This window comes from Mytilus galloprovincialis, chromosome 6 (assembly GCF_965363235.1).
Source record: "Mytilus galloprovincialis chromosome 6, xbMytGall1.hap1.1, whole genome shotgun sequence".
NCBI classification, from domain to species: domain Eukaryota; kingdom Metazoa; phylum Mollusca; class Bivalvia; order Mytilida; family Mytilidae; genus Mytilus; species Mytilus galloprovincialis.
Window position 1 is genome coordinate 70,346,381 of NC_134843.1, and position 123,661 is coordinate 70,470,041.

Genomic DNA, 123,661 nt, shown 5'->3' on the forward strand with positions numbered 1-123,661 from the left:
AGATCGACTAATACTCCGATAGATCTTCCCACGTCTAAGCCATTCTATCTTGTGAAAAAATCAAGCGCTTGTCAGCAGGTTAAAGGAATGAATGTCAGCGAAGAATATATCAAGACTGATGACGAAGATAAAAATAACAAAAACAGCTGGTCTGGAAACTACCCATCTATTGCAACTGGCAGGAATATAGGGGTGTATTACTGCTATTATTCATAAACTCATGCAGCATATATTTATTTCTGACAGAATTTATTTCTCCTAACTTCTGCGTTCTTTATTTTTCATTTGTTTTAAAAAAAAAATAAAAATGCGAGTTCCATAGTTAAACTAACCTACACTGATTTGCTTATTTGAAAAGATGATGTGTATTAAAGTCATGCAGCGAATGTTATGTCTTAACTTCTTCTCTAGTCAATTTTGTTTTGTTGTCACGTAATTCAAATCAAGTTTACAGCCGTACAACTACACTTTATGCTGTGTGTATTATCCCATTTATTGTTTTCCCATATTCATTTTTATTTTATACCTCAACTTTTATATCTTTTATATTTATCGGAACTATCTGAGGTTTTGTTTTTTCCCTGCTTTTTGGTAAAAACAGATAAAATAAACGTTAAAAAGGACAACACAGCATAATATTACTAAATATGTACAGACAGAAAAAAAAATAACAGTTATGTTAAGTAATTTTGATCAAGCAATTGATTTGTGTACTTAGATATAGGAAGATGTGGTGTGAGTGCCAATGAGACAACTCTCCATCCACATAACAATTTAAAAAGTAAACCATTATAGGTTAAAGTACGGCCTTCAACACGGAGCCTTGGCTCACACCGAACAACAAGCTATAACGGGTCCCAAAATTACTAGCGTAAAACCATTCAAACGGGAAAACCAAGTTATTCATTTTAATTTATTTGAACGGTAATTTTGTGAATACTAGTACAGTGCACGTATTCTGCTTTTAGTCTTTGATATCAACAAATGATGATTATTAAAAACATAAAACTTTGTCGTAACCATTTGGTACTTAAATAGCAAGCATATTGAATAACTAAAGCCGGAGAGAACACATCAACTATAAGAGGAAAACAACAAAACAACAGAAACCTTGAGGTGCAACAAAACTACACGACAATGCAAACCTCACAGGAACGAACTATAAGATAACAACTGCCATTTTTCTTTCTTGATATAGAACATTTAAAACAAATATGGGTTAAACCTAGTTTGGTCGCTAGCCAAATCAACCTATTCCGATATAGAACCTATCTATGTATGCAGGACTACACTACTCCGAAAAAAATGTAGTAAATCTAACCTAATAATGATTGTACGATTAAGAAAGCAATCAAGCTAGACAAAGATCTTACCTTTATATACACGCTCAAGTCATTTTGCTATGATGGTGTATTTTAAATTGGAAAGATTCCTTGTGTACATTCAAATGTCATATTAGAAAAATCGGTTAAAAATTGAATAAAAAAAAAATTACTGCCAAAGATATTGGATCTGAAAATTTTCGTTAGCAAATTATCTGTACCAGCGATATTCGAACCCATGCTTATAGACATCTTACAGCACCGCCAGCTTTGTGACCAGCTCCATATACAACTCAATCCAGTAGGATAAATAAAAATATAGTTTCAGTTGGTTTAGTTATGTCTTTTCTTGTCAGCTTCATCTGGGCTTTTAACATAGTAAATAATGTATAGTAGAAAGTAGATTGTTCATCTTTCTTAAAATGAACTATTATATATATGTTTTTAATATTAATAGTTTATAAGATCAGAGTCTACGCTGGAAAAAGTTATCTAAATGGACTATTTACCGGATTTGTAATTACATAATCAACACGACGGGTGTCGCTTGTTGAGCAGGATCGTTTATCGGGAGCACCTCCTGTTTTGGTGGGACTCGTGTTGCTTAGTCCTTACTTTTCTACTTTTTGTCTTGTGTACTATTGTTTGTCTTTTTCTTTTTTAGCCATGGCGTTGTCGGTTTATTTTCGATCTATGAGTTTGACTGTCCTTTTGGTGTCTTTGTCCCCTCCTTTGATCTAGTAAACACCTTAAGTATTGTCTTTCTTAAAATGATTTTTCCTAACAATGATCTTCTATTGTTTGCCTTCAAATTATTGTTTGAAATAACACTTTTCAAACTATTAGATTATATCATTTTTTTTCTTTACCCTTAAAAAAAAGAACAGAGTTTTATACATCATATCTTGACTTACATCTAAAAGTTGACAATGACGGTTGGTTGAAAACAAAACTTTACGATACAAGAGATAATATCCACATTCCATTTTACAGAAATGTAAGACATGCAATATTCTGTATAATGAATATTTCCAACTCGACACTATTGTTTAAACTTGTCCGAGACATTGCTGATAAAAATAAACTGATCGTCGATACCTAAATTGAAATTGTGTATATGCGCCAGACTTCGTTTACAAAGACTCATTAGGGAAGCTCGAATAAAGAAAATTTAAAAAGTCCAAATTAAATACAAAGTTGAAGTGCATTGCTCAAATTCCTTAAAATGCTACCAAATACAGCAAATATAAAAAAGAAGATGTGATATGATTGCCAATGAGACAACTATCCACAAAAAACCAAAATGACACAAACATCATTAACAACTATAGGTCACCGTACGGCCTTCAACAATTAGCAAAGCCCATACCGCATAGTCAGCTATAAAAGGCCCCGATAAGACAATGTAAAACAATTCAAACGAGAAAACTAATGGCCTTATTTATGTAAAAAAAATGAACGAAAAACAAATATACTTACTTTACTTATCCTCTTCATCCCCAGTGGGACATAAGGCCACAACAAACTGCCTCCACTTATCTCTGTCCTTATCAATGTACTGGGCTTTGCCCCAGGTGTAACCCATAGCTTCTAATTCTGCAGTAACAGTTCTTCGTCAGGTGATTCTATGTCTCCCTGGTTTCCTTTATCCTGGTGGTGTCCAATACAGAGCTGTTTTTGGTGTGCGGTGTTGTGGCATTCTCAGTACATGGCCTAACCATCTAAACCTTCGTTGTTTAATTTCTGCTGTTATGCTCTTAGCATTACATTTCTCCAAAATGCTCTTGTTGCTGATCTTATTTGGCCAGAATATTCTGTTGATCTTTCTTAGGCAGCTGGTATGGTATGCATCTAATTTTTGAAGGTCACTAACTAACAAATAACGCCAAGTTTCTGAACCATACAGCAAGACAGATTTTACATTGCTGTTGTAAATTCGCAGTTTGGTCCTTAAACTGTACTGGTTGGACTTCCAGATAGTATGAAGTCTTGCAAATGTTGCACGTGCCTTAGATAGTCTTGCCTTTATATCCTTTCCTGTTCCATTATCTTTACTTATGATGCTTCCAAGGTAAGTGAAATATTCAACACTGTCCACTGGCAGATCATTGATTGTTATTGGTGTTGTATTTCTGGTGTTAATTGACATTACCTTGGTCTTCTTGGCATTGACATTCAGACCAGTTTGCTTTGCATAGTTGTTAAGTATGTTGGTCTTCTCTTGTAGGTGTTCACTTGTTATTGATAATATGGCTAAGTCATCAGCAAAATCAAAGGTCTTCTAGCTGGTTAAACATGGTCCACTGGATACCCCTTTTTTTGTCTGATTTTGTATGTCTTTGTATCCAGCCAATGGCCAGTAAAAATAGGATTGGTGACATAATACATCCCTGTCTTACACCAGATTTAACTTCAAATGAGTCTGAGATAGAGCTATCAAGGATGACACTGCATTCAAAGCTGTTGTAGAAGGCTTTTATTATCAGCAAATTTTTGGTGGAATGCCATACGATTTCACAATTTTCCAAAGAGTTTCTCTATGTACACTGTCAAAGGCCTTTTTGAAGTCAATGAAATTGATGAAAAGTGGTGTGTTCCATTCAATGCATTGCTCGATGATGTTCCTCAGAGTAAATATTTGGTCAATGCACCCTCTTCCTCTTCTAAAGCCTGCTTCTTCTTCTCTAAGCTTTTCATCCACAATTTTATCAATTCTTTTTAGCAGAATTTTGCAAAATACCTTACTAGGGGCAGAAATTAATGTAATCCCTCTCCAGTTGTCACAGTTGCGTAGATTGCCTTTCTTTGGTAATTTTACAATCAGACCTTTGCTCCAGTCTGATGGAATGTCCCCTTCTTTCCAGATGACAAGGAAAATATTGTGGAGTACCTTAGATGATGTATCTATGTCTGCCATTAACATCTCTGCATGGATGGAATCGATGCCTGGTGCCTTCCCTGTCTTCAATGATTTAATGGCATTTCTTACTTCTTCTATAGTTGGTGGTTCTGTGTTGATGTTTAAGTCATCATCTGATGGTTCAGGGTTAGCTAAGATATCAGGCTCAGGGCAGTTCAATACCTCTTTGAAATGCTGGACCCACCTTTCTGTTTGTTCCCTTTCAGTTTTCAATGCTTTGCCATTTTTGTCGTTTACATGTGCTGTCTGTGCATTTGATGTTCCACAGAGTTGTTTGGTGATTTTGTAAACTGTACTCAACTCTCCCAGAATGGCTGCCTTTTCTGCTTCTTTTGCTAGGTCCTCCAGATATTGTCTTTTGCCTTTTCTAGCACTTCTTTTAACCTCTTTGTCTTTTTCTCTGTATGTTACTTGTAGTTGATCTTGTAACCTTTTTGACTTTGCATTTACTGATTTCTGTTTTATGGTTTTTCTTTCTTCAATTTTTTTTTAGCCAGGTGTCAGATGTTAACCAGTCTTTGTTCTGTTTTGTTTTGTGACCAACTGTTTTTTCTGCCGTCTTTAAATAAATATCTTTGATGTTATCCCACTTCTCTTGTACACTATCTTCTTCATCATCAGAGTTATCTAGCACACTAAACGGGTTTTTCAATTCTAAGCAAAAAGCTTTCTTGACATGTGGTGACTTCAACCTTGCTGTGTCTAGTCTCTTTCTATTCTGGTTTTCAGTAGGTGCCTTTCTTAGTTTTAGTTTGATGGAAGCTTTCAATAGATAGTGATCACTATTTACATCTGCACCCCTAAGTACTCGTACATCTCTTAATGATCTACGCCACTTGTTGTTCACCAGTATGTGGTCAATCTGGTTTACTGTTCTTCCATCAGGTGATTTCCATGTTAGTTTATGGATGTTTTTATGTGGAAGGATGGTCCCTCCTATCACCAGTTTATTACAAAGACAGAGATCGATAGCACGTTCACCATTCTCATTTTTCATTCCCGCAACCGTGTCTGCCCATTACATGTTCAGCATCAGTGTTGTCCGATCCTACTTTTGCATTAAGATCTCCCATTATTACCAGCATGTCATGTTGAGGTACTTTAGAAATGGCAGTCTGCAGCTGTTCATAAAAATCATTCTTGGTCTCATCTTCAGCATCATTTGTTGGTGCATATCACTGTATGATAGAAAGCTTACAGTAGTCAGAGTTAAATCTTGCTGTTACTAATCTTTCACTGATTGGTTCCCATTCTAGTAGTGTTTTTGCCTTTTCTTTGCATATAATTATTGCTACACCATTAATATGTCTGTCAGTGTTTCCAGAGTGTAAGATGATGTTTCCACTATTTGTTCTTGTCTTTCCTGAGCCAGTCCAACGACATTCGCTCAAACATGTTCAAAAAAAGGGGGACGAAAGATACCAAAGGGACAGTCAAACTCATAAATCTAAAACAAACTGACAACGCCATGGCTAAAAATGAAAAAAGACAAACAGAAAAACAATAGTACACATGACACAACATAGAAAACTAAAGAATAAACAACACGAACCCCACCAAAAACTAGGGGTGATCTCAGGTGCTCCGGAAGGGTAAGCAGATCCTGCTCCACATGCGGCACCCGTCGTGTTGCTTATGTGATTACAAATCCGGTAAATACCTGTATTGCTGCATTTCCTTGATGACCTGTGCAGTCTTTGATGTTTCGTACATGGTTCGAACATTCCATGGTTCCTATATGTATTTGTGCTTTAGGCCCTAGAAGACTCATATTCATTTTCCTAGTTTCCACAATAGGGCTTTCACTAGGAGAAGTCATTCCGCTGTGGTTTGAGTCCCCCGTTGGATCTATAACAGAGGGTAATCTAGTTTCATTTGTTGTGGTTTCTGTAACTGTGATAGTTTTACCAGGATGGGGGAGTTAACCCCATGCCGAACACTCCAACCTGGAGGGCCAGGGAATTTGTAGTCAAGGTTTCCATCCTCTAGAAGGGCTGCTGTCCTGAGCTAATGCGTCCATTCTATCCAGGTTTGTTTTCTAAGTTTACCATCTTCTAGATGAGTTGCCTTACTGGACTACGACTCTCATATAACCGCCTATTTACCCATAGCTGGGACAATGTTGATGAGTGCTAGGGCATGTCCACACACCGGTGGGCCTACACACTGCATCTCTAGGGCCCTTGTTGCTCCGAGATCTCTTGCAGTTTAGCCTGAGGTGCTAGACCCCAGTTTACGTGTACTGTCGCGGGGAGGCACTGCAGGAGTCTTGGTAGTGTAGATGCTATGTACTGGCAGGAAAGACTTACGCACTCGGCTTTCTTTTCACACAACAAGTATGCTAGCCGGCGGTAGTTAACAAATCATTGAATATTGCAACAACACTTGACGCAAAACACTACCCTGTGGCATAAACCACTAGCACACGAAAAAAAAACAAATATGTAACACATAAACAAACGACAACCACTGAATTACAGGCTCCTGACTTGGAACAGGCACATACATCAATAATGTGGCGGGGTTAAAGGTTATATATTCCTGAGGTAGAAAAGCTCAGTATTTCGAATATTGAAGACTTTTCTGTAATAAACCTTGTACATACATTTCACATGAATTATGACTGGACTGTACGCTTAATATATATATAGATAGATGTGGTGTTAGTACTAATAAGACAATTATTCTTCTAAATAGCAACTACTTGTGCTTACAATGCAATTCATCGCTAGGTATTCGTTGTCTTCAGCACTATATCGTGCGGGGGGAGAGGGTTAGCTAGCTTTAAAACCAGGTTTTAGTCACTATTTTCTATATAAAAAAATGCATGTACCAAGTCAAGAATATGACATTTGCTTGATGTGATTGACCCAGTGGATTAAATAAGCTCATCATCGATACCATTGCATTTGCGCTTGTCGTGCTTTTCGTCTACATAAAGACTCATCAGTGAAGCTCGACCTAAATAAAAGTTATAAATGTTTGATATTAAGTTCATAAAAAATATTTGCAAAATTATTACCCTTGGGAGAACTTTTTATAAAGTATTCTTTTCTAAAACCGATGATCGGCTCTCAAACCTGTCCAAGTCATAACTTCAATGAAAATTCATGATAATAGGAAAAGAATTTGACACGCCAAGAGCTAAAGCATACTGCTTTCTAAATCTTTCAAATCAGCTTTGGATTTCGGACATGTCCGAGACATTGCTTAGATAAATCTTTGAAATAAATTTCACAAATATCGTATTGTTCATGTGAGAGGACTTATGATGTACCTTTCTAAACATTATCAATCGGCGCTTATTTTTTAACATGTCATAGACTTTGCTGTCATTATAAACCTTGTATATACATTTCACATGAATTATGACAGTATTGTACACTTAAGCAGGCTTACAATGCAATTAATCGCCAGGTATGCATTGTCTTCCGCACTATATTGTGCGGGGGAGGAAGATTAGCTAGCTTTAAAACCAGATTTTATTCACTATTTTCTATATAAGAAAATGCATGTACCAAGTCCAGAATATGACATTTTAACTATTCGTTTGATGTGATTGAGTTTTTGATTTTGGTATTTGATTACGTACTTTCCGTATTTTTCTCGGCGTTCAGTGCTTTTGTTATATTATTACAAAATTATTGACAAAATACAAATACTTACATAATGTTGATAAAGCTTTTACTACCTCTATGCATGCTACTTCCTACTTCAACAAGACGATTAAAATGTGAGAAATTGGAAACTGATAAGGTTCTATTGATGAAATAGCAAAATTACGACCATAAGTATATGCTGTACTGATGTGTGGACACACAATTTCTCAAACATATATCACGAGGTTTGCCTTTCGGTAATGTATTTACATAAACTTATTCAAATTGAAATTGAACAATAAATGCTACTAGTTAATATGCAGTATATAGGTAAGGTTGTCATAGGATTTGAAAGGTTGGCCGTAGAACAATTAAATGTAAAAATCGAATCAAAATTGTTCTCTCTTTTCTCTTTTATAGTATAAGCTAACATAATCTCCTATTTCCGTGTTTGGTTTTAAACGACACTATCAGTTGTATTTTCAATTGCATCAATATTGCACAAATACTGCACTGTAAAAACAGCGTTTAGATCCTAAACACTTATCTAAACACTTTTTCTGTGTACGTTTTGAAACGCGTTTAGCATCTAAACATGTTTAGATTTTAAGAAGTGTTTAGATTTCAACAAGTGTTTAGATGTTATATGTTTAGAAATATATGGTGTTTAGATCTTACAACGGTGAGCCTACTAGTACTATGATTTCACAGGAACTAGTTGTGTGGTACAGCACTACAGGTTGAATAGTCCACACTGTATTGTAGAATATACAATACACTTGTACATTTCTGCTTTCATGTTCTTGCAATGATTTTTACCAAAAAATTATTTGACTTGTCTATATAGTGTATTAAAGCTGGAAAACTTCAGTAATGATAATAATAATAATATCAACAATAATAGGTTTACACATTTTGTTCTTCCTCAAGACCAAAGAAAAGTCTGTAAACAATAAGACCAAGTTAAGAAAAGTCTGTAAACAATAAGACCAAGTTTTGAAAAGTCTGTAAACAATAAGACCAAGTTTTGAAAAGTCTGTAAACAATAAGACCAAGTTTTGAAAAGTCTGTAAACAATAAGACCAAGTTTTGAAAAGTCTGTAAACAATTAGACAAAGTTTAACCCTCCATTATTTTAAAGGAAAAGCCTATACCAAGTCAGGAATATAACTGTTTTTTCGTTCCTTTTGATTGTTAATGTAGTCAAGCTTTTAAAATTTTTACGTTTTATGGACCTTTCACCTTTTTATACAACTTAGTGTCTGTTTTTTTTTTTGTTTTTTTTTCTGATCTAGTCTTAAACATAACATACAATCTATTCAAATGAGTTCAATTATTTATTTTTAAGTCTCACTAAATGCAAACAGAAAATACAATTATAAAATTTGATGATTTTTATCCTCAACAAATCAGAAATTGACAGTCCATCTCCTATCGTAAATGAATATTTCATTGCGGAACAATCTTCTTTTGAATGATAAAGGCTCTTGGTGTGCAGTTCCTTTTGGTTGTCAGGTGAACCTTTGTATCCTGAAATGAAAAAATGAAACCTTCATGTACATTTGTATGCAACAGTCACTTATTCTGAGTCTCAATTCTGAATCTGAGATCATGTTTATTAAAATACATTAAACAAGCTTCTTGAAAAGATTCTTATAAAAGAAAAATACAAATTGTAGTTAAAAAGACAATACTTTCATTTACTTTACACTTTGTACAAATGTATACATCAAAAGACAAATAAATCAATGGGAACAATATATAGAGCAAACAAGCATGCGAGTTTTTTTTATATTATAAAAAAAAATCCTTGATTTCTGAGAACTACAGCCTGTTTTTCCTATTTTATCTTAATATTATGAATATTTTTTTTTTAAATTGCCAATTTTTTACCTATTCAACAGGATAAATATTAACCTCCATTTTTCAATCATATTATAGTTCTATTGGCAACTTAATAATATACTTCCATCTGATGAGTTAAGCCTTTTTCAACTGATTTTTATAGTTCGTTCTTTAGTATGTTGTACTGTTATACCACTGTCCCAGGTTAGGAGAGGGTTGGGATCCCGCTAACATGTTAAACCCTGCCACATTATTTATGTATGTTCCTGTCCCAAGTCAGGAGCCTGTAAATTCAGTGGTTGTCGTTTGTTTATGTGTTACATATTTGTTTTGGTTCATTTTTTTACATAGATAAGGCCGTTGGTTTTCTTGATTGAATTGTTTTACATTGTCTTATCTGGGCCTTTTATAGCTGACTATGTGGTATGGGCTTTTCTCATTGTTGAAGGTGGTATGGGCTTTTCTCATTGTTGAAGGTCACATGGTGACCTATAGTTGTTTATGTCTGTGTCATTTTGGTCTTTAATGGTTAGTTGTCTCATTGGCAATCATACCACATCTTCTTTTTTATATAATATATTTTTACTTACATCTGCTCTTGAAATTAAGTCATCCTTTTCTTTCTTCCTGATCTATTCTTCAATTTGATCGCGGATATGGATTTATTCTATCTCTTTTCATTCCTACTACAGTGTCACAGTCCTATAAATGCATACATACAAATAATTATAATAGGTTTAAATATTAAAGAACAACTTGACAGTTTATTTTTGACATTGGAGTTTGAATGTCAGATTATTTTCAACTTTTTAGGCTTTAAGCTATGGCGTGGTCTGTTTATTTTCAACTTTTTAGCCATGACGTGGTCAGTTTATTTTCAAGTAATGAGTTTGAATGTCCTGTTGGTATTCTTTGTTTTTTTTTGACAACTGAAGTGAAACTACAGTTTCCGTGCTTGTGTAAAGGATATTGCACTATGGGCCATTGGGATCTTATTCCTTGCAATAATAAAATACTTGAAACTATACTTTTTATGACATTATGTACAGCAAGGAACAGTATATCTAACATATATGCTCCTGTGTACAGTTACAGTTAAGACTATTCAATCTCTTCTTTTTTAAATTTCCTAACTACAAGTGACATTGTAGCTCATTCTTATTTTGTGCTTGGTTCCTGCGACTGATTACATGTGTATATAATATGATTCATACCACAATTGTGAACTTGAAATAGCATAGGTTGACAGTTTAACGCACATATTCCTTTTAATTCAATTCAATTTTTTCAATTCAATTCAATTCAATTCAAAGTTTTATTGCCATATAAACTTTACAGTTTGTGACATATATATAACAACAACAAAAACAAATAAAGACAATAACTAAGTAACTCAATATATATACACAAATTCAGGTAAATATTAAAGGGTCCCCTGTCCTCAGTTCCATTGACTTTTTTATAAAGGATCCTAGTTTATTCACTTGTGTTGGTGTTGATGGGTTAAGTATATATATAACTTTGTCATTGTCAGTGAGATTAGCAAATAAATTACTTTCTCTATTAATGCAATCAAAATATGTTAATCTAATATTTGAATTATGAGAACAATTTATTAGGAAATGTTTCTCATCATCTAGTACTTTACATTTTTTGCAAAGTCTCTCTTCACGAGGAATTTTAAAATGCCTCCCTTTTTCAATTAATAATGAATGGTCACTGATTCTAAGTTTTGTAATTAATTTTCTAAATTCAAAGTTTGGGTTAAAGAGGTAAGGTTTGATCAATAGATTTGGTTCAAGTGCTTTATAAAAATTTAATTTACTTTTATCATCAATAGATGTTAACTTATTTATCAACAGGTTGTTGTAGTATGAGTTTATTTGGGGTTTAATATAGCTTTTAATATTTTTTAATTGTTTTAAATTATCACAGGTTTTTAGTCTATCTATATCAATGTTAGATTCAGAAAGAATATCTTTTGCAAAAGTGAACCATGAATAGGTGCCACTAGAATCCAAAGTTTTAGTGGACTGTTAAATTATGGTTTATGCCCCTCCCCCTTTTAACGAAATCTGGATCTGCTTACCTTCCGCGGCGCTGCTGTAATAACTGTTAAGATGGCTTTTGATTCCGTCAATATTCTAATAAGAAGTTCTGTATCTGTTGCATCGTCAATAGAAATATATTCTTGATAGATGAGATCCATTGTTTTGAATGTTGTTTGTTTTTGGCGGTATTGCGTTGTGTCCACTTGTGTCCGCCTGTGTCCCCTCATTTCTAGAAGTTTTATATTGAAAAAGTACTGTGTCCAGCTGTGTCCACCTGTAGCCAGCAAATTTTATAAGTTTTATATTGACATTGCGTTGTGTCCACTTGTGTCTGCCTGTATCCCCTCATTTCTAGAAGTTTTATATTAAAATAGCACTGTGTCCAGCTGTGTCCACCTGTAGCCAGCAGATTTTATAAGTTTTATATAGAAATTTAACAATTAATTGCTTAACTTATAATAAAAAAACGAAAGTAATTTTATAATCTTACAACAAAAAAAAGGGAAACTTAGTTGGGGAAGATGCCGTATGTTTTGTTCTCATTAATAAAGAAGCTCGGCATACTTGGGACTGCCGAAGTTTGAAAATAATTTTAATTTCAAGACAGCCAAGATATGATAGTTTCACAGAATATGTTTGGATATGTAGGAACATCGGGTAAAAAGGTGAAACCAGTACCGAAATATCATAAAGTGTTTAGGTGTTTAGGAAAGTGTTTCAGAAGTGTTTAGATGCCATTTAATGTTTAGCTTAATGATAACATTCACTGATAATAATCCTGCAACACGTTTAAATTCTAAACACGTTTAGGTTTTTATGTGTTTAGATAAATATCCGTTTAGATCCTAAACGCTTTCCTAAACACGTTTAGACCTAAACATGTTTTAGATCCGTTTCAAATCTAAACGCTGTTTTTACAGTGTTATTTGCCATGTCTGCATAATCATTCTCTGCTTTTTGGGAAAAGGTTAGTCTCCAATTTCAACTGAAATATCAATTAAAGACTTGTCAAACTTTTGCGTTCTGCTCTAAGGTACAGAAAAAAGATAAATCACAAAAATAAATTTATAAAATAAAAAATAAAATAATTAAAGAGATAGATGAGTTCAATAGTCATCAAATTGTGTATTGTTTAGTGAAGGTACATCATTTATATAGAAAAATGTAAAATTAAACGATACTACTAGCTTCTTTACTTTCCTCCTAAATAAAGGTAACAGTAGTATACCGCTGTTCGAAAGTCATAAATCGGTTGAGAGGAAACGAACCCGGTTTACATACTAAAATAAATGCAAAAACATTCAGGACAGAGAAATAAACACTACAATAATACTTTTCAACATGCTAATAGTTATCAAAGGTACCAGACTTGTAATTGTATACGCTAGACGCGCGTTTCATCTACATAACACTCATAAGTGACGCTCAGATCAAAATAGTCAGAAACCAAAACAATGTGCCAAATACGGCTAAGGTTATTATATATCCCTTGGATAAGACAATCCTTAGTATATAGAATAGTTCATACTTTTGCAAATAGTAAATTTGCAAAAACAAATGATCATATAATTGATCTTTATGTCTACTACGAAGTGCTGACTATCCACCGAATAAAAAACAAACACGTTAAACAACCTAGGACATAGTTCAAAATAAAGTATGAAATTATGGTATTTGATGTGTTTTATAACAATTACAAGACTATTTATATAGAATTTTGTGAGTAATAAGATAATTAATTGTATAATCTAGCTATGTCAAAATTTCTTCTGGATCTAACTATTAAACAAATAAAGTGTACGTTTAGTTGCTTAAACTAAAATCTAACAAATGAAACGGGATGCGCCTTCATGAAGTCACCCTTAATTGCTTACAACAAGGTTACATTATCATCAAAATGAGAGGGTTCGCGCTTTATAATCATGATAATCCACCATTTTTTACATTTGAAAATGCCTGTACCAAGTCAGGAATATGACAGTTCTTGTCCATTCGTTTTTATGTGTTTTGTTATTTGATTTTGCAATGTGGTTATGGACTTTTCGATTAGATTTTCCTCTAAGTTCAGTATTTTTGTGATTTTATTTTTTTGTGATTTTTTTTTTTTTAAGTCTTCTATCGAAGCTCATTGTTTTTTAAATCTGTTAGAATTAAAGCAAATCAAACGAAACATACAAAAGGCACATTCAAATTCATGAGTCAAACGCAAGCTAACAATGCTATGGCAAAAATGAAAAATGAAGAAAAGATCCACAATCATACACACAACACAACATCGACAACTATATACTTGACCACGAACCCCTGCAAATATTGGGATGGTCTCAGGTTACAAGTATCCGGAATTGTAAGCAGATCTTCATCGATGCAGCATTTATACTTACCAGTAACGTTTTAAGAAATATTATTTTCTAAAGGAAAGTCGCTTGAATGCAATATCAATAGCTCATACACATCAAACGAATGGAACACAACTGTCACATTCCTGACTTGGTATAGGAATGTCCTTACATAGAAAATATATTTTAAATTTATAATTTTAATCGCCGAAAGCTTAAAGTATATAGTATGGTAGCCCTATTGAATATATGTCAACAGTTTTAATAATACATTTTTCAAGTGTTATGTGGCTTTTATCACACAAACAGGAAAATTAACGCTATCTTTAATCCGTTGTCATATATATTAGACACAAGCTTTGTTTCCTTGCAAAGTCTTCCTAGGGGAAATATGTTAACGGAAGATTAGCTGATGATTACTGTTTCAACATTTGTCATCATCCGCTAAAATAAAAAAAATGGAAAAACTTTAAGTTAGGGCTACATGATTTCTTATTAGTTGTTATGGGCTTGAAAAAGCTTTTACTTACTGCGAGTGCTCTCATATTTGTATTTGTGTCTTTCTTGTTTAAGTTAATTTTGAGTTCTTTATATCGAACTTTATATCATGAACTATCCCCTTTACAGTATATCATTCTTCGCTTGTATTGTGTACCGTAAAGAATTCTAGTTTTACTAAATTGTTCATAAACTGTAGAACCTGAAGAATGATTTTGTAAAATTACTTACTCAGTGTATATAAAGTGCGAATCCAGCTAGTTCATTTAAAGGATCATGGGAAAACTGTATTTGTTTACGTTTTGAAAATATCAAGTTAAAAGGATTTTAAAGTTAAGTTTTAACATATTTTCATTGTGATATGTCTTTATATTATACAAATATAGCATTAAAGTTCAAATAAGTGTTATAAAAGCATCATAATATAGCATATCGATTATTGAAAGCGATCCATTTTAACTATAGATGCGATGAATTATCACTGTTAGTGCAGTCAATATTAATGTAAAAATTTTCAAAGATGCGAGGAATTGTTATTGTAGAGTTATGTGATAAATGCACTTGCAACAAATGAAAAAAACTTAGTTGATGACTTTAGATTTATGATACATGTATTTTCAAATTGAAATACAAACTCCTCATTCATTCTTTATCAAATATATAGCTTTTCAAACTTGTAACAAAAGCGATTCTCAAAATGTCATATTGTATTCTTCAGATTACGTTTCTCCTTGATTTTAACTTATATATGGAATCACTGGAGAGTTACAGCAGCGGGCCCTCTTAGGCATCAGTGGGCCCCTACTTATGAAAAATTCTAGATCCGCGAATGGATACTACCGCAGAGGTAAAACCATGCACATTTGGGTTATTGTACACGAAATGCATGCTACAAATCATTTTTGTTGATTTTAGACCCTTTGGAACTCTATGTTGTCTATGTGGGCTATTTCAGCAACTAGGCAAAAAATCCCCAAACTAGATACACGGTTAGATTCAGCATGTCAACGAATTTCAAATATCTATATTAAAGGACTTTTGTCTATAAATTTGGACCCCACAAAATTGAAAAAGGGACCAAAAATATAAAAAAAAAATGCATGCATCGGATACATTTGTTATTGAAGGCATGACTGTAACAATAGGATGAATATACAAAAATATCTTATTCTGGGGTCTCATTGGGGGGTTCTGATCCCGGATCCCGCTTACTGTTTTGGCAGATTCCCGTATTCAGCTTATTGTTTTGTCAGATTCCCGTATCCCGCTGATACTATGCAGTTCTAATTTTGTGTAATTATCCGTGTCCCGCTAGACTTCATTTCCCGTTTTTCACTACACAATCATTTGACTTTCACCTGTCACGCTTGCAAAAAATCGGCAATCCGGCGTAACGCTTATACCCAAATGCGACCCACTATTTTACTCTATTCTGACTCATATTAAGCCCATTATAAATATATTAAAAAAGTAGCGTGGATTTTTTATCCCTTTTTATCCCGTCTCGTTTCGTTTTTGAGCCATATATATGTGTCGTATGTGACAATGAGACAACTCTCCATCCGAGTCACAATTTATAAAAGTAGACCATTATACGTCAAAATACGGTCTTCAATATGGAGTCTTGGCTCACACCGAACAACAAGCTATAAAGGGCCCCAAAATTACCAGTGTAAAACCATTCAAACGGGAAAACCAACGGTCTTATATGCACAGTTTAACCTGTATTTTAAATATTTGAATTAGATTGGGTGTTATCATAATGATTATCCAATAAAAAAAAGCAAACGAGTCAACTAAAGTCTTCATCTACATGCTTAAAGAAATGAGCTGTAATAGATAAAAAAAACAATTATACAGTGAAAATGCACCGCATATACAATACTAATGATTCGCTTCACAGTGAAAATGAAAGAATAGTATCATTATTCGACAATAAACATGACTAGCATTACGAAATTATCATAGTGGAATTTAGTTAAATATGAAGAAACTGAATGACAAAACATATTCTACGTTATACAACTTTAATAATTGTATTAAAATGAATATGTTTTACTGCAACAACATCTTACTTGCTAGTTATAAAGCACCTGCACGATCTGTTCGTGAAATGTCCTAAATATTCACCTATTTTGGTATACATTTCACAGCTGGATGGCTTTAGGCGCGATACAACCCCGCTCGCATCTCTTACTTTGTTTTATTAGTATTATGTTTTTCTGAACATATATATTTTAACTCATTTCCTTCATTTTCTTCAAAAATTAAAAAAAAGTTCGTCTGTTTATTTATCATTCTACATTAGACATTTATGGCATATACAGTAAAAATGATATTTTAGGATCCGCACTTTACATACAGTGTTACTATTGTGCATATACAGATTTTATCATACTGATTATATTTATACATTATTCAAGCTGTTGTTATATTTCAATTAAGTATTGCTATTAACGCAAGAATTCACAGATGGTTTGAAAAATATTGTATTTTGTTTTTCTTTCATAAATCTGTTTTTAAGTATTATAATAAGAAAGATGTCGTATGATTGTCAACTTTCCATAAGAGACCAAATGACACAGAAATTAACAATTATAGGTCACCGTACGGCCTTTTATCACACAAACAGGAAAATTAACGCTATCTTTAATCCGTTGTCATATATATTAGACACAGGACGGACGTGTTCTCAAGCTTTGTTTCCTTGCAAAGTCTTCCTAGGGGAAATATGTTAACAGAAGATTAGCTGATGATTACTGTTTCAACATTTGTCATCATCCGCTAAAATAAAAAAAATGGAAAAACTTTCCATAAGAGACCAAATGACACAGAAATTAACAATTATAGGTCACCGTACGGCCTTCGAGAATTAGGAAAGCCATTACGACATAGTCAGCTATATTACTTAATTTATAATGTTCTGTTATGGTTTCGGTTGAATACTGTTGTGTGATGTCTGTTTAAATAGTTATAAAATAGCCTTGTCATGCCGTCATTGTCATAATAATTGTTCGGACTGGTATTGTGAAATAATTGTATAAATTTCAATGTTCGTTACTTAGTGTGTCACTGTTGGTGGTGTCCCGTGTTGTATGTCATTGGAGGAAGATGTTCTTTGTTGGTGCTGTATGTCATTGGAGGAAGATGTTCTTTGTTGTTTCACGGTTTGCATGTTGTGTCCACTTTTATATTATTTGTTGGTGTGTTTCTCATAAGTTTTATTGCGTGTGTTTGTGTTGTATTTCTGTAAAGCTTTACTAAAACTATCACATAAACTTCACATGATCAAAGCAAATGAGGTCAAGGTTTTTTAAACCAAATAAAAAATACATGTACGTACACCTTAAAATCAATCAATTCACTAAATATAGTTGACCAATTGCTAACAGTTTTTATGAAACAGACTTAACCAAGAAAACTAAACATTTACCAATGAACCAATAAGTTAGGTCAATGTCACATTAAAACAGAACAGAAACTGAATGTGCTTGCCTTGTTAGAACTGAAAATGGATGAGCTTGCCTTGCAACAACTGAGAATGAATGTTCTTGCCATGAAAGAACTAAAGATGTGATGTAAAGATTATTCTGACCAACAAAATATCATTTGTTTAACATTGGAGTGTCCTTATTTACAACACTGTAAGAAAGAAGTGATTGATATTAACTAGGTATTTATTGCAATGCGGGCATCATTATATCAATCGCAAAAGACCACAAAGGAGAATGATTGTTTATTCAAATCAAATGTATTTTCTAGTATACTTGTCAAAATTAAAAGTGTTTCCGAGAGAATAAAATGTGGTTGTCATATTGACGGACTTTGCCTATATATAGTGTGTACTACTCATAAAAAGGTTTGATATTTAGTGTAAAGGGTTTGTTTTTATGCCCCGTTTATGGGCATTATGATGTTTGGTCTGTACGTATGAGGTTAAAACATTTATGTCAAGGACGAAGATGGAGTTCAATAAACTTGAAACTTAGTATACATTTTCCTTTTGATATACATTTCTAACTTTCATGCCGATTGAGCTTTGACCCCCAATTTCACGGTCCACTGAACATAGAATATGATAGTTAAGTACGTCCGTATACTATAGACACATTCTTGTTTGCATATTGGCATTGCAACAAACGCAATAATTCTTATTTTTTTTTATTGCCAAAGTACAGAAAAGATTACATCTGTTTACTATAAAAGACTTTTATCAACATGATAAAATTATAAACATTTCCAGAAAATAAATATAAATACAATGACTTTAAAATATTCGTATATAAGGGTTTGTAAATTGTAAAACAATCCTTGATTAACTTTATAGTCCATGAAGGCTTAATAAATTCCTGATAGCATTTCCTGTCTGTGTTTTGAAACGTTTCATCTCTTGGTGTAGACGGTTTACATATCTCTTCAATGTCCAAATTTCTCTTTCTGATTTTATATTTTTCTGTAAGAGGTCGTTGAATTCTGGAAACATTTCCAGCACCGTAGTGGATACACCGTGCGACACATTGAACATGTTGGCGACCAAAAGAACAATACACACAACATACAGTTTCTGCATTTCTACAAAAAAAAATAAGATTACAAAAAAATGAAACATTAAAGAATAATATCATTCAGAAAAAAAAATCATCATATAAAAGTTTTTTTCGGTCATACATCAGAATTACTATATTAAAATATAACTATTGTTTTGTAGTTGTGTGTATTCTTTCTACGTGTGTTTTCGGTCTTGCATTACGTTGACAGAATATTATATCACTTGTTTTTGGTTTGTTTTTTGTGTTCTTTTTTTTGTGTCGGGGGGGGGGGGGGGGTGGGGGGGGGGGGGGTGACACAACTAAGTTTTCTGTGTATTTATTGTGTGGGTAGAGCGAGCAGGGTGATGAGCTATTTGGTGAGCTTACTTTCGGGTGCTGCGTGCTTCTTACAGAAAGCTGACACAATTGTCTTTGGCAGGCCTGAAAATAGTCAAAACCAAGGATTCAATAAAAAAGAGTCTTTATTTCTTGATAGCGTATGGCAGAGTCTATAATATATATTACATCACAACATAATAATAGACAGTAAACTAACAATACCAAAACTTCATAAACTAAGCCTTTACATAGCTTAGTATAATTAAACCAAATAAAATATGAAATTTAAAGATAAAACATCCTATCTGATTTATATTACTGAATAGGGAACATGATTTTATAACGCCTTAACCAAACAGATATAAATTTCAAATTGTCTTTTTATTACTAAAAAAATCTTTAACATTAAATTTTATCATCTTTATAAAATATTAAAACTAAATATAAACAATCTGCATTGTTTAAAATGACTCTCCATAGACATGCCAAACTGAAACATGTAATTAATCTCAAACAAGTTTATATACAAAATATTCTAATTAAAACAAACACTTGCAAACTAATTTGCATATCAAGGGGGGATAACTACTTAAGTTATCTCTGGGGACCTAGCTCACATACTAAAATTAAACATTCTGGGACTACTGAGTTAATTTACTCTAGGATAGTAAATAAACAAAGTCTCAAAATATAGAAATCACAAGGCTGGAATGGGAAATTCAGGAGAACTAATGTTTCTTTGCTTATACAAGCTTTGTTACTTGGCGACGATGGAAAACTAACATGAATGTATTTAATAATAAATGTATTACACTAACCATGACTTATGTTGGCTCTAAACTGGTGAAAATACACAATATTATTTGTCCCGCAATTTTGTCGCAAGTAAACAATGAGTTATCTCCCATATAAATAAATCTATGGCAGCCCGCAATACCAAAACTTAACTGTTACATTCAAGATATGTACACAGTGACATAATTAAACAAAAGTAATTAACTAAAACTATTACAAACTAAGCTGAAACTTATAAACAAATATATCTACACAAGTTATGTTTCAGTTTACCAAAATTAAGGACTTTTTGTCAAAAGTACTTTAGTTAACTTTTCAAACCATTTACATTTTTGACGGTTTCTTAAATAATTTGAATTAACACCCAATATTGAATTCAATTAATTAACCTTTCAAAATTGAATAAATTACCTTCTTTTAAGTTAGTTTTTAAAACATAATAGAAAAATATATATAAAATATGTACTCACCTGAAAATAGTCAAAACCAAGGATTCAATAAAAAAGAGTCTTTATTTCTTGATAGCGTATGGCAGAGTGACGCTAATCAAGAAAAAAAGTGAATCCATGGAATTAAACTAATTTTCAGGTTTTGAGCCAATCAAAATTTATTTTACAAAATTTTCAGTGTAAAAGTGGCAGATTATCGTATCACGTGCAAAACCACTCATTGTCAATGTGGCGCTATTTCTATTTCCTTCTTTATCAACTTAACTTGTCAGAAGATGTCTAATTACATAAAGTATTTATTTGTTAACCCTTTCAAAAGAACTAATGGACATTACATAATTTAATCTGTCGCCTTGCTTGTTCATAGACGAGATAAATACATACAAGATAGCTTGAAAATAATCTTTTCTTTGTTTAGCAGATTTACACCTACTATTTCTGTATTAAGATTGATAATAAAGTGAAAGAAAACTTGTGAACCAAACTTCAAAATGTTTTAAGCCAAATATAAAATTAAATTTCCAAAACGTCTAAAATATTGAATATAAAAATAAGAATATTCCCTATAAAAATCTAAAGGAAATTTAATGCAATTTCTAACTATGACAGGGGGGTCAAAATATATAAAATGTGTGATGCATTAGGGACCTGTTCATACTTATTGGGGGGTGGGACCGGTGCAATTCATATTTCTCCCTTTAGAAAAATCTATGTCCTACCCTCTGAATGTACCCAAAAAAGTTTCTGTCCTTTATGAAATATCTACTAAATAAGTATATGTCCTATCTAAACTAGTATGAATAGATTAAGCAGACTTGTACTTCATTTTTTATCAGACTTACATAGATCAAATAAAGTAGTCTAAATTTTTCTAGAATTTTAAATGATCTCCTTGAAAAGGCAAACAAGATCCCTTTTCAATTTCACGAAGAGTAATACAATAAAATATTTTATGAGCAATTTGTATTATCTTTTTTTTTAATATATTTTTTTTCTGTCTTTTGACTGTCCTCTAAAAAAATTGTTTAGAATGTTTTATTGTAAAATAGTATTTCTTATTTTTAAAGATATGTATTTCATTTATTTCTTCCTTTATTCAATGATTTGTATTTGGTTAATTTGTACCACACTAAAGGCAGTATATCATGTCACTTTAAATCACATAGAATGATTAATTGTATAATTTTGGTTTGTTATTTTTATTTTTTTATGCATCTAAAAAAATGTGGTATGATTGCCAATGAGACAACTATCCACAAAAGACCAAAATAACACAGACATTAACAACTATAGGTCACCGTACGGCCTTCAACAATAAGCAAAGCCCATACCGCGTAGTCAGCTATAAAAGGCCCCGATAAGACAATGTAAAACAATTCAAACGAGAAAACTAACGGCCTCATTTAAGTAAAAAATTAACGAAAAACAAATATGTAACACATTATAAACAATTAAACGACAACCGTTGAAATTACAGGCTCCCGACTTGGAACAGGCACATACATAAATAATGTGGCGAGTGTTTATTTTTTTCAACCTTTTCAAAATCATTTCATGATATAAACATGATATTAATATCTAGCTTTGTAATTGTATTTCCTTTTTTGTTACTTGTTTTCCATCAATTAATCTTGTTTATTTTGTTGTATTTTTGTATAATTTGTATAGCCCATTTTTCTACATTCATATAAGTAAGTAAGTAATTTGTTTATTATAGTGACTTGTGAACATAAATATAATACAATTACAAAGTTTATAGTCAAAGTTACACCCGGCCCATTGGACCTATAAGTCACCTTTTTAAAATATCAGTAAGGTTAAACATAATCACGTTATACATGTATATATACACAATTTCTCAAATCATTTGAAATTAAAGTTCAAAAAGTTAGAATAAATATACACAAAAATTAAATGTTCATAGATTATATAGCACCTGACGTCGGATATGAAATGCACGAACGATATATTTTGCTAATTTTCTTGTGTGAAGAGACATTAAAATGTTCAGTTTTTGTTCATGATTCAGATCTAAGAAGAATTCTGTAGTTAAAAGTTCACCAAAAATGTTATTTCGACAATTCCAATAAAGCGGACAATTAAAGATAAAGTGTAGTTCAGTTTCGGCTTCTTGAAGATTACAAAAAATACAAAGTCTTTCTTCAGGTTTTTCACTTGAATATCTGCCTGTTTCAACTCTTAATGGTAAAATTCCACATCTCAACTGTGCCAAGTACGACCGTTCAATTTTACTTAAATTTAATTCAATATAGTGTTCAGTTTCGAAAATAGTTTTGAATGTCTTATAGGTACGTAATTTTGAGACGCTTTCGATAGAATTACTCCAAATGTCTGAATAAAAACGAGAAATGTTAAGTTCCACCAATGACACATCAACCTGTAATTTCAGTTCGTAATAATGTCCTAATTCAAGCTTGTAGAAAATATCCTTTAAATCGCTACACCAATTATTTTCACATCGTTCATAATCAAAGTTGAATGCTATTCTTGTAATGCGGTTTCTGTCAAATCGAATTAGTCTATTCCAATATCTAACCATATTTTTCCAGTGTCTATATTGACTCGGGATCCAACCAATATCTCCGTGTATAGCAAGATTTGGTGCGTACCTATGAACTCCCAAATAGTACCGAATAGCTCGATTCTGAATGTTGTCTATTGATTGATATTTCCGATACCCACATACACCAGACGAGTAATCAAGTATAGGAACAATGCAAGAATTAAACAATTTCTCATACGATTTATATCCAAAGTCTTTGAATCCGTGTATTTTACCAATTATGTGTCCAAGTCCTCGGCCAGCACTTTTAGCAAGTATTTCCGCATTTAATAAAAAACTGCCATTATAGCTAAATGTTACACCTAAGTACTTATACTGATTCACTATTTCTAAAGAATTTCTACCAACACTAAAATTATATTCTGTTTGTTTGGATTTCCCATTTCGAAAGTGGATACATTTCGATTTGTCAGTATTAATCAAGACTCGCCATTGTTTACACCACCGATGAAGTTTATCCAACATACACTGCAGGTCCAATTCTGATTTAGCTATCAGTGCAATATCATCAGCGTACAATAAAACTGACAAGTTCTTATCAGCTAAATCGATTCCTACACCTAGATCGTTCAGTTCATTAACCAAATCATTAATAAATATAGAGAAAAGTGTTGGTGATAAATTGTCCCCTTGTTTTACACCGGATTTACAGTCAAATCAACTTGTAAGCTTGCCATTTAATCGGACGCAGGATTCGGAATTCTGATAAATGCTTTTGATAGAGTTATACAGTTTGCCATCAATGTTGTTTTTAAGTAGCTTATATAGCATCATATCCCTGTCTATGAAGTCAAAACATTTTCTGAGGTCAATAAACGCCACAAAGAGTGATTTATTGTTGCGGACGATAGAATTGAGTGTGTAAATGTGATCCTCACAAGATCGATCTTTACTAAAGCCGTTCTGTTCGTCTGCCAGTATGTCCTCGTTTTCTAAGTAGAATGTTATCCTTTTATTCATAAAAGCACTATATAATTTGCTTATGCAAGACAACAGGCTTACACCTCTGTAGTTCATAGGCATTCGTGCATCCGATGAAGGATCTTTAAGTATCGGACATATCACAGATTTTATCCAAATTGACGGTATAAGGCTAGTGTCCAAAATGAGTTGAAATAGTTTTAATATAGTCTCTATCACAATCGGAAACTTCAGTACAATGTACGGGATTTCGTCGAAACCACTGGCCGACTTTGATTTTGAGTGCATATATATAACGATATCGTGGATTTCATCTAATGTAATGTTTCGGTTCAAGTATTCATTCTGTATAAATAAAGGATCCTCCATGTTAGTCTCTAGTAGATATTTGTGTGACATGACAGTTCTATAGTGTTCATAATCAAATTCGTCACTATTGCTTCCGGTGTACAAATTTTCAAAGTCAATCCGCCATTTATCCAACACTAATTGCTCATCTGTTTCTATATTCCCACTTTCGTCGACAATTTCTATTGGTATAGACTTGTGATTTCTCGTTCCGAGGTTGCGAATTTTTTCCCAAAAGTCGTTCGGTTTTTTCGTAGTCATAGCTTCAATATCTACCGCTTTCATTTTTCTATATGTTCTTTCGGTTCGTCGCAGTGTTTTATCGAAAATATCTCTGGCTTGTATATAACTGTTCCGCAATGACGCTCTTGTTTTACGATTTTCTTTACAGTGGGTGAATTCCTTTTCCTTAATCGACATCTTGTTCCAAAGACTCATCAAATTGTCATTCCAATACGGTTTTCTGTGTTTGTAACGTTTCTTAGAGCTATTATCCTCGAATTTTGGAATTTTATCGTTCATCTCTGAAAAAATTATTTCGCACAATTCATTGTAGATTTTATCAATATTATCCTGAGTTTCTCTACAACGCTCGATGTTTTCTATTAAAGTAAGTAAGGCAGACCGTTGAATATCACTAGTCATAAAATCTAACGGTATCTGATTAAGTTTATAACGAAGATTTGAGTTGCGTTTTTCTTTTGTTTGCGTTGCGATGCAGTGACGCATGATATTGAATTCCGCCACAATAGCTGAGTGATCAGGCAATTTAGACTTGGCACCTATAAGATCGTGTAATTGAAAGTCATCAACAATCGATTGAACCGTTAACACCTTGAAGTAACTTATATCTTGAAAAATATCCTGCGGGACACATATGAAATCAACTACCGCTTTTCCTTTCTTCGAAATTGAAGTAAAATTATCCCCGTCGGCAAATCTACCGTTCAGTACACAAAATTTTGATTCGTTTAGAAATTCCATAAATTCATGCCCGTGCTGGTTAATACACTTGTCTATTTGGATTCTTTTTGCAATTTCATCGGTCTCGAATAACAGTTCGGACAGGGATCCAATTCGTGAATTAAAGTCACCAAGAAGAAAAAAGTCATCGCTATCATTTTTCATGTAAATTTGAGCAAGCAAATGTGCGAAAAATCCTTGGGCATCACGTCCTCTGTTTGAATTTTCAGGAGGCAAATAACATGCGAAAACTATAAAACTGAAATCTGTATTGCGGCTTTCGAATTTTAGTCCAAGTATTCCATCGACCGACTTGTCAATTACCGAAACATTGAAAATTTTAAATATCAGATCTTTCACAAAGATTCCAACTCCTCCCGAGGCTTTTGGTGCATTGATATGTATTTCTGTTCTATTAAATCCGAACCATCTATAACCCGCCATAAAAATATTGTCTTGCGCTTTTAAGTGAGTCTCGCACACCGAAATTATATCACATTCAATTGCATTGATGATGCCTCTTCTTAAATCACAATTTTCTCTAGTCCATCCCCCAACATTAATGTGTCCGAGTTTAATAGATGAAATGGGCCGGTTCTGGTCCTATGGATGTGGGTTCTCGTTTTCATTTTGCTGATTTTCAGTTGACGGTAATTGGTTGTTCTTTGGTGTAATACGACCATTTGCGTCAACACGGAACGATTTACCCTGTGGCAGATTTCTAAGAACAGCACGAGCGTTCATCTCTATTATACGTTCCACACGCGACTTGCTGCTTTTAATGTATACATTTTTGTAAATTTCATTGTCTTTAAGTTTCATTTTATTTCTCAAAACTTTGACCTTTTCATCCTTATTTCTTAGACTGAATTTTACAATCCCTGGGCGATCATCAAATCTATTCGGCAGACGAGTTGCAGCGGTAACATGAACATATGAAAACACATCTTCGCCAAGTGCGCGGATAAGATTTTCAGTTTTATATAGCAAATCTTCACTTTCCGTAACGGGTATGCCGCTGGCTGTTATAGTTATTTCTGGATTGTCAAGCGGATTGGCCGGGTTTAAGACACCGATACCGTTAAATGCAGATTGAGTGTTATTGTGTTCTTCAATGCCCTCTAGACGTGTTTGTAATGATTGAACAGTAATTAGGAGTTGATCTGTACGTCTTGTTTCACTACCAATGTCAACTGATAACTCATCACGTAGTGCTCTAATTTTGTTGTCTACATTTGCCATTAAATCAGTTCTAAGTTTATCAAGTTTTGACTCGAACATTCGTTTCATCCCTTCTTGGTTTGTTTTGAGATCTTGTATAGCATTTACGATAGTATCAAGTTTTTCAGAGACTGTAGGGTCTTTGTTTTTATTCACATTTTTCGCATCTGAGGCCATTTTTGTTTCTGAGTGTTTTTTCGTAGGGTTATGATCTGGTTTGGATGTTTCACTAAAGATACTGCTTTCTAGATCGTCATCAGAATTATATAAAATTGAGTTCGTGTGATTTAATATTTCACTCACCGATATATCTGAGTCGTGTATGTACTCTGTTAACTCTCTTCGCCGTGACTGTTTACTTTGTTTGTTGTGTTTAGAATCAGTTCCACTTCCACTACTATTTCTATCCTTTCTTTTCTTACTATTGTTTTTTGACATTATATACTAACATTGTAAGTCATCAAAAGTCTTTGCATAGTCTATATATCCAACATAAATATCAAATTTCGAACACTGATTTGAGAGAGAAAAAATATACGTCCATTTTTCAGTAATCACGTGATATTATATATATATATATGCCATATTAAGGTACAATGTAGCACAATACAAATATTTTTCACACCCAATCAGACGACTTTAAACTAATGTAATTCATTTCATCCTTCTTTATATTTTATAAATGAGGTACTCAAAGAAAGAAGAAAGATTAATCTTTCAAATTGTGATAATTTTACTATGACATGATTATACATAATTAATTGTTATGTAATTAGTTGTTATATTGTGATGTTCACTCTTGAATGAATTTAGCGACTTTGTTATTCATAGCATCCCAAAATATTTTATAGATTCTTGTACAAAACAGCTTGACCTCCAAAACCATGTCTCAGATTTCCAAAAACATCAGTAGAACAAATTGTATACTGTTATGATATTGTAATTATTATGTTTATTTATGTTGGCCTAATTTGTGTTGTATGGCCTGATAGTTGTTTACCAAATAATCTTATAACTGTGCAGTTTAGGAATCACTGGAACAATCACAGAATGATTGGAACTTTCAAGAATGATCCTTATAAAAGATGCGTAATTTAAACTTCTACGTTATTCCAGAAACTTCCGTTGTAACTTTCCAGGATTTTCCACAATGTTCCATTATAGAGTGTTCTAGAATTTTCCATGACAACACTATATATACAGACACTAAAGTTAAACTCTCATAATTAAACTTGGACATAGACATTGATAGACATTAGTATTCACAGCATTTGGATTGACACTTTTATTCTACAAACAACATCATACTGGATTGTGACATTAGTAGTGAACGTAATATTCAAATTGGATTCCGAAAGATTTCCGGATACAGATAAAGATAACAGATTGGACTCATATTTTGACAGTTAAGTTAACAGTAATATTTGTGTAATACCTTTTGTAAACTTTTGTATATTAAAAATGTTGTTAAATTTTACTATTGATTTGTGTCTTTTGTTGGCTACAATTTAAAGGCGATTTCTGGCCGTAACAGAAATTGGGGGCTCGTCCGGGAGACTGAATTATATTATTCAAAATTTGTTTAGTAATTTTTATTATAACTAGCCAACAAAATTCTACAAAATGGCATTTGATGCCGGTAAATTTTTGAAAACGCCTGACCTGGAGGGGTTTGATGATTTAAAGAAAGAGGAATTAGTGTTGCTTGCTAAACATCTGAAATTAGATTTTAAAGTATCTATGAGAAAACAAATTATAAAAAATTTGGTTATAGACAAATTAGTTGACGCAGAAATTTTAGGTGAAGAGGCTCTTGAACTTAAGGTTGAAAATATTGACGCCTTTAAATTTAAACAGCTTGAATTAGAACATGAACTCAAATTAAAAGAACTTGAGATAAGAAAAGAAGATGAACTTAAATTAAAAGAAGATGAACTTAAATTAAAACAAGATGAATTAAAGTTAAAACAGGCAGAACTTGAAATGAGGGAAAGACTAGAGATGGAGAAACTAAAACTTGAAATGGTCAAAGAAGAAAGCAACACTAAAGTCCAGTCAAAATCAGAATATTTTGATGCAGCAAAAAATATACGTTTGGTTCCCAGATTTTGTGAAAAAACAGTCGATAAATATTTTCCACAGTTTGAGAAAATTGCTCATAATTTGAATTGGCCAAAGCCATATTGGACTACAATGCTACAAAGTGTTTTGGAGGGCAAGGCCGCTGAAATATACTCCGCACTTCCATCAGAAAAAAGTTCTGATTATGACACGGTGAAACAGGAAGTTTTGAAAGCTTATGAGCTAGTACCAGAAGCATATAGACAGAAATTTAGATCTTATAAAAAGTTTGATTCGCAAACCTATGTGGAATTTGCTCGGGAAAAAGAAGATCTATTTGATAAATGGCTTACTTCAAAGAAAACAGATAACAATTTTGATAACCTAAGACAATTGATGTTATTAGAAGAGTTCAAACAATGTGTTCATTTAGACTTAAAAACACATTTAGACGACAAAACTGTTGGGACAATACATGATGCAGCTGTAATTTCAGATAATTATACCCTTTCACATAAAAGAAGTTTCAAGGGTCAAAATGTTAATACTCCAAGTGGAAATTACAAAAACCAAAGCACTGAGCGTACTGATAGTAAGCCTGTTCCACAGAATAAGAGTCAGTCCAGTTATAATATGTCTAGTCCAAAATTTGATACTTTTGAGAAGAAGTCACTGACTTGTGCTTATTGTAAGCAGATTGGTCACCTGATGGCTGATTGTTTTAGACTCCAGAAGAAGAATGAACGAGATAATAAGCCGAAGACCAGTGCTTGTACGACACCTTATATTACCAGTACATTGGAATGCCCTGCGCGTCAGGCTTTTAAGTCCAGTTTTTGTGATTACATGGAGGAATACAAACCCTTTATGTCTGATGGGTTTGTTTCTATTGTTGATGATACCACTCTTCAGCCTATTAAGATTTTACGGGACACTGGAGCTTCTCAGACTTTATTGTTAGAAGGTGTGTTGCCTTTGTCCGAGAATACTTCTGTTGGTGCCTCCGTTTTGTTACAAGGTGTAGAGTTAGGTTGTATAGATGTTCCTCTCCATCGTATTTATCTGAAGTCAGATTTGATAACTGGACCAGTTGTTGTAGGTGTTCGTCCTAATCTCCCTGTTGAGGGTGTTACCTTATTGCTAGGAAATGATCTAGCTAGGAACAAAGTGGTTGCTGAACCAATTGTTACCAGTGAACCGGTGGTGGATGTTAAATCACCTGAAGATGATGCTGAATTGTATCCAGCTTGTGTTGTTACTAGGGCGATGGCTAGAAAACAACAAAATGAGAATTTGCAAGAAGACAAGTTTGATTACATGGACCTTTCTGACACTTTTATAGCTGATATTGAAGATCCTGGTAACTCAGAAAAGGCTATTATAAAACCACCTAGTGTTAACAAAAATGTTATTATGCCATGGCCAGATGTAAACAGCCATTCATTAGACCGAAATAATTTACTCGAAGAACAACATAAAGATCCTGAGGTTCTTCAGCTCAGCCAGAGGGCTCAACCACAGGAGGAAGCAGACAAAGTGGCCGAATGCTATTACCATCAGGACAGTATTTTAATGAGGAAGTGGAGGCCTCCTGATGCTACCCCAGAGGAGGAATGGAGAGTGCTATACCAAGTGGTGGTGCCTAAACTTTATAGACAAGAAATTATTGGTCTTGCCCATGACACCCCCTTGGCTGGACACTTAGGTATAAGGAAGACTTGCCTTAAGATCTTGCAGCATTTTTACTGGCCTAAACTTAGAAATGATGTTGCAGAATACTGCAAATCATGTCATATATGCCAGGTTGTTGGTAAACCTAACCAGAAAATACCACCAGCACCACTTCTGCCTATTCCAGCCTTTGACGAACCCTTCAGCAGAGTTCTAATTGACTGCGTTGGACCTTTACCAAAGACCAAAACTGGAAATGCGTATTTATTGACAATCATGTGTACATCCACACGCTTTCCTGAGGCTATTCCGCTAAGAAATATCAAGACACCTACTACTGTGGATTCATTTATTTTCGTGGGTATCAATTTTCGTGGATAGAGAAAAAAAGGCATTTCGTGGTATACGTAAATTCGTGGATCGCTGATTACAACAACAAAAAATTAGATACGTAATTCGTGGATTTCTTTTTGATTTATGAGATCATATAACCTCCTTGGTTTGATCAATAATAAAACAAAACAAAAGAGAAGGAATTCATTGAAAAAGTTTTGAATTGTCAAAATCCTCGCTTGGTCATTCTAGTTTAAAGTGTTCATTGATAACTTCGATTACAATAATGGACAGAGACAACTAATTATTTGTTTGTTTTACAATTAATAAATTCTTGTCTGAATTCTATAAGGCATTCAAAACTTTATGATTGAAAGCTCATTTCCCTAATCACGATATAATAAACAGTGATATAAGTATAAGGTGTGAAAATAAATGTTCCTGTCATAAACAATATTACCTACGGGCAATATCCCCGTACTTAATCCTTTTGATTTTTAATCACTGGTAAACCAAACTATGACACGGTAATTAACAACTTGCAGTTATTTTCCATGAACAGTTTTAATCAATTTCATAAAGTAAATTATCACTGATATTCGATATATTTATTATAGATTTAATCAAAATACTTGTATAGATCTTCTTTCAATAAAAAACATGTGTTATGTTACAATGTTTATCGCTAATCAACACTATACTAGAACTGCATAACATAACCGGAAATAAACATCCGACTCCATACACATTTCTCGGGATTATTCTTCGTTGAATTCTTAAATTCGTGGTTCGCTGTGACCCACGAAACCCACGAAAATTGGTATACCACGAATAAAAATGAATCCACAGCTCAAAGCTCTTATCAAATTTTTCACGTTAGTAGGACTTCCTAAGTCTATACAGTCCGACCAGGGATCAAATTTCATGTCAGGTCTATTTCAGCAAGTCGTGTACCAGTTAGGGATTGCTCAGTATAGATCAAGTGCGTACCATCCAGAATCTCAAGGTGCCTTAGAACGTTTTCATCAAACATTGAAGAACATGATTAGAACTTTTTGTCTTCAATTTGACAGAGACTGGGATGATGGAGTTCACTTTCTACTTTTTGCGGTTCGAGAGGCTGTTCAAGAATCCCTTGGATTTAGTCCCTTTGAGTTGGTATTTGGTCATACTGTAAGGGGACCGTTAAAATTGATTAAGGAAAAGTGGCTTACTGAACATACTGACTTGAATATTTTAGACTATGTATCTAGATTTAAAGAAAAATTGTATACTGCTTGTCAAATTGCTCAGAAAAACTTAAAAAATGTACAGAACAAGATGAAAATATGGTATGATAAAGATGCCAGGGACAGAGTTTTTGAGCCTGGTGATAGGGTACTTGTATTTTTGCCAGTCCCTGGACATCCTTTACAGGCTAAATATTGTGGTCCTTATACAATAGAGAGTAAAATTAATGATTTGAATTATATTGTAAAAACTCCAGGTCGGCGCAAACAAAATAGAGTGTGTCATATTAATATGTTAAAACAATATTTTGAGCGTACTAATGTTCTATGTGATAGTAAACCAGTTGCCACTTTAGGCATGGTTAAATTTGAGAACAATCATGATAAACCAGATGTAATTGAACCAATTTTTAGTTGTAAAACTATGGAAGAGACAGTTAGATTGAAAAATTCAGAAATTTTGTCAAATTTAGATTCAAAACTTGCACATCTGTCTTTTGATCGTAGAGAAGAAATAAAAACTTTGGTATTTTCTTTTAAAAATCTTTTTCCAGATGTGCCAAACAAAACCACTGCTGTTTGTCATGATGTTGATGTCCGAGATGCTTGTCCAATTAAGCAACATCCTTACAGGCTCAATCCACTCAAACTTGAAGTTATGAGAAAAGAAATTAAATATATGCTTGACAATGATATTATTGAGCCGAGTAACAGTGAATGGAGCTCTCCTTGTCTCCTTGTGCCAAAACCAGATAAAACTTTTCGTTTCGTGACTGATTTCAGAAAAGTAAATTCAGTCTCAAAATCTGATTCCTATCCGATTCCAAGGATAGACGATTGTATTGACAATATTGGTCAAGCAAAATTTGTGAGCAAATTTGATTTATTGAAAGGTTATTGGCAAGTTCCATTGACACAGAGAGCTCGTGAAATATCAGCTTTTGTTACACCAGATGGCTTATTTCAATATACTGTAATGCCATTTGGCATGAAAAGTGCTCCAGCTACATTTCAAAGAATGATCCATAATGTTATAAAAGATTTAGACTGTTGTTATGCTTATATTGATGATCTTATTGTATGTAGTGATAGCTGGGAACAGCATTTAACACATTTGTATGATACTTTTGATAGATTGTCACATTCACATTTGACTGTTAATCTTGGTAAAAGTGAATTTTGTCAGGCCACTGTTGATTATTTAGGGCATACAGTTGGCCAAGGTCAAGTAAAACCTATTATGGCTAAAGTGGAAGCTATTTCCAAATTTCCACCTCCTACAAATAGAAAACAACTTATGAGATATTTAGGCATGATAGGATTTTACAGGAAATTCTGTTCAAATTTTGCAACTGTTGTTCAACCATTGACTCATCTTTTACGAAAAGATTCTAAATTTATCTGGAGTGAAAATTGTCAAAAAGCTTTTGAAAATAGCAAATCACTTTTAATTAATAGTCCAGTTCTGATTGCTCCAGACTTTGAAAAACAATTTAAACTTGCCGTTGATGCAAGCGATGTAGGAATAGGAGCTGTTTTATATCAAGAGACAGATGATAATGTTGAAAAACCTATATCATATTTTTCTAAGAAATTAGATAAACATCAGAAAAATTATTCAACTATTGAAAAAGAGTGTTTTGCAATGTTTTCAGCACTTCAACATTTTGATGTATATTTGAATCCCACTGTATATCCTTTTCTTGTTTATACTGATCATAATCCTCTCACCTTCATGCATAAAATGAGAAACAAGAATCAGAGGTTGACTAGGTGGAGTTTATTGTTACAGGAATATGATGCAATTGTAAAACATATTAAGGGTAAAGATAATGTAATAGCTGATGCTTTATCTAGAGCTTATTAAATCACTTTGTATATATTATGTATTTTTGTTCATATTATTCATGATAAGTTTTTGTTACACTAAAACTTCTTTTAAGGGGGGAGGTGTTATGATATTGTAATTATTATGTTTATTTATGTTGGCCTAATTTGTGTTGTATGGCCTGATAGTTGTTTACCAAATAATCTTATAACTGTGCAGTTTAGGAATCACTGGAACAATCACAGAATGATTGGAACTTTCTAGAATGATCCTTATAAAAGATGCGTAATTTAAACCTCTACGTTATTCCAGAAACTTCCGTTGTAACTTTCCAGGATTTTCCACAATGTTCCATTATAGAGTGTTCTAGAATTTTCCATGACAACACTATATATACAGACACTAAAGTTAAACTCTCATAATTAAACTTGGACATAGACATTGATAGACATTAGTATTCACAGCATTTGGATTGACACTTTTATTCTACAAACAACATCATACTGGATTGTGACATTAGTAGTGAACGTAATATTCAAATTGGATTCCGAAAGATTTCCGGATACAGATAAAGATAACAGATTGGACTCATATTTTGACAGTTAAGTTAACAGTAATATTTGTGTAATACCTTTTGTAAACTTTTGTATATTAAAAATGTTGTTAAATTTTACTATTGATTTGTGTCTTTTGTTGGCTACAATTTAAAGGCGATTTCTGGCCGTAACAATACCCAATTGAATTAAGTGATCACTTATGAATTGATGTTGCAAGTTTCATTGAAGATTTATGAGAGAATGAAAACAATAGCAAAAATTTGAGGCACGGTTTTGGAGGTCAAACTGTGTTGTGTGCAAGAATCTATAAAATATTTTTGGATGCTATGAATAACAAAGAAGTTAAATTCATTCAAGTATGGACATCACAATATAGCAACTAAAAGATAAAAAAAAATTCAATGCAGGTTTTATACGACCCTACGCGACACCAGCTTGAGCAGATATATTTGCAAAAATAGTTTGAATGCACCCTCTTAATTGTAACACCATCTAATTCAATGAAAATACCTTAGATTCTCACGGATCACAAATGTATACTATAATCTTTCAATACAACAGTACCAGTACAGTATTTAGATATCTGTTTGTGTCGTGTGTCCTTATACGTATACGTTCACATATATTTATAAACAAATTGGTCGCTCTGCGGAAACACTCTTAGTCACTTGTTAAAAATCAATCCATGGCTATACTTTCAAATATCGATTGTTATGCCTCATCTACGATAGTAGCGGGGAATTGTTTGCCGGTCTATGCGTCCGTTCGTTTGTCCGTCCGTCCGTCTGTTTGTACCGCTTCAGGTCAAAGTTTTTGGTCAAGGTAGTTTTTGATTAAGTTGAAGTACAATTCAACTTGAAACTTAGTACACATGTTCCGTATGAAATGATTTTTTTCTAATTTTAATGTCGAATTAGAGTTTATACCCAAATTCCACGGTCCACTGAACACTGAACATAGAAAATTATAGTGCGAGTGGCGCGTCTGTGTACTTTTGACACATTTTTGTTTTTAAATCATGTTCGTTGTTTTATGGTATGCGTATATTTATGAAATTTGCAAACTAAATTAATCAAATGGCTTCAAAACAATACTGAAAGAAACATGTACATGTGTTAATGCCATCTAAAATCATATCTATTGTAATATTTATTTCTTTTAAGGTTACAGTTGATTAGAATCTTAGTGTAGAAAGTATGGTTTACGTTTGAGAAAGAGGTACACAGATTGAGACGTTAGGCGGGAAAATTTGTGGATGGTTCTAAAGTTATAGGGGTGATCGTAAGGGACTCTCTATGCTCCGTAAGGGTAACATATAGAGAACACCCCTATAAAGGAAATAATGGTATCGACCACTGGTATATATAAGAGAATGAGAAAACGGTATTCGATTATGTCGGTTGGCTGTCGATAAGCCGGCATATAAAGCGTACGTCGGAAATATTTTAAAAAAGTGCTGAAAGAGCTTTAATATCCAGAGGACACTTTTATTTGTATTTGTACTGGGTACATAGGTAACGTTCTAGTTGATCGGATTGACAAGGCAGACTGTCTCACCTGCAACATGAAGCATCAATATACAAAGTATGGAGCTTCTATGTTTTCCACCTTCTAAAATATCAAGCTTTTAAGAAGTTAGTTAACGCCGCCTCTGTCGGATCACTATACCTATGTCGAGCTTTCTGCGACAAAAGTCTCAGGCTCGACAAAAATGGCATACGTACTAGTACACAATCATTGATGAAATTTAATTTCCTTTATAAAAAACAATTTCTAACAATAAATTGACAGCTAATCACCTCAAGACAATACAACATTTCTTTATACATAATTTAAAAGCAGTGTAAGGGAGGTAATTAAAAAAAACACAACATTGTACTTTAAACAAGTTTGGATTACCTCCCTTACTCATCCCTTTGTGGTGTGGAAAGTTGTAGTATAATTTCATAGAGATACATACTTAAATATAAAATTCCAATACTGGTATCTATGATGAGTTTATTTACAACCACTGGGTCTATGCCACTGCCCGAGGGTATCAGAAACCCAGTAGTCAGCTCTTCTGTGCTGATTTGAGTTATCATGGATATATTCATAATTATAAATTAACTGTTAATAAAACTTTGAATTTTTGAATTACTAAGGCTTTTCTATCTCAGCAATAGATTACCTTAGCTGTATTTGGCAAAACATTTAGGAATTTAAGGTCCTCACTGCTCTTCAGCTTCGTAATTTATTTGACCTTTTTTTAATCGAGCGTCACAGTTGAGTTTTTTGTAGACGAAACGCAAGTCTGACATAAATATAAAATTTCAATCCTGGTATCTATGATGCGTTTATTTACACTGTTCCACAAGTTATTGTCTGGAACCTAGAAAAATGCTTATTTCGGCCCTTTTTTATCCCCAATTCCTAAACTGTTAGGACCATAAGACCATTATGGCAAGCCAAAGTGGACAAAAAGAGCTATTTTCTAATATTAAAAAATCATTTTCTAATATTAAAAAATGATTTTCTAATATTAAAAAATCATTTTCTAATATTAGAAAATCATTTTCTAATATTAGAAAATCATTTTCTAATTTCTAATATTAGAAAATCATTTTTTAATATTAGAAAATCATTTTCTAATATTAAAAAATAAGGTACTTTTAATATTAGAAAATCCTTTTTTAATATTAGAAAATCTTTTTTTAATATTAGAAAATAATTTTTTAATATTAGAAAACCATTTTTAATATTAGAAAATCATTTTCTAATATTAAAAAGTACCTTATTTTTTAATATTAGAAAATCATTTTCTAATATTAAAAATAATGATTTTCTAATATTAGAAAATGATATTTTAATATTAGAAATTGATTTATTAATATTAGAAAATGAATTTCTAATATAAGAAATTACTTTTGATTTTCTAATATTAGCTAATATAAAAAAATGATTTTCTAATATTAAAAAATGATTTTCTAATATTAAAAAATGAATTTCTAATATTAAAAAATGAATTTCTAATATTAAAAAATCATTTATTAATATTAGAAAATGAATTTCTAATATAAGAAATTACTTTTGATTTTCTTATATTAGAAAATGAATTTCTAATATTAAAAAATGATTTTCTAATATAAGAAAATGATTTTCTAATATTAAAAAAGCATTTTCTAATATTAAGAAATCATTTTCTAATATTAGAAAATCATTTTCTAATATTAGAAAATCATTTTCTAATATTAATAAATAGACTTTTTCTTTTTTAATATTAGAAAATGATGATTTTTTAATATTAGAAAATGATTTTTTAATATAAGAAAATGTTTTTCTAATATTAGAAAATGATTTTCTAATATTAGAAAATGATTTTCTAATATTAGAAAATAGCTCTTTTTGTCCACTTTGGCTTGCCATAGACCATAACCTCAAAAATCAATTATAACCTTACTTTTGTGGTTATAAACCATGTGTTTAATTCGGTGCATTACGTTTGCGCGCATTACCATTACATTTGCGCGTAGTAAGGTGTCTCTTCGACACATTCTCCATTTCCATTCTTAATGTTATCATAAGGCACATATTTTGAAAGTATTTAATCAGTTATTTTTTAGGGAAAATACAGGTAATAATGCTTATTTATCTATTAATTTTTCAATTATTTACAAGTATCAGTACCCCTTCATTTAGTATAAGTCTCATAAGGCAGGGAAAAAAAAGATAAAACCGCAGATTTTTTTCGATTTTCAGACACAATTCAATAAGTCAAAGGTGTATGCAAAATTTTAAGAAAATCCGTGACATAGCCCATAGCCCCTTCATATATTGTAACTTGATCTTAAGCTATAGCGGAGTTTTTACTTGCTTTTAGAATTCAATATGAACAGTATATAATTTGACCGATAAACAAACCATTTTTTTAAATTAATAATTGATTAATATGAAAATACAAAAAAAAATTATAGTTATTTATAACTTAATATAATTTTTATTTATATTTTTACCTGAGATTACCTGTAAAATAAATGCGCGCAAATGTAATCAAAAGCTGCGCGCAAACGTAAAATATTTTAATCCCCAAATGCGCGCAAACGTAGTGCGCCCGTTTAATTTCATGGATTTTTGTTTACTTAAGTTATTGTCTGGACACCAAATGTTCTAGGGTGATGGGGTGATGACAACGACGATGTGATACCAATATATATAACCGCAAAATTTTTTGCTGTTGTATAAAATCTACTTATTTGACTTAATGTGCAACCATTGAATTAAACTGACTAATGAACAAACAAATAAAAATACTAATAAACTTTTCAACTTTTCCAAATACTTCAATAGTATTGACTAAAGTGGTATATAATACATTTATTTCCCGTGCCTGGGTCAATGTTCACAATTGTTTTGCCATAGGCAGTAATGGTAACGTATTTTTCTGTTGTTCAGTCCATATTGTTAACTTGGATATTAGTGCGGTGACTGAAGGCAGATTTTTTTAAATTTAATCTCCCCACCGAACACACACCTATATAATATATCATTGGAAAGAGGAAATCGTGTACTATAATAATATGCCTGTCGTCATGACTTGATATGGTCACATTTTTTTCAAATTGAGGTCAAAGGTCATATGTAAAAATTTGTGAAAATTTGGGAGGGTTTCAATTTTGACAATTTTTTCTATTTCTAAACTATACCTAAATACAAATGATACTGTTTTGGCTTTAGTAATGTTTGTTATTATACATACACCTTAATCATGGAGATTTTTTATCAAATAAATTCCTGAAACGACGTTTTATAAACAAAAGTTCAAAAATCAAGTTTTCTACCTATAAAATGATTTGAGCACCTCAACCTTATGAAAAATTTCAATTTCGGTTAAAAAATCAAGTGGCATGCAGGGCAATACTTTAAAATTATTTTTTAAACTATCATATTGGTTGAGGTATCAATCCGAAGCAATATAACTCTTCAGTCAAATATGACCTCAAATTGAATTTGCGGATACTTTAGTTTTTTTATAGACTACTCATTGCTTTTGGTTGTTGTTCACGATTATTACTGCTTCCATAGTATTATCTGTTGTTGTGTATTTAACTCTGGTAGATATCTGTTATATAATAGGTTTTATACCTATATCCCCCCTTTTTTTCCTTGAAACGTACCACAAACTTCAAAAGTATTCCATATAAGAAAAAGAAGATGTGATATAATTGCAAATGAGACAATTACATGTAACTCTCCAAATGAGACCAAATGAGACATAAATTAACAATTATAGGTCCCGTACGGGCTTCAACAATGAGTAAAAGTTATACTGCATAGTCTTCAATTCCCGAAATGAATAATTTAAAACAAACGAAAAATCTAACGGCCTGATTAATGTACAAAACAAATGAGAAAGAAACAAATATGGTATATAGAAACAAACGACAAACACTGCATTACCGTCTCGTGACTTGAAACAGACACATACAGAATGTGGCGGGGTTTAACTTTTTTAAGGGCGCACCAACACTCCCCTTACCTGGGGGATTGGACCGTGTGCACCAATGCAAAAAGCTTTCTACCAAAATCAATTGTCATCTCCATCATCTTCTATTTCATCAACCGTCACAAGACATGTTTTAATATTTCTACACATTTCACTCATGGCCACAGGTCTGAACGTTTAAAGGTTCTGCTCAAAGCAAACACTTTATTTTGAGTTTTTTGTCTTTACAAGTACATACAAGGTATTGTAGGAAATCCGAAGGCATTTGTTCCTAAAAATGCTTCAAACCATCCCTATCAATTCATCCAAGATTTAACAGAGATCTAAAGGGATTTTTGGAAAGTGCGATGACATCCATATGCCTGTCTGCAAAGATGCTGGAGAAACATTATACGAGACGTACACACTTTCTTGAATTCGCTCAATTTCATGGTTGGCAACACATTAGATAGCGTACTAGCGTCGCACTTCACTTTAAGAAGCATACAATCCATTGGCATTCAAAGTTTCAACAAGGGGTTTTGAACCAAACTCATAGTACATTTGTAATGCCAATCCTAAATGAAAAGGAGGGGAAAAAAGGCCACACAAACAATTGACTCAACAGTTAATTAGCATTTACGCAATTTCTCTGGTGCCATTTTCCAAAATAGTCCTGTCTGTATACAGTTTCATCGAGTAACCATAAAATGAATTGCAATAAATACGAAAGCATTGACTGAATTGAAGAAGGAAGTGACAATTCATCCGAAGTTGGGTATTCTTCTGTAGAGCTTCGATGTCTTTTCTAAGTATACTTGCAGCGGAATGAAATATCTGTCCGTGATTTATATCTATTACAGTTGACATTGAGATTTCGAGGTCAGTTTTCAATTGACTAGCAGCTGATATATAGGCATCTCAAATAGTTTTTTTGCTACTAAATATTATGTTATTTTTGCCTTGACCTTGTTGAAGTTGTTTGACAACTGAATTTCTATAAAAATCAAATGATAAAATTGAGAAAGGAAATGGAGAATGAGTCAAAGCGACAACAACCCGACCATAGAGCAGACAACAGCCAAAATGAGTTTAGACTGCATTCTACAAGTAGAATATTTTAAATTAGAATCAGCCGGAAGGAAAGATCTATATTTATCAAGTAACTGTGTCATGGGAATTACCATTAAATTGTTTTCAATAGCCAAAATAAAATAAGTAAAAGCAGTATCCTGATCTGAGATATCTGCTTCCACGGGTTTGGATTTTTTTTTTCGTTTTTAGCAATTAATTCGTAATGCAATCAAAATGACACAGTGCTTGGAGTTTAAAAGATGGACGGGAAACTGTTTCATCTTTAACCTTATCTGACACGGATAAAACATTCCTAATACGCTCATCTGATTCAAACGTTTGCATCTTTATCAAATGTTTTGTTGCAACAAAATACAAGCGCTACAGTTGAACGATTGCATTCAAGAACGCGTATGCACATACCCGAAACTGAGGGACAACAGTCCGACAATTGTATGTCGTCATTAAATATCAGAGATGAGGAGCTCTCAAATTAACAGCTATTGCATGAAATATCTTGATGTTCACCTCATCCAATCTTTTATTCAACATTGTTCAATGCAGATACAAAAATTGACTTCCCTTTACTGGTAAATTGACTCAAAATTTTAGTCGATTTTTTAAGCACTGCATAAAATTTAACGACTTTTGTCTTTTCTTTGGAACGGACTTAATATATCACGGAATATTTACTGAAACTATCCGTCAATTATTTTGATTTACAATAAGACTTTTCTTACAAAGTATATTTGATGTTTTATAACAGAAAAACATAGAATATAAACATATTCAAACAACGTATGTGATATATATCAGTGCACTTTATAGAAAATATGTGTATATAATAGCGAAAAAGGTAGTAAATCCATATATATCAGCAATCGTAACTACTCGGTCATTCTCGCTACGCAGTAGTTATTTCTTCGTGCAACCAGAAAGGCCGAGTTGTTCCGATTGTATATATCAGTTGAGGGCAAATTATTGACTAATACACAAAATGTGACGGAAGGCAAGTGATTCAGTTCCGTGTTAAAATTGAAGTTTATTTCTCATTCTTATTCCATTGATTTCTTAAGGTTTTTTTCATATTTTGGTTCCGAAATTTTTATATTTTATTAGTTTTATGAATTACTATATGCTTAAAATATAATGGGATAATCTTTATTACTGCTATAAAGAAGAAACTAAAGTTTGTGTCTAAATTTGCAATTAAAATTACCTCATTTTTAAACAGTCCAAACTTAGTAAATTTTATAGATTAGAAGAAAATAAAATACTGAATAGAATATTTTGACATATGAAAATAGCTTCAGGAAAAACTATTTCAATTAAATGTAGGCAAACATTCACAATTTTTCATTTTCAAAAAGGGGGGTTGAAATTCTCCAATATACTACTAGTCATTAAAACGACTTTTTAGAAAAATGTGACCGTACGAAATTTTGACGACAGGGCAAAAACGAAAGAAGACATACTTGTCTTTAAGTTAAGACCATTTTTAGCCGCGTGTTATTTGGGGAGATTAAACTCGCGATCTAGACGACTTTTTACACTTCTGTCACCGCACTATATGTATGATGGCTGGTTTGAAAGCTGAGACATTTTAACTAATGTGGCTAAATTTCCAGGGTACAAAGTGAGATTACTTTTTCTGTAAATTAGCAAACGCCGATTGTGATGCGCCTCCTCAGGGCAAAAAAAATCCTGTTTTTAACACAATAAGTTCTTTGAAAATATAATACTTTGAACACATTTAATAGCTCCATAGTTTTCACACATTCATTCTATGTTCCCCTACTTTCTAAATCAACACAAATAATTAAGCTCAGTCACTTGTTTATCATAGAAAAGTGTCAAATATCACTACACAGAGATTTTTTGTACACATACCTTTTGAGTTCCTCATTTTGAGGCGCATTGGGGATATTGTCCCACCTGAGGGAGATATGAAGATTTGTTAACCAAAGAAAAAAATCTCTCTACGATTGTTTTTTTTTTTATATAACTAAACACTATGCACAATCATTCAGCCTACACCAAAAACTTTTTCAACTACTAGTCCTAAGACCAATATTCTGACATTTTTCTTATTGGTAAAAAAAAAGTTTTGCAAAAACTTACTAATCAGATTGAAATTTTACTAGTCTTGGACATCGGACTAGTGGCTAAACGTGCAGACTGTGATAATCATGACAATCAGAACCAATTAAAAGTTTTAAATATTGATTCATTCTTGTTTGCTTTCAGATTTGAAAATATTTTTAAAAACAAAATCACTGTACTCTCGAGCTCTTTAAACCAGGTGCTCCTCAGGGCACAGCTATAATATACGACCCCAGTGGTCGAATCATGAACAGCTGGGGCAAATTGGGTCACAATATTCAAGCTTGATACTATCTGAATTTGGATTGTGGTCAAAAAAATTTCAAATGAGTTTTTGTCACAAAATAATGGTCAAAAATCTTACAAATCTATTACACAATAATGTGCAATTGAATATTTCTTCTTGAAACTTTTCAAAATTTGAAATTTTAAAAATTTTGAAAAAAAAGAAATCCCTTAAAAAAATGGTAAACAAAAAAATCCCCCCTACACTTTTTGAAACCCCCATTGGAGCAATAACCCTTAAACTCAATCCCATGCTTTCTTTTGTAGTATTGAACTTTGGACCTTTTTAGGCCCCTAAATCCTACATATTGCAGGCAATTAACCCAAAACTTAATCCCAGCCTCCACTTTGTTATATGGTACATTGTGGTACAATTTCAGAGAGATCCATACAATTACACACCTGAAACTAGAAAAATGCTTGCTTTGGGATACTTAATTCCTAAACGGTTGGGACCATCATCCCCAAAATTAATCCCAACCTTCATTTTGTGGTATTGAACCTTCTGAAAAAATTTCATAAAGAACTATTCACTTAAACTTAAGGTATTATCCGGAAACCAATGTATTTTTGAAAGACGACGACGCAGACAATGCTGACAGCGCAGACAGCGACAACATACCATTATACAATCCCCAAAATTTTTTGGGGTCATTTGAAAACTTTATCAAAACGTTTTCAAACATGAACCTTGGATAACTTTACGCAAGGCAATTGGTACGTTCAGAGGGGAATATCATAATCACAAGGGGATATGAAGTTTTGTTCAACATCACATGGGATAGTTTTAACCAATCCAATGTTGATTTTACTATAAAAATCAACATGCAGTTTGAATTGTTTTACATTGTCTTATTGGGGCCTTTTATAGCTGAATATGCAGTATGGGCTTATAGTTGTTTATGTCTGTGTCATTATGGTCTTTTGTGGATAGCTGTCTCATTGGCAATCATACCACATCTTCTTTTTTATATGCAGTGGAATAGTATTAATTACAATGTCATTACTGTAAATAGTAACATTCCATGAAATCATGAAGAGAGACAAAGCAAACCAGGTGAAATTGTAAAACTTTATTTGATAACAAAGCATTCATTACACATCACATAACATGCATACACCATTCTAACAAACATATGATTAGAGTACAATAAACATACTATCAGGAACAAAAAATAAATCAACAGTATTTTTTTACATGATTTAACATCTTATTATTATTTGGAAAGCAAAATGAATAGTTAGAAGCAAAGTCATATAAATGTGCTTTTAGTAAACTTGTGTCCATTAAATGCTTGTTTTTTATTCATTTTTATTTTCATTATTTTCAGACAATATTTTTTCCTGATAAATAGATCTATGTACAATACGATTATTTTCACTGCAATATTATCTGGTTTTAAACTAAATTTTACTTCAACCATTTGAACACACTAGGGACATATATGTTCCTTTTTAGATTATGGCAAAAATAATAACATTATAACATTATTACAATTTTAAATACGAATTTAACATGACTTTTCTCAATATCGCAACAATTAAATTAGCATTTAAGTCCAAATTGACAAAATCGCAATTATAAATGCACGCAATGAATTTATAGTAGATTGCTAGAAATAACAAAACTTCCTGTTTGCTACAAACACCTTGTAATCCCATTTATCTAAAAGTACTTTAAAATGTTAATTTAAAAAAGCATTTAAAATTTCAATTGCTGCCTAAAAAAATAAAATACTTATATACTAATTTCATTCTATTATCTATTTTTGCAGTTCATAATCTTTACTGATTCAGGGTTATAAGAATATCCAAAAAATTTGTTGATGAAATAAAATCAACTGAAACTCAAGCAATATTACATTTCTTTAAGAAATATGTGATAATTCAGAAGAAATAATCTAAAACATATCAGAAACAATGGTTTATATTGTGATTTCTCTTGCTGATAAATAGGTTTATCTTATATACATAATGTAAATGGTTGCCCTTTCCTCTAACTGTCAAAGACAAACTCAAATCAGTGCAGATACAGAACTTTTCACAAAGGGGGCCCTGCTGACTGACCTAAAAGGGGAGGGGGGCTTGCTTCAGCGATTCCTTATATAATCAACCAAATTTGTTCCCATAAAAGGAGGCATGGGCACCGCAGGTCCCCTGGATTCGCCTATGTACAACATTAACAGATTAGACATGAGAAAGTAGAGCAGTCACAAAGAAAACATTATTTAATATTTCTCAACTTTTGAGAAGAAAAAAATCAGGATAATTGGGTGAATTTGATTGTTTCATTTTAGATGGTTTCTTGTGACATGGACACCTTCTGAACTCAAAAAGAAAACTTTTGTTTAGCACCAAAATATGTATGACCAAATGAATAAGAAATCTAAGAATCTATCCAACTTAAAACAGAAAAATAGAACAAAACAGTAAAACTTATTGTAAAAGTTAAATTGACAACAAGTTTTGTTTATTTGGTTACTATTATTTACAACCTTTTTCAAAACACGAAAGGATACTTTCTAGTTATTCGACTGAAATGTTAAAATAGACATTAACAAATAAAATAACACAAAACATAAATAGACAAAACAATTGGTAAAACTCACTTGACAAATAATAATTAAAGACAATCAAATATTTCTATAAAGCAGTAACACTTATTTTTTATTATTCAAGTTATTCACTCCAGAGATATATATATTTATTTTTCTAACAGATCCAGTATGGCTAAAGGCAACCTCACACTATCCACAAACACAAGTTCATAATGGGACTGTCTTTAGTCTGACAGTCTACCGATCCTGAATAGCTCTTCACAACAATATCTCACACAAAATAAAATCATTCAGACAATCATGAAAAAGTAACTGCAGTAAATCATGTAAATAAAACCCTGTAACACTCTGTAACCTATTTAAGGCAAACTCTTTTGTGACTGCAAATTTTGTTTTTGTTTAAGATGGGTTAAATGACTTTTACAATAATATTCACAATATGTCCTATCACAATCTTTACACAGGTTCCATGTTTTAGGTTTCAGTTTACACAGATTTTCATTTTTTGGAAGATCTAATTATTCAGGTTTTCAGTTTTTTTTTTTGGGGGGTCTAGTTTAGACAAGTTTCACAAGTAAAAATAAAAGCAACAGGGATGCATTCAGTATTGCTGATTGTACAAGTAAGATATGGTAACCTTTTAAATGCATTTATATAAAATTAACATATGATTGCCAATGAGACAAATCTCCACCAGAGACGAAATGACATATATGCATTTGCACATTCATTTGTTATGAAATAAAAAAAAAAAATGTAGTAGGCATGGTCAAGACAATGGTTAACAAGAACAGAAAAAAATCATGCCATTTATACTCATATTGCAATATATACATGTATTTTCATGAAGAGTTGAATATGCTGGGTATCCCCAAATATATGATCCTATTTTTTTTATCAACAGCCAAACATACTATAACTGTCAAGATTTCTGAATTTCAAACCTTCACAACATACCAATAGATTTATCATGTCTATGTTTTGGCAATAGACAAACTGAATGCTGATCATTAACATTAATATCAGAATTAACAAAATCTAAAAATATATCCAATTCTTTATTGATACAGGGTTTTATTTACATTTATTGACTAAAAAAATAAGTCATCTTTACAATTGGATAAATTCACCTTTCAATTATTGACCACTGACAAAACTGATCTTTGGTTTACTTTTTATAATTTCATATAATTTCCTTTCAATATTATGTATCATTTGTTTGGCAAATTTTTATTCATTTACTGATTATACACTTCAATGGCTTATCAATGGCTTTAACCCTATGCATGAATTAATAAATAAAGCTACAAAGCCATATGAATGTGTTTTTACATGATTTAACCTAACAACTGCTGCATATCTACACTTTCATTTCAAAATTATAGAAAAAAAAATGTTCACTAAAAGTTCTAACTACACTGGTTTTTATATACTACATTTAACAAATGAAATAAAGTAATATTTTCAAACTTTGTTCTTAGGCAGTTATTGAAAGACAATTCATTAATTCATATCAAATTTGATTTTTCTCAAGAATAACATCTCAAACCAAAATCATTGCATCAAATCCATATACATTCCAACTCACTAACATAATTTTTATTGAAAAGCTAAGTACATATTGTTTTCATCAAGTTTAACAAAAGTATTCCATAACAAATTCAAACATTCAACAATAATTTACATTAACACTTTAGTCCAAGTCGTCAGCTGGTACATGCTGTTGAGTAAATGTCTTTTGCATTTGAGGAATATCCCCCACATCCCCCAATGAGTTAGATATCACATCCTCGTCATCCTTCGTTAGACTGGCCAGGTCAAACAAATCTGGTAACACCTCTGGCTTGTATTGAACCAGTTCACTTCCTGTTTAAATATAGTAAGAAAAAATTAATTCTAAAATTATTATTGATTCCACACTGTTGTCAGCACCTAGGGGTAACATTTACTACTGTCAATTCAGAAAATATTGTGGAGGTTTTTATTATTTCAAATTGCGACAGAGTTGTAAATGCAATAATTTAAACTGTCATTTTGAAATATTTTATTTGAATTAATTATTCTCAAAATCATAAAAATTTAAATCTCATTTAAGTCTTAAATTATAAAATTGCAATAATAACACAATACTTCCTGAATTTACAGTAATTTTGGCAAATTTTCGTTTGTACCGATGTTCGTGGATTGTAGATCCTGGACAAACACGAAATCTTGATAATTGGTATAAACAAGGAATAATAATGAATTCACAGTACATACTTTTCATCATGAATATAGTAAGAGCAGATAAATTCATTTTGAAACTTGTGTTATTCTAATAAAAAGAAGAATAATACACATAAGTGGTATGTCTCGTCTGTGTAACATGTTCACAATACACAGATTTGGTACAGTGCTTTTTAATATGTTGTATCCCCCTCAATGTGAGTGAGCAGTGTATTAATATTTTTCGCATTGCAATACACATCAGTATATGTGTCTTTCACATTTTGTTGCCTTAAGATTGTGTAAACTTTTTTGTGTGTATTTCTCCTTTTCTTAATTTGTTTCGACACATTATTTGTATTTTTAAAGTTTAATACATCTTATCCCTATTTGGAAATATGTGCAGGTGAACAATTGATGTCACACAACAATCATTTTTCCATTGTGGCGTCAGATATTTTGTATTATGAGGTCAAAATTTCACAGGAACCTTTGTGATGTCCAATAAATGCGGGAAAATAGCGATAAAGTGTATTCTTTTCACCTGAAGTATTTAGTCCACTCTCATCATGTTCCTGATCATCGGTTTTTATATTGTCTGGGTCCATTATGTTGATCACCTATAAACAAACAAAAAATATAGATGTTACTTTAAGTTATAATATAAACTGTGGATTCATTTATTTTTGTGGGTACCAATTTTCGTGGAATGAGGAAAACTTGCATTTTTCGTTGATATTAAATTTCGTGGTTTTGGCAAAGTCTGGATATATTCTTTTATATTAGTAAATTTGTAATTCGTTAAACATTTAAATTCGTGATTCCCTAGTTACCATGAAATCCACAAAAATTGGTATCCAAGGAATATTAGTTATAATGAATCCTCAGTAAGTTGTTTAAAAGAATCATTTACAGATTTATAAGATAGCTCATCTCTTTCAGAGTGCATTTCTTTGTAACCAAAATTGTGAAAACGTTGTGTGGCGTTTTTTTGTTTTGTTTTTTTGTTTTCTAAACACTACAAAAGTAGAAAGAAATATATCGTGTAATCAATGTTTATTGACCCTGTTTTAACTTTCAATAATGCATGCACATGTTGTTGGTAAACAAACTTATTACAAACGTAGAAGCAAATACATCGTTTAATAAGGTTGAAGTAAGAAACAGAGGTAGCGTTTGTACTAACAAACAACGAGCGACAAACTGTAGACGCATTTTTAGCGAGTGCATAGTTTGTCAAAGTTTATGTAAACTTTGCAAACGTATGTTAGAAACAAATGATCAAAACATGTGGGCAGTTAGCCGTTTGTATCGTTTGTGTTAGAAAGAAATGCACTCTCAGATTGATCTTATGTTTAACAATGTTTTGTTTAATTACAGTATGTTGATAGCATTTTCTATTTTTTTGTTTAAAAGATATATTGAATGTATATAAGTACTTATTTAAGTTTAGTTAATCATCAACTCAAATCTTCCCATATTAAAATTAAATTTTTCTTAAAAATGTTAATGAAAATATTTCATTTCAACTTACATCTATCAAAGCAAGTACACCAAATAATTGAAATTTATAAAAGTTTAAAAGGATAAATATAACATATGTGTATAGCTATAGGAATAAAGCTAAATATTTTATTGAAAAAAATCAAAAGATAAACATACATTATTTACATCTTGTTCATTTAACGTTGAATCTGTTTTAAAAAGCTGAAAAAATAAACAAAATTTAAGTCCTAAAAACAAAGAAAGATAACTCTGTTCTTATCACTAATATTTTGTTCAAATTCAGAGTGCTGGTACAGTTAACATTCAATCATAAACATTTCATATTTTCTTGTCTGAACAAAATTTAAATAGATTAAATTTAAACATAACAAACAAATCTGTCTAGATCAGATCCCATTTGACTTGTACATAAGCTTCTCCAAAGCTATAGCTATTAGATCTAGGACATACAAGGCATTTTGCAAATTACATTTTGAAAGTTTAATGCAATAAACATAATATAGATTTTTTTCTAACCATTAATAGTCCATCATCAGAATCATTTCCTGTGCTATAATCAATTGAATTGTCATATTATTATAAACATTTTTGGCAAAATACATGCACTTGCATAAATATTGTGTTTACAGCTCCCATAAATAATAAATTTTACTGTAACAAATACACTTATTCCACTTAAGGAAATTCATATTAGTTCTTTTTATAAAATATTGAAATTCTGACAAAATATTACATGGGGTATGGATGTATGGACACAAAGTTTCTAAACTACCATTCTTAAGTAAAACCCTTCTATCTATGATATCCTATTGTTTGTTTTTAGATGTTTAACATAAGATCATCGACACTGATTTAGAATAATAAATGCAACCAAGTAGAATACAGTATATGTGTACATGTGTAATAGCATTGGAAAGGTTGACTGTAGTATGATTAAATGTACCTTCTTTTTTAGTAACAGCAAACTTTATCTGCTATTTTCCTGTTTGCTTTTTAACCAACACAATCATTGGAGTTTAAAGTGACAATACTGTTTTCTGCCATGTCAGCCTTACAGTTAATCTTTCCTTTTTTAAATTTATTGATAAAGCTTCTAATGAGACAATTTTGAGCCATATTTTCTGTAAAGTCACAAGGTCATTTGTCATATCTGCTTTGTGTTTTTGTTTTTAAACATAAATCAGGCAGTTGTTTTCTAGTGTGAATTGTTTCAAGTTTTGTAAAGAAAGGCCTGTACCATAAGATATGGGTTTAGCCCATTGTTGATTGCTGTAAAGTGACCCATACATGAGTAATAAATCAACATCCCCAACTGCAATCATACAACATCTTCTATAAATAGATTAACATTTTCTTATAAAATCTACGAACATTTTGTCGTTGTCAATATACACATGACATGAAAAAAGTTCAACACACAAAATCTCCATGAAAGCAGCTATATAAGGCAGAAAACTCTGAACATGGTTTTATAAGTATTCACATCTAACAATTAAAATTCTGAGAAAATACAGATTCAAACACAATCAAAATTTATACCTACTTCCATTAGTGAAAAAAAACAAAAAGTAACATAATTTTGCACTTACCCCTAATAGAAATGATGGATCTATACTGTACTGATTGCTAGATAAGACATCACGTAGCCCGTCCAAGTCATACTGTAGTGTGTCAACATGATCATTCAGGTCATGTCTGAAATATCACAGATACTGTATAGCAATATATTCACCAATCTGTTCAATCATAAATACTTTAATTCAAACTATTCAAATAAAAGAAATAGTTGCTTCAAATTGAATACCCATCTCTAATCTTTTTTAGTGAACATTGTTTTCATGTAAGTATCATAATACACAATTCTTGTGAATATTGAAATTGGTTCAAGAATAAAATGAAGTATTAAAAAGGCACCTTATCCGAAGTAAGTAAATTGGGTTAATTGGCCCAGTTGAAAAACTTGCATAAGGATATGTTATTTTGATATTGCCTTAAAAGTTTCATAACTCTGGAAAGGCGAACTAGAAAATTTTCAAAATCAAAAGCAAGCAAGCATTTAACAATCCCAACAAAAGTAAATTTTGTACTAATCAATTTCAAGCATAGTAGTGCTAGTGTGTGACATGTAAACATATAGCCTTTCAGTTGATGATAAATGAGCCATAACTCAAGAAGAAACCAGGTGCTCCGCAGGGTGCAGCTTTATACGACCCTAGTGGTTGAACCCTGAACAGTTGGGGCAAATTTGGTCACAATATTCAAGCTTGATACTGTCTGAATTTTGATTGTGATCAAATTTTTGACATAATATAGGTTTTTGCCACAAAATTAATGTGGTTCAAGATCTAACACATCTATTGCACAATACTGTGCAATTGAATATTTCTTATTGAAACTTTTCAAAATTTGAAATTTGAAAAATGTTGAAAAAAAAAAAAAAATCCCTTAAAAAAATGGTTAACTGAGATCCCCCCCCCCCCCTTTGGAACAATAACCCTTAAACTCAATCCCATGCTTTCCTTTGTAATATTGAACCTTGTAGTATGATTTCAGAGAGATCCATACACTTAAACACAAGTTATTGTCATGATTGTTTGGAAACTAGAAACATGCTTCTTTTTGGCCCTTTTTTGGCCCTTAATTCCTACATATTTTGGGCAATTAACCCAAAACTTAATTCCAGCCTCCCCTTTGTTATATGGTACATTGTGGTACAATTTCAGAGAGATACATGCAATTACACACAAGGTATTGTCTGGAAACTAGAAAAATGTTTGTTTTGGCCCCTTTTTGGCCCTTAATACCTAAACTTTGGCCCCATAACCCCTTAAATGAATCAAAACCTTCTACTTGTGATTTTAAACATTGCAGTATACTTTCAGAGCAATTTAAATACTGGTAAACAAGTTATTATCCTGAAACTAGAAAAATGCTTGTTTTGGCCCCTTTTGGGCCCCTAATTCCTAAACGGTTCGGACCATCATCCCCAAAATAAATCCCAACCTTCCTTTTGTGGTATTGAACCTTCTGAAAAAATTTCATTAAGATCTATTCACTTAAACTAAAGTTATTATCCGGAAACCAAAGTGTCTTCGGACGACGACGACATCATACCATTATACGAACCCAAAATGTTTTTGGGGTCGTATAAAAAGTAAAACCTGTGACAAAAAGTTGTTTTTATCAAACTCAATGACAATGTAAAGTTAGATAAAATAAATAAAATGTTTCAATGTGGTTATGTGAAAAATAACATTTTAATATTTAATGAAAAAGTACCATAACTCTGGAATGACAAAAGTGAAAATCATGACAATTTAAAAGAAGTTTACAATGTTCTAGACCAGTGATAGATTTCATATTAAAGTTTCAGAGCAAAAGTTGAGTTATTTGAGAAAATATCCAATTTTCCATGAATTGAGTCCCATCTCTGTATCGAATAAATGGAGACACAGATGATGCCCCCACTTGCATATCATATCCAAGTTATAAAGGAACATAACTGAACCAGGTGCTCCGCAGGGCGCAGCTTTATACGACCGCAGAGGTCGAACCCTGAACAGTTGGGGCAAGTATGGACAAAACATTCAAGCGTGATACAGCTCTGAATTTGGATTGTGATAAAATTTTTGACATTACATGGTTTTTTTTTACACAAAACAAATGTCAAGATTTTACAAATCAATTAAAGATTTCTTCAAACTTTTTAAATCTAAAATTAAATAGTTGACACAGCATAGGTTTCTGACACAGAATGAATGTGGTCTAATGAACTTAAAAAGTTTTTTTTTGCCTTTGAGCAATTCACTATGCTGTTGAATATTAATCCTCTCAAAAAAATGTTTGAAGAAATTTTCTTTTTATTTATGAAATCTGAAATGAGAAAAATTTAAACCCCCCCCCCCTTTTTTTCACATCCCCGTTTCCCTTTTTTCCAAAACTGATATCAATTCAAATTTCTAATGGAGTTTGCAACAATAACTACTCTTTTAAATACATCATAAAATATTAAAATGTAAAATAAAGTGCTTGTTATCACTGAATGGTAAAGATTGGTTGGTAGTAAAAGTGAATATACATTGTTTATTGTATAAAACAATAAAAAAAACTTCATCAGCAACATTTTATATTGGCAAATTTCCAATGAAGTTATTTACATAAAGTTATTGGCAAATAAAAATAGAAAATGACATCATAGTCATGTCTGGCAAATGTCCAACATACATTATCTAAAAACATTTTAGATAAGATAAGGAAAAAAAGCTTCATCAGCAACATTTTATATTGGCAAATTTCCAATGAAGTTATTTACATAAAGTTATTGGCAAATAAAAATAGAAAATGACATCATAGTCATGTCTGGCAAATTTCCCATATATATTAGCAACTACTATTCTATACAAAGAAAGATAACTCCAATTGAAAATTAATTGCTATTGCACAATATTGTGCAATTAGATATTTCTTGCTATTGTGCAATACTGTGCAATTGAAAATTTCTTGCTATTGCACAATACTTGATATGGAATCCTGATTTGGACCAACTTGAAAACTGGGCCCATAATAAAAAATCAAACTACATATTTAGATAAAGCATATCAAATAAGCCCAAGAATTTAATTTTTGTTAAAATCAAACTTAGTTTAATTTTGGACCCTTTGGACCTTAATGTAGACCAATTTGAAAACTGGACCAAAAATTAAGAATCTACATACACAGTTAGATTTGGCATATCAAAGAACCCATTTATTCAATTTTTGATGAAATCAAACAAAGTTTAATTTTGGACCCCCATTTGGACCAACTTGAAAACTAGGCCAATAATTAAAAATCTAAGTACATTTTTAAATTCAGCATATCAAAGAACCCCAAGGATTCAATTTTTGTTAAAATCAAACTAAGTTTAATTTTGGACCCTATGGACCTTAATGTAGACCAATTTGAAAACGGGACCAAAAATTAAGAATCTACATGCATAGTTAGATTCGGCATATCAAAGAACCCCAATTATTCAATTTTTGATGAAATCACTCAAAGTCCAATTTTGGACCCTTTGGGCCCCTTATTCCTAAACTGTTAGGACCAAAACTCCCAAAATCAAACCCAACCTTCCTTTTATGGTCATAAACCTTGTGTTTAAATTTCATAGATTTCTATTTACTTATACTAAAGTTATGGTGCAAAAACCAAAAATAATGCTTATTTGGGCCCTTTTTGGCCCCTAATTCATAAACTGTTGTGACCTCAACTCCAAAAATCAATCCCAACCTTCCTTTTGTGGTCATAAACCTTGTGTTAAAATTTCATCAATTTCTATTTACTTATACTAAAGTTATTGTGCGAAAACCAAGAATAATGCTTATTTGGGCCCCTTTTTGGCCCCTAATTCATAAACTGTTGTGACCTCAACTCCAAAAATCAATCCCAACCTTCCTTTTGTGGTCATAAACCTTGTGTTAAAATTTCATCAATTTCTATTTACTTATACTAAAGTTATTGTGCGAAAACCAAGAATAATGCTTATTTTGGCCCTTTTTTTGGCCCTTAATTCCTAAACTGTTGGAACCAAAACTCCCAAAATCAATCCAAACCTTCCTTTTGTGGTCATATACCTTGTGTCAAAATTTCATAGATTTCTATTCACTTAAACTAAAGTTATAGTGTGAAAACCAAGAAAATGCTTATTTGGGCCCTTTTTGGCCCCTAATTCCTAAAATGTTGGGACCAAAACTCCCAAAATCAATCCCAACCTTCCTTTTGTGGTCATAAACCTTGTGTTAAAATTTCATTGATTTCTATTCACTTTTACTAAAGTTAGAGTGCGAAAACTAAAAGTATTCGGACGACGACGACGACGACGACGACGATGACGCAGACGACGCCAACGTGATAGCAACAAGAGTGCACACGCTGAAATGTCTCGCCTTCTTTACTTATCATTGATATTATGTTGATAGTCCTAAGTATAAAGCTTTATTAAAGACTGTCACATAAACTTAACATTAACCAAGATAACAAAACAAAGACCAATGAACCATGAAAATGAGTTCAAGGTCAGATGAACCATGCCAGGCAGACATGTACAGCTAACAATGCTTCCATACAACAAATATAGTTGACCTATTACTTATAGTTTAAAAAAAATAGACCAAAACACAAAAACTTAACACTGAGCAATGAACCATGAAAATGAGGTCAAGGTCAAATAAAACCTGCGCGACTGACATATAGATCATAAAATATTTCCATACACCAAATATAGTTGACCTATGGCATATAGTATTAGATAAAAAGACCAAAACTCAAAAACTTAACTTTGACCACTGAACCATGAAAATGAGGTCAAGGTCAGATGACATCTGCCCGCTAGACGTGTACACCTTACAATCATTCCATACAACAAATATAGAAGATCTATTGCATAAAGTATGAGAAAAACAGACCAAAACACAAAAATCTAACTATAACCACTGAACCATGAAAATGAGGTCAAGGTCAGATGACATCTGCCAGTTGGACATGTACACCTTACAGTCCTTCCATACACCGAATATACTAGCCCTATTGCTTATAGTATCTGAGATATGGACTTGACCACCAAAACTTAACCTTGTTCACTGATCCATGAAATGAGGTCGAGGTCAAGTGAAAACTGTCTGACGGGCATGAGGACCTTGCAAGGTACGCACATACCAAATATAGTTATCCAATTAGTTATAATAAGAGAGAATTTAACATTACAAAAAATATTAACTTTTTTTTCAAGTGGTCACTGAACCATGAAAATGAGGTCAAGGACATTGGACATGTGACTGACGGAAAGTTCGTAACATGAGGCATCTATATACAAAGTATGAAGCATCCAGGTCTTCTACCTTCTAAAATATAAAGCTTTTAAGAAGTTAGCTAACGCCGCCGCCGTAGCCGCCGCCGCCGCCGCCGGATCACTATCCCTATGTCGAGCTTTCTGCAACAAAAGTTGCAGGCTCGACAATATACGACGAAAAATTTTTCAAATTTTGCGGTCGTATAAAAATGGTAAAAGTGTCACTACCCAAATTTGTACTTGACCTGAGTTTTGTGGTAACAAGTACTATGTATAAGTTTAATAAGGTTTGGATGAGGCAAACTTTGGTTACAGAACAGAACCAAAAATTTCGGCAATTTATTCTTTTTGTATTAAAGGGGGCATAACTCTTGAACAGTTAAAATGATGCCACCAACATTCAAACTTGATCTGTATTTTCTGGTAATAAGCATTCTTTTTAAGTTTTCTAACATTTGATTGAGATAAACTAAAGTTAGAGAACAGTAACCATGTTAACCATCTTGGAGACATACAGACTGACATAGAGACTGAAAAGAGTAAAAACCTAATTCCCCTCTGCTACAGGACAAGCATACAAATTGGCAATTGGCACAATCAAAAGAGATCCTTCATTCTTATGTGGTGTTAAAGTTTCGATAGAAAAGTTATTAGAGAAAATTTGAGATATATTACAAAATGTTGACAAAAAGATGTATTGACAGACTGCATTATAACAACTGTCCTTTCTTAGACTGACGTATTAAAACGATTGACATACTTATTACTATATATTCTATTTCATCTGGTTCATAATATGCGATAAAAAGAATTTTTTGGGTTTTATTGCCTAAATGTTTTGATTTTTTTTAATTTTCTTATTTGTGCAGCATTGTCAATCTTCAACAATCTGTTACTTAAATTATTAAACTTGCTGATTGGTTCTTTTTTATGAGGGAGTGAACAGTAATTTAGACACACCCACATTGCTATCAGAGATCTCATAATAAAGACTTACATTGACTGTTGTCTACCAAATGCTGGTTTCACTTTTTGCTGTAAACTCCTGTAAATATATAATGGAAATATAATGGTTGTTGCTTTCTGTAAATCAGGGAAAAAATCTTCACAGAGAAAAGCAGATGATAAACAGACTACTTATCTATCAGGATTAGATTGTCATTTTTAGGTCAGATAAAAGGTCTGATAAATAGTTAGTATTTGTATTGGAGTCATGTGTGAAAAAAAGATAAACCAACTGACTATTTTCTGATTAATTGAATTTTCTGGTGATATATGTAGTAGGTAAAAGTCCTGAGAGGTTGTATCACCATTGAAAGGAAGATACACCAACTGACAACTTACTGATCAATTGAATTTTAGGGTGATGTGGGTCCAGGGAAAGGGTTATATATACCAACAGATTACTTACTGATTAATTGAATTTTCTGGTGATGTGGTTTGTAAAGGTCCTGACAGGTAGTTTGTATCTGTAGCAGTGTCACCAGAGAAACGGAGATGTACAAACTGACTACTTACTGATTAATTGAATTTTCTGGTGATGTGGTTGGTAAAAGTCCTGACAGGTAGTTAGTATCTGTAGTAGGGTCACCAGAGGATGGAGGATGTACAAACTGACTACTTACTGATTAATTGAATTTTCTGGTGATGTGGTTGGTAAAAGTCCTGACAGGTAGTTTGTATCTGTAGCAGGGTCCCCAGAGGAAGAGAGATGTACAAACTGACTACTTACTGATTAATTGAATTTTCTGGTGATGTGGTTGGTAAAAGTCCTGACAGGTAGTTAGTGTCTGTAGTAGGGTCCCCAGAGGAAGAGAGATGTACAAACTGACTACTTACTGATTAATTGAATTTTCTGGTGATGTGGTTGGTAAAAGTCCTGACAGGTAGTTTGTATCTGTAGTAGGGTCACCAGAGGATGGGAAATGTACAAACTGACTACTTACTGATTAATTGAATTTTCTGGTGATGTGGTTGGTAAAAGTCCTGACAGGTAGTTTGTATCTGTAGCAGGGTCCCCAGAGGAAGAGAGATGTACAAACTGACTACTTACTGATTAATTGAATTTTCTGGTGATGTGGTAGGTAAAAGTCCTGATAGGTAGTTAGTATCTGTAGTAGGGTCCCCAGAGGATGGGAGATGTACAAACTGACTACTTACTGATTAATTGAATTTTCTGGTGATGTGGTTGGTAAAAGTCCTGACAGGTAGTTTGTATCTGTAGTAGGGTCACCAGAGGATGGGAGATGTACAAACTGACTACTTACTGATTAATTGAATTTTCTGGTGATGTGGTTGGTAAAAGTCCTGACAGGTAGTTTGTATCTGTAGCAGGGTCCCCAGAGGAAGAGAGATGTACAAACTGACTACTTACTGATTAATTGAATTTTCTGGTGATGTGGTTGGTAAAAGTCCTGACAGGTAGTTAGTATCTGTAGTAGGGTCCCCAGAGGATGGGAGATGTACAAACTGACTACTTACTGATTAATTGAATTTTCTGGTGATGTGGTTGGTAAAAGTCCTGACAGGTAGTTAGTATCTGTAGTAGGGTCACCAGAGGATGGGAGATGTACAAACTGACTACTTACTGATTAATTGAATTTTCTGGTGATGTGGTTGGTAAAAGTCCTGACAGGTAGTTAGTATCTGTAGTAGGGTCACCAGAGGATGGGAGATGTACAAACTGACTACTTACTGATTAATTGAATTTTCTGGTGATGTGGTTGGTAAAAGTCCTGACAGGTAGTTAGTATCTGTAGCAGGGTCCCCAGAGAATGGAGGATTAATTGATGGTGATGGTGTGTTCAGATCTGTTGGTAAATCTTTTAAATCCTGCAAGTCTAGTATATCACCAGCTACATGTAGCAGGTCAGATGGAAGCTTCCAATCATTGGTTGATAAATCCTACAATTATTAACATACAAATCAATTGGGGACTTAATATATTTGTATATATTTTTTTTATTAAAAAAAAAGTTCCAGGGTTTCATCATATTTCTGTTTAAAGTCTCCAAAATAAATATACTGATAGATAACATGCATTAGGAGAGGATATACTAAAGATTACAAGTTCGAGGATTGAAGTCTTCCATGATCTATTCTAAAAAGAATCTAATATATAATATTCAAATATCTTCCTGCACAAGAGTCTTTATATTTTTTAAGTTGTATATAAAGCATTGTTCTTTTGCTGCTTTTTTTTAATGTTGTGATAAGAAAGAATAGAAGATACTCTCTTTCTTTCAGTTCTTAAATATTTTTTTTTTATTTTCAATGTTAATTTTCTTTAAATGTAATATCAAATGAACATCTTACATCGTATTTACCAAATTAATTGACACATCTTTTAACTTGAACATGTTGAAAGATTTTTCCCCCTAATTACTTATGTTCCTTTGTGTTTATGTGAACAATTCCTTTTACAATTCCACTTGTGTAAACATATAAGTATTAATTGTATAAAATCAAGAAGAAGTGATTTAAAAGTACTCCAAAATTCAGGTTTTTGGAAAGCTAATACTCTCAACAACCAGATGCTCCACAGGGCACAGCTTTATACGACCGCAGAGGTTGAACCCTGAACGGTTGGGGCAAGTATGGACACAACATTAAAGCTGGATTCAGCTCTAAATTTGGAATGTGATTAAATAGTTGACACTGCATAGGTTTCTGACACAGAATGAATGTGGTCTAATGAACTTAAAGTATTTTTTTTGCCTTTGAGCAATTCACTATGCTGTTGAATATTAATCCTCTCAAAAAAAATGTTTGAAGAAATTTTCTTTTTATTTATGAAATCTGAAATGAGAAAAATTTAACACCCCCCTAACCCCCCCATTTTTATTTCACTTTCCCCTTTCCCTTTTCCCAAAACTGATCTCAATTCAAATTTCTAATGGAGTTTGCAGCAATAACTACTCATTTAAATACATCATAAAATATTAAAATGTAAAATAAAGTGCTTGTTATCACTGAATGGTAAAGATTGTTTTAATTTATCAGTTGGTAGTAAAAGTGAATATACATTGTATATTGTATAAAACAATGATTTAAGTTGCTTCAACTACTATTCTGGACAAAGAAAGATAACTCCAATTGAAAATTTCTTGCTATTGCACAATATTGTGCAATTAGATATTTCTTGCTATTGTGCAATACTGTGCAATTGAAAATATTTGCTATTGCACAATACTGTGCAATTGAAGATTTCTTGCTATTGCACAATACTGTGCAATTGAAAATTTCTTGCTATTGCACAATACTGTGCAATTGAAGATTTCTTGCTATTGCTGAATACTGTGCAATTGAAAATTTCTTGCTATTGCACAATACTTAATATAATAATTTTGAATCCTGATTTGAACCAACTTGAAAACTGGGCCCATAATAAAAAATCTAAGTATATGTTTAGATTCAGCATATCAAAGAAGCCCAAGAATTCAATTTTTGTTACAATCAAACTTAGTTTAATTTTGGACCCTTTGGACTTTAATGTAGACCTATTTGAAAACGGGACTAAAAATTAAGAATCTACATACACATTTAGATTTGGCATATCAAAGAACCCCAATTATTCAATTTTTGATGAAATCAAACAAAGTTTAATTTTGGACCCCGATTTGGACCAACTTGAAAACTGGGCCAATAATCAAAAATCTAAGTACATTTTTAGATTCAGCATATCAAAGAACTCCAAGGATTCAATTTTTGTTAAAATCAAACTAAGTTTAATTTTGGACCCTTTGGACCTTAATGTAGACCAATTTGAAAATGGGACCAAAAATTAAGAATCAACATACACAGTTAGATTCGGCATATCAAAGAACCTCAATTATTCAATTTTTGATGAAATATCAAACAAAGTTCAATTTTGGACCCTTTGGGCTCCTTATTCCTAAACTGTTGGGACCAAAACTCCCAAAATCAAACCCAACCTTCCTTTTATGGTCATAAACCTTGTGTTTAAATTTCATAGATTTCTATTTACTTATACTAAAGTTATGGTGCGAAAACCAAGAATAATGCTTATTTGGGCCCCTTTTTGGCCCTTAATTCCTAAATTGTTGGGACCTCAACTCCCCAAATCAATCCCAAGCTTCCTTTTGTGGTCATAAACCTTGTGTTAAAATTTCATTGATTTCTATTTACTTATACTAAAGTTATTGTGCGAAAACCAAGAATAATGCTTATTTGGGCCCTTTTTTGGCCCCTAATTCCTAAACTATGGGAACCAAATCTCCCAAAATCAATCCCAAACCTTCCTTTTGTGGTCATAAACCTTGTGTCAAAATTTCATAGATTTCTATTTACTTAAACTAAAGTTAGAGTGTGAAAACCAAGAACATGCTTATTTGGGCCCTTTTTGGCCCCTAATTCCTAAAATGTTGGGACCAAAACTCCCAAAATCAATCCCAACCTTCCTTTTGTGGTCATAAATCTCGTGTTAAAATTTCATAGATTTCTATTCACTTTACTAAAGTTAGAGTGCGAAAACTAAAAGTATTCGGACGACGACGACGACGACGCAGCCAAAGTGATACCAATATACGACCAAAAAATTTTCAATTTTTACGGTCGTATAAAAATACATCCAATTACCTCCCCTCACCCTCTACTTTTTTTCAAAATTTGTTTTGAAATGTCATATTTCCTCGGTAATACTATTTATCATACCTGTCTGTTAGGCAATTGCTCTGCTGTGTATGTAGGTTCAGCTGTAAATATTGGTTTGTTCTGAAATATGTGTAAGTAAATACATACAAGTCAAATCAACATTTAAAATTGGCAAACAAACTATTAAAGAATGGTGACTTTTTATGGTAAAATGTAAAATCACAAAAATACTGAACTCCTACAAAAATTCAAAATTGAAAGTCTTTTATGTGTGGTAATTTTCTTAACTGTATCAACAATCTACTGAAAATAAATGGGGAAGGTGTCCACAGATGATGCCCCCGCTAGGATATAATGTTATAAAGAGACATAACTCAAGAACTGTAAAAGTGATGCTACCAAAATTTGAACTTAAACTGAGTTTTGTGCTCAGAAGTATAATTCTAATATTTTCATAACATTTAGTTGAGACAAACTTCATAGCATTTAGTTGAGAGGAGCTTAAGTTAGAGAACTGAAACAAAAAATTCAGCATTTTTTGCATTTGTAACTTGATCTGTGTTTTGTGGTAATAAGCATTGTGTATAAGTTTCATAACATTTGGTTGAAGCGAACTGGAGTTAGAGAAGGAAAACGAAAAAAATTCAGCAGTTTTTCCTTTTATAAAGGGGCATAACTTTTGAACTGTAAAAGTGATGCCACCAAAATAGACAACTTTTGAGTTGGATGCATTTCCGTCAAAAACTAGAAAGTCATTTGTGCGTTTAGGGGCGTCGTCACTTCCATTCCAATGTTGAGCGAGTGGTTGGAAAACTATAATTCTATATTGTACGAATTATTCGGCAAATTGAATTCTCAAAATTGACAATCAGCATTGCTGTCATTAGGGAATTGTCATTAAGTACCTACAGAACAACCATTATTTCTAGTTTATCCTGCACAATGACGATCACTAAGATGTTTAATGAACGTAAATAGTACAGGGATACAGGCGACCCCCTCTATCTAGTAAATGACGTCATAAAGGCGCGTATAATTGACAAGTTTTTTCTGGTGACGGTCGAACTCGAAAGTAGTCTATTTGAACTCTATCTGTGTTTTGTGGTAATAAACATTGTGTATAAGTTTCATAACATTTAGTTGAAGAAAGGCACAGAGAACAGATACAAAAAATTCAGCAATTTTTCCATTTGTAAAGGAGCATAACGCTTGAACGGTTAAAGTGAAGCCCCCAAATTTCAAACATGATTAGTATTTTGTTGTAATGAGAATTGTGTATAAGTTTCATATCATTTGGTTGAGACAAACTAAAGTCAGAGAAGGGGAACGAAAAATTCAGCAATTTTTCCATTTGTAAAGGGGCATAACTCTAGAATAATAAAAGTGGCACCACCAAAATTTAGACTATGAGAACTTTGATAAAGGACCTAATCAAATATCAACAAAATCACTTTTTTTCCTTTATATACAAGAATAAATAAATCCACAGAAATTGCAAATAAATCCTTACATCTGACAAATTGGAAGTTGCTGTTTGGTTAACAGGATTCCTATTCAAGAAGACATCCTGATCTGGTAGTTCTGATATAACAGGTCCCCCATCAGCATTCTGGGCACTTTCAGGCTGAAACCAAAACAGAACTACATTTACACACTGCTTTATGAAATAACACAATACTATTTATTCATACAAGATGACCAGAAGATAATTCATATAACAATTTTTATTAGTGGACACTTTATAGATGATACTTATCAGGTAACTCTACTTGTCTACAACACTTATTTGTCCTGTATCCTATATATTCTTTTTTGTACTTGACTAATAAAACTTGTTTTGCTTTTGTTTTTAATATAATGCTTTACATATCATGCATATGCACTATTTTTTTAATAAACTGTTATTCTTTAAAAGTCTCAATAAATGCATGCAATTGACATTATACGGTATACCTACATGTCATTATAGAGAATGGTAATAATTTGTTTTAACTCTTGTTTACTTACACTCTGAACAGAATACACAGGTAGATCATTCTTTGCGTATTTCTTCATCTTAGAAGGTGGAGAGGATTGATTCGAGTCTGACAACATAAGAGGTCTTTTCCTATTCAAATTGAGGCCTATTCCAGATCGACCTCCAACTAAATGGATCAGGAACTGGATTAGTTTGTTGACAATTTGTTGCTGTTTGACATGTTTCTGTCTAAGGGAGGCTACTTCTCTCCATAATAATTCATTCTCTCTGGAAAACGAAATATATGGTAACATGTTAAGTTTAGATCATATTTAATTAAGAATCATAGAATCTATAAAACATTTGAAAATTTGACTAATGAAAAGATCTAGACACAAGTACAATATTAACAAACATTGAAAGACTTTAAAACCACTTTGTGACACAATATGTTATTTGAATATCTTTGAGGAATGGTTCTACACAAGACCCTCTAGATATTCTCACCCCTAAGGGTGATTGGAGAATATAAATATGGTCACTTAGGTCTTCTTCTGACATGCACTAAAACCCTGGTCACATTAGGGCTTTTTTTTGCACTAGTAACCAGTCCAAAGCCTCCTGTTGAAACAGTGTCATGCACTAGTACTCTGCACATTAAAAACCCTTGCAACAACTCTTTGAGGAGTTAGTTGATACCCTCATTTTCCAGTTCAGTGACAGGCCAAATTGCCCAGACCTTCATCCAAGGCGGTCTCTATAACAAGACAAACCAATTGTAGTCATTGTTTATTTGTTCTAGCATAAAATACATGCAGCATAATGCACGGACTTTAAGCCGCCAATCAATCAACCTCTAGTTACTGTTTAAAATGTATTAACATGAATTCAAAATGGTTTGGATACCTCGCTGTCATTTTTTAAATTGCTTTTATACAATTATCAAATTTTATCATATCTAAATTAGGCACTCAACAAATAGCAAGCACAATTCAGGACTATTCGATCTTAAAATCCAGACAAAGCTCTAATGGAGAGCCGTGGTATAGTGGTTAGTGCATCGGACTAACACAAAGGTTCCTGGTTCGATCAGTCAGGGACTGAAATTTCAGCTCTCCCTTGACACCATTTGCGAGTGTGGTCTTGAGATACCATGATGGTCCGTCGGAAGGGGAGGGTAAATGGCTGACCAGTGTTAAGAGAGAGCCATATCTCTTGCATGTAAAAGGCACACTTGTAGATTTAAAAAAAAAAGAGCAGGCTTATGCCGCTACAAGGTAGCACTCGCAATTGCAAAGCGGAAAGGAATTAATATAAGTTGCAACATTGCAATAACTTGTTTCCCAATCCACAATAAATAAATATGTTTAAAACTAATCTGATTAAGTATCAAAACACCTTTTTGTAATCTCATAGTAACATGATTATAATAAGAGCGCATTTTCTTTAGGTTACGTATTCGGCAGTGTATAGTATGCATTTATCCCCTGTATATCGAGAAAAAAAGTTTTGTAAATTTATTTATTTTTTTTGAAAGTCTAGTTCACTGTAAAAATCAATTGAAAGGGACCTATTCTCCATGTATTTAATAAAAAAAAAATTGTTTTATTTATTTCATGAAAAATAATGAACTGGTAAAGCTTTTCATCAGGGAATTAATATTTAATAATTTTATAAAAGTACAGTTATTAATTAAAAGATCCATTTTAAAATCAACATTTGTCCAAGTATGTCCAAGCTGATATATAATACAACAGAAATAATTTGAATATTAAGGAACAAAAGAAAAAAGAGATCAAACATTTATCTAAATTAATTAGCAGTAATCAAAATTTTAAAACTATTTAATCTTATATAATCTCTTCATTGATCGTGTTGTTTTTTTGCCTGGGATTATAACATTTAACACCTGTCAAAACTTGACATCATTATTTAATTGCTACACACCCATACTTAATACTTAATTACCCCTCTTTATTATCTATGCAGGATGTCACACCTTTACTTTAAATAAACAATTTTGAAGAGAAAAGTTAAAAAAGAATAAAAGAATAAAAGAATAAGAATCAAATGAAATAAATATGACCAACGTTTCCAATATACATTATTAATGAAGACAAGAGTGCACACGCTGAAATGTCTCGCTTTCTTTACTAATCATTGATATTATGTTGATAGACCTAAATATAAAGCTTTATTACAACTGTCACATAAACTCAACATTAACAAAGAAAACGAAACATTGATCAATAAACCATGAAAATGAGGTCAAGGTCAGATGAACCATGCCAGGCAGACATGTACAGCTAACAGATCTTCAATACAACAAATATAGTTGACTTATTGCTTATAAATTAAGGAAAAAAGACCAAAACACAAACACTAAACACTTAGAAATGGCAGTGATAATGAGGTCAAGGTCAAATAAAACCTACGTAACAGACATATAGATCATAAAATATTTCCATACACCAAATATAGTTGACCTAATTCATTAAGTATTAGAACAATAGACCAAAACTCAAAAACTTAACTTTGACCACAGAACCATGAAAATGAGGTCAAGGTCAGATAACACCTGTCAGCTAGACATGTACACCTTACAATCATTCCATACACCAAATATAGTGGACCTATTGCATACAATATAAGAAAAACAGACCAAAACACAACCAGGTGCTCCGCAGTGCGCAGCTTTATACGACCGCATAGGTCGAACCCTGAACAGTTGGGGCAAGTATGGACAAAACATTCAAGCGTGATACAGCTCTGAATTTGGATTGTGATCAAATTTTTGACATTACATGGTTTTTTTTTACACAAAACAAATGTCAAGATTTTACAAATCAATTAAAGATTTCTTCTTCAAACTTTTTAAATCTAAAATTAAATAGTTGACACAGCATAGGTTTCTGACACAGAATGAATGTGGTCTAATGAACTTAAAAGTTTTTTTTTGCCTTTGAGCAATTCACTATGCTGTTGAATATTAATCCTCTCAAAAAAATGTTTGAAGAAATTTTCTTTTTATTTATGAAATCTGAAATGAGAAAAATTTAAACCCTCCCCTTTTTTTTCACATCCCCGTTTCCCTTTTTACAAAACTGATATCAATTCAAATTTCTAATGGAGTTTGCAACAATAACTACTCTTTTAAATACATCATAAAATATTAAAATGTAAAATAAAGTGCTTGTTATCACTGAATGGTAAAGATTGGTTGGTAGTAAAAGTGAATATACATAGTTTATTGTATAAAACAATAAAAAAAACTTCATCAGCAACATTTTATATTGGCAAATTTCCAATGAAGTTATTTACATAAAGTTATTGGCAAATAAAAATAGAAAATGACATCATAGTCATGTCTGGCAAATGTCCAACATACATTATCTAAAAACATTTTAGATAAGATAAGGAAAAAAAGCTTCATCAGCAACATTTTATATTGGCAAATTTCCAATGAAGTTATTTACATAAAGTTATTGGCAAATAAAAATAGAAAATGACATCATAGTCATGTCTGGCAAATTTCCAACATATATTATCAACTACTATTCTATACAAAGAAAGATAACTCCAATTGAAAATTAATTGCTATTGCACAATATTGTGCAATTAGATATTTCTTGCTATTGTGCAATACTGTGCAATTGAAAATTTCTTGCTATTGCACAATACTTGATATGGAATCCTGATTTGGACCAACTTGAAAACTGGGCCCATAATCAAAAATCAAAGTACATATTTAGATAAAGCATATCAAATAAGCCCAAGAATTTAATTTTTGTTAAAATCAAACTTAGTTTAATTTTGGACCCTTTGGACCTTAATGTAGACCAATTTGAAAACTGGACCAAAAATTAAGAATCTACATACACAGTTAGATTTGGCGTATCAAAGAACCCATTTATTCAATTTTTGATGAAATCAAACAAAGTTTAATTTTGGACCCCCATTTGGACCAACTTGAAAACTGGGCCAATAATTAAAAATCTAAGTACATTTTTAAATTCAGCATATCAAAGAACCCCAAGGATTCAATTTTTGTTAAAATCAAACTAAGTTTGATTTTGGACCCTTTGGACCTTAATGTAGACCAATTTGAAAACAGGACCAAAAATTAAGAATCTACATACACAGTTAGATTCGGCATATCAAAGAACCCCAATTATTCAATTTTTGATGAAATCAAACAAAGTTCAATTTTGGACCTTTTGGGCCCCTTATTCCTAAACTGTTGGGACCAAACCTCCCAAAATCAAACCCAACCTTCCTTTTATGGTCATAAACCTTGTGTTTAAATTTCATAGATTTCTATTCACTTATACTAAAGTTATGGTGCGAAAACCAAGAATAATGCTTATTTGGGCCCCTTTTTGGACCCTAATTCTTAACTGTTGGGACCAAAACTCCCAAAATCAATCACAACCTTCCTTTTGTGGTCATAAACCTTGTGTTTAAATTTCATTGATTTCTATTTACTTATACTAAAGTTATTGTACGAAAACTAAGAATAATGCTTATTTGGGCCCTTTTTTGGCCCCTAATTCCTAAACTGTTGGAACCAAAACTCTCAAAATCAATCCCAACCTTCCTTTTGTGGTCATAAACCTTGTGTCAAAATTTCATAGATTTCAATTCACTTAAACTAAAGTTATAGTGCGAAAACCAAGAAAATGCTTATTTGGGCCCTTTTTGGCCCCTAATTCCTAAAATGTTGGGACCAAAACTCCTAAAATCAATCCCAACCTTCCTTTTGTGGTCATAAACCTTGTGTTAAAATTTCATAGATTTCTATTCACTTTTACTAAAGTTAGAGTGCAAAAACTAAAAGTATTCGGACGACGACAACGCAAGACGACGCAAGACGAAGCAGGACGACGACGACGACGCCAATGTGATTGCAATATACGACGAAAATTAAAATTTTTGCGGTCGTATAAAAATGGATGTTTCTCATTGCTTTTAACCATATAAGAATGATTTTATGGGCATCGAATTAGTAATCAAATGATTTACTGTAGTTTCACTTTCATTGTTGACATTCTTTTTCTTTAAATAACCAGTACACGTACAATGCATGCGTTGTCAATCTCTAGCTAGGGGTTAAATTGAAGTTCACAAAGAATACGGATTTAAAGAGGTCGACTCATTCAGTTGCAAGTGAATAACTAATTATCAATGTTTCTTAGCGTAATTTGACAAAATTGAACCTTTTTAGCTGCAAAAAGCGAATTGTTATTTCACTATTTCACTTTTATTTTTGATTGAACAAAAAAAATCAAACTTTAGATTTTTTATATATCTCATAGCTTGTGCCCCTTTAACCTTGTTCACTGATCCATGAAATGAGGTCGAGGTCAAGTGAAAACTGTCTGACGGGCATGAGGACCTTGCAAGGTACACACATACCAAATATAGTTATCCAATTACTTATAATAAGAGAGAATTTAACATTACAAAAAATCTTAACTTTTTTTCAAGTAGTCACTGAACCATGAAAATGAGGTCAAGGACATTGGAAATGTGACTGACGGCAAGTTCGTAACATGAGGCATCTGTATACAAAGTATGAAGCATCCAGGTCTTCTACCTTCTAAAATATAACGCTTTTAAGTAGTTAGCTAACACGCCGCCGCTGGATCACTTTTTTTTTATAAATTTTGAAAACCGTCTATAGTTATGTATAGTCAGCACCCATGTACAAACTACATGTACATATTTAAGGAAAAAAGTGTGGACTATACATGCCCAAATACAGTATTTTTGCAGAATATTGAATATTTAAATATATTCTTATTACCTCTTCATCGAGGAAAGTTTTGTATTAACAGTTTCTTGTTTTTCTCTCATCACTTGGACTTCTGTAATTACATTGGTCAGATCTTGTTGTGGAACTTCCTGCATTGGCTCAGTTTTCACTTGTGCAGTTGTCTGAAAAGTAAAAAAATCACGGAGGACCTTTAAAGTCATATGAAACCAGTGACTGGTGAAAAATAATGTTTATGCAATTCTTGATGCAATGCATGTATATATCATAAACTTAGTCTTTAGTGCACAATTTTATCATTTTTTACACAAAAATATCGTAAAATCATCATTTTTTCCACTCTGTTATGAAGTGAAAATCAAGCTGTGTTTTGAAGCTGTAGTTTACCGATTGTCACCTATTGAGAACGTGTTGTATAACATGTAGATTCAGATAATAGTTTATTTCATTGACAGATCTATGTGTATTGCGATCACAGGATTTTTATGCTAGGGTCATGCTAGGGTCACTTTAAATACGGAAAATATGTTGATGCATTGCTTCCTGGAAGCAAGCAATTTTAAAAAAAAGGAAAATTCTAAATGTGGATAAATTAATGAATTTTCTTCAGAAAAAAAGTATATGTACATTAGTTTAATAATGAAAATTATCCATTTTGTTATAAAAAAGACATATGCATCATTTTTTTTAATTTGAGGTTTCTTATGACTTTAATATAAGCATCTTCCTTTTGATATTTTTTTATTCCTACATGTATATGACCCTGTTTTTATGCATCAACCAATGGTTGAATGGCCAATAGTTTTAAGTATTTTTAATCAAAAGTAAATATACCAAATTTTAAATAACCTTTTCATGTAAGTACAGATATTTACATATATATTATGTATTTGAATATTACCCCTGCTATTTTTCTTTTGATCTTATCTAACAAATGTTGTTGGCCTCTAATAAAGTACATGTGTTGGAACTCAAGGTCATCTGCTTCATCTTTGATTCCATGTTCTATGTGAGAAACTTTTCTAAAACCATCTGAAATTAAATATAATTGTTTAATTCTTAATCCTATGAGATATAACCAAGTACTGTTTTTAAATTGATTGTTGAGGGAGCAATAGGAGGCAAACAAATGAATCAAGGGTTTGCTCTTTAGGTGGGATAGCTTTAGAGATATTTTATAACACTGATTTTTCCACATTGTAATCATGGTAATAGAAACATAAATACTGTGAGGGAGAGCTCAAGATACAGTAATTTCATGAGAAACAGAAGGGAAAAGTGTAAAAACTAGAGGCTCTAAAGAGCCTGTGTCGCTCACCTTGGTCTATGTGAATATTAAACAAAGGATACAGATGGATTCATGACAAAAATGGGTTTTGGTGATCTCACTTTACTAAACATTCTTGCTGCTTACAATTATCTCTATTTATAATAAACATGGCCCAGTTGTTACAGTGTCAGTGGAAAAAATTAGTAAAAATTTACAAATATTATGAAAATTGTTAAAAATTGACTATAAAGGGCAATAACTCCTTAGGGGGTCAATTGACCATTTTGGTCATGTTGACTTATTTTTAGGTCTTACTTTGCTGTACATTATTGCTGTTTACAGTTTATCTCTATCTATAATAATATTCAAGATAATAACCAACCAGGTGCTCCGCAGGGCGCAGCTTTATACGACCGCAGAGGTCGAACCCTGAACAGTTGGGGCAAGTATGGACAAAACATTCAAGCGTGATACAGCTCTGAATTTGGATTGTGATCAAATTTTTGACATTACATGGGTTTTTTTTACACAAAACAAATGTCAAGATTTTACAAATCAATTAAAGATTTCTTCTTCAAACTTTTTAAATCTAAAATTAAATAGTTGACACAGCATAGGTTTCTGACACAGAATGAATGTGGTCTAATGAACTTAAAAGTTTTTTTTTGCCTTTGAGCAATTCACTATGCTGTTGAATATTAATCCTCTCAAAAAAATGTTTGAAGAAATTTTCTTTTTATTTATGAAATCTGAAATGAGAAAAATTTAAACCCCCCCCCCTTTTTTTTCACATCCCCGTTTCCCTTTCTCCAAAACTGATATCAATTTAAATTTCTAATGGAGTTTGCAACAATAACTACTCTTTTAAATACATCATAAAATATTAAAATGTAAAATAAAGTGCTTGTTATCACTGAATGGTAAAGATTGGTTGGTAGTAAAAGTGAATATACATTGTTTATTGTATAAAACAATAAAAAAAACTTCATCAGCAACATTTTATATTGGCAAATTTCCAATGAAGTTATTTACATAAAGTTATTGGCAAATAAAAATAGAAAATGACATCATAGTCATGTCTGGCAAATGTCCAACATACATTATCTAAAAACATTTTAGATAAGATAAGGAAAAAAAGCTTCATCAGCAACATTTTATATTGGCAAATTTCCAATGAAGTTATTTACATAAAGTTATTGGCAAATAAAAATAGAAAATGACATCATAGTCATGTCTGGCAAATTTCCAACATATATTATCAACTACTATTCTATACAAAGAAAGATAACTCCAATTGAAAATTAATTGCTATTGCACAATATTGTGCAATTAGATATTTCTTGCTATTGTGCAATACTGTGCAATTGAAAATTTCTTGCTATTGCACAATACTTGATATGGAATCCTGATTTGGACCAACTTGAAAACTGGGCCCATAATCAAAAATCAAAGTACATATTTAGATAAAGCATATCAAATAAGCCCAAGAATTTAATTTTTGTTAAAATCAAACTTAGTTTAATTTTGGACCCTTTGGACCTTAATGTAGACCAATTTGAAAACTGGACCAAAAATTAAGAATCTACATACACAGTTAGATTTGGCATATCAAAGAACCCATTTATTCAATTTTTGATGAAATCAAACAAAGTTTAATTTTGGACCCCCATTTGGACCAACTTGAAAACTAGGCCAATAATTAACCAGGTGCTCCGCAGGGCGCAGCTTTATACGACCGCAGAGGTCGAACCCTGAACAGTTGGGGCAAGTATGGACAAAACATTCAAGCGTGATACAGCTCTGAATTTGGATTGTGATAAAATTTTTGACATTACATGGTTTTTTTTTACACAAAACAAATGTCAAGATTTTACAAATCAATTAAAGATTTCTTCAAACTTTTTAAATCTAAAATTAAATAGTTGACACAGCATAGGTTTCTGACACAGAATGAATGTGGTCTAATGAATTTAAAAAGTTTTTTTTTGCCTTTGAGCAATTCACTATGCTGTTGAATATTAATCCTCTCAAAAAAATGTTTGAAGAAATTTTCTTTTTATTTATGAAATCTGAAATGAGAAAAATTTAAACCCCCCCCCCCTTTTTTTCACATCCCCGTTTCCCTTTTTCCAAAACTGATATCAATTCAAATTTCTAATGGAGTTTGCAACAATAACTACTCTTTTAAATACATCATAAAATATTAAAATGTAAAATAAAGTGCTTGTTATCACTGAATGGTAAAGATTGGTTGGTAGTAAAAGTGAATATACATTGTTTATTGTATAAAACAATAAAAAAAACTTCATCAGCAACATTTTATATTGGCAAATTTCCAATGAAGTTATTTACATAAAGTTATTGGCAAATAAAAATAGAAAATGACATCATAGTCATGTCTGGCAAATGTCCAACATACATTATCTAAAAACATTTTAGATAAGATAAGGAAAAAAAGCTTCATCAGCAACATTTTATATTGGCAAATTTCCAATGAAGTTATTTACATAAAGTTATTGGCAAATAAAAATAGAAAATGACATCATAGTCATGTCTGGCAAATTTCCCATATATATTATCAACTACTATTCTATACAAAGAAAGATAACTCCAATTGAAAATTAATTGCTATTGCACAATATTGTGCAATTAGATATTTCTTGCTATTGTGCAATACTGTGCAATTGAAAATTTCTTGCTATTGCACAATACTTGATATGGAATCCTGATTTGGACCAACTTGAAAACTGGGCCCATAATCAAAAATCAAAGTACATATTTAGATAAAGCATATCAAATAAGCCCAAGAATTTAATTTTTGTTAAAATCAAACTTAGTTTAATTTTGGACCCTTTGGACCTTAATGTAGACCAATTTGAAAACTGGACCAAAAATTAAGAATCTACATACACAGTTAGATTTGGCATATCAAAGAACCCATTTATTCAATTTTTGATGAAATCAAACAAAGTTTAATTTTGGACCCCCATTTGGACCAACTTGAAAACTAGGCCAATAATTAAAAATCTAAGTACATTTTTAAATTCAGCATATCAAAGAACCCCAAGGATTCAATTTTTGTTAAAATCAAACTAAGTTTAATTTTGGACCCTTTGGACCTTAATGTAGACCAATTTGAAAACGGGACCAAAAATTAAGAATCTACATACATAGTTAGATTCGGCATATCAAAGAACCCCAATTATTCAATTTTTGATGAAATCACACAAAGTTCAATTTTGGACCCTTTGGGCCCCTTATTTCTAAACTGTTAGGACCAAAACTCCCAAAATCAAACCCAACCTTCCTTTTATGGTCATAAACCTTGTATTTAAATTTCATAGATTTCTATTTACTTATACTAAAGTTATGGTGCAAAAACCAAAAATAATGCTTATTTGGGCCCCTTTTTGGCCCCTAATTCATAAACTGTTGTGACCTCAACTCCAAAAATCAATCCCAACCTTCCTTTTGTGGTCATAAACCTTGTGTTAAAATTTCATTGATTTCCATTTACTTATACTTAAGTTATTGTGAGAAAACCAAGAATAATGCTTATTTGGGCCCTTTTTTGGCCCTTAATTTCTAAACTGTTGGAACCAAAACTCCCAAAATCAATCCCAACCTTCCTTTTGTGGTCATAAACCTTGTGTCAAAATTTCATAGATTTCTATTCACTTAAACTAAAGTTATAGTGCGAAAACCAAGAAAATGCATATTTGGGCCCTTTTTGGCCCCTAATTCCTAAAATGTTGGGACCAAAACTCCCAAAATCAATCCCAACCTTCCTTTTGTGGTCATAAACCTTGTGTTAAAATTTCATTGATTTCTATTCACTTTTACTAAAGTTAGAGTGCGAAAACTAAAAGTATTCGGACGACGACGACGACGACGCCGACGACGACGCCAACGTGATAGCAATATACGACGAAAAATTTTTCAAATTTTGCGGTCGTATAAAAACAGCAAAATTACCATTTCAGGGACAGCAACCTAACAACAGGTTGTCCGAATCATCTGAAAATTTAAGAGCAGATAAATCTGGACCTGATTAACAATTTCACCCATGTCAGATTTGCTGTAAATGCTTTTGTTTTTGAGATATAAGCCAAAAACTGCATTTTACCCCTATGTTCTATTTTTAGCCATGGCGGCCATCTTGGTTGGTTGGCCGGGTCACCGGACACATTTTTTAAACTAGATACCCCAATGATGACTGTGGCCAAGTTTGTTTAAATTGGCCCAGTTGTTTCAGAGGAGAAGATTTTTGTAAAAGTTCACATCAATGGGCGACAACGACAACGGAAACAAATGATGAGAAAAGCTCACTTGGCCCGAAGAGCTAAAAAAGTGTTTAAAGTCAATCTGTTCATGTGTTTATCTCCTTCTTATCATTTTCAAAACTATAAAACACAAAATGCTTGGAAGTGAGGAGCTTGAAAGTCTGACCAATCAAATATGGAATTGACAGCTTGAAGTACCAAAAAAATATGGCTTCTGGCGAAATAGCCAAAAAAAGAAAATTGATACAGGGGAAAGAAACCCTTACACCGGCAAATGAACTTGCATATTTAAAAACACCAGTGTTTGTACATGTGTACTTTTGGACATTAATTGGAATGAACTACTTACACATATTTAGTTGCCTTATAAAGCTGGCAATATTACTGTGTTTGAAGTAATGTGGTAGAATGTCTTTTGCAAATCTGCCTTGATCATAAACATGGAAACTGGTTCCATTCTGAAATAAATATATAAAATGTTAGTATCAGAGAAAAAAACAGGATAAAACCAATAAGATTATACAATCAACATGATAAATAAAACAAACAATACCAGCATTCTAACATGTCTAAGTTATTTAATTCCAGGGAAGTCAGCTTTCCTGAACAGACCTTGTAATAGGGTTTGATAAGGGATTCTAAGGATGCACCATCAAAAAATAATTTCAGAATCACAATTTAAAAGGGATCAATTACATAATTGTACATAAAAAAACAGCATGGAAAACAAAAGACTGAGCAACCCTCAACTCTACAAATCAGGGAGTTAAGCCAAACAAAAAAGTATGTGTGTTTTCTGTACATGTCACATGCTGAAAAAATAGGGTAGGTACGTAGGTAGCGATTTTACTATTTATATTTTTTTTATTTTGTGAGTCTATGGGAGCAACATTGTGACTTTAACAGTACTTAATCAAAAATGGCCAAAAATCTTTAGGGTAGTTAGGGGTACAGTAAACACACATACTTTTTTGTTTGGCCTTTTCTCAGATGTTCTTGAAGGGTAAGCAAATCTTGCTTCACATGAACAGGTGCTGTATGCCTTGGCAAGATCCCTTCTTTTAATAGTTAGTTATACATAATAGATAGCAATCAATAGAAACCTGAATTTTGAAGTTGGATAAATTTGGCCATACATGTATTTGTTTGATGCACAGTTCCTTGAACATGTTGAAATTTAAATGGTTACAAGGTAATTATCTATATTAATGACAAGTGGATATAAGTATCAAGCAATAGATTTATCATAATTAAGAATAATTTTATATATGCTTTTGTGAAGTCTTGTTGAATTTCTAATCATGCTTAAAATAACTGACATAAGATAAGGTGAATGAAATCCCTTATCAGAGAATTTTATAGAAATCAAGAGTGATATACATGTAAACTTCTCCCTCATGCTTCTTTAGAGCAGTCTGGAAACTAGGACAATAATATCGCCTGCTTCCCTGGTGTGGGTAATTGTCAAGTTGTGCACTGCATTTCATCATGTCATGAATAATTACTGTCTTTTGGTGTGTATAGTGCGCATTTGTGTATAGTGTGCACCCCCTTTGTGGTCCAAGAAACAAGAGAAAAAAGTTTATTAGTCATATAATACTCCCAGACTTTTTTGGAAAAGTTACAGCTCCAAAATCGGCAAACAGGAAGTTTATCCGTAAGCAGGAAGTTTTTTAAATGGACACCAATGTCGGAGAATTCCGTATGGAATACGTCATTAATATGAAATAGAAAGTATTCTAACAAATGAATAAGAATTTCATTAGATTGAGATAAATTTTTTGAACAAAATTAAATAAATAGTTTAAGTATCAAGTGCAAGATTAAATGTCCAAATTATTGTTGATTCAAACAATAAATAATTACGAATCAGTCTAATAATTTTAATTAATATCATTAGTGCTGTAATAAATTATTAAAATCTCATTAGGTCTTTCCACTTTTCGGTGGAAAGACCTATTGGTTTTCTTCTGATTATTATTAAGGTCTTTCCTTTTTCTATAAGGAAAGACCTTACTGTATTTCTTCTGATTATTAGGTCTTTCCACTTTACGTAGAAAGACCTTTTGTTTTTCTTCTGATTATTTTTTTTTTTTCTTCTGCCGTCTGAGATGCTTTTTTGTCTTACAACATATCGAATGGATTTTTGGCCAATGATGTTGTACAGTAATGGGGGTTTCAAAACTCACCCTGTGTGACCGAACACTTATTCTTATAGGAGTTATCTCCCCGCATCCCCTTTTTCTTGTTATCGCTATATCTCTAAAACCGTAAAAGATTTTAGCAAACTGTTTTCACCAAATTGTTCGTCTACTATTGAGAATGATTTGGTTAATTTTGACTTGAGTGATTGGAAGACATCTTATGGGAGTTATTTCCCTTTGAAAATTTAAGATAGGCGATTTGTTGGATAGATTCATACGTTAAAAGTCGTAGAGGCCTACAGTCTTTTGATATGAAGTCCTTGGTCCATTTGAAGGAAATTGAGGTCAAGGTCAAAGGTCAAGGTCATGTTATAAATTTAAAATTTTGCTTGTTATCGTTATTCCAAAGAAACTGTGACAGAAAATGATATGATGTGTTTGCCAAATAACTGTTTACAAAAAGGCGCAACTTCAACCTATTAAGTCGAAGAGTTTTGGTTAACCCTTATAGGAGTTTTCTCCCCTTTTGTATCTGAAATCAGTATTTCTCCACAACCATACGAGTGATTGACCTGGGGTCTTTTGATTTGAGATCACTGACCTATGACCCCAAATATAGGTCAAGGTCAAAGGTCAATTTGACGTTCTAGATTTTGACCTTTGCTAAAAATTCTTTCTGGTTCATTATAAAACAATTAAGTCTTCTGCATAAACCTACCAATCTTATTTTTTTTATATCAGTTTAGACATATGGTATATGATATCGAACAGTTATTATGCTTTTGAAACTGACACCGCGTAACCAAAATCTTTTCAATGTAAGAGTTATCTCCCCGAACACTGTTTTTCTTGTTATCGCTTAATATTCGTAACCGTATAAGAAACCGACAAATTTATTTTACCAAATTGCTCGTTATATCCTCAGGATGATTAGATTAATTTTGACCGAAGCTATCCGGAGACTCCATATGAGAGTTATTTCCCCTTTTATATTTGATATAAGTGTCAGATATGCATTTTTATCTGGAAAACCATAAGTGTTAGAAGCCTAGGGTCTTTTAATTTGAGGTCCTTGGTCCAAAAAAATGAAAATGAGGTCAAGGTCAAAGGTCAAGGTCATGATTAAAATTTTGATTTTGGCTTGTTATCTCTTATTTTCAGAAATCATATAAGATACAAACAAAATATTTTCACAAAATTGTTAATTACGACATGTCATAAAACATAAATCTTAGTCGAAATGGTACGTAGACATTTGGCGAGAGTTTTCCCTCTTTTTATATCTAATATCATACGTATGGCAATATAACTCATTAACAATATAAAGTAGAGCACTAGAGTCTTTTTATTTGAGGTCCTTGGTTTATGACCTTGAAATTGAGCTCAAGGTCATATGCTTATTAAACGCTCTAGATTTTAACCTTTGCTTTTACCTCATATGTACACATGATAAAGCCATGGGACTTTTTACATTAGGTTGTAAGCAATGTGACCTTCAAAAAGACAACAGGAAGTGACATTTTGTCAACCGGAAGTAGCTATTTTTTGTATTAAATCAATGTAAAAGTATATAAAACAATATATTTTTGGAATCAGTGTCAAGTAAACTATCAAACAATACCAGAAGTAAACTTTTTAAACCAGAAGTAAAATATTATATCCCATTTATATATATTTTTCTATATACATGTAGAAACCATATATTTTTGGAATCAGTGTAGAATAAACTGTCATTTGATGCTGAAATTGACATTTAAAATCAAATTTTAATATTTTCATTTTTAAATAGATTCTTACTGGTGGAAAGACCTTCAATTGTTCTCTGAACAATTGGTTTTTTATTGTTTTTATTTTTTGTTTGATGATTCTAGCTGTTAATCAGGATTATCACACCTCAATCAACGGGTCTAATCAATGTCAAAACAAATCAGTGACAGGTTGACCTTGTTCCTAATTAAATTCGTTTAGGTTACAATTATGGGATTATCACGTTTTTAATCATAATTTGTTGAATGGTTTTAAACAGTTGTTTGTAGTCATGTATAACACGCACCCCTCTTACAAGAAACATGACTTAGAATATAAATGTGCGCATTATACATACCAAAAGACGGTAAGAGTCAGTGGCTGTGTAGTTTAAACATATTTATTTATAGTTGATTGTGAAACAAGTTTTGCAACTTTTATTAACCCTTAGACTGCTACGAGCGCCTATTATCGTTTCGATAAAGCAGTCCGCTACTGCTACGCATTTTTCTACCTTGTCCACTCTGCCACCCATAGGAGTGGGCATGTAATTTCTTTTGTTTAATCTTAAGACTTGCAAGTAAAATCACTTGAAAAAAGGAGATAAGCATTTGTAACCATTATATTTACAAAAAAGAGATTATAGCTAGCGTGGACACGGGTGGGCTGCCCATGGTGGGCAGGTGGAAAAACAAAATCCACACAGGCTGTTGTGTAGATGGAAATAGAAACATTCTATCAAAACTGCGAACAGAAGACTTTTAAAGCGAGAACCACAGGGTTTCCCAGACCTTGTTCAAAATGGATGACATGAAACAGGATTTGTGATATTTATCATTTCGCCTTTCAAATGTGAATCAATATTGACTGACATTGATAGATCTGAACTTTAAGTTTGTAAAGATTATTTATTGATGAAAGCTATAACAATGAACTTGTCGTATAAATATATTTGTACATGGAAGTAAAAGTCGGCGCAGTGAAAGTGGGAGGAAAATACCGGAAAATATTTCCATAAAAAAAGCTGTTGGTCTGAGAAGAGACTTCTTTTTTTGATAATCACAATGGAACTAGTTCTTAAACAAGAGATTTTAAACTATATTGGTTCAATTCTGAAGTCATGGATACTTTTACATTGATGGATTTGTTAATAAAACATGAAAAAAAATAAGTTTACCTTTGTTTACCTCTATTTGCACCTGTTCAGATAAAAAATGACCAGAGACTCACACAAAAATAAAATAAATAAAAAATACAGAATCTAACGATACTTTTTTATATAACTTTTATTGATGAATATTCAATATTTACAAAGATACAGCAATTGTAAGTGAAAATGTTTATTTCATCAGTGATTAAAATCTTATTTAGCAATACACAAAAGTACAATAGAAATGAATACAGCAGTCTAAAGGTTAATCCCTTTCCACTTTGCCGGTGCGAGTGCTGCCTTGTAGGAGCATAATTTTAGCCTGCTCTTTTTTTCGAAATCTACAAGGGTGTCATGAAAGTGCAGGGCTTTCCATTGAAGCCGGTAGCCGGCGGAAATCCGCCGTTTACAGTGGCTTCAAGTGACGGCTACTTCACTGACAAAAATATAAATTCAAAAAGAAAAAAATATCTTTTTCAAATGTTTACAGGCAGCCGAGAGACGTATTGTCGCAAAGTCGCGGTCACGATAAACAAGGATGAAAAGTCAGTGTTTACCTTGGGCTAAATATAGTTCACATGAATTCAGGTCACTGATTGGTTGTCTATTTAAAGTCAGAATGCATCGTTTCTTTTCAAAGATAACAAGAGAGACGTTCCGGTGGCCATTGAAGGATAACGATAGAGACGTTCCGATGGTCATTAACTCGTTGGCTTTTTTTGGCTTTTAAAACGTGAAGACAATCAGATTAGGATGACAATCTTATGTTATGGAATAATATCAGTCAAATTAAAGAAAGTTTAGTAGATCATATTGTTCAGAATATGGAAAACAGTCTCTTTTGAAGTTCATTTTTCAAAGCCCACGTGGTGTTCAGAGAATCAAGGTCAAAAACGAAAGTAGAATATTGTCGACTCGACCTCAAATAAATAACATTCTAACATGACGTCCTTCAAACGCTTTGAGTACACACCCGTGGTAAAATATGAATATATTGGTTGGGCTGTTCTGATTGTACTCCCACGTCATATGATTGTTTATGGATGGAGTACACGACGTCATAGAATGATAACGTAATAGTTTAAGCATTTTTCGGGAAAATACACGCTTCTGATACCGAAAATCATCACCAGAATGAAACGTAAACAAACAATACTAAAATGTGGTATAAGCCCTGTTTTATATACATAGAAGATATATAAGTAAATTATCATTAAAATTCATCCAAATCTATCTAAATATATTATTGTAAATAGTTTGAGCATGTCACTAAATCTGTTTGCTCCGTTCTTTACCGCCAATCTTAAAGTGGGTTAATTTATGGGAACGGCAAATATTTGCCTCCATCTAGTGCGCTTTGAACCAAAACAATTGCTATATTTGTCTTATCAGAATCGAAATAATTCATGGGGGCTTGAATATATCTAAATTTTACCAAGGGTTGTCCCTTTATGCCGATATTTTACCCCTCGCTATCGCTCAGGGTAAAATATTTGTCTTAAAGGGCCAACCCGTGGTAAAATAACGATATATTCAAGCCCCCATGAATTATTTCTTAATTTCCAAATGATTTATGTATCCGACTTATTGAATAGTTTACAAAAAAAAAGAGAAAATCAGGGGAACATCAATTTTCTGTCAATGCTTGAGAAAATAATTGTATGGTTTAAATACAAAATTAATGCACGTAGTTATGCAAAATAAATCGATCCAGTCTGCGACGTTAAGCGGTAGCCCGAAGCCCGTGTCTAGTTTAAATAAGCTCGGACTAGTTAATGTACACTGCCGATAGTCCGACCGGTCTAGTGCATATCTGTGTGCACTTTTTTAATCGTTACCGTAAGTTATATTAACGCAGAATGTCAACCAACGCCATCGATATTAATAAACTGATACTCTCTTCCTTGCAAAAATTCCGTAAACCAGTTTTGACGGTCTCCCTAATAACCGATTGTTCAAAATAAAAAAAGCGTGAAAACGGTCAGTACCACGTGTTTTGAAAATGTCAAATTTTGGTAATTATTGATTGATTTACGCTGAATAGACTAAATAAAATATAATCATAACAGAAAATAAAAAAACATTGAACATTTTTGCGTCGGAAGATATTAATTTGTAACTGCCCGCTTGACATCGTGTGTATTTTAGACGATTGGTTATTAGGACGACTTCAGTGACTGGTTACCGTTAATTTTATGAAGAAGTGGAATCAGTTTTGTTTTCACTTCGAAAGTACACATAATTTTGGTCACAAACATCGTTTAATATACATGGCTTCACTGTCGGAAAGTGCGAGACCATGAAAGGCACCAACAAGGCCGTCTCGCAAGTCCGACCAAGTTACGGAGGCTAAAAAAATACGAGGATAAACGGGTCAGAGAATTTAAAACTCATTGGACGGACGGTCGTCCCTGACCCTGGCTCCAGTACGAGAATCTAGTTATGTTTTGTAGCTACTGTAAGGAGCAGGGAAAAGGAGTCAAATTTGTATCTGTATTTGTATTTGAACAGGATTTGTTCAGCAAATTGAAAAATAATATGAAAAAATATGAAGAATAGAATTTTAACTTATTTATTTTCTTCTTTTCTTGGTCTGTATCAGAAAAGATGATCTCTTTAACTTCCAAAGTCAAATTTGAATGAGAAATTTAATTAATTTCAACAAAATGTGATGGCAAGGGGTTTATAAATATCTACATGTATATATTTATTTTACATGTATGTCTTAAATTCAAAGAAAAAAGTCTTAAACCGTCTTGTCAACAGTTTTAGAGAAAGTTTTTTTTTAAGGAAAGTAGAATTTTTTATATTACATGGAGAAAAAACTCTATATTTTTGAAAAGTTATATACACTTCCAGATACAAAAATGTAACCTCAGAATGCAGGATTTTACATCTAATATTCCAAAATTTTCGTGGGGGGGCATGCCCCCAAACCCCCCTAGCTGGTTCGGATCACTTCGTGATCCTCACCGGTGACACAGATTTTATTCGGTCCAGTACATATAAATTCGGGCTAGTAATTTTTATTTTTAACTAGCCCATAGGGCTAGTGCTTCAAATAGTTTTTGGCACAGACTGTCGATCAAGATTTTTTTAACAAACCGGATTATTATATGAATAAATCTCCTTTAAAAGTAAATGAATTTTAAGCATAAGGTAATGAAAATAAAATAAAATAACATAAAAAAAAAAAATGAAATTTCTTCGAGATTTTTTTTTTCTACATGTGTATCTTTAATTTCATACATAAAAATGGTCATTTGAAAGATGAAATTAAGTGCCAGGAGATTGCGAGAATGCAGGATTTTGCTCTATTTATACCAGAGCTTCTGGGGCCTTGAGCGGCCACCAGACCCCCTGCCGTAAGGCACCAAGCTTATAGCTTGGTGGGCGTCCGGCTTCGCCGAACGCATGTTACAGCCATCTATAATTTTAATTCAGCCTCCTACTTCAATTTCAATGGAAAGCCCTGAAAGTGCAAGAGACATGGCTCTCTCTTAACACAGGTCAGTCATTTATCGTCCCCTTCCATCATTTTTCTCAAGACCATAATAGTGAATGGTGTCAAGGAAGAGCAGAAAATTCAGTCCCTGAATTTTTCATCCTGGAATGGGAATTGAACCAGGAACCTTTGTGTTAGTAGTCCATTGCACTAACCTCTTCACCAAGGCAGTGTCTGTGCAGATACTATTAAAATTTCAAGTGTTATTAGGTCAAAACAAGTCTTATTAGGTCATTCAAATTTCAAGGTACCGCTATTTCAGTTTTGTGGTAAATTAAGCATGTATCGCATAAAAATATTATATCACACATGTCTCAATTTCAGTGGGGCTTTTTCTTTACTACAAGTAAACGGGCAACAAGTGTTTTCCAAATCAACAGGTAAATTAAGTTAACTGAATTTGACAGCATAATAGCACCCTCCCCCTTTTTGTGAATTTATTGTATTTTTGTGATTATGTCATGTTGTTGTAGTTTACCTCGCCCCAACAAATCAAATCATCGACCATAGGGTTTTCCACAAGTGTCCATAGCTTTGTAAGAAAGGCTGGAACAGTGCTAGGCATGTTTTGAGAAGTGTTGTTCACAATGTACATATCCGACATCACGAATCCAGATATTTTTCTGTTAGCGCATGTGCCGATCGAATCAACACTATACGAAAGTGGATAATTTTTCGGCACTTTTTCTTGTAAAAAGTTCTATAACATAGTTTCTAGATATTCAAATAAGATAAAAACCAAAAAAAAAAGACTTTTGCTGAGCTGAGTTGTTTTTGTGTTCCAGAATTTACATGGTGCTTGTGTAATGTTTCATTTAGATTAAAGGGTTCATTTAATATGACCTTGTCAACTCTCCGACTTTTACCGAAGTCTGCATTTCACCGATTGTTGGTCGGCCTTGGTTAGAAGTTATATCTTAACAAATAGTCCCAAAATAGATCTGAGATCATTTCAAAAATACTTAAATTAAATGATGAAATTTACAGTACTTTGAAGATGTACAGAAGAATATTAACTTGACATCATAATGTTATTCAATAATGTTTATCTCTATTTATCATGTCTCAGATTTGTAATCTATATAAGAGGGGGGTCATATAATAACACATGAATAAGAAGTATGGGAGACTTCCACCATCTGCGATAGTCAAATAGCCGAAAATGAACATCATTCTGATCTCTAATGACATATGCAAGTTTTGAAACATTACTACAATTTATTTGTGTAACTGATCGTAACATGCAATTTATCTAGAGTATAATTTTTCTTTCGGTATATTCTGGTGCTAACTTTTCGGCATGGTGCATTTATTATTTGCCATTTGACGTTTTTTTTTTAATTTATTTCCGTATTCCCACAAAAGTGGCTTGTCCATGAAAAACCTTTACAAAATCTTTATCAAGGTGCATTTATTTTTGCAACCAAAGAGTCATTCCTTGAAAGTGAAATAGTGAAATAATAATTCGTTTTAACAGCAAGTTTGGTTCTGTTTTGTCACCATACGATAAGGAGCATAACTGATAACGTATTCACTTCTTAACATCGAAAGTGAAACAAAAGGAGCAACTAGTTGGTTGATCAACTGATTCTATGAACAAATACTCATTCTAGTAAACAAACGATGATTAACATATCCGGCAATATATAAAATCAAACAGACTGTCCTAGAAAAGGTTCACGTGTTTGGCATCTATTTGTATCTATATTTATGTTGATATAGATTTATATGACTGTCAGGTCATCTCGGTGGTTAACTAGATGACGTCAATAAATGAACACCACTATCCCAGGTTAGGGTGAGGGTTGGGACCCCGCTAACATGTTTAACCCCGCCACATTCTGTATTTATGTGCCTGTCCCAAGTCAGGAGCCTTTAATTCAGTGGTTGTCTTTGTTTAAATGTAACACATTGTTTTTCGTTCATATATTTTTGTACATAAATTAGGCCGTTCGTTTTCTCGTTTGAATTGGTTTACATTGTTATTTCGAGGCCATTTAAAGCTGACTATACGGTATGGGATTTGCCCATTGTCGAAGGCTGTATAATGACCTATAGTTGTTAATTTCTGAGTCATCTGGTCTATTGCGGAGATTTGTCTCAGTGGCAATACTCTGAGCAATCATACCACACCATCCATTATTTTTTTATAAATATTAAAATACGAAACGCGATCTTAAACATGTTAAATAGCTAAGACTTTTATAATTTGGGAAAAAAATTTAGCGGCATGTTTCAAATTCAAAAAAAGATAATTTGAGCCATTTCAATGAACATTAATTTAACAGATTATGCAATGAAACAGGATCCGCATGACCCACAATGACCCATACTTTTTTATTATATTTTTTTTTGAATAGCAAGATACATACTATATTTTTGAAAAATATTGAAACATTCAATCGTTTGACCCCTCCCCCTTTTTCCCCCATAAAAAATACCTTAAAATACATTAACAACACTATGGTTTTCAATGGTTTTATTTGTAGCTTTTAAAAGAGATTGTATATGCCAACTGGTAAATCAGGTTAGTCTACAGAAAACTCTTTAATGTACGTAATATATAATATTAATATATTAAAATCACTAGTATCACGCTAATTGAATAAGTTAAAAAAAAAAAAAGCAGCAAAATATACGGCCTCGGATATCAGTCATGTGTGTGACATGCTATAAAGGTGACGAAAGAGACACGAGTGTGCCCTCAAGACGTCCATCTTTATCAGGTTAAATATCGTCATGAAAGATATGTAAATTATTACTGTGTACAATGTTTTTAGGTGATTCAGAAAACAGCGATACGGTAGTGTGAATATTTACAGAGACACTTTTTAAAATTCTTTTTGTAGTAAATAAATACTGCAATACAGTAAACTGGAGATGTACAATTCGAGTTACTTTATAGTTTTCTTTTTAAAACTAATTCAAAAAACAGCGATACGGTAGTGTGAATATATACAGATAAACTCTTTTTAATTCATTACATATTTACATAAGTACTGCAATATAGTAAACTAAAGATGTACAATTCGAGTTACTTTATGGCTTTCTTTTTAAAACTAACCAAGGAGGTCATAACACCCCCTTGAACTAATTAATAAACCCATTTTCCGATAAGAAGATTTCATTCTTTTATGACTTAAGTCTTTATAAAAATATTATCATGTTTATTTCCCTACTTAATTAGCTGAAAAAAGTGTCACTTTAAAAAAAATTAAAACTTTAAAATTTCTCCGTTAAGTTCTAGGTAGCAGAGTCCGAAATTAGCATTGATTTCTTTTTGTATAATACAAATGTATTTTTACCTCTCAAGTGTGTCTATAAACAACATAATTTGTCATGAGTCACTAAGAAAAACAAATCTCACGAAGCATAATCGTGAATAGCCCTACGGTAAAAATTCAGTTTTGCGTATATGTGTGTCACTTGGATGAGACAGCAACCATTGAACACAAAATCAAAACACGAAGAAGTTAATATACGGCTTTATAATTTAATCTAAATCGCATCGAGTCTAAAAAAAAATAGTAACTACTTGTATTAAATACCAACACCCAATTCTCCAAATGAAATAAACACTCAAAATGCAACTGAGACATCCACTGAATATGTTCCTGGCTTGGGACAGGTGCGTGAACACGGTACTGGGTGTACTGTCTCTTGTTTCTATCAGTGGACTATACAAACTCGTAAGGTACATAAAAGAATATGCAACAACACATCACGTATCTCTACAGTAAGTTTTTTTTAAGGTAAAAGATATTACAATATAGATAAGATATAAAAATAAGATCAACCAGAAACCAAATGACGTATGGAATGTTAGCACAAGTGGAAACTATTAAACGAAGAGTTCCAAGTACATGGTGAAGAAAAAATCATTCTTTGAAAGCTTTTTAAGACGCCATCACGAGTTGGTTTACTGTTATGGAATATCCGTTTTACAGATGATAGCAGATATGTTCCTAATGTCGAAGTTACAGTCCCGTCCCCTTTACCCAAATGAGACCTACCGATGTTATTACTTACATAAGCAACATGACGGGTGCCACATGTGGAGCAGGATCAACTTACCCTTCCGTGGCACTTGATGCCACCCCCAGTTTTTGGTGGGGTTCTTGTTGCTCAGTCTTGATTGTTCTATGTAGTGTTTTTTTTTGTGTACTATTGTTTGTCTGCTGGCCTTTTTCTTTTTTTTCAGCCATGGCTTTGTCGCCGTTCGGCCTTAAAAGTCTTGCAAAAAGCAGTTACCTGTAGCAAGTCCCAAAAGGCCCAGCCGTAAATGACAAATGCAAATTAATACGAACAAAAAATTATCTGCCTGATTAATGACCCAAAAAAAAATTAAGCGCATTTTTGTGAAAAAAAGCACTGATACACACTACAGAGTTGCCATTGAAAGACGGTTAAACCATACAGTACACCTTATTTACAAAACACAAAACTAGTTCTATACCATTCGTTTGAACAGGTGAGTGAATTATATAGCATCGGGTATTGCACAACATCTTTTGTCTAACACATTTAATTTAAAAGGGCTGTACCCTCCTTTGCATTTACACGAAAGAAACCCCTGAAATCCTGTCTAAAGGCTTTTTAACTGCTTCGTGTAGCGAAAGTTGAAATGAAAGAACCGTGGCTGTGAATGAACGTGTTTTTTAAAGCTTTCGATTTGACTTTTAGACAGATAAATATCCTGTTAAAATTCGAACAGTTTTTCCAATTTGGTACTAAAACTCCAGATTCAACAATTATGCCTCAGATATTTCGAAGATCGGTTCATACTGAGGAATATGTATAGTGACATTAACCCAAAACAACAAGTTCTGATAATTACAGTCTCGTTTTCTTGGTAAGATATTCATCTTGGATCTCATTGGCCACACAGCTAGCACACCCTTCCTGACAAGAATGATCGGCGTTTCAATGTTAGTGTCATGTTTAATTTATATCTACAACCCAATTGTGCTTGTCTTTGATTGTATTTTTGTGCATCATTCTCTTATAGATTGAGAAGTTTTTGGACAGATTAAATTCATCCTACTCATCAAAAATGTCGGCCATGTTTTAGATTACATTATCACTTTAAATTAGTAAATGACTGAAATAGTGCACATAAACACCTGGGATATATAGCTTTGGCAACTTATTAAAGCAACTGACTTCAAAGTAATTAGCCGTTGCTAAAATTAAAATTAAAAACGGAAAGTTTGCAATCAAATTGCAGATTTAAAAGCTCAAAGATATCAGAGACATATATACACATGTGTATATATGTCTCTGGACATATGAAACGAATAGATTACAAGTAGTCAAGAAGAGTAAAATGTGAGCCAAAATATGCTGTTCCCGATTCCATAATACACTCACCTGCTCAAACGAAAGGTGAAGAAATATTTCTATAGTTTTTATTTTGTATAGAAGATTTTCTTTATAGTCATTGAATAACAATTCTAAAGTGTGTATCAATGCTGATATGGAGACTTACAATTCAACACAAAGTGTAATGGGGACTTACATCTGAACTCAAAGTGTAATAGTGACCTACACATGAACACAAACGTGTAATGGGGACTTACATCTGAACTCAAAGTGTAATAGTGACCTACACAAGAACACAAACGTGTAATGGGGACTTACATCTGAACACAAAGTGTAATAGTGACCTACACAAGAACACAAACGTGTAATGGGGACTTACATCTGAACACAAAGTGTAATAGTGACCTACACAAGAACACAAACGTGTAATGGGGACTTACATCTGAACACAAAGTGTAATAGTGACCTACACATGAACACAAACGTGTAATGGGGACTTACATCTGAACACAAAGTGTAATAGTGACCTACACATGAACACAAACGTGTAATGGGGACTTACATCTGAACACAAAGTGTAATAGTGACCTACACATGAACACAAACGTGTAATGGGGACTTACATCTGAACACAAAGTGTAATAGTGACCTACACAAGAACACAAACGTGTAATGGGGACTTACATCTGAACACAAAGTGTAATAGTGACCTACACAAGAACACAAACGTGTAATGGGGACTTACATCTGAACACAAAGTGTAATAGTGACCTACACATGAACACAAACGTGTAATGGGGACTTACATCTGAACACAAAGTGTAATAGTGACCTACACATGAACACAAACGTGTAATGGGGACTTACATCTGAACACAAAGTGTAATAGTGACCTACACATGAACACAAACGTGTAATGGGGACTTACATCTGAACTCAAAGTGTAATAGTGACCTACACATGAACACAAACGTGTAATGGGGACTTACATCTGAACTCAAAGTGTAATAGTGACCTACACATGAACACAAACGTGTAATGGGGACTTACATCTGAACACAAAGTGTAATAGTGACCTACACATGAACACAAACGTGTAATTGGGACTTACATCTGAACACAAAGTGTAATAGTGACCTACACATGAACTCAAACGTGTAATAGTGACCTACACATGAACACAAAGTGTAATGGGGACTTACATCTGCACACCAATGTGTTATAGGGACAAACATCTGAACAAACTAAAATCTGAACACATAGTGTATTGGGGACTTACATCTGAATACAAACGTGTAATGGGCACTTATATCTGAACAAAATGTGTAATTGGTACTTACATCTGAATACAAACGTGTAACGGGGACTTAAATCTGAACACAAACGTATAATGGAGACTTACATCTGAACACAAACATGTAATGGAGACTTACACCTGAACAGAAATGTGTAATGGGGACTTACATCTGAACACATCGTGTATTATGGACTTACATCTGAATTCAAACATGTAATGGGGACTTGCATCTGAAAACACATGTGTAATGGGGACTTGCATCTAAACACAAATGTGTAATAGGAGCTAACATCTGACTACAAATGTGTAAAGGAAACTTTCACCTGAACACAAAGTGTAACGGAGCCTGACAGTTCAACACAAAGTGTATTTAGGACTTACATCTGAACACAAACGTGTAATGTAAACTGAAATCTGAACACAAACATGTAATGGGGACTTACATCTGACCACAAACGTGTACTGTGGACTTACATCTGACCACAAATGTGTAATAGGGACTAACATCTGACCACAAATGTGTAATGGAAACTTTCACCTGAACACAAAGCGTAACAGAGCCTGACAGTTTAAAACAAAGTGTAATGAGGACTTACATCTGAATACAGATGTGTAATAGGGACTAACATCTGAACACAAATGTGTAATGTTGACTTACATCTGAATTCAAACCGTGTAATTGGGACTTACATCTGAACAAACTTGAATCCAAACGCAAACATGTAATGGGGACTTACACCTGAACACAAACATCATAAGCAAGATTTTGCAATAAGGAAAATATTTATCTAAACCTGAACTACATATGAATCTAGTTTGGACTTGTTATTGATGGCAAAACAGGGAGCAGAACATGAAACTCCTTATTAATTTTGAACTACCACACAACTCAGTAAGACAGTCTTAGTAGGAATTAACATTGGTAGCAAATGTATACACAACACCATATTAAGCCTACATCCTTTATTATAAAATCAACATGATATGAGAGATTGTTGTACAATGATTGTATATTCTAATTTAAATTTTCATGTTTCATCATCAAATTATAGAATATAGGCTACAGGGGAGTGATGTGTAAATAGATAAATGATTTCAAACAAAATAAACTCTTTTTTTTAGGAAAATCACAAGGATAAATTATTCTCATTTTATCCTTTAAAATTGTTTGCAAAGTTCCAGTGTGTTGTCTGAAAATTTGAATTAAGTACTTTATATACACAATAATCATATGACCCAGCAATAAATGATTTGGTATAAAATTCTATGAATGATTCACTCACAATTAAATATCTAATTCAATTTAATTCGGTCAACTTGATTCAAGTTGAAAAGTAACAGTGATTCTTATCAAAAGTAAAATAAAAATTCATCATGAAATCGAATCATCTATATCATAAAACAATAAACAACTTATTTCTGCAATAGGAACAAAAAATTACCAAATTATTATTTTTTTAAGTGTCTACAGCACTATTTAATTTACATGTATCAACAATTTGAATATCAGATAAAAGGATTCACTGCAAAAAATCAAATACAGTATGTATTATAAGTGATTTTACAGTGGCGGATCCAGGGGGGGGGGGTTCCGGGGGTGCGCACCCCCCCTTTATTTTTGCAGATCAATGCATTTGTATCGGGACATATGTTTTGCACCCCCCCTTTCGAAAATTCCTGCATCTGCCCCTGTTTTACATATTTGTACTTGGTATATATATGTGTACTATTCTGGTTATATCATTCAATAATATAACTAAAATGAGAAAAACAAAAAAGAAACAAAATCTAAAAGTAACAACAAAAATATACAACTTTAAATAACAACTAAAACAAAATTAAAACTAAGATATACAAATGTCTCTATAATTGGTTAAATAATCTTAGGCCACTTTTAAAAATGGTTGTGTTTTTCTTCATAAAAGAAAGGAACTGACAAGTTTTCAGTAATACATAGACTCAAACTAGACACAGAAATTATTTCGGCAGTGTCTAGAGCTATCATATTTCTGCTGCAGCTATTTGTTTTTACATACAGAAAATCAACATTTGAGAAATTGATTTTCCTAAAGTAAGTTGATGCTTGTATCTATAAGTATACCAATATGGTGAGATGGGAGGTTGAAATTGCTAACAGGGTTAGTTCAACTTAAGGTGATACCCAACACCTTGACTAAATTAATTTGGCTTGTTTAATTTTCACAAAATATTTTCTTTGACCCTTTGAAAAAAATATTAAAATTTCAAAAAACTTGAACCAATCACTTCCTCGGAAAAAAAATGGTTGGATATATAGCAGTTTGACACTAATTTCGATCATTGAGGAGCTAAATATTTCGTTAACAATACAACGTGATTAAAACGTTTAGCTGATTTTACAGAGTTATTTCCCTGAAGTGTTAGGTACCACCTTCAAAGACAGAAAAAAATAAAAATAAAGTATATATTCTTACAAATGTCAATTCAGCTTCTCAGGAAAGATTATAATTTGTTTTTAATTTTACAACATGGTTTAAAATTAATATATTACATATTAAAGGTAATAAAGCAATAATAAGCTGCAATTGTTTCATATTATGGCTCTAAATTGGCAGCTGTATTCTAATAGGGTTCTAAACAAACCAATGAAAGTTAAAGTAATGATTACAACTTTATTCAATAATGATATAACAAATTTATAATGAGAAATGTACACTGTACATATATTAATTATGAATGCACATATAGAAAGGTCTATGTATGAATTCCCATACGATTTAGAGTAGTTAAATTTCTGCTAGGAGCTTATTTTATAAATTAAATAGTTGTGTATTCAAAACTCATCATAATATATATGTGTGTAGCACATGCTCAGTACCTTTTTGTCATTAGGATACAGAAGAATCCCTTATTTGGACTAGAGACAATTAGAGTGATTTAGAACCTTCTCAAAACTTTTCCCAGTATGCTAGGTAGCTCTCAGTTTGAGTTTTGCAGCTCACAGGGAAAGCCATACATAACTTTATGATAATAAAAAAACAAAATACCAAAACAGTCTACTGTATGATTAGTCAGGAACAGAATTAATAAGTATTTTGTAATATTTAAATGAGGTCAAGGGTTTCTGGCATGTATCTGATAACTAAATAGCCACAGACATCTTCCAATAAATTAAAGTCTGTCTTATGATTGTTTATGTGATAGATTACACTGTCATTAGAAGAAGTATCTATGTCTGTCCTCTAACAAGAATTGAAACATTTCATAAATGGTAGTACTCATGGGAAGATTGTTTCATTAGGGCAAATATTTAGAAACCAGGGGCAGATCCAGGATTTTCGGTTAGGGGGGCGCAAACTTAAATTTCAGACGAGCGGAGCGAGGCGAAATTTTTTTTGAGGTATTATTATCGAAATTATTGAAATATTCTTCTAGAGAGGGTGTAATGTAGATATCTTACCAAGCGTGGCGAGAAATAAATATTTTGTGGTAAAATTAGCGAGAAATTTAAGTTTCCAGCTAAACCCGCACAAATTCACCCCTTGCAATCTGCAATCACCATAATTAACAAGAAATCTGTGAGCTTCTATTCATTGACTCAATAATAGCTCACCGACCAATATAAGATTTTGAAAACAAGAATTTCTTCTTTTGCCATGCAGCAATTTTAATTGTCTTTTCTTAATTTTTTCTTTTCTTCTATTTCCGGAGATCGTGTCAAACTTTTTATATACATTTCTACCGCAAACCAGTAAAATCAGAATGAGGTCCTTGCGAAGATATATTTATTTTCGTGGGATCCTATGTAATATGGTAGTACGGGTTGGGGCCTTTACCATGTATGTATGCTTCGGCAAACTTTACAGGTTGAAAGTGACAAACATATATAGATATCATACAGAGATATTAAACAATGATACAAATTAATAAACGGACCTTTAGCTTGAACCAGTATTCCTATCTTTCATTAAGAGAGAATTTAAACAGGACTGTTTTCTTGGCCGTGCCATAATGAAATAACCTACCCAACCGCGGGTTTATAGAACTTATAAATAAACCGTAGGTCAGTTTATTAGTTATCACGTTGATTTTGTTAAACTTACTGTTTTATACACTTCTTTGAATGTTAAAACAGATGCAATGCGACGAGATTGATATTCGTCGTCTGTTCAGATACTTTGTTGAGCTGAGGACAACCCATGCTTTGCAAATTTTAGGGGGGCGCACGCCCGCCATGCCCCTGCCTAAATCTGCCCCTGGAAACTGATATTTAATATCTTTTATCATTACGCATAATATTTAATTTGTTTATAGCATTACCGGTATAACATTATCTATTTGTATTTTCATCCCGTAGAAAAGTTTACATGTTCTAGTTCTATTTTTAAAATTTGTCATTTATGACAGAAAAATTATACAAATTTTCCTAACACATTTCATCCAACATGTAAATAGAAAATTATGGCATTTGCTATACAAACTAAATTGTAAATAGATGATAATGTTTCTAAAAACGTCTCTCATTTAAAAGAAAAGTTTTGAGATCTTTGAAAATATCATAAAATTATACAAGAGTGTAAAAATAGAATTTAACAATGGAATGGACAAGTACAGGTTATATGCAGTCTGGAATAACATATCAATGAGATAGTCATACACAATAAAAAAAATAATGGTTCTCTTCCACAGACTTGTGATATTTATTGAAAAATGAAACTTTTACCTTTTTTTTGGTCTAATAATTGACAATAAAAAATATCAAAATCCATTATATGTGACGAGTCAATCTCTTGTACAAATGAAAAAAGTGGTATACATGTATATACGATTGCCAATGAGACAACTGTACACAAAAAAATCAAATGACACAGAAATAAACAACTTTAGGTCACCATATTGCCTTCAACAATGAGCAAAGCCCATATCAAAATTTACATGAAAATGTGACCTGTTACACTTCATCATTTACATTGTAGCTGTAGCTTCTTAATTATGCTTTTGCTGGTAAATGCATGTGATTGTTTTTTTAACATATACATGTACGTTGAATATACAAATAATATTGAATTTTCATTTATTTAATAATAAATATAAAAAAAAAGATGTCATAAAGTCTTAATATCTTAAATTGATGTACACAAAGATTCAGGAACTAAAATTAAGCTGTAAGGAAAGTTGGGGATGCATACAAAAAATGATAGTTAAAGCTTGGTACATGCATTGAGAGGAGGCAATTATGTTTGCAGAAATCAAAGTTTGTTTTATCAGACACACAATTTAAAAATAAATTAAAACAAACAACTTAATAGTCGCCGCTTCTCCTAACTACAATATTTAATATCTCTAATATTCTTATTAATATAAATGCAAATCAAATTTTATATATATAAATTCTAGCTATATCTCAATCTTAAATACATTTACTTTAAAGTTTTGATACTTAAAATTTCAAAGATCATAGATATTTAAAAAAAAAAAAAAGAAAAAAAAAAAAAAGAGCTTGTCTTATGATTAAAATAATAAGTAAATTCTAGTGATAAACAGGAGAGGAATAAATTAAATTCTCTAAAATAATTTTCCTTCTAGATAAAAGCAAATTTCAAAAACTCCAATAAAGTATAATCAAAACAAGTATAGTTTTAAAATGTAAATAACTTTTCTTTAAAAGATATGTCACAAAAGTGTTTTATAAAAAATATTATCACATCTTTTCCAGTATGGAATTTGACAATTAATCAAATCACATTTTCAGCTATTGTAAATTCACCATAACTATTATTGTCCACTGATTCATTAGAGTTGAGAGAGCCTTCGGAATTATGACGTCTTCGTGGAAGAGTTTCAACAACGATGTCAATAGTTTTGTCAGAAGCTTCATCTATACTATCACATGATGCTATGGTTGTAGCGTCTACACTACAGACATCAGCTGATTGACAATCAGGATCTGGTAGTGTAGAATGTGATTGATCGACGTCTTCACAGTCAGATTCTGTTTTATTATTTTGGCTGCTTCTCCTGTAACAGGCTGTAACAACATTTTCCTCAGAGATGCTCACTTGTACAGAATCATTTTGATTATCATCACTTTCGGACTCGTCTGAACTACTTTCTGGAAGAATAAGTAAAGAATTTGAATTTTGTCTTTCGAAATCTATATTGACAGAGTTCTGTGCTTCTGCAAGACCATCTTGTTCCTCTGGTTCCCTGTTATCAGCATTATCTGATGTATTTTGAGATTCTCCCTCAACATTTCCTGTTCCTGTTTGTGGCTGATTTCTGTTGCGAGTACGTCTTCCTCTCCTTGAAGGAGGTCTGTTTCCTGTCTGCTGTAGATGTTCAAGGTAATCTCGTCTAACTTCATCATAAGGTCTAGAGGTGAGCATGGCCTCATGATACGGAGGAGGAGCACGTCTTCTCATGAATTCTGAATACAATCTTGACAAAGGAGTTTCATGTCTTTGTCTGTGACCTTGTACTCTGAGATTGTAGAGTTTACATGTACACCCTAAAGCTACGACAAGAAGTAGTCCACAAATCAAAGCACCACACACAGCTGCTATCTTTATCAAGTTACTGGTATCTGTAAATAAAATTTAATAAATTTAATTAAAAGTTGAAGTAGCTCAATTATTGAGAATTGAAAATGTAAGGGATTTAACGGGAAAACAATGGCCCTTTTCTATCATTGAATAGGTATTTTAGATTACACAGCAAATATTCAACTGTTTTTTTATGGTGAAAATTTGTACTTGGGTAACCTTGAGGAAATAAATCACTGTCCTTAAATGTTTTAGTTCAACATTTTCAAATATTTTAGGGCAACTACAGCGGTCAGTTGTAGTGAAGGCCCTAAGCTACTCTAAGTCAATGACAAAAGCTTCAATCCTTTAATTTCTTTTTTGGCTTATAAAGGTCAAGGACAAGGCTCTTTCCAACTATAGATGTTGTCATAGGTCATGTGATTCCTGTTGCTAGGTATATACTAAAACTTACGTCTACAATCAAATTCATCACTGTTATCACCACAATCATTTGTTTTATCACACTTCCATGTCTCATATATACATCTCCTATTATCACACAAAAATGTTCCATTGTGGGGTCCACATTGTGTAGAAGCTGAAATGTAAAGACAATATCTTAATCACATATCATGCACATGATATTTAACTTTTTTTATCACATGGAAATGTTTCAATGTTAGGTTAAGACTGTACTGTAACATTTAATATCTTTTGTTATTACATATAATTCATAAACAGTGTTCCCCTTTAAAGTTCACTGTCTAACGACCTGCATTATTTGTAATCCATAACTGATTTAAGATAATGGAATCCTATCAAACACAAGACATGTATTATAGAAGATGAGAACTAAGTGATAGTCTTTTCTTTACTTAAATAAGAGTCACCAGGAGTCAATAGATGTTCAATTTGAAATATACAAAACACAAGAACAAATTGACTGAATCGCTTAAACTCTAAACAAAACAAAACTGTTTGTGGTAACATGGTAAGTCTCTCCTGCTTGCATTCATCATCTGCAATTTAAATCCAAACAAACCATGCCTGTAGCATTTATCTTTAAATGATATCACATACTTTTACCCTGGGCTGACTATTTAGTATGGAATTTACTGATTGATGAAGGCCATACAGTGACCTGTGTACATCCCTTAACTACCAGTAGATTCCCCTGGTTATCCCTTCCCCATTTCAAGCATCAAACTTACAGCAATAAAGTTCATCCATCATGTTGGTACAATGTCCTACACCATTACATCTCTGTTTGGCCTCATAACACTGATTAATATGTGGTCCACATGTATACTGGTCACCACATTTATCTGTTAATATAGATGTATTAATATATTATTGCTTGCTTTATGTCGAATGACAAATACTGTGGATTACATTATTTTTGTTGATACCAATTATTATGGATTGAGGTAACATTGTAAATTCATTGATATTTGATTTCGTGGTTTTGTATAAATGCTAAACGTAAATTTATTTATTTTCTTAGGTCCCAATGTTTTTGTGTATTAATGAAAAACAGTATTTTAGTGGATGTTTGATTTTATAGTTTTGTCAATTTCTGCATACAAGCCTGAACATATAACATTGTGCACTACCTATATCAGCAGATTTTCATGTCTATTCTTTACTTTTTTTTCAAATCTATTTCAGAAAGTTGTAATTGTTACTCTGGAATAATAAATGCCAAAAATATATTTTTCACCTTATTCAGATGCAGATCAACACATTCTAAATGCTTATAGAATTTGATCAGAATCTGAAATACCAACTAACTACGTATACATCAGCAGATAGTTGTTTCATTGGCAATCATACCATATCTCCGTAATATAACTTATATCAAACTACAACTTACAACAATTTTTTTCATCGTATCCAGATAAAGGACAATCCCAAATACCGTTACACTTATGGTTTGTCTCGTAACAATCCTTCTCTCTTCCACAAAGGACCTGGTCTGCAAGACAGTTTCCTACAATTAAACAGGAATGCATACCATGAAATGTCATAGAAAAACAAAGGATATAGGGTATTCATCTATGACACAAAATTAGAACATGCACAGCAATAAACCCATAAACGCAAAGGCACAGCTCTTTTTTTGCTGTTCTTCATTTCAAAGTCACAGTGAGGTATTCAATACAGAGCAAACAAAAAACAACAAAAAAACTCTCACCTGATTGAAGTTTAAGGCATCCCCTAACATTGGCTTGAGAGGAAAATCTTTGAAATAATAATTTGGTAAGACTATGCTTGCTTTACCATGTTTACTAATTAGTATTGAATTTTGTTTAAAAAGCCTTTAAGGATGTACTTAGGTGAGGTTATAAAATTTGTGTCAAATGTTCGGCCTCCTTGGTGTTTTTCCATACAATACAAGGTAAAATATTTTGCCCCATAACACCCATTTATTTTTTCATATAAGACTTTTAAAATAGCTCATGAAAGATCATTTATCAAAATTTTAGAAAATTCTTGATTTCTTTTCTTTTGTTTTGAGACCCAAATATACCAATGCAAATATAAGGTAAAAGTCCGAGTCAGCCTTTTCCCGCCATATTTTAAATCTCAAATATCTCGAAATAGTGATGAGTGATGGATGAAACAAAATGCATCACTCAGTATACCATTATCACGAGCTTGATACAAAATTTTAAAAAGCTGTGGTTAGTAGTTTCTGACTGATAATTAATGTGACATATGCAAGGACTGATGGAAACATGGACACAATCATCTATACTATTAAACGAGAAGACCTCATTTTTGGTGTCGCTTCTCTTCTTTCCAGAATAAATTAATCAACACGCCTCTGTGTCCTATAGGTACAGTGCATAGTCGCATTTGTCATCCATTCATATGATTATTCAGATTGAGTTATTTTAGGAGAAAAACGAGAAAAAAGGCATCCGGATATTGTCCCGTCATTGTACGAAATTTTAAGTCAGATTAGACTTCCGGTTTGCGTTTTTCTGTATACTTTGAACATACATATACAACGAATAAAGTGTATTTTCAGAATTTTATCTGCTATCATTTTCAAGTTTACTATCCACGGCGGTCACAGAGTTTATTAAATAGAGAGGGTCTTTATACTATATCAATGATCACCATGGATCGATTATTAAACTTAGAATTGAAAGTAAATACGCTTTATTTATATAGTAATGAATGTTCATAATATACAGATAAGCGCTAAAATTATTCATGTGAACTTTTGATACTTTTTCTGAAATTCTCCAGTCATTAAATCTTTTACAAATTCATTGATTACATTAAAAAAAAAGAAGATGTGGTATGATTGCCATGTTAAGACAACTCTCCACAAGAGACCAAAATGACACAGATATTAACAACTATAGGTCACCGTACGGCCTTCAACAAAGAGCAAAGCCCATACCGCATACTCAGCTTCAAAAGGCCGGAAATGACAATGTAAAACAATGCAAACGAGAAAACTATCGGCCTTATTTATGAACAAAAAATGAACGAAAAACAAATATGTAACACATAAACAAACGACAACCACTGAATTACAGGCTCCTTGCTTAAATAAATGTTCATAACATACTAAATGTATGTTCATATTGAAATTGATAGAAAACCAAAAATTGGGAACTTTGGAAATAAAGGTGGAGGGTAAAAAAACATTTTTCTGTCTCCAATAACATATGACTTATCATACTTTTGCTGAAATTCTCCAGTCATTCTGTATTTTACAAAATTCTTCCAACAACACTTTACATACTTTAAACTACGCTCTGAATGCCCGCGATTTCGCGGGTGTGTTCTAGTTTTTATAAAGACAGAGAGAAGTAAATCATATAAATCTGTATGATATGAAATTGTTGATGTTTCCTGCCAAAATATTGTACTGTACCTTTGTTTTGATATGTAAAATTGAATCCTTTTGCTTTGACAAATGAATCCGAATAGAAAACAATTGTTAAATCACTTGACGTTGATTCAATCACTAATGGTGGTGTATTTAGACCATGGTAAGTATAAATAAGTCTAGACGAGCTGTCTGGACCATCGTATACTGTCAGAAGGTCTGTGTTTTCTGTATCTTGTAACTTAAAGCTTTTAAAGCGTATCTGTATTCCTGATGTTTTTGGCGTGTGAAGATTCCAGACACATTCCATACTGTCAGGGTAACTTTTGGGGTATCTAGGTGATGTGATGAATCCTCCGTCATGTCCTACTTCAATATATTTGTTACAATACTTTTGACCTGTGAAAATAATATATTTTTTTTAGAAAGGAGCATTCCCACAAAGGGTTAAAATTGTCCCTAAGAATTTGATTTATTTTAATAAGGCCAAAATTTTACAAGTTTCACATATAATTAGTTGATATTAAACTACAGAATCAATTCTTTTTTTGGCACATTGCCTTAAAAATGATGAAGAAACGACCCCTCAAGTACGCATTATTTGCATTTGTAATGTTAACTTTTAGTCAAATTTTCAATAATTCAATAACAGTTTCTAAAATAATTGATCTTGGCCACTACCCCTATTTCATTAAGTTTTTATGGCTATGGATTCAATGTCATCATTAACAATTTTTGACTGAAAAACATTTTGAAACAAGGTTTTTCTGAAGCTTTTACGTTAAAAAATGCACAAAATCCTTTTTTTACAATTGAAATGTGCTGACTTTGAGGACTAGAATGATTTATTTGACTTCGTAGCTTTTAAAATAGACCCATTTAAGAACCAAATGATGGCCATTTAGATATTTTATGATAAAGTTGAATTTCAAGGCAATATTTGACCTTAAGTGAACCTTGTCCTTTGTTTTACTAGCCATCATGGAAAAAAGCCCTGCTGAAAACATTCCCAGCTTTGTGAAATACAATTACAATTGTCATATATTACTATAACTGAAATTCTATGTATTCACAGCATTTTCTAGGTACATTTTATATTCAAAATGATCTTTTAATATAAATGATATTAGTCTAGGTGACAATTTCAACCTCAGAAACAGCTCTATCAGAAGAAACAATTTAGTTTTAACATTGAAAATGCAATCGTGGAAAGTGGTTAAGATTCAACCAAAATAATTAAACTTGGGGTCAGTTTCTTATTTTATAAAAGGTATCAAACCCCAAAAATTGTTATCCTTTAGGCTAGCCATACTTGTCACACATTTTAAAGACACACCTTGAACACTGCTTTTGTTAATCAAGGGACTTTGAACACTACAGACATTATTCCCTCATTAATTGTAAAAACACTTTTAATCAAAATCATTACCTTCTACAGTGCATTTTAAATTATTAAAAAATATGCAAACTTTCATAAGTGCCTTCTGACTCTCTGTTCAATCATTTTGATATGTGACTTTCCGTTTTGAATTTTTTCTCAGAGTTTTTTCCTGGTTCTGTGGATTCCTTATTTTTCGTTGGATACCAATTTTTATGGATTTTGTGCTTGCCTGCAGGGAACCAAGAATTCCATTGTCCAATGAATTACAAATTATCTTTCGATATTTATGCAGGCTATGGCAAAACCATGAAAATGCAAGTTTTCTTCCATCCACAAAAATTGGTACCAAAGAAAATAAATGAATCAACAGTATAAGACTTATTGGATTAAACTCCAAATACTAGATCAATGTTAACTTACTGCAGATAGACTCATCTTCGTCTTCTCCAGAGAAACAGTCTTTATTTCCATCACAAATATACTTCTCTGATAAACAAACTGCCTGCCATGTTCTACTTGATCTACATGAAATGTCTTTTCCATGACAGCCAAGTCCATCTGGGACAGTAGTATAACCTAAAATAAAGTAAAAAGTTTACAACTGCTGTAAACCAACAATAAATTGTTGAGAACGATTTATTCTGTGACTTTCACGAGGAGAAAAATAATATGAATATAAAACGTGAAAAGTAACTTTTTAAAAGAATATTTCTCGTAAGCTTACGTAGAATCAAATCTGCCTTAACAGTCACCATGTTTTTGTGATCAACTAAAAAGGTCACTTTCATATCCTCTCAAACGTTTTATTTATATAATTCAACTCATTTTAGTGGTCACTTGTCTTACACAGTCACCAAATTTTTGAACAAAATTGTCATTTCAACTTTTAAAAGACCTTTTATCTTAATGTTTTTAACTACATGTACCGACATAATCATGCCAAAAAAAATTTAGACCCTAAATCTGGAAAATGGTGAATTCCTAAATTCCTCATATTCAATTGCTTTCAGTTTCCATTGATAACAATATCACTAACTTAAAATACTGTGGCTTCATTCATTTTCATGGGTACCAATATCTTGGATGTAAGAAAACTTGAATGTTCCTGGATATTTAATTTTGTGGTTTTGCCAAAGTCTAAACACAAGCTTTAAGAATATTTGTCTTCGTTAAACAATTAATTGCTTGGTTTACCTGTACCCTAAAAATCAATGAATAATAATGAATCCACAGTAATTTGATTTATTTTCAATTTTCAACGCCAGAATCAGCAATTTAAGTATGTTACTATTTTAAGAACAATAACACTTCAATAGTTTGCAGTGATAAATGCCTCAAATGATGACAAAATCAGAATTTTTTTAGAACCGCTTTTTTAAAGTCACCTCTCTTGAGCGATCACTTTTAACACTTTTTATGATTGCTTAATGCAGGTTTAACTATTACCCGTAGTCCAAACCATTAGCCTACACTTCACACACCGGTACTACTTGCTCCCCACAATATTAATAGACTTTTCACAAATATTTACCACATAAGTTTGTGTTTTCGTCCTCTCCTCCTAAACAATTGATTTTCCCATCACATTTGTAGTGACTGTTTAAACATTCCTCTCTTTGATGGTTATAAATAGGACGACATAAAATCTGTGATCTGTCACACACAGGTCTTTTTGTTGTGGTTTCTGTATAAAAGAGAATTATTAAGTCACAAGGGAAGTCACAGCTATGACATCATAAATAAGAATAAGTGCTTGCAAGCATACATATCTATACCCTAATCAATTCTTTCTTTAGTAGGTAGAATACAAATTTAAGATACTTAATGATACTCAGTAAACTCATTGCATTGATCAACATTTTTACAGGTTTCTCACAGGTTCCATTTTTACAAGTAACTTTTACAGATTACAGATATATGACTGTATTGTAAGTTGTATCTGATATTCAACTGCAACTGGTACCTACTTGATATTGTTACTAATACTGGTTCCCTGATGTTCAACTGTAACTAGTAGTACATTGATATTTTTGCTGTTACTGGTACCTGATATTGTTACTGAGACTGGTACCTGATGTTAAACTGTAACTAGTGGTAAATTGATATTTTTGATGTAACTGGTACCTAATATTGTTACTGAGATTGGTACCTGATGTTAAACTGTAACTAGTAGTAAATTGATATTTTTGATGTAACTGGTACCTGATATTGTTACTGAGACCGTTACCTGATTTTAAACTATAACTACATGTAGTAGTAATTTGATATTTTTTTTCTGTAACTGGTACTTGATATTGTTACTTAAGACTGGTACCTGATGTTCAACTGTAACTATTAGTAAATTGATATTTTTTCTGTAACTGGTACTTGATATTGTTACTTAAGACTGGTACCTGATGTTCAACTGTAACTATTAGTAAATTGATATTTTTTCTGTAACTGGTACTTGATATTGTTACTTAAGACTGGTACCTGATGATAAACAATAACTACATGTATAATTAACACTTACGACAGTTAGATTCATCCTCCCCATATATACAGTTGTTATGTCCATCGCATTGATCTCTTGGTTCTACACATATATTATTATACCAATTTACAGATCTACAGCTTATCTCACCAGGTTCACATTGGTGTGGATTGGTTGTTGTAGGAGCTTGTGTTGTCTTTTCTATAAAGAAATTAAACGATAAAATTCTATATCCTGCTTTAATGTTATTTCAGGTTTTCTTCAGGCACGACGGCTTCCTCCACTAATTAACACTGGCCGCAACCAAATAGCTTTAAAGTGGAGTTTAAAGAGTTAAATAATATTTCATAGATATAATTAGAGGAAATGTGGGTCTCAATAATCATGCTTTTCAATTAATCAAATTAAATGGAGCACTTGTGATGTTGATAAAACAAACAGCCCCCTCAATAAAAGATTGTGGAAACAGCCAATGACAATTATTGCGCCTCTCTTGTCCTGTGTAAGTTCTAAGCAAGTTCTTTTTACTTTATTGTTGGAATGAATCCTTGTAAGCCATCTTAAATTGAAAAAATTTCCAGTTTTCTAATTTTCTTTATAGTTTTTATATTCAGTTCTACAAGCCCAAGTTCTACATATTCATTACCATTTTTAATAGATTATTTTTCTTTAACCAAAAATATATTGCTGGTGAAAATTAGTTGGTTCATATAGATTCTACAACTACATTGAGTGTGATATATTTATCCACTCATGACTGTAAAATGTTCAAAATTTAACTGTCGAGAGTGGATAAATATTGTATTGCACAAGATTTGGTGGTGAAATCTATTTCTCTTAATGATTTTTTAAACATTATGCAGACGAATTCAATCCTTCCTTTCAATTTCTTTGTGTAGTCATCAGGAATGGTTGACTTTTTTTATGCCATCACAATCATGACAATAGGTAATTTAGAGGAAAGCAAGAAAATTAGAAGTCATAATTGAATTTTGATAAATAAAGAATTGAGATCAAATGAACAACGCGTTGATTTAACTTTTTTTATACAATGGGTGCAGAAAGGGATAAATTGACGAAGAAATAGAGAAAATTGATACCAGTGGAATATCGGATTTATCCAATTGAGATAGTTTAATCATCAATTTAGAGGCTCAGACTTTAAATCTTATAATTTAACTATCGAGATTGGATAAATCTGATAATCCACAAGAAAATATGTAAGAATCTGTTTCTCAATGATTAAAAAAAATATTTTTTTATTTTTTATAGCAAAAAAATCCCTTCAAGCGCTTTCCACATTCCCAAAGTTGTCAATTTCATTAACACCTGTTACCACTTTTTGATTCATCCTGTGAGCTGATAAAGGTTATAACCCTAAAACTTATCCAATCATCTTCTGAGATCACCGGCAACCAAACCTTGATTAAATTTTTTTATACAGTGGGTTCAGAAAGGGTTAATTTATCATAGAATAAGAGAAACAGTAATAACCCAACATACTTGTAGGGCAGTCAATCTCATCACTGTTATCACTGCATTCATTAGCATTGTTACATCTCCAGCTGTCATAGATACATTTCCCATTAGAACATTTATATTCATCTTTCAAACATGTTGATGACATACGCATGTAACCTTCAAAAAACAATATCATTATAATATGTATAAAAGTATCTTTGTAAACAATACAATTAGAACTATTTCTTGACCCAAAATATTGCAATCATACTTAAATTCTTCAATGAGAAAAGTTGTTATTGAACAAGGCTTGACACTCTGTTACAGTTATTAGATGAAATATATATTCAGGGATTTCTGCCTTTTAACACATTATATGTCTTTCTTTACCCAGTAATAAACACCTTATATATGACTTATTTATAATGATTATTCTAATATGATGTCCTTACTACACTTTGTAAAAAAAGCTGTGTTCTAATTAGCACAAAATATGTTTGACACATGTGCACAATTTTACTGTTTATATTCTCATTATTTTTATTGTTATTGTAATAAAATGTATACATTTTAGCAGCTTACATAAACTTTTAAGATAAATTATTTATCAAACAACATACATTTACCCTACTTTCAGTTTTTTAACTTATGGATATGAAAATGTTATGTACAGACTTCATAGGGAGGAAACTAGAACAGCCAAACAGTTTTTAGGTATTTTTGTACGTTTGGACCTAAAACATGTACAAAAATACTGTATTTGTCCTATTAAAATCAAATTAATTCCTTCATTCATGCTCTTTGTTCATTTTAATATGGGTAGGCATTATATTTGACAATATTTTCCAACTCGTTAAGTCTCAGTGTAAAATATCAACAAATATAATGCCTACCCATGTTAAAATGAGCATAGAGCATGACATGAAGGAATTATTTCTTAAATAACATGATTGACATAGTCGCTCACAGCAGATGTAATCTGTGTGTAATTTAAGTTACTGGTAGATTAATTATGAAAAGACAACTTTCCTAGTTATCTGTTTAGTGGCATTTTGGATTTTGGACCGGTTTGACAGCATCAACAACCCAACATCCTTTAAAATAGGGCAAATTTATATAATGATACCAATGCAATGTAGATAAATTGCTTTGTTGCATGTCCAACCCTAAAAAGTTAGGGCCAAAACAGACACAATATTCTTGCTTGATACAGGTCTGAATTTGTATTGTAACTAAATTTTTGACACTTAGTAGCTACAGGTTTTTGACACAGAATGTCTGTAGTCAAAGAAATAAAAATTGGTTATATGATTGGAATTTATAATCATTTTTTTTGCTTTTGTGCAATACAATGTGCTGTTGAATATTAACCCCCAAAATTTTTTTTTGAAGAAATTTTCCTTCAAGTTCTAAAATCTGAAATGAGAAAAATTGTCTCTCCCCTTCCAATTTTTTCACCTCCCCCTTTCCATTATTCCTCAAAAACAGTTGTATCTCAATTGAAATTTGCAACCATAATTACCCATTTGAATACATCTTAAACTTTCAAAATATAAAATGACACTCATAGTTGGTATGGGCTTTGCTCATTGTTGAAGGCCAAACGGTGACCTATAGTTGTTAATTTCTGTGTCATTTTGGTGTCTTGTGGAGAGCTGTCTCATTGGCTATCATACCAAATCTTCTTTTTTTAAAGTCATGGCTAAAATTAATATCAATTAATAGTAACTACTAAAAATAAATTGACAGCTATCACCTCAAGACAATCATCATTTCTTAATATATAATATACAAGCAGTGTAAGGGAGGTAATCAAACAGTGTTCTTTAAATTAGTTTGGATTCCCTTCCTCACACTGCTTTTAAATTGTCTCAATTGTCCTTTAACCAGAAAAACCTTTGTTTTTCCCCTTCTTTGCCCAAAATTGCTAAGTGGTTTGAGCCTTACCCCCCCCCCCCCTAAAGTCAATCCTAACCATCCCTTTGTAGTTTGGAAACTTGTGGTATAATTTCAGTGATATTCGTACACTTTAACACATGTTATTGCCTGGAAACTACAAAAATGCTTATTTGGGCCCCTTTTTTTGGTCTTGGGACAAAAACCCCAAACACAATCCCAACCTTCCTTCAGTAGTTAAACCTTGTAACCTTGTGTTAAAATTTTATTGAATTTTATTTACTTATACTCAAGTTATTATCTGGAAACTATCTGTCTTCGGACGACGCCAACGTGATACCAATATACGACCAAATTTTTTTAATTTTTTGGGGTTGTATAAAAATATCAACTTTTTGGGGAAAATGATTAATTTTTATTCACATACAAACAAATATATGTAGTGTTGTATTTAAGTGGTCATCTTTCTAATTTATGTATTAAAATATTTAAAGATCCATTTTATAGTAAGTTAGATTCCTTCGCTATGATGTTATGATTTGGTTATCGTAGATATATAGAATATGTAATTGTTAAACAGCTATTGTCATCATCAAATCCAAAATCATATATGGGCAACTTTTATAAACATTTTAAGACTAATACCTCTTGTATACTTTGCAGTAAATCCTACATCTGCTACAGATGTATTTTGGTAATATTTAATCAATACTTTGGTATCATACATATCAGATATGTATACAAAAGGTGTTTGGCTTCCACAGAGATGTCGTCCCCCAATTGCTTGTCCCCCAATTGTTAAGTAGTTACTGCCACATGTACCATCAGATGACCTTTGACCTATATTAATTTGACTAAAGCTGAAATATAACAAGTGAAAATCTAATTATATAATCATTTTCAAATTATACAAAATCAAATCATTGTGTATTAATTTATGTTTGAAAGAAAAATAAGAGAACTGAAATATGGCCAAAAGATTATTTTTTAAAAACTGAAATTTATTGGGAAAATTGAATAAAACTTTAAGTAAAACATATTCCAATATTCCTTGCATCTTTTTTAGAAATGAAAATTTATAAAATAATGTTAATGGAAAGTTATGGAATTTATTCAAAGCAGTATGGATGTTATTGATTTAAAGCAAAACTGCAACTTTTGTCACAAGAGCAAGATATAACAACCCTACATTCCTTCTTCATTATTGGAGTTGTCAGTGACATCCACAAATATTCACTCTAGATCTGTGGTTAAAGTTTTTTAATATTTTATAACTTTCTTAAGCTATATTGAATTTCAACCAAATTTGGACAAAAGCTTGTTTCAGGTCATATTAGTATCCAGAAGTAAAACTAATATATCATGTACATGATGTATATAAACACTAAATTTTGGAGATATATGTAAAAATAATTCGAGAAAAAAATTAACTGATTATAGATAATCACCAGAGCAATAAGCTAAAGAAAATCCCTGTTGACAAATTATCTCCCTTAACTGATCTAATTCCTCTGTCAAAAATTATCTTCCCTTGAAAACGTACCTGACAGTTACCACCTCCTGTGAAGTTGACTCCCATGTAGTTGGTTGTAAATGTATAGACCATTGATGACAATAGACTGCAGGTCGAATGAATGGAATGTCTATTGACCCCTTCCTGTCTGTTAACTCCTCATATTTACAAACTGAAATGATAATAAAACACCATTCATTCTAATTCACCAATTGATTTAGGTTTATCTTTTGTTACAAGACGTGTTTCCAAAGAAAAGTAAATTTCACTTCAAAATGGTTACCTTATCATAATCAAAGAGCATGATTGCTCTAAGTGATACCATTGTTATTGTTTTCATTGATATCGTATTATTCTCAAAAACCAGATGCTCTGCAGGGCGAAGCTTTATACGACCGCAGTGGTTTAACCCTGAACAGTTGGGGCAAGTATCCAGGGCCGTAACTAGCCTCTTATAATAGTGAGGCAAAATAAATTCGCCGAGCATTGCGAGGCCCACAGGAGCTTTGAGAAAAATAACGCAAAATCGTTCATTCTGAGCGTTTCCCGGACTCTTTCTTACATTGAAGCGCAATTAATTTTGAGCTATTCTGGTCTCAGAGCCAAAACATTGATTCATTGTGATTTAAGACTTTTAGGTTTTTATGGTGACAACATTAAAAGTAGACCGATATGTAGGATAAAGCAAAAATCGTAATTCTCATAATCATTAAAACTGGATCTGTCTGTCTGTCTGTTCTTGTCTAGTATTAGACTAGTGCTTAGACTTTGGTGATTTTTTATGACTAGATTTAAATAAAGTGACAGTGCAGTATTATACTTTAAGTACCATTACTGCTTTAGTCGACACTGAGGACCATCTTGACCTTGTTTTACGGTATTAATGATTATTTTATTGTTGAAGACCCTCCAGCAACTATCAAGATGAAAAATAGGAATAAATCTCTTGTGGACAGTTGTCTCATTGGAAATCATACCACATCTTCTTTTTTATATAAAAACTTTGACCATTGATCATTTGTATTTTTTCTATGCATTGACTTTGTGTTAGATTAGGTCCCGTGCACATTTAATCCATATTCCTTTATTTCCTGTTAAAGGATCTGAACACGACTTAATGCAAGTTTAATCTGTGAATGCAAAATGTCATATGGCAATACATTGATGTTTTTTTTATAGATGATTTGATACCGGGAAATACATGGTCTTACTTTAATTGAAACCATGTCAGCTATCTAGTTTTATCTACTAAAAATGAGAGCCAGTTTTGTATTCTTTGATATCAAGTTCAATTCTCCATGCAGAAATGACCGTTTTTTCTGTGTCTTGTAGCATCGTCTATTCTTAAAATATTTTTCTCGCACAATGTCTGGACATCGGTGGACATGTAAAATTGCATAACCACACGTTTACAAATGAAAATCAACACTCAGACTATAGTCATAAAGTAGGACAATAAATGAACAAAAGACAAACCAGGGACACAGAAGTACAAACAATAAACCATCAACTCTGAAAACTAAAAGTAAAATAGAAACATATGGATCACGAAAAACATGCAGGGGCGACATCAGAGAGTGAAGAGAACTTGCTTCTTGCAAGACACTTTCCGTGAAAACAATATGAAGACAATCTCGAATGTGCTGCATTTCGTCGGGTTATGTAGTGTATTTCTGTTGTTTACTGTAATTAGTTAATACTTCAGTTTTATCATATATCTTTTGTATAGTCATTTTATAAAATTTACTGTTTGCAAAAGTATAAATTATTCTAAATAATAGGGATGTTCTGGTACCTAACAGAAAACCCTGGCCGTTTTTGGCACAACTTTTTTAACTTTTGGTCCTCGATGCTGTTCAACTTTGTACTTGTTTCGGCTTTCAAACTTTTGTATCTGGGCGTCACTAGTAAGTCTTGTGTGGACAAAATGCACTTCTGGCGTATTAAAATTTTAAACTTGTTGCCTTTTGTTAGCTTATCATTCGTGTGTTTCTTTGTCAATTATGTTCTATTTATTTATATTGTAGTCCTGTAATGTTGTGTTGTCATTTTAATGTTATATTTCACATGGCCATAAAAGAGGGAGGTTTGGCATGCCACAAAACCAGGTTCAACCCACCATTTTTTCCTTTAAAAATGTCCTGAACAAAGTCAGGAATATGGCCATTGTTATATTATAGTTCGTTTCTGTGTGTGTTACATTTTAACATATTTAATGCGTTTCCCTCAGTTTTAGTTTGTTACCCCGATTTTGTTTTTTGTCCATGGATTTATGAGTTTTGAACAGCGGTATATACTACTGTTGCCGTTATTTTGTTTCAGTTTTTTTAAATTTCCAACATGAGGCATTTGCCTCATTTGCCTCAATGTAGTTACGGCCCTGGTATCATGTGTAAACACAACATTCAAGCTTGATATAGCTCTGAATTTGGATTGTGATTAAGTAGTTGACACAGCATAGGTTTCTGACACAGAATGAATGTGGTCTAATGTCAGAACTTAAAATTATTTTCTTTTGCTATTGAGCAATATACTATGCTGTTGAATATTAATCCCCTCAAAAGAAAATATTTGTAGAAAAATTCTTTTTAATTTCTGAAATCTGAAATAAGAAAAAATTTACACCCCTACCCCCCAACCCCCTTCCCACATTTTTTTCACCTCCCCCGTTTCCTTATAAAAAAATAATTTCAATTCAAATTTCTAATGGAGTTGGCAACAATAACTACTCATTTAAATACATTATAAAATATTAAAATATAAAATGACATAGTACAGTCATGGTTAAAATTCATATAAATAAACAGTAACTTCTAAAAATAAATTTAAAGCTACACATCTCAAGACAATCATCATTTCTTAATACATGATTTTCAAGCAGTGTAAGGGAGGTAATCAAGTAATCAAACATATATATATATATATATATATATATAATGTCTAAAAATAGCAACAATCAACATTCAATCTATTTAAGCGTGGATCAGTTTGTGAAAATAAACGGATACAGTTACTGAATTAAAATTATATAAATGTCTAAGAATATAACTTAAACACAATAATTAATACATTAAAAAGTTCTATTAGATGTTAAATAGAAATACGCAATATTTCGCTAAACAAATTAGCTTCATCAGGCGTGTGCATCTCTCAAGGTGAAATCGGATGCATGACAAAAAAATATTTTTGTAGCTTAATCTATACAAGAGTTGAGGAAAAGTGTAACATATTGATTGATGTTGCATAAAATATGTTTGTAGCTACAACTACATGAAGTTGGAATAAAAGTTTAACACATTTATAGATGTTCGATTAATTGTATGAATTTCTATAAATTAATTTGTATGATTTCAAGATAATTATGGTTTTGATTTGTTTTTAAATCTTTTTTCGTCTCTCTCATTGAGTCCATCAGGTTCAAGAGTTCGTAATTGGTGCATCCAAAATCTCTCTCTTTTTTTTCTCTCTTGGGCAGTTCCTTTCTTTTGTATAAAATGACCGATGGTTATTTAGTCGGATGTTAAATGGTGTTTCTGTTTCACCAACATATTGTATTTTGCAAGTTCCACACGTTAGAACATAAATGCAATTTTGCGTTTGTAGTTGTAGCTACAAACATATTTTATGCAACATCAATCAATATGTTACACTTTTCCTCAACTCTTGTATAGATTAAGCTACAAAAATATTTTTTTGTCATGCATCCGATTTCACCTTGAGAGATGCACACGCCTGATGAAGCTAATTTGTTTAGCGAAATATTGCGTATTTCTAGGTAACATCTAATAGAACTTTTTAATGTAATTAGTGTGTTTAAGTTATATTCTTAGACATTTATATATATATATATATATATAACACTGTTCTTTTAATTCTTATTGAATTACCTCCCTTTTAAAAAATGCTTATTTTGGGCCCTTTTTTTGCCCCAAATTCCTACACATTTGGGACCATAACCCCCAATATCAATCCAAACCTTCTACCTGTGGTATAATTTCAGAGCGATTGAAATGCTTATACACAAGTTGATATCCTGAAAGTGGATAAATGCTTGTTTTGGGCCCCTTTTGGGCCCCTCATTCCAAAATGGTAGGGACTATCATCCCCTAAATCAATCCCAACCTTCCTTTTGAGGTATTGAACCTTTTTATGAAATTTCATAGAGATCCATTTACTTAAACTAAATGTGTCTTCGGACAACGACGCAGACGACATCATATTACTCGATTTATTTCACTTGACTGGGCGGAGTTTAACCGATTCGCTCACAATAAACCAGTCCATCTATAGATAGGTGGTTTAGAATAAACTCATCATTGAAGTGTCCAGTCATTATTTTTTAAATTCCTTTGATGACACTGATAGGTGATTAGAAATCAGTAATAATTATAACGGCTATCATCCTTATCACACACATCTTCAAATAGACTGTCCTTATGCAAATTAAAACATAAGCTCCGCCCGATCAGTTGAAATGACATTGGTAATACCATTATATGAGCGCAAAAAATGTTTGTGGTCGTATAATAATTCAACAGCAAGACGCACGTTAATTCTCTTTTTATTTCAGTTATAGTTGAATAGTTTTTCAACTTTAAAAATTAGTCAATCCCTGAATGATACACACAGGCACTTGTCTCAAAATTTGTTTTCCAATATACCTTATGTTATATTAATCATGTTAATTATAAGGTATATAGGGGCGAAAAATGTGAGAATAATCTCTGTGATGATACAAGTGTATGAAGTATAAATTAATGAACAATGTAACTAATGTGTTGAAATCAAACAAAGTTTAATTTTGGACCCCGATTTGGACCAACTTGAAAACTGGGCCAATAATCAAAAATCTAAGTACATGTTTAGATTCAGCATATCAAAGAACCCCAAGAATTCAATTTTTGTTAAAATCAAACTTAGTTTAATTTTGGACCCTTTGCACCTTAATGTAGATCAATTTGAAAACGTGACCAAAAATTAAGAATCTACATACACAGTTAGATTCCGCATATCAAAGAACCCCAATTATTCAATTTTTTATGAAATCAAACAAGTTTAATTTTGGACCCTCTGGGCCCCTTATTCCAAAACTCCCAAAATCACTCCCAACCTTCCTTTTATGGTCATAAACCTTGTGTTTAAATTTCATAGATTTCTATTTACTTATACTAAAGTTATGGTGCGAAAACCAAGAAAAATGCTTATTTGGGCCCTTTTTTGGCCTCTTATTCCTAAACTGTTAGGACCTTAACTCTCAAAATCAATCTCAACCTTCCCTTTGTGGTCACAAACCTTGTGTCAAAATTTCATGATTTCTATTAACTTAAACTAAAGTTATAGTGCGAAAACCAAGAAAATGCTTATTTGGACCCTTTTTGGCCCCTAATTCCTAAACTGTTGAAACCAAAAGGCAAAACTCCCAAAATCAATCCCAACCTTCCTTTTGTGGTCTTAAACCTTGTGTTTAAATTTCATAGATTTCTATTTACTTATACTAAAGTTATAGTGCGAAAACCAAATGTCTTCGGAAGACGATGACGACGCCAACGTGATACCAATATATGACCAAAAAATTTTTAATTTTTGCGGTCGTATAATAAGACTAGAGAGAAGGTATCTCAAATTCTAGTAAAAAATCAACCCCTGCTTAAATCGACCCCTGTAAAATCTACACCTGAAGTAATCATTTCATCAACCAAATATGCTTAATATTTGTTTTTTTTTTTTATTATTTTAAGCAAAAAGATTAAATCAAAGAAGGGATTCTTTGAGTTTATCTTTTAATCCCTATATTTTTATTAATTCCTTTTTCACAACTTATATTTTGAAAAGTTAGGGAATTGAAAAGAGTCCCCAACCAAGAATGTGTCCAAAGTACACGGATGCCCCACTCGCACTATCCTTTTCCATGTTCCATGGACCGTGAAATTGGGTAATTATCTAATTTGGTATTAAAATTAGAAAGATCATATCATAAGCAACAAGTGTACTAAGTTTCAAGTTGATTGGACTTCAGCTTCATCAAAAACTACCTTGACCAAAAACTTTAACCTGGACGGACGGACGGACGAACGGAGCCACAGACCAGAAAACATAATGCCCCTCTACTATCGTAGGTGGGGCATAAAAAATATATACATGTACTACATTTGTACACCATTAATAATTTATAAACAATAGAAATATACTTACATGATGCCACTAAATAACATTGTAAGATCAAGATGAAAATCAAAGCTGAAAATAGAAATCACACACATGACAGAAACATGTACATGTAAATAACAAGATGAGTTTTACATTGAAGAGTTTAATAATTGATCAGTAATGGTACCCCTTCCTAATACTGTAGATTCATTCATTTTCGTCGGTATCATTTTTCATGGATTGGGCCACAATTAAAATTATTTTGGTTTGCCCAAATCCTACCCAAGGTTGAGACAGTGGATAGGTAGGTAGGCATTTTCTTTTCTTTTTTTTTTTTAAAGAAATTTATGTATTGGATGTTTATTAGTCTTCATGCCTATCTGATAAAAAAAAAAACTTCTTCAAATCAGGACAATAAAAGAATTTGAGTAGGCAGCTTTTTTCTGGGTAGGTAGGGTTTGGGCAAACAAACGGTTTAACCTTTTCTTTTTTATGGCCTTGGTAAAAACTAGTCCAAATAATTATGACGTCTTGAAAGGCTATTATAATTTTTTTCTTTGAAGCCTTACTTTGAAGTATATAAATTATAATAGCCTTTCAAGACGTCATAATTATTTGGACTAGGTAAAAACTTGAATATTGGTGAATATGTGATTTCGTGGTTTTGACATTGTCTGTATAGAAATATATATTTCATTGAACATTTGATTTTGTGGTTCATCTGCACCCACGAAAATTGGTATCCAACGAATTATAATGAATTCACAATAATTATTCAGTTAACATGTAAATAGGAAGTTGATCACATGGTTAACCTATCACATGGTTAACCTAACCATGCTCAAATGAACCTTGATTAAAATTTCAGATTTTTTTTTTAGGAACCATATGGTCTGAGTACACAGTTATCGCCCTTTGATTTTTGTTGTCCACAAATTGAAATATAGTCCCTAGTGTGAACAGTGTGTAATGTGCCAATTTTTTTATATCCCTTCCAAATTTATTTTTTCATGTTTTATGCCTCGAATAGCAATTTTGGAAGAACAAACAAGAAACTGAACTGAACAGTCATGACAGTGGTGCAATCTTGTTTATCATGTTTATGTTAAATCACATTTATTTATTCTTCTTTAAATTTCATACTCATGATTATGAAACAAGACTCTTTTTTTACCAATTTAGTCAAAACTGTGTATGCCTTTAAAATTTCTTTACATTTTTTCTTTACATGTATGTTAAATATAAATGCTGATATTCAAGGTAATAATTAAAATATAAAGTTAATTAGTTTAAAAAAAATAAAATGCCATTATTCTTTTAATCTGCAATTTGTCATAACTGTAGCTTATTTGTTGTTGAGAATATGAGGCAGAACAAAATAGTTCTTAAAACTACTTTTAGGCAAACAAAACATTGGGATAGTTGGTGGGTTGTATATCATGTGCATTTCATTGATAAATCGTGGCGGATAGACTCGCTGAACTTATAAATGTACATGATGACCTCATTGCCTCATATTTTCATGTATCAAGTCTTGTCCATGATCATTATAAACAGCTGCGCCATGAGTGCATGATACCCCTGTCGTCTTGTGGGAAAGTTTTATGCAATAATCATAAATAGTTTCTGAGACAGTTTTAAGCAATAACCATTATATTGTTTTTGAGATACGGCGGGACATGTGAAACCCCCCTTTTTTTTTTTTTTACAATGTTTTACAAAAAACTAAATATCACTGAAATAAAATTTTGAATCAAAACCAAAAAGTATACAGATATTAAGATTAATATAATAAAGAAGTGTGTAAAGTTTTAAGCAATAATCATAAATTGTTTTTGAGATAATGCGCGACATGTAAAAAAACCCTCCCCCTTTTTTACAAAATACTCAACAACTCAAAAACAAAATTTTGAATCATCACCAAAAAGTATACAGATCTTAAAATTAATGTAACAAAGAAGTGTGTAAAGTTTTAAGCAATAATTATAAATCATTTTTGAGATACGGCACGACATGTAAAAAACCCCTCCCCTTTTTTTACAAAATACTCAAAAACTCAAAAATGAAATTTTGAATCATCACCAAAAAGTATACAGATCTTAAGATTAATATAACAAAGAAGTGTGTAAAGTTTTAAGCAATAATCAAAATTAGTTTTTGAGATATGGTGCGACATGTGAAAAAAGCACACTCCTGTTTTAGTTACAAAGTGCTGTAACTCAAAAAGTTTTAATCTTATTTTCACCAAAAAGTATACAGAACATTTGACCATCATAAGAAACAAGTATTGTAAGTTTCATGAAATTTGGATAAGTCGTTCCCAAGTTACGGTGCAACATGTTTACGTTGGACAGACAGACGGACGGACACCGGACATTTGTATACCATAATACGTCCCGTACGGGCGTATAAAAATATTAGGTAGTAAGATCAAAGAGAAAATGTACAAATTGCCAATAATACAATGTATGTTAAAATTTTCATGTTTCAACTCACCATGCTCACTAGCCGCATTTTATTGACTTCTTGTTGTTCTTAGATATCTTTAAAGGATGTGAACATGAAGGGTGTGAACATGTAAGGTGTGATCATGAAGGGTGTGAATGTGTAAGGTGTGATCATGAAGGGTATGAACATGTAAGGTGTGATCATGAAGGGTGTGAATGTGTAAGGTGTGATCATGAAGGGTGTGAACATGTAAGGTGTGATCATGAAGGGTGTGAATGTGTAAGGTGTGATCATGAAGGGTGTGAACATGTAAGGTGTGATCATGAAGGGTGTGAACATGTGGTTGCAAGAGTAATTGGGTTGAACAGACTCAGATTCGAAAGGGATTGTTACAACAGAACAATAATTTCAAATTTGTAGATCATGTTAAAAAAATAGACAGTTAAACCCTCTTGCTGCAGGAGGGCTACATGTGCAGGGCTTCCAAGAAATATTTGAGCCAGCCGGACATTTTATACATTTGTATCTGATCCCGATTTAAATCCCTTAAGAATTAGTCACAAAAGGCAATTATGGTAATCAAATGGCCATTTCAATGATTGATATTACTAAAAAAAATGATTTTAAACTTTACTTTGATATGAATTTGATGTTCGGATGTAAATTGTTAAATTGGCAGTGCATCATTCAAAGTGTGCACATTAGCATGCTCATATCTGCCTTAGACTCTTTATTTGAGCAAAATGGCATTGTCAAAAACTTTACTTTCGTTTTTAAAATCACAATGTGACATTTTCTTAAAACCAGATGTTGACTTGAAAATGGTAAAACATGGACCATAAACGGATACATAAATTCTGTGTACGTTTACAAAGCACGACTGAATGAAGAAGCTCTTTCCACTTTATTTTTTCAACAAAAATACTTGAAATGAACGTTAGATACGGGTATCAATGATAATTTTAGCATTTTTGAAGAACTGTAGGATGCATAATTAAATTTCCCACCTGTGCACATGCTCACACGTGTTCTAGTTCATACATGTACAACGTAGTTCTGACGATTTTTCATTTAAAAACCTTTTTAGATCTTTCATCAAATCATGTTGATAAACTAATTTCTTAGAATTTTAATCTTTTGGACTAAATCAATTAGATAAAAACTGCTGAAATGTAAGAAAATAATTGTGAATAGACAGATCAATTTATACGATTTCCGGTACTGAAAATAGTTTACCTGTCACCTGAACAGGTAGATTTCAGCTGTCAAACAACTGATTTAAGCCTTGATTAAAATTAAAACGTATTGAAGTAGGGGTTGTTTTGATAGTAATTAATCATCATGTCACTTTTATGACCAGAAATGTGTGGATGTTAAAGGCAAAAGGTTGGGTTAAAAAGATTGTGAATTATATTAAAATGACCGAAAAAGCCTTGAAGACTAAAAAGAAGACGACTGTTTCATGCTTTGCCCATTTGGACTTTTACCAGACATTATACAAATGACCTGAATATATGACCGTTTTGGAAGCCCTGCACATGTGTCCACACGGACTGTGCCAAATGTCCATGTTTTAGTTTATGCCAACTTCTCTTCAGTGCTGTATCACTTTTCAAATCAAGATCAAAAATTTAAAAGAGTTATATTTTTCTTCAATGGGTACTAAATGTAATGGTCATTTTGATGTTATATAACAAATGACATCATTGTTGGACATCTGAAGTCACAGACGTCATTGTGTCGTATTTTCTGGCACACGAAATACAACGTTAATTCTTGAAAAACAAGATACCTATATTCAGGTGCACATTTTGTGCCTTATATGGTATTTTATCTGTATCCCTATCTCTGTTTGTGTTCAGCAATTTTTAAATCATAAAACAACTCTGAACTTTGACTGTGTTGACAATTAGGAGGTAACTGTATTGTATTTTAAGCTCCGACGGCATCAATTGGGGATTTGATGGTCGCAAATTAAGTTTACTGGCGACGCGTTAGCGGAGACAGTAAACGGATATTTGCGACCATCAAATCCCCAATTGATACCGTCGGAGCTTAAAATACAATATTGTTATCTCCATTCTGATAAAACTGACAGAAAACAACGTTAAAACATGTATTTAAAATCTGTCACATACCGTCTGCGCTTGCGCGTACGTCCCATAGCATCAATTGACAATTGATGCCATGTAAGAAAGTGACGTTATTCAATCAAAATGAACGTTACAAACGTTGTTGCATTAGAATTTATGATATACATTTTAATTTCACAAATTATGTCAGTATCCAGGTGATGTCAATAATTTGTGTTGGTAAAGATTGTATCATTGTTATAAATCAACTTAAGGTTTGAATCTACGAATAGAACTATATTTATTACATTATGCAAATGGATAATATATAATAATACCTGTGATCTGTAACATTTAAAATTTCGAGAGAAATATTGTCAGAAAACATAAATAAAACAACTTCCTGCTGATGGTCACACTAAAATTAGAAGCACCGACGGTAACGTTTATATTTCGGAAAACGGGAGACAATCCTCAGCTGAACTTTTTTTTAAAACTGACTATAGAGGGGGGATAGGACCTTTATCGGGACTCCGGGATCGGGTGTTTTTAAGCTCGGGATTTCGGGATTTACCCCTTCGGGATCTGGGAATTCTTTTTTTCAAATTTCGGGATCCGGGATTTAACTTTATTTAATTTCGGGACCTCGGGATTTCGTGTTTTTAAGCCCGGGATTTCGGGATCAGGACCCCTCCTACCCCCCTCACTATAGTCTGTTATGTTCCCTGGTTTGATAGTCATACATGTACGCTAAATCAATTAAATTCAGAACTCAAGTAAAAAATTAAATCACAAAAATAATTTTCCACAGCCATCACAATCAGTTATTCTTTATACATTAGCACCCCATTTTTTTCTATTCCTAATATTTGTTTTGCCGATTTTTCTATTATTCATTTAAATGTTTTACCATGATTATTCTCTATTCTGTAAACGGTATAGTACACTCCATCGAGACTCAGTATATATTTGACACCGGGCTGAAAATGTTGAATAGCTCATTTTCAGAGCTAGATCTGAAAATAACGCATGTGTATTTAAGTTTGTAGAAATACAAGGTTTATCCTTATATAATCTATTCAATTCTTACTCTCGAGATGGACTCAGCGTTATGCAACTTGTTAGATTTTTACATTCAGAAGTTACACAAAAACACATTGTAGTTTATCAGCCATTTTTGTTTACATCCGTCTTGGGTGCTGTCTATCACGTCCGCGTCAAAACAATAAAGGTAGCAACGTTAACGTTTGACAATCATTCCCGCCGTAAGCTGCCTTTGGACAACACGCTCCTTCTGGTTGTTGGCCTTGGATGTTGATGGGGAAGAAACCATGACCAGCAGAGCAGAGTGTGATGAAGATGGCGATAGTGTTGTGCATTGGTTGATACAATAGAAATTTGATGCCTTCATTTCGAAGGGAATTTCACGGAATGTAAGAGCTTTTGCTATTAAGCGAGAGTTATTTACAGATGAAATTTGACAAGTTTTCACTGTGAACGCGTTTGTAACAGTTGGAACATGACGGTCGCTTTCGTGTTGTTTACTTGTTAGAGATCGCCTATGAGCATCCTTAGTTACAAACAACAGAATTTTGACCAAATTTCTATTGTAATCGGCCGATGTTACATATTACAGAATGGATATATTCAGTGAATTGTGATTATTGTGATTACTGAGACCAGTGACACCAGGCCAATGATTTGGAAGCAGTAGTTCAAGGCACCAGAAAGCGGGAATAAATTATTCAAAAAGAATCTATCAATTGTTGTACATCAGTGTTTTGTTTCTTATTTGAAATTAAGCCATGTCCCTTTTCTTCTCTTTTTCCATATCAATAAAATTTTCCATTTGATAAAAACAAATTCTCGTTGACAGATCCCTTGAATATTTTTAACTAACTAAAAATAGTTCTTTTAGTGGTTATTTTTTGTTGCTTTGTTTTCTTTTTAAAAAACAAAATAATATAACAATTTGTTCTTTACTTAAACATGTTAAATAAAACTATATTTGCGATCATATTATTTTTTACCAACAAAAGACATTTATCCTATAAAATTTTCAAAGCTTTACAATTTCCGAATTTACAACATCAACACCTAATTTCCTTAGTCGAAAACAATAATTTTACAGAAAAACGGTTTTAGACTTTCAAGCGAAAAAACTTAGTAATAATATTAACAATTTTTGGAGGATGAACATGGGCGCTCCGTAGAGTCTGCAAATTTCTCTTCTTTACAAAAAATTACACAATCAACTTATATACAATCAATGATCAGGCACAAAATAAGATCGAAGATTTTTTTTTCTAAATTGGCTAAATTCCACATAAATTAATTTATATATGAAAGAATTTCATAGATAAAGAACACCAAAGATACACTATCAATGCACACAACACAGACAATAAAAACTTCACAAATTAAAAAAAGGGCTAATTCATAAAATTCAAGTTCAAAATGCCGCCATTTATTAAATAATAGAGGTGTCATCAGCTTCTTAGTCATAATGCAACAATATGTCATTTGTGATATTCAGTCACTGATATCATATACCGGTATACCACCTTGTTTATGACGTTGACAATCTGTTTCCGTAGATTTTTACTTATGACGTCATTAAAAGTACAGTTTCGCTGAATTTTTGCGACGTACGTTCCAAATTATAAAATGATGTGTTCTTTTAAAATACCTTCATATTTCATTTGAAACAGTTTTATGAGTTGCAGTATAAAAAGAATAACTATACACCGTCTCGAAATATAAATTTGATTTGTACAAAACAAAGCTAAAAGGGCAAAGCCTCGCCTTTTACGTGTATCTAAGGCTTTTAAGGGGACGATCATTTGATATTCTGTTGGGAAAGAAGGGGGCTTGAGGACTTAGTATTGTATGGGTTATATATATTTGCCAACTAAAATGACAGATTATTTGTTTTCTGCACTGTTGAAGCATGGCTTGGGACGAGATATCAAAGAAGGACAGTTATAAACTATTTTTGACTCGTTTGACGGAGTCAAAAAAGCGAGACACAAATACTGTTTCCGGCGTCGGCAGCGGCAGAGTCATGCAGTCAACTTTTAACATGTTTAATGTCATCACGCAATGTCCACAAGCCAATCATATCCACATAAATATATATAGGAGGTAAGATACATATATTTACACTCGCTATTTCGATTAGTTTTATTCCGACCGTGCGAAGGTTGTTGTTACCTGTATAGCGAGACAAGGTTATTAATAACTTCCATTTGATGCGTTTTATAGCTTACTATGCTTATGGAGGAACTTCTAATAGATACAAAATGGTGCTCTCCGTCAATGACCACAGCCCGATCAGAACATTATCCGGCAGTGCATTTTTGGACAAAATATAATTTGTATACAGATACTCAAAAATTATAATTAATTTTGTACATTTATTTTTTGTACAAACCAGT

The 123,661-nt window shown here is 32.3% G+C and overlaps 3 protein-coding genes and 1 long non-coding RNA gene across 7 annotated transcripts in view; 1 reads left to right on the forward strand and 3 right to left on the reverse strand.

The window, feature by feature from the left end:
* The window catches only part of LOC143080210 (uncharacterized), a 12,516-nt gene extending 12,130 nt beyond the window's left edge, over positions 1–386 (forward strand). For all 3 annotated transcript variants that reach the window (XM_076255936.1, XM_076255934.1, XM_076255935.1), the window contains exon 6: positions 1–386. This exon is cut by the window's left edge and continues 7 nt beyond it. In XM_076255936.1, coding sequence (XP_076112051.1) covers positions 1–216 — 216 coding nt within the window. In that variant the 3' untranslated portion in view covers positions 217–386.
* Positions 387–18,719: 18,333 nt separating this feature from the next.
* On the reverse strand, positions 18,720–20,254 carry LOC143080211 (uncharacterized). Its single transcript, XR_012979663.1, has 2 exons — positions 19,545–20,254; positions 18,720–19,146 (listed from the first exon to the last, which is right to left on the reverse strand). It is a non-coding gene; the product is annotated as an uncharacterized LOC143080211 (long non-coding RNA).
* A 24,129-nt stretch (positions 20,255–44,383) lies between these two features.
* Positions 44,384–84,503, reverse strand: LOC143080212 (heat shock factor protein-like). Of its 2 annotated transcripts, XM_076255937.1 has the most exons (13): positions 84,340–84,503; positions 75,666–75,774; positions 70,665–70,795; positions 69,797–69,927; positions 64,041–64,278; positions 63,544–63,657; positions 62,094–62,153; positions 59,116–59,324; positions 57,418–57,465; positions 51,184–51,289; positions 49,751–49,795; positions 48,633–48,708; positions 44,384–47,749 (listed from the first exon to the last, which is right to left on the reverse strand). In XM_076255937.1, exons 1-13 carry the CDS (start codon positions 84,463–84,465, stop codon positions 47,577–47,579), a joined length of 1,566 nt encoding a protein of 521 aa, XP_076112052.1. In that variant the 5' UTR covers positions 84,466–84,503; the 3' UTR covers positions 44,384–47,576. The 2 variants fall into 2 exon arrangements, with proteins under 2 accessions (XP_076112052.1, XP_076112053.1); XM_076255938.1 differs by lacking the exon at positions 49,751–49,795 and having other exon boundaries at positions 84,340–84,502.
* A 6,925-nt stretch (positions 84,504–91,428) lies between these two features.
* Positions 91,429–120,637, reverse strand: LOC143080214 (low-density lipoprotein receptor-related protein 12-like). Its single transcript, XM_076255939.1, has 13 exons — positions 120,563–120,637; positions 115,750–115,794; positions 109,588–109,729; positions 108,690–108,904; positions 106,191–106,325; positions 104,727–104,888; positions 103,746–103,898; positions 102,635–102,790; positions 100,879–101,232; positions 98,857–98,973; positions 98,195–98,308; positions 97,456–97,581; positions 91,429–97,042 (listed from the first exon to the last, which is right to left on the reverse strand). Exons 1-13 carry the CDS (start codon positions 120,576–120,578, stop codon positions 96,195–96,197), a joined length of 2,583 nt encoding a protein of 860 aa, XP_076112054.1. The 5' UTR covers positions 120,579–120,637; the 3' UTR covers positions 91,429–96,194.
* Between the last annotated feature and the right edge of the window lie 3,024 nt (positions 120,638–123,661).

Excerpts from the sequence above, each read along its gene's own strand:
- LOC143080214 (XM_076255939.1), bottom strand. Across the intron at positions 103,899-104,726 it reads GGAGGATGAATCTAACTGTC|AAACCACAACAAAAAGACCT; the intron begins GTAAGTGTTAAT and ends TCTTTTATACAG. Across the intron at positions 98,974-100,878 it reads TTTTACATATCAAAACAAAG|GAAACTGTCTTGCAGACCAG; the intron begins GTACAGTACAAT and ends GTTTAATTGTAG.
- LOC143080212 (XM_076255937.1), bottom strand. The coding sequence starts at position 84,465 with ATGTCGGATATGTACATTGTGAACAACACTTCTCAAAACATGCCTAGC. Across the intron at positions 70,796-75,665 it reads TATAAGGCAACTAAATATGT|ATGGTTTTAGAAAAGTTTCT; the intron begins GTAAGTAGTTCA and ends ATTTAATTTCAG. Across the intron at positions 49,796-51,183 it reads ATCCATCATTTCTATTAGGG|CTTTTTAAAACAGATTCAAC; the intron begins GTAAGTGCAAAA and ends TTATTTTTTCAG.